Source organism: Ranitomeya variabilis, chromosome 4 (genome assembly GCF_051348905.1).
Source record: "Ranitomeya variabilis isolate aRanVar5 chromosome 4, aRanVar5.hap1, whole genome shotgun sequence".
Taxonomy (NCBI): Eukaryota; Metazoa; Chordata; class Amphibia; order Anura; family Dendrobatidae; genus Ranitomeya; species Ranitomeya variabilis.
The window spans coordinates 221,908,347-222,052,525 of NC_135235.1; the positions used below are offsets into that span (position 1 = coordinate 221,908,347).

The window sequence follows — 144,179 nt, forward strand, 5'->3', positions numbered from 1 at the left end:
GATCTCCTGCCTCAGGGGCCCTTCTACCACCCTCATGTGAAGGGCCTATGGCTGACAGCCTGGAATTTGAAAGGCAGTTACTAAGACTAAGAGGCTTTTCAGAAAAATTAATTGATATCCTTCTTCTAAGCAGGAAAACGACTACCACAAAAATATATGTTAGAGTATGGAGGAAATTTCTTAGTTTCCACTCAGCAGGTCTGTCTAAAGAAATTACTATTCCTACTATTTTAGAATTCCTACAGAAAGGATGTGAGTTAGGCCTTTCAGTCAATACTTTGAAAGTACCAGTATCTGCTCTAGGAGCCTTATATAGTCACAATATTGCAGGAGACAGATGGATAGCCTGTTTCATTTCAGCATGTCAGAGGACAGAACCAGGACAGATTCCCCAAATACCACCATGTGATCTCAACCTAGTCCTAGAAGCCTTAACAGGGGACCCATTTGAGCCACTGCACTCAGCCCAGATAAAATGTTTCCCTTAAGACAGCCCTTCTAGTTGCCCTAGTGTCAGCAAGAAGAGTAAGTGACATTCAGGCATTATCGATAGATCCCCCCTTTCTGTCAATACTCCAAGATAGAATTGTCTTAAAAACAGAACCTTCTTACTTGCCTAAAGTATCCACTAGATTCCATAGGTCTCAAGAGATCTTCCTTCCTTCTTTCTATAATAACCACGTAAATCAAGAAGAAGAAAAATATCATATACTAGATGTAAGAAGGGCTATAATATCTAATTTAGATAGAACTAGCCCCTGGAGGAAGAGCATGGCTCTCTTTGTTTCCTTCCAGGGCCATAAGAAAGGATCTGGAGTCACAAATGGCATGTTATCCCGGTGGATTCTGGTGCAATATGTCTGGCTTATTCATCAAAAGGGGAGAATCCGCCTGTAGCCATAAGAGCACACTCCGCCCAGGCCATAGCATCATCCTGAGCCAAAAGAGTGGATGTCCCAATTGAACTAATATCTAAGGCCGCAACTTGGTCTTCACCTTCTACCTTTTACAATCACTATAGATTGGACTTGTCTTCCTCTACTGACTTATCTTTTGGTAGATAACACGGTGGTCCCCCCAGGTGATTGTCTCTGAAAATCTCTCAGTTGATGCTGTCGTGTCAAGGAGAAAAAAACAGTTTACTTACCAGTAATGCTCTTTTATAGAGCCACGACTGCACCCACTAATTTCCCTCCATAATAGTAGTTATGCATAGTGCACTAGTAAGGGTGAATGGTTCAATTGTTTAGTCATACTTAGTTTAGTAAATATAAGTTAAAATATTGAATTGCCTACTAAAACTGGTGGTCGGTTCCTCTCATACTCTGTAACCCAACTGTGGGAGCGAGGGGGACCTCCCCTATTATCTCTCCATAGGGTTTCCTGTTCCTAGGGGCGGATCCCCTCTCTCAATGGGTGCTGTCATGGCTCTATAAAAGAGCATTACTGGTAAGTAATCTGTTTTTTTTCTTTAATTGGAGTCCTGCCTGCTTTTGTTTTTGTATTTTATGCATTCTTAGAGTCATAAACCAAGGGCCTGCCACTAGTGATAAGCGAGTGTACTCGTTACTCGAGTTTTCCGGGCATGCTCGGGTGTTCTCAGAGTATTTTTGTCATGCTCATTGATTATGTTTGAGTCCTTGCAGCTGTATGATTTGCAGCTGTTAGACAGCCTGAATACATGTACAATATATTTACCCTATCATGTCTTCTCAGGACATCTTTCGAAAACAAGACAAAGGACACAGATGATGGAATGAGATTTAAGTATATTTTGAATATTACACAGAAGTTGTCAATTACTTTGTACAGCATTGTTTTTGCTCTCGGGATTATCGGTAATGGATTAGTCATCTGGATTGCTGGATTCAGGATGAAAAACTCAATCAATGCCGTGTGGTTCCTTCACCTGGCCATTGCGGACTTCCTGTGTTGTGCTTCTCTTCCTCTGCGAATTGCTGAGTGGGCTACAGTTTTCTCATACTACCTAGGTTTTGGATATTGCATATTGAATATTTTTCTGTTCAATATAAACATGACCGCCAGTGTTCTTCTCCTGACGGCTATGAGTATGGACCGCTTGGTATCGGTCCTGTGGCCATTATGGGCAAAAAATAATAGAACATGTAAAGTTGTGAGAATAATTGCAGCGATCATCTGGGTGTTGAGCACACTTTTGTCTGGTTCACTGTATTACTTATATGTATACCATTTAGATGATGTCAGTGACTGGTGTCTAAAATTTACTTATCCAAATCCTGATGTTCTTGAGAGAAGACAGGCCGTTCGGCTGATCAGATTACTTACCATGTGTGTGATCCCTTTTCTCATCATCGTCACCAGTTACGCCACCATTTTCTTTAAACTTAGAAAAAGTAAGAGATCCCAGAGATTTCAGAGGACCTCCAGGATCATCACCGCTGTTATATTGTGTTTCTTCATCTGCTGGTTTCCATATTACATCTGGCCACTAACACCCTGGTATTATGCGCCTGAAATTCTATTACATATAGTAGACATTACTGTTCTCATCCTGGCTTGCCTGAACAGTTGCATCAATCCAATCATTTATGTTTTTATGGGACAAAATTTCCAAAAAAGTTTCTTCAGATCCATCCCCTCTAGGCTACAAAGAGCCTTAGGTGACCATCCTCATGACCTGTGCAGTGAACGAGAGGGTACAATAAATATTCGCGCTACAGTTATCTAACTTAAAAACCCTGTTTAGTTTTTTTTCTTCATAATTTCTACATATATGCGCACACAATGTCATTTAAACTCAGGCAAGGTTTCCCCAGTATTTTTCAAGCAGAAGATTTTACAAGAAAATGCCATAGTTCCTTTTTTTCCTGAAACGTCTTTTGTGGCACAGTCTTGTATGATTTTCTGATGATATCGCTGCTAGCATTTTTTTTACTTGTGCTTTTAAACAGTAAACAGCTTCTATGCAAAAGCCATCTTAAGAGTGGTCACTAAACTTATTTTGCATCTCTGGAATCCTGAAACGGTTGAAAGAAGTTCAAAAGCCTTAACATATGAACAGCAAGTTGTTTTCACGTTGCTATAAATGTTCATTCTTTTTAAAGTGAACCGGTTTGCAGAATTTTGCTAAGTAAACTACAGGCATTGTCATGTTGCTGCTGTTAAACTGATTAAAATGACACCAGGGGTGAAGAAATCTGTCTTGTGGTTCTTGTGTAATCAGTGTTAGAAGTTTTCAGTTGATGAGATGCTCTTGTTCCGTGGCGGGACTGTGGGCAGAGTCTTATCTTCCTGCTCTAAATCAGAGAAACCAAGGAAAGACCTGCCCACAGACCGCTCCAAAGCATAAACATGTTCCTCCTCATAGAGATAGACTGTTTGTGCCTCTGGGCAGCCTGTAGGCAGTTCCGGAGCATGGGCATATCATTAACTGAAAACTTCTAACACTGATTACACAAGAACCACAAGACTGATTTATTCACCCCAGATATCATTTTAATCAGTTTAACACTGCCATTCTGACAATGCCTGTAGTTTACTTAGCAAAATTCTGCTGATAGGTTTGCTTTAACATTAATTTAGAGCTTTTTTAGGTGGGTTATGGAGATTACTTTTTTAAAGACCCTCATGCGAAAAGGCATCATCCGTTTGCGAGTGTGTGGCACATTGGAAGAATGCACTAGTCATTTTGTAAGTACTTTCTTCAGGGGGTTTGGGGAAAACATTCTCTCCTCGGTTAGACACTGGTTGTCTGTAGATATCTTTTTGAACACACCTTGATATATTGAATCAAATGGGAACCCTTGGATCCACAGAGGCTGTATTAACTGTATGAAGCACATACCTCTCACTTGAGAAGTTTCTAATCTTCATGCATGCACTTGCACTTTTTTGATTTATGAAGCTGCTTTGTCCGCCATTAATGACAGTGGAACCACACACAAACATCATCTAGATAACGCTGTTTCTCTAAGACCCAACAGCATTTCCCACTATACATACATAACATTTTTACCTGTATGTTAAGTATCTTGAGCTATAATTATATATATATATATATATATATATATACATATACATATATATACATATACATATATATATATATATATATATATATATATATACATGTATATACATATATGTATATATATATTTACATATATATATATATATATATATATATATATATATATATATATATATATATATATATATATATATATATACTGTATATATATTGTGTTCAGGCAATACTATCAATTCAAAGTTTATTTTTAGTGTCAGCGCACTACCTTTGGTTCCATAGCTTGAATTTTTGCTATTTAAAACAAAAATTATATTACAAATTTAAATTTTAAATTATTTTTTGCAATTGAACCTGCTTTTCCCTAAACTATCATTTGGGTTTGTGTGTTGTTATTTATATTTAATTCACTAGATGGGAGACTTCCATTTCCAATATTGGTATGGGTCCCAGACGTGGAATATTTTCAGCGCCTTGAGAATGCCAATTAAGTACAGTATATTTAAAGATTGTTAAAATGCACCACCTTATATAATGTTAAATATTTGTAACCAAAAAAGTAATTAAAAATATACTTAAGTTGTATGAACCAATGTATCAAATCTTTCATTCTGCTACAGTCAAATAAATTCTATAATGCGACACTCCGAAAAGTTACAAATAAAAAAGTCATTGCATTGTGTTAATGTCAGGTTTTTTTATATAGACAGTGTAAACATTTTGCTTTTTCTTTGTTGTCTCTTGTTTATAAATTGTAATACCTTTTGGTTGTACATGAATTGTAGTTATGTTTCCTTATATTGTTATAAATTGTCAGAGGTTTTTGTCATCCAGTAACTGAACTAACGAAAACTTTCCTCCAACTAATTAGAGAGTAACACATATTTTTCTGCATTAAAAAGGGCAAAATCCACATACACAAAAGGATAACAAACATGTAAAACTTAAGGCAATAAGCCAAAATACTATTTCTACACTAGGATTGCACTTTCCATAGAACACCACTGCATGGAGCAATTGTAGCAACTATTGTCTAGGATTGCCTTGGGTGTACATACTGTATTTCCAGTAATGTATCATCAGACTTAGACCCTAACAAATTATTAAAGTATTAGTCATTTATATACTATTGCATCAGTTGTTTCACTGATGAATGTCAGCCAATGTTATCTCCATCGACCCCACTCCAATTTCTTCTCTGGAAAACATTGACTGAGACTGTCCACCAATAACGAAGCCCATGCTTGGTAAATAAAACACTGTTATGATTATTTTTATTATTATTAATGATTTTTTTCCTATAGTGTGTAGGAAAGCTAGGTGGGTTAGGGTTAAATCCTAACACTTCAGGTCTTGACTAGGTGAACCAGGATAGCTATGAATAGTACCAGACAATGAGTGAGATTTTTTTTCACAGTGAACTGTGGTGAACTCACCAGGGCACCGTTAGACTTTTTCTCACTGTGCTAGCGGTGATCTCACTGAGGTCCCCACAGTTCAGTGGCCTGGCTGGGAACACAGCCTCAGTAACCTAAATGACTAGCAAAGGAAATGTTTTAGCACAGCCAGTAAGGGAGGTGCCTACAGTAGGTTCCCAAACCATGAACTATAGTATATATATAAACTTGGCACACTCAGGTGGATGTGATAAAAAGAGTTTTTAATGTATTGTGAGATACGTAAAGTAGTCACAACAAACGTTTCGTTCTGGGAAGACCTTCATCAGTGTACTATTTGAAGTATGGGATGGGTATGCGATTTTCACCCATTAAATAAATGCTGGAATCAATACATTGGATATGCCAGACATAATGGTGTACAGGGTCCATTTAGTGACCTATCAATATGAGCAGAGATATGTTCAAAAAACGATGTATCCACCGCAGTTCTGAAGAGTCATCTGTCTCTGTGTCATCAGTGGGTGTCCTTCTGGGTGTTTTGCCATAGTATTTCATTTCATTCAAATGGCGATGAATAGCTTGCGTTGACACTGATGCACCCTGGGCCTGCAGGACGGCTTGAATTTCTTTGGAACCTGTTTGGGGCTGCTTATCCACCATCTAGACTATTCTGCATTGCAACCTTTCATTAATTTTTCTCTGCTGTGTATGTCCAGGGAGATTAGCCACAGTGCCATGGTTTGTAAAATTCTTGATTATGTTGGGCACCGTAGATAGAAGAACCTCGAGATCTCTGGAGATGGACTTGTAACGTTGAGATTGTTGATATTTTTCAATCATTTTGGTTCTCAAGTCCTCAGACAGTTCTCTTCTCTTTATGTTCTCTATGTTTAGTGTGGCACACACAGACACAATGCAAAGACCGAGGCAACTTCTACCCTTTTCATATTGCCCACACCTGTTACTTGCCACAAGTGAGTTTGACCGAGCATCACATGCTCAAAACAAAGTTGTTTACTCACAATTTTGACAAGGTGCCAACAGTTTTATCCTGCACTTTTTATGAGTTTTGGGTGATATGTCCAATTTACCTTTTTTCTCAATTTTTTTTTGTGTTGTTCCAATATACGCAAAGGAAATAAGCATGTGTATAACAAACCATGTGCAATTGCAATAACTTCGTGGGAGAAATACTTCATTTTTTGGAACAATTTCAAGGGTGCCAACACTTTCAGGCATGACTGTGCATCATTCCTTGTAATATCTGGTCCCATCCACATGTGACTGCACAGATAGATAGCTGTAAACGTTTCTGTGCCAATCAGTTACACAATCTCAGAACCCGGTCACTTGACTTTTTATATTAAGCCTGTCTATATAAAGTCGTATTGCTCATTTCTTGATTGGTCATTTCTTTGGAAAACATGATACATTGTATCTGCTGCAAAAAGTGAATAGTCTGAGAAATTAAAAGGTAAGTGACTGAAGATATCATGATAAACCTTTAATTTTCATAGAAATTATTTGTCGAACTTTTATTGTAAGTTTTATAGTGTATGTTCTGTCGCTGCTGTTATATCAATATTATTTAGAATATTTTCAGAACCTCAAAAGAGACACCTAAGTTGCAGTAAAATCTCACTGTACACCTCAGCTGCTGCAATATTTAATAACACATCTCAGCTGCTGCAGAACATCATAATCCTCGCCTTAGCTGCTGCAGAACCCAATTGTACACATCTCACCTACTGCAGGACTTCATAATCAGCACCTAAGCTCCTCTAGCATCTCATAATAGAGATCTCAGCTGTAGCAGATCATCTTGATATACCCCTCATCTGCTGCAGAATTGCATAAGGCATATCTGAGCTACTTTAGAACCTCGTAATGAACACCTCAGCTGCTGCAGTCTTTTATAACACATCTCAGCTGCTGCAGAACATCATAATCCTCACCTTAGCTGCTGCAGAAGCCTAATAGTACACGCCTCACCTACTGCAGGACTTCATAATCAGCACCTCAGCTCCTGTTGCACCCTCATGATACATATCTCAGCTGTAGCACATCATCTTGTTATACCCCTCATCTGCTGCATAATTGCATAAGGTATATCTCAGCTACTTTAGAACCTCTTAATAAACACCTCAGCTGTTGCAGCTCATAATACACACTTTATCTGCTGCAGAACCCTATAATTCACCGCAGCTGCTGCAGAACCTTATAATTCATACCTATCTTGTTCTCCTTCCTTTCCTCAGTTTTTCAATCCATTTCAACATTTTCACTGCCCCCCATACCTATTTGTAGGGTCTGCCGTAAAAATGCTTGGATTTACCATTGACTCACATTATACTCGCTACTCGAAACGAGCATCTGAGCATTACGAATTGCTCAGTTCGAGTAAGGAACATTTGAGAGTTTTATTGCTCACTTATCTCTAATAGATAGATAGATTTCACGACAATGACATAACAATCTTTATTATCATGATTATTATTATTCATATACAGTACAGACCAAAAGTTTGGTCACATCTTCTCATTTAAAGATTTTTCAGTATTTTCATGACTATGAAAATTGTAAATTCACGATGAAGGCATCAAAACTATGAATTAACACATGTGGAATTATAATAATAATAATTTTTATTTATATAGCGCCAACATATTCCGCAGCGCTTTACAACTTATAGAGGGGACTTGTACAGACAATAGACATTACAGCATAACAGAAATCACAGTTCAAAACAGATACCAGGAGGAATGAGGGCCCTGCTCGCAAGCTTACAACCTATGAGGAAAAGGGGAGACACAAGAGGTGGATGGTAACAATTGCTTTAGTTAATTGGACCAGCCATAGTGTAAGGCTCGGGTGTTCATTTAAGGCTGCATGAACCAGTTGACAGCCTAAGTATGTAGCAGTAGAGACACAGAGTGCTATTAACTGCATAAAGTGTATGACAACATGATGCGAGGAACATGATTATGTTTTTTTTTTTGTTTGTTTGTTTGTTTTTTATTAGGCCACACAGGGATAGTTAGGTTAATGCGTTGAGGCGGTAGGCCAGTCTGAACAAATGCGTTTTTAGGGCACGCTTAAAACTGTGGGGATTGGGGACTAATCGTATTAACCTGGGTAGTGCATTCCAAAGAATCGGCGCAGCACGTGTAAAGTCTTGGAGTCGGGAGTGGGAGGTTCTGATTATTGAGGATGCTAACCTGAGGTCATTAGCGGAGCAGAGGGCACGGGTAGGGTGATAGACTGAGACCAGAGAGGAGATGTAGGGTGGTGCTGAGCCATGGAGTGCTTTGTGGATGAGGGTAGTAGTTTTGTACTGGATTCTGGAGTGGATGGGTAGCCAATGTAATGACTGGCACAAGGTAGAGGCATCGGTGTAGCGGTTGGTGAGGAATATGATCCTGGCAGCAGCATTCAGGACAGATTGGAGCGGGGAGAGTTTGGTAAGAGGGAGGCTGATTAGTAGAGAGTTACAATAGTCCAGACGAGAATGAATAAGTGAGACAGTAAGAGTTTTTGCAGAGTCGAAAGTAAGAAAAGGGCGAATTCTAGAAATGTTTTTGAGATGCAGATAAGAAGAGCGAGCCAGTGATCGGATGTGGGGGGTGAATGAAAGCTCGGAATCAAGGATGACCCCAAGGCAGCGGGAATGTTGCCTTGGAGTAATGGTGGAACCACACATGGAGATGGAAATGTCAGGCAAAGGTAGGTTAGTAGAGGGAGCGAACAGGAGGAGTTCAGTTTTTGACAGGTTCAGTTTCAGATAGAGGGAGGACATGATGTTAGAGACAGCGGTAAGACAACCACTGGTGTTTTCTAAGAAGGCCGACTTGAAAGCAGGAGAAGAGGTGTATAATTGGGTGTCGTCAGCATAGAGATGGTACTGGAAACCAAATCTACTGATTGTTTGTCCAATAGGGGCAGTGTACAAAGAGAAGAGGAGGGGGCCTAGGACTGATCCTTGAGGAACCCCAACAGTAAGGGGAAGGTGAGAGGAGGAGGAACCAGCAAAACATACAGTGAAGGATCGGTCAGAGAGATAGGAGGAGAACCAGGAGAGAACGGTGTCCTTGAGGCCGATGGAGCGGAGCATAGTGAGGAGGAGCTGATGATCCACAGTGTCGAATGCTGCGGAGAGATCCAAGATAATTAGCATGGAGTAGTGACCATTAGATTTAGCTGTTAGCAGGTCATTAGAGACTTTAGTGAGGGCAGTTTCAGTCGAGTGTAAAGAGCGGAAGCCAGATTGAAGAGGGTCGAGAAGAGAGTTATCTGAGAGATAGCGGGTAAGACGGGAGTGGACCAGGCGTTCGAGGAGTTTAGAGATGAAGGGAAGATAAGAGACAGGTCTGTAATTAGCGGCACAATTTTGGTCGAGGGAGGGTTTTTTAAGTAATGGATGTATGATGGCATGCTTAAATGAGGAGGGAAAAATACCGGAAGTGAGGGAAAGGTTGAATATTTTTGTTAGGTGAGAGGTGACAGCCGGGGAAAGGGACTGGAGGAGATGTGATGGAATGGGGTCACTGGTGCAAGTGGTCGGGCGAGAAGATGCAAGGAGCCTGCTTACTTCTTCTTCTGTAACTGGCTCAAAGTCAGAGAGTGAACTAGATGCAGTGGGGGAGGGAGGATAGTGCATGGTATGAAGAGATTGGGAGATGATTTCCTGTCGAATGTGGTCAATTTTTTTTTTTATGTAATTGGCCAGATCGTCAGCACGGAGATCTGTGGTTGGGGCCTGCTCTCTTGGGTTGAGTAGGGACTGGAAAGTGTCAAAGAGACGTTTAGGGTTATTGGACAGTGAGGTGATGAGGGTGTTGAAATAGGTTTGTTTGGAGAGGTGAAGGGCAGAGTTGTATGTTTTTAGCATGAACTTATAATGGATGAAATCTTAGGGTAGATTAGATTTTCTCCACAGACGTTCGGCGCACCTGGAGCACCGCTGCAGGAAACGTGTTTGCAGCGTGTGCCACGGTTGTCGCCGTCTGTGTCGAGTTGTTCTATGTATAGGAGGTGCAGCTTCATCCAGGGCACTTTGCAGGGTTTGATTGTAATGCTTCAGAGCAGAATCAGGACATGAGATGGAGAACATTGGGGCCAATGAGGACTGCAAGTTCTTCATAAGTTTCTGGGTGTTAATGGCCTGTATGTTTCTATAAGTGTGGAAAGTGGGGGTGACCTGAGCGGGACGGCAGTTCTTGATAGAGAATGAAAGAAGGTTGTGGTCAGAGAGCTGGAGAGGGGAGTTTGTGAAATCATCCAGTGAGCAAAGCCGGGAGAAAACCAAGTCAAGGGAGTTTCCATCTTCATGCGTTGGAGAGTTAGTATGCTGCGAGAGGCTGAAAGAGGAGGTTAGAGATAAAAGGTGAGAAGCAGATGGGGAGAGGGGAGAAGCAATGGGGATGTTGAAATCACCCATGATGAGGGTGGGGGTGTCACAAGAGAGAAAGTGTAGAAGCCAGGTGGCAAAGTGATCCAGGAACTGATGAGAGGGGCCGGGAGGACGATTTACCACCGCCACTCGCATGGAGAAGGGGACGTAGAGTCTGACAGCATGGACCTCAAAGGAAGGGAATACAAGTGAGGGTACTTGGGGATAGCTTGGAAGGTACATTTGGGTGAAAGGAGCAGACCAACGCCTCCACCTGCTCTGTTGTCTGATCTTGGGGTATGAGAAAAGTGTAGTCCACCATATGAAAGAGCAGCAGATCCAGGTTTCAGTAAGAGCCAGGAGATTAAGAGAATTAGAAAGGAAGAAGTCATGAATGAAGGAGAGTTTATTACACACAGAGCGAGAATTCCAAAGGGCACAATTGAAAGAGACAGAAGGCATGCATGGAATATTAATAAGGTTAGAGGGGTTTCTGGGTGTAGCAATTGGGAGGTTTGACTGGCTATAACATGGGGGGCCGGGGTTTGGAGAGATGTCTCCAGCGACTAGGAGAAGGAGGATAGAAAGAGGGAGCAGATGGTTAAGTGATTTGTGAGAGAGAATTATATACTTAACAAAAAAGTGTGAAACAACTGAAATTATATCTTATAGTCTAGGTTCTTCAAAGTAGCCACCTTTTGCTTTGATGACTGCTTTGCACACTCTTGGCATTCTCTTGATGAGCTTCAAGAGGTAGTCACCGGGAATGGTCTTCCAACAGTCTTGAAGGAGTTCCCAGAGATGCTTAGCACTTGTCGGCCCTTTTGCCTTCACTCTGCGGTCCAGCTCACCCCAAACCATCTTGATTGGGTTCAGGTCTGGTGACTGTGGAGGCCAGGTCTTCTGGTCAAATAGCCCGTATATGTTTTTATTTTTTAGAAAAACTCAGAATGGATGCTGCTGATGTTATCCTGACCGCATCTAATATAACTCGGGACTACAGCAACCGGTAAGTTTATAATCAGTGCAGACTCCATTCACATTTATTTCCAAGCCTCCGCCCCAGAATATATCAGTATTCATGAGGATACATCCGTTCTACATTCAGCATTATTATTCCTGTAAAAATGATGGAAACTCTGGTTAACCCATTAAAGTGTCTACAAACATATACTATTAGGGGGTCAATGGAAGATAATTACGTTTCTGAACTCAATCTGACCCAGACCCTACCTGGAGAGCTGGCGAGCAGGAAAATCACTGAAATGGATGGAAACAGCACTCAGCTGACCGCGAAGTTAATCAGATGTAAAATGAAAATGAATTGTCACTGCTCCCCCCAACCTACCTCTCGGCGCCTGTGAAGATTTTTACTTTCAATGTCGTGACGCCAAGAGATGGGAGTCGGGAGCAGTGAATATACGTTTCCAATTTAGAGCTGTTTAACTGGGCAGCGCACATCTAAAGCTCTTCTTTGGTGCAGACATAATAAATGAATAAATTTAAAACATGACGTAGGGTACCCCATTTTTAATAACCAGCTAAGGGAAAGCATACAACTCTGGGCTGATATTAATAGGATGTAAAGGTACATGGATATCTGGCCCTTCCAAGCCTAAAAAAAACTAGCCCTCAGCTGCCACAGTATAAGAACAATAGATGCGCTAATTCTAACGCTTAGCTTTTATTTTCTATTTTTTCTATTGTATGTTACTTTAAGACGTTTCCCTATCTACGTTTGCTTGCAGGGCAATTGTCCTGCTCTTACTTCCATTTTTTTTTCCTTTTGAATCCCCCTAGACTTTACTATGACCATTTTACAGCCAAACATTTGGGTCACCAATGACTTCTCTGGGAATCGGGTTCGGGTAGAGTTCTGGTACCCAAACCGAACTTTGGACTACAGTTTGGTCAAACCCGACCAACCCAAACATCCATGGTCTACTTATAAGCCTTCTCAAATTTTCTAACAGGAATTGAAAAAAGGTTTTTAGGGTTTTCTGGGCAAATAAAGTGAAAAGGAACAATGAGTCCTGTGACTTCCTGTTTTAGAATAGGGGGAATATGATGGTGTCTTTTTAGTCATATAATTACGGCATTATTTTATTTAGATTTTAAAGCACTTTACCATTAGGTTGGGATATGTACCGACGATAAAGACATCTCAAAGGAACACATAGTTCACCAATTACAGGAGGAGCGAGGGTCCTGCTCACAAGATTGCAATCTATATGGAAATACAGGGAACACAATAGTTAGAGCGTGGTCGTCAAGTGTGGTCCAGCCATCATGATGATCTAAAACTGCATGATTTGGTCATCAGCCAGAATCTGTCTAATTACAGTTACTAAGTGCTATTGGGTGGATGGAGGATGTGGAGACAGATGTATAGGATGGAGCAGATTATGAGGAAAATTTAGAAAGAAAGAACAGGAAAGTCTTAGATTACTGTGTGAGGTGATAGGCCTTTCTAAAGAGATGTGTTTGTAAAGAACCCTTAAAATTGTAGTGGTCAGATATTAAAGGGAATCTGTCACCTACTTTTTCGTATATAAGCTTCGGCCACTGCCATCAGGGCTTATCTACAGCATTCTGTAAAGCTGTAGATAAGACCCCAATGTAACCTGAAAGAGAAGAAAAACAAGTTATATTATATTCACCTGGGGGGCGGTCCGGTGCTGTCCGGTCTAATGGGCGTCACATCCCATCTTCATGCAATGACATCCTCTTCCTTGCTTTCTGTCATGGCTCCTGCGCAGGCGTACTTTATCTGCCATGTTGAGGGCAGAGCAAAGTACTGCAGTGCTCAGGCGCTGGGCCTCTCTGATCTTTCCTGGTGCCTGCGCACTGCTGTACTTTGCTCTGCCCTCAAAGGGCAGATAAAGTACGCCTGAGCCACAGCCACGACAGGAAGCAAGGAAAAGCACATCATTGCATGAAGATGGGAGGCGCCGGACAGACCACGACGCCCATCGGACCAGACCGCACCGGACTGCCCCCCAGGTGAGTATAATATTACTTGTTTTTCTTATCTTTCAGGTTACATCGGGGGCTTATCTACAGCATTACAGAATGCTGTAGATAAGCCCCTAAAGGTGGTGGCCATAGCTTATATACAAAAAAGTAGGTGACAGATTCCCTTTAATTGGATCATATGGGGTAATGCATTCCTGAAAACTGGTGCAGCATGAGAGAAGTCTTGGAGAATGAGTTGCAAGGTTCGGATTATGGAGGATCTTAGTGTTAGATCAGTTGCAGAACGGAGAGCAAGGGAAAGGTGTTAGACAGAGATAAGGAAAGAGATATATGGTGGTGCAGAACTGTGGTGAGCTGTGTAGGTCATAGCGATAAGTTTTAATTGTACTCTCTACAGTTTGATGTCAGTCCCTTTCTTCCATGTACCCCCTGAATACAAGGCAGAAGTTTATAGAACTACAAATATATTTGCCTAATGTTTACCCGATGATGTCTTCTCAGGTCATCTGACAAACACGACAAAATGATTGATATTTATCTGAACATTTTACAAAAGATGTCAATTACTTTATTGAGCATAATTTTTGCTCTCGGGATTATCGGTAATGGGTTAGTCATCTGGATTGCCGGATTCAGGATGAAGAAGACAATCAGTGCCGTGTGGTTCCTCCACCTGGCCATCGCAGACTTCTTGTGCTGTGCGTCTCTGCCTCTGAGAATTGCTGAGTGGGCTACAGTTTTCTCACAATATGCATATATTTCATTCTGCCCTTGGAGCATTTTACCATTTTATCTTAACATGAGCACCAGTGTTCTTCTCCTGACGGCCATGAGTATTGACCGCTGGGTCTCCGTCATGTGGCCATTTCGGGCAAAAGTTCATAGAACCCGTAAACTGGTGAGAATCTCTACAGCCATCGTTTGGGGGCTGAGCTTAATTGTATCGTTTTCAGTATTTTTCTGATATATACACTATTTGGATGATCGAAGTGAATGGTGCCTAGAGCTCAGTTATACAGAGCCTCAATTCTATAAGATGAAAGAAACTATTCAACTGATCAGGTTAGTTATGATGTGTGTCATCCCTTTTCTCATCATCCTCACCAGTTATGCCACCATTTTTTACAAACTTAAAAAAAGTAAGAGATCCCAGAGATCTCAGAGATCTTCCAGGATCATCACCGCTGTTATATTGTGTTTCGTCATCTGCTGGTTTCCATATTACATCTGGCCACTAACAACCATTTATGATGACGATATCATTCCATTTGTTATTGCAAATACTATTGTTACCACCCTGGCTTGTCTTAACAGTTGCATCAATCCAATAATTTATGTTTTTAGGGGACCGGATTTTCAACAAAGTTTTTTCAGATCCATCCCCTCCAGATTAGAAAGAGCCTTAGGAGAACATCCTAATTACCTGTGTAAAGAACAAGAAAATGTTGGAAATGCACTGCAGAACAAATAATTCTGCTGTAAATAAATCCTTATTTCCTTTTAAATCATGCCACATATTTGTTCTGCTTCTTTTTTTTTTTGTCAACTTCCAAGAATTTTACCTTTTTTGATTATCCCATCAGCATAATCAACATAGCACTATGAACCGTTTGTGGCAAAAGTGACCTGGTAATTTAGATTTATTATTATTATTATTTATTCATATAGCGCCATTAATTCCATGGTGCTGTACATGAGAAGAGGGGTTTCGTAGAGGGTTAGTTATAGATAACGTTTGCAGTAAACAAATTTACAATGACTGACTAGTGCAGAGGGGAGAGGACCCTGTCCTTGTGGACGTACATTATACAGGATAATGGGGAGGAGACAGGAGGTCGGGGGAGTGGCAGCTCTGGTGGTGGTGAGGCGGTGGCATCTCTGGCGGGTGGTGAGGCGGTGGCATCTCTGGCGGTTGGTGAGGCGGCAGCTCCGGCGGTTGGTGATGCGGCAGCTCCGGCGGTTGGTGACACGGCTGCTCGTGTGGTGGTGAGTAGTGTTGAGCATTCCGATACCGCAAGTATCGGGTATTGGCCGATATTTGCGGTATCGGAATTCCGATACCGAGATCCGATACTTTTGTTGTATCGGGAATCGGTATCGGGATCGATATAATGTGTAAAATAAAGAATTAAAATAAAAAATATTGATATACTCACCTCTCCGACGCAGCCTGCACCTTACCGAGGGAACCGGCAGCCTTCTTTGCTTAAAATGCGCGCGTTTACTGTCTTCCGTGATGTCACGGGTTCTGATTGGTCGCGTGCCGCCCATGTGACCATGATGCGACCAATCACAAGCCGTGACGTAATTTTCAGGTCCTGAATGCCTAATTCTAGGCATTCAGGACCTGAAAATTACGTCACGGCTTGTGATTGGTTGCGTGCCGCCCATGTGACCGTGACGCGACCAATCACAACAAGCCGTGACGTAATTTTCAGGTCCTGAATGCCTAATTCTAGGCATTCAGGACCTGAAAATTACGTCACAGCTTGTGATTGGTCGCGTCGCGGTCACATGGGTGGCACGTGACCAATCAGAAGCTGTGACGTCGCGGAAGGCAGTAAACGCGCGCATTTTAAGCAAAGAAGGCTGCCGGTTCCCTCGGTAAGGTGCAGGCTGCGTCGGAGAGGTGAGTATATCAATATTTTTTATTTTAATTCTTTATTTTACACATTAATATGGATCCCAGGGCCTGAAGGAGAGTTTCCTCTCCTTCAGACCCTGGGAACCATCAGGGATACCGTCCGATACTTGAGTCCCATTGACTTGTATTGGTATCGGGTATCGGTATCGGATTAGATCCGATACTTTGCCGGTATCGGCCGATACTTTCCGATACCGATACTTTCAAGTATCGGACGGTATCGCTCAACACTAGTGGTGAGGCGGCAGAATGGTTATTGCAGGCTGTAGGCTTTCCTGAAGAGATGAGTTTTCAGGTTCCATCTGAAGGAGCCGAGGGTGGTGGATAATCGGATGTGTTGAGGCGTGGAGTTCCAGAGGATGGGGGATATTCGGGAGAAATCTTGGAGGTGGTTGTGTGAGGAACGAATAAGTGTAGAGGAGAGTAGGAGGTCTTGAGAGGATCAGAGATTATGTGAGGGAAGATAGTGGGAGATTAGTTCAGAGATATAGGGAGGGGACAGGTTGTGGATGGCTTTGTAGATCAGTGTTAGTAGTTTGAACTGGATTTGTTGGGGAATTGGGAGCCAGTGGAGGGATTTTCAGAGGGGAGAAGCAGGGGAGTAGCGAGGAGAGAGGTGGATTAGGCGGGCAGCAGAGTTGAGGACAGACTGGAGCCGTGCAAGAGAGTTAGCGGGGAGGCCACAGAGGAGGGTGTTGCAGTAATCGAGGCGGGAGATGATGAGGGCATGCACAAGAGTTTTAGTAGATTGTGGGCTGAGGAAGGGATGGATTCTGGCATTATTTTTGAGTTGGAGGCGACAGGAGGTGGCAAGAGTTTGGACTTGCAACTTGAAGGACAGGGTAGAGTCGAGAGTTAACCCGAGGCAGCGGATTTCATGTGCAGGAAAGAGCGTGATGCCCTTTACCGTAATAGGTAGATCAGGTAGGGGGTTTACGCGAGATGGGGGAAAGATGATGAGTTCGGTTTTGTCTACATTGAGTTTTAGGAAGCGGGAGTTGAATTTTACAGATAATGGTGATAACACAAGTATCAGCATGCCTGTATGAGCTATTTGAACTTTTGTTTTTTATTGTAGATTTGCATGACACTCTTCATGTTAAATACAGAAAAATGGGAGAAGGTGGGATGGAATAAAAAAAATAAAAAACAAGAAAAAACAGCAATTCCACTGAACCTGGAGGTTTTAATTTTATGACATTCATTTTCTGGAAAAATTTTGTTAACTTTGTTTTACTTATGAGTAGTGTTGAGCATTCCGATACCGCAAGTATCGGGTATCGGCCGATATTTGCTGTATCGGAATTCTGATACCGAGTTCCGATATTTTTGTGATATCGGAAATCGGAATCGGAAGTTCCCAGTGTATGGTTCCCAGGGTCTGGAGGAGAGGAGACTCTCCTTCAGGCCCTGGGATCCATATTCATGTAAAAAATAAAGAATTAAAATAAAAAATATGGATATACTCACCCCTCCGGCGGCCCCTGGACCTTACCGATGTAACCGGCAGCCTCCGTTCCTAAGAATGCAGTGAGTTTAGGACCTGCGATGACGTCGCGGCTTGTGATTGGTCGCGTGAGCGGTCACATGAGAGGTCACGCGACCAATCACAAGCCGCGACATCATCGAAGGTCCTTCACTCCTCATTCTTAGGAACAGAGGCTGCTGGTTACATCGGTAAGGTCCAGGGGCCGCCAGAGGGGTGAGTATATCCATATTTTTTATTTTAATTCTTTATTTTTTACATGAATATGGATCCCAGGGCCTGAAGGAGAGTTTCCGCTCCTTCAAACCCTGGGAACCATCCAGGATACCTTCCGATACTTGTGTCCCATTGACTTGCATTGGTATCGGGTATCGGTATCGGCGATATCCGATATTTTTCGGATATCGGCCGATACCATCCGATACCGATACCTTTGAGTATCGGAAGATATTGCTCAACACTACTTATGAGTCAGTTATGGTAACAAATAACAAATTTATATTTTTGATAGGTGTTAATTTATATTCAATAAAAAATAATAAAACTATGGTGTCAAGAGGATCATCAAGTAAATTCTAACATCAAATCCCCATAAAAACAGTAAATCTTTATTATATGTGCAGTATTAGTCCTTAGGATAAAACAACACAACAAACACCATTCCTACTAAATAGTATAAATTAAATCATACAATTGATAATGAACCCTATTAATTCCTATAAGAGGTTCTACCAGGCCGTTGGCACTCTGTTGGTCGGCAATGCATAAATGGCACCTTTGCTCACTGACTGTGGTCCCTAGTATGTCCTAGAAAGTCTTGATAAGGTATATTCTATTATTCTATTCATGTGCAATGTGATACAAAGGGAAGGTATCTAGGGCAGACTAAAAATCAACATTCTATCAAAGATTTTTATAAGAAAAAAAACTTATACAAGCCAAAGGAGTATATTCTTTAAATAGGGAAGATAAAACTTTCATACTACCAGTATGTGTCTATTGTACTTAGCCATCCACACACTGTGCCTCGACGTGTTTCCCCTCCAGGTAAAGCAGGAGGTCTATAGAGAAAAGAAATAGTATGTTAGGTGCTGGTATTCTTCCACTGCACAGGGTAGATCCCAAGCCTTATCTGCATCTGCTGTCTCCCATTCAGCTTTGGCTGCTGTGGACACTGCTGAGCATAGACATTGGTCCCAGCATCTTGCTCAGGCTCGTTCTATTCGTTTGGTTACTTCTGGATCTCCACCCAAGTCTAGATAACCAGCTATAGGCAGCGGCGACCGGACACTCTGGAGTCTAAGTCCAGAAATCACCCTACTTAGCATGTCCGTGATGTGGCGTCCTCTTATTGGTAGTTGGATGTCTCCTGCTCTGGTGATGTGGCAGCTCCAGATTGGCCCACGGGCAATGTCTCGGCCGACTGGGCATGAGTGTTTGGGGTGGAGCCTTTTGTATAAAAGATCTGCAATTGCGCTCGCGAGTGCTAGTACCATTTCACGTACGGCTATGTAAGTGGAGTCCCTACCACTCTGTCTGCAAGTGTTGTGTTTCTGTCTAGCTTGGGACTTTACACGTAGGCAGGCAGCTAGCGTCAGTGGGGACAATTAGCCGTTGGCTTAGCATCTGGTTCCTACATGTGTGTGGTTAGCTCAGTAGAGTTCCAGAGCAAGCACAGCCGTAGTCAGAGTATAAAGCTCAGAGCATCTATTCCGTTTCTGTGTGCAAGTGACAAAGCTCAGTTGCAGAGCTTCTCCTTCATTTCTGTGTGCGAGTGACACAGCTCAGTTGCAGAGCCTCTGTTCCATTTCTGTATGCGAGCGACGCAGCTCAGTTGCAGTGAATATGTTCTGTTTCAGTGTGCGAGTGACACAGCTCAGTTGCAGAGCATATCTTTCATTTCTGTGTGCGAGTGACAGCTCAGTTGCAGAGCATCTGTTTTGTTTCTGTGTGCGAGTTCAGTTCATGTGCTGCACACACTGAGTGTCATTCAACTCAGTGTGTACGGGTAATTGCTCGCCGTGTATTCTACCATTATACACTAGCATCAGTTTTCCATCTCTGCACGGTGGACCCCAGGTGGCGATTGCGCTTTATTATTTATTTTATTTAGCGCAATTCGAAAAACCTTAACATAGTAGATATTCACTGACTGTCCAGTCCACACGATTGGCTTGGAACTCAATGGATATATACTATTTATTCTCTCCATGAGCCTCATAAAGAAGCTTTACCAGAAGTGGAAACGTGTGATCCATTTTTTAAATTTTTTTTAAACTTATTAACGAGTACAGTAAAATACACACCAAAAGTAACCTTGATTACAGGAAACACAAGTAACCTTAAAGTGTCCCTCAAAGTTTCCTATGAGATTTCCTGGCCTCGCAGCTGATGGGAGACTTGGTGGCTGTGAACTCTGTTAAATCCACAAATCCAAATAAACCAACAGTCCTTTTTAGGGCTAATTAAGGGGTATATTGATTGCAGTGCTAGGTAGGCAGGGGAGTCTATGTCCACATATCAACATCAGTGCAAGGTATGCAGGCACTGTATGCTAGTATATAGATCTCACTGCATACATCAAGAGGGTCCATTACTGTCTGCTGATGCCTATTTTATATATACCTAGCTGCAGGTATCTGTGGCTAGGATTGACTTTTTTTGTCACCTGAATCCTGCTAATTTTATTACAAAGCAATCCAGAGCCCCCTTTTTTTCTACATTTATTTGCTTGGTCATGCTGCAGACTACAGCCAAGTCATTTTAATACAACAGCGTGAAAATTTTGGAGTGTCTTACAACATTTTTGGACACCATTTTGCTCACCAAAAAATCTTTATCTGGCCAAAAAATATTTAGCTACAGTTCTTATATTTATCACTGTGTTTTGTATGCCACACGCATCGCATATCATTGCGCTAAATAATTTACAATTGTAGTACTCCAACATTTTTTTTGTGTCATAGCCTACTTATTGACACAATTTTGGTGGGCCCAAATAATCCATGCCACATATTTAACAGTGTTCTATCTCAGTCCGACACCAGATCAACCTGTGCACTCCAAACAGTTGCTTTTCAGGCCTACATTCCACTTTTTTGTCTGTCTGCTACCCTAGGCCTGTACACTATTTTGGGTTAAAAAATAAAAAAATACAGGCCACGTATTCAACAGTCTGTTATCTCCATCAGACTCCTGGTCTATCTGTGCTCTCCAAATAGTTGCTTTTCAGGCCTACATTCCACTTTTTTGGCTGTCCGCTACCCTAGGCCTGTACACTATTTTGGGTTAAAAAATAAAAAAATACAGGCCACGTATTCAACTGTTTGTTATCTCCGTCAGACTCCTGGTCTATCTGTGCTCTCCAAATAGTTGCTTTTCAGGTCTACATTCCACTTTTTTGGCTGTCTGCAACCCAAGGTCTATACACTATTTTGTGGTAAAAAATAAAATAATACAGGCCACGTATTCAACAGTTTTTTTATCTCCGTCAGACTCCTGGTCTATCTGTGCTCTCCAAATAGTTGCTTTTCAGGCCTACATTCCACTTTTTTGGCTGTTTGCTACCCTAGGTCTATACACTATTTTGGGGTAAAAAATAAAACAATACAGGCCACTCACTGAACAGCCTGTTATCTCTGTCAAACTCCGCTTTTCAGGCCTGCATTTCACTTTTTTGGCTGTCTGCTACCCAAGGTCTATACACTATTTTAGGGTAAAAAATAAAAAAATACAGGCCACGTATCTGTGGCTAGGCTTTTTTTGGCACCTGAATCCTGCTAATTTTATTACAAAGAAATCCATAGCCTCCTTTTTTTCCACATTCATTTGCTTGGTCACACTGCAGACTACAGCCAGGTCATTTTAATACAACAGCGTGAAAATCTAGCACTTTAAAATGCCTTTTTTTGTCCCAGGCATCAGATGTGAGTGCCCAGAAAATCCTGGCCTTTTTTTGGTACTGTAGTAATTTTTGGAGTGTTTTACAACATTTTTGGACACCATTTTGCTGACCAAAAAATCTTTAGCTGTCCAAAAATGTATTTAGCTACAGTTCTTATATTTATCACTGTGTTTTGTACACCACACGCATCGCATATCATTGTACAAAATATTTTACAATTTTAGTACTCCAACAATTATTTTTTTTAGTGTCATAGCCTACTTATTGACACAATTTTGGTGGGCCCAAAAAATCCATTCAGCATTTTTAACATTCTTCGATCTCTGTCAGACGCCAGATCTATCTGTGGACTACAAATTGTGGCATTTCCAGCCTATATTCCACTGTTTTTGCTGTCTGTTACCCTAGTTCTGTACACTATTTTGGGGTATAAAATAATTAAAAAAAAAAAAAAACAGGCCACATATTAAAGGGTGTGATATCTCCGTCAGACTCCTGGTCTATCTGTGCTCTACAAATAGTTGCTTTTCAGGCCTACATTCCACTTTTTTTGCTGTCTGCTACCCTAGGTGTATACATTATTTTGGGGTAAAAAATAAAAAAAATACATGCCATGTATTGAACAGTCTGGCATTGCTGTCAGATGCCTGATCTTTTTGTGGCCTACAAATTGTGTCAATTCAGGCCTGGATCTCACCTAAGATCCATTAGCTCCTTCTTGCTGCCTATACTGGCAATCATATGACCACTGGGTCCAGAGGAGGGAGCGCAATTAATGCTTCTAATTCCAGTATATTCAATGCTTGGTTATACAGTGCTGTGTATACAGCAATGGAGAAGGCATATAAGACATTAAACCATCTGTGTCTTCTTTATGTGGAGTCTGGCTGTGTCTGACAGCTGACTCCTCACTCCCGCTGTTGCACATATTGAGTGCCACTGCTCTACCATGCTGTGACGTGTTTAAACATCACTGAAGAGCAGAATGTCAAACATCTGGACGTATAAAATTTGTGTGCAGTCCAGATGCATTACAGTTAAGTATTGGATCAGTCGAAGCGCTCAAGGCACAAAGCAGCTGTCTTCCAACATGTACCGCACCTCGACTCTCCTGCTTCCACTTTTAATGTGAACCCAATAAAGGGAAATTTTTACATGGGACTGTGAGTGCCACCTTTTTTCCTCTGCATATGGACATTGCCTGAATTGTTTCTATTATTTGGCGGGCATCCGATATCCCAGGGATGGTATTATTAATTTTCTCGGCACGGATACACATTTTGGCTCAAGGTGCAACAGTGGTGCCGGATTTTCTTGCTTACTCAGATGTATAATAGTTAAACACAACATTAGATTTAAGAGGGCTCAATAAGATAAGCTACAAATACTGTTCTAGTGATGTGTATACCTCCAACACAACTAATATCAAAGTGCAATAAATTATTGTGCATGTGCACATATTGTGGCATTCTCAATATATAATACAATATTCTTACAGTTAAACAGGAACAAAAAAACACAAAAAAAGATCACAATTACAATGTCTTATCCCAGCAGCATTAATAGCAATACACACCAAAAAGAAGGGGAGAATAGAAAAAAATGTATATACCAAATATAGTAATAAATGATTTCACATCAGTGCTTCAGAACATAGCAACAATAGTGGTAGAAACAAAGTAAGTATTGTTTATTCGATTATTTGACGATGAAAAACCAAGTACCGGGTCCTGGACTGTAACAGTTCTTAAATACTAAACATGTTTTGAGGTCTTCCAGATTGTCAGGGGGTGACCTCCTGAAGAAGAAGCAAAATGTGTGTCTGCTGTGTTCACTGTCAGCCATATTCCTGTCTTGTTCTGTCTACAGGTACTTAAAGATGTAGGATTTATGTTTCTAATCGCTCTCTCTCACCCCTACCTCATGACTGTCCTCATAGCAAAAATCTGCTGACAGATTCCCTTTAAATGAGAAGTTGAGTTGAAACCAACATTCATAGAAAGCATTCGTAGAAAAACATAATAGATTTGATGGTGTTGATATTGAAGCCTGAAACGATTAAGAGAAGAGGAAGAGGATGCTGTGGGCAGGGCCGCCATCAGGGCATTGCTGCCACTACTGGCATATGGGGCCCGATGAGCAGAGGGGGCCCGCAATGGGCCCCCTCTGTTCTGCTCACCGTGCCACAGCGGCAGGATTCTACCGACTCAGCTGCCTGTCGGGCAACCAAAATTTGTTGCTGTGCTCTCGCACTGCAACAGTTAACAGCCGCCGGTCAATCACAGGCTGGCAGCTGACATCAGCGGGCACATTGCCGGCGTATGATGTCACTGTCATATGCAGGAACGATGCTGCGCACCTCAGATGCATTGACTGGAGGACACCACTGGAGCTCAGCCAGGTGAGGAGAAACTTTTTTTTTTTTTTTTTTTTTAAAGCCACGTTATGGGGTACATTATACCGACATGGGGGTGCATTATATATAAAATCCCACATCCTAAATATCACTGAATGAAATATTCCAGTTGTAAATCTTTATTCATTACATAGTGGAATGTGTTGAGAACAGTTAAACCTAAAAATGATCAATGTAAATCACAACTAATATCCCTTGGAGGTCTGGAGTTGGAATGATGCTCAAAATCAAAGTGGAAAATCAAATTGTAGGCTGATCCAAATTCAGTGGAAAGGCCTCAAGACAAGGAAATGATGCTCAGCTGTGTGGGTGGCCTCCACGTGCCTGTATGACCTCTTTACAATGCCTGGGCATGCTCCTGATGAGGCGGCAGATGGTCTCCTGAGGGATCTCCTCCCAAACCAGGACTAAAGCATTCACCAACTCCTGGACAGTCTGTGGTGCAACGTAACGTTGGTTGATGGAGCGAAACATGATGTCCCAGATGTGCTCAATCGGATTCAGGTCTGAGGAATGGGCGAGCCAGTCCATAGCTTCAATGCCTTCATCTTGCAGGAACTGCTGACACACTCCAACCACATTAGGTCTGGCATAGTCCTGCATTAAGAGGAACCCAGGGCTAACCGCACCAGCATGTGGTCTCACAAGGGGTCTAAGGATCTCATCTCGGTACCTAATGGCTGTCAGGCTACCTTTGGCGAGCACATGGAGGGCTGTGTGGCCTTCCAAGGAAATGCCACACCAAACCATTACTGACTCACTGCCAAACTGGTCATGCTGAAGGATGTTGTAGGCAGCAGATTGCTCTCCACGGCACCTCCAGACTCTGTGTGAACCTGCTTTCATCTGATAAGAGCATAGGGCGCCAGTGGTGAATTTGCCAATCCTGGTGTTTTGTCACAACCCCCATCTGTGGACGTCGGGCACTCAGACCATCCTCATGGATTCGGTTTCTAACCGTTTGTGCAGACACATGCACATTTGTGGCCTGCTGGAGGTCATTTTGCAGGGCTCTGGAAGTGCTCCTCCTGTTCCTCCTTGCACAAAGGCAGAGGTAGCGGTCCTGCTGCTGTGTTGTTGCCCTCCTACAGCCCCCTTCACATCTCCTAGTGTACTGGCCTGTCTCCTGGTAGCACCTCCAGCCTCCGGATACTATGCTGACAGACACAGCAAACCTTCTTGCCACAGCTTGCATTGAAGTGCCATCCTGGATGAGCTTCACTACCTGAACCACTTGTGTGGGTTATAGAGTCTGTCTCATGCTACGAGTGTGAAAGCACAACCAACATTCAAAAGTGACCAAAACATCAGCCAGAAAGCATTGGTACTGAGATGTGGTCTGTGGTCCCCACCTGAAGAACCACTCCTTTATTGAGTGTGTCTTGATAATTGCCAATCATTTCTATCTGTTGTCTATTCCATTTGCACAACAGCATGTGAAGTTGATTGTCAAACAGTGTTGCTTCCTAAGTGGACAGCTTGATTTCACAGAAGTTTGATTTACTTGAAGTTATATTCTATTGTTTAAGTGTTCCCTTTATATTTTGAGCAGTGTATTATGGGGCTGCATTATATTATGGGGTGCATTATACTGCTATGGGGTGCACTATACTATGGGGCTGCATTCTAATACTATGGGGCTGCATTATACTATGGTGGTAAATTATATTACTATTAGGCTGCATTATACTATGGGGGTGCATTATATTATGGGTGCATTATACTGCTATTAAGCTGCATGTAATAATTATAGGGGATAACTCAGGAGACTTTTGCATGGAACAAGACAACTACAGGACACAGTTTTATAAGTGGTAAAGTCTATATTATCACACGGTGATTCAAACAGGTGCAGAGAGAAACTCAAGTCCACAACACTTGGTGTAAATATTAAACGCAGCTTAGCAGTCTATAGGAAACTTCAGAGGAAAATGCAATCATGCAGAAAGTCTATGAAGCACAATTATTCTTGAGGATACTTGACACGAATAACTCCTTGTTTTAGTCCAAACACAGATAGATATGCTTATAAGGCAGTTCAAATAATATCTTAGCTCAACCAGGGATACCTGGGTAAAAGCCTCAGGTTTTTGCAGAGCAGCAACAGCTTACATGTCCAGCAAATGCAGATGGAAGTAAACACGAGCAGCAGATGAAGGAGGATTACTGGAAACTGGTGTATGCAGCAGGTACTCAGAGCAGAGTAGCAGGATCACCACACAGGTTCACAGGAGCAGGTATATAGCCAGGGAGTCACCAGAGTCAGGAGCCGGATGCAAGGCAGAATACTCTAGCACAGACTGAAGGCTGGGGTGGAGTTTTATAGCAGGAAGAAACAGCGCACATGAGACCAAATACGCCATCTTGGAAAAGGGCAGTAATGCACAAAAGCTAATAAAAAATTTTCAGAGTCCTGACATTACTCCCTCCTTAGAAGCGGCCTCAGGACGATCCTGGACCTGGTTTCTCAGGGAATGTCTGATGAAAACGAGAAATCTTCCGTTGGGCATTGATCTTTTCCACAGGTTCCCAAGAGTCTTCCTCAGGGGGATATCCCTGCCATCTTATCAGATATTGGAGCCGATTCCTGCAAATCCTGGAATCAACAATTTCCTCCACCACAAATTATTCTTGCCCATCAATCACCACAGGCTGCGGAGGTGGCACAACATGTCCCTGGAAGGTATTAGGAGATACAGGCTTTAGTAAAGATACATGAAAAACTGGATGTACCTTCATAGTCCTAGGCAGCTTCAGCCGGCAGGCCATAGAGCTCACAATACCATTGATCTTGAAAGGGCCAATGAATTTCTGTCCAAGTTTTTGTGAAGGAACGTTTAACTTCAGATTCTTAGTTGCTAAACACGCGGAATCTCCTACCTTGAACATGGGTGCAGGTTTACGGAATCTATCAGCCGATCTCTTATAACGTTCTTGAGCTGTGGTCAGTAGTGTTGAGCGATACCGTCCGATACTTGAAAGTATCGGTATCGGAAAGTATCGGCCGATACCGGCAAAATATCGGATCCAATCCGATACCGATACCCGATACCAATACAAGTCAATGGGACTCAGGTATCGGACGGTATTCCTGATGGTTCCCAGGGTCTGAAGGAGAGGAAACTCTCCTTCAGGCCCTGGGAACCATATAAATGTGTAAAATAAAGAATTAAAATAAAAAATATCGCTATACTCACCTGTCCGACGCAGCCGGGACCTCGGCGATTGTAAGCGGCAGCGTTGTTTCTTTAAAATTCGCGCTTTTACTTGCTTACGTGAATTCCCGGCTTCTGATTGGTCAGGGCGGCCATGTTGCCGGGACTCGGACCAATCACAGCAAGCCGTGACGAAATTACGTCACGGCTTGCTGTGATTGGTCCGCGTCCCGGCAATATGGCGCCGTGACCAATCACAAGCCGTGACGTCACGGGAGGCTGGACACGCGCGCTTTTCAAAATAAGCGCGTGTCCAGCCTCCCGTGACGTCACGGCTTGTGATTGGTTAATGGCGGCCATGTTCCTGGGACGCGGACCAATCACAGCAAGCCGTGACGTAATTTCGTCACGGCTTGCTGTGATTGGTCCGCATCCCGGCAATATGGCGCCGTGACCAATCACAAGCCGTGACGTCACGGGAGGCTGGACACGCGCGCTTTTCAAAATAAGCGCGTGTCCAGCCTCCCGTGACGTCACGGCTTGTGATTGGTTAATGGCGGCCATGTTGCCGGGACGCGGACCAATCACAGCAAGCCGTGACGTAATTTCGTCACGGCTTGCTGTGATTGGTCCGCGTCCCGGCAACATGGCCGCCCTGACCAATCAGAAGCCGGGAATTCACGTAAGCATGTAAAAGCGCGAATTTTAAAGAAACAACGCTGCCGCTTACAATCGCCGAGGTCCCGGCTGCGTCGGACAGGTGAGTATAGCGATATTTTTTATTTTAATTCTTTCTTTTACACCTTTTTACATTAATGTTGTTTCGATACCGATATCCGATATTACAAAAATATCGGATCTCGGTATCGGAAATTCCGATACAGCAAGTATCGGCCGATACCCGATACTTGCAGCATCGGAATGCTCAACACTAGTGGTCAGGGATTCCTTCAGAACCTCCAGATTTTGCCTCATCGCAGTCAGCATTTCCTCCACTGCCGGAATCGGAGAATTAATTGGAGACCTAGGTAAGATACATGGATGATAACCCAGATTGGCATAGAAAGGTGTAAATTTAGTGGAGGCGCTCTGAGAATTGTTATATGAAAATTCGGTTAATGGCAGCAACTCCAACCAATCATCCTGGAGTTGGCTGACATAGCATCTTAGATATTGTTCCAGCATCTGGTTGGTATGCTCAGTCTGACCATTTGTCTGGGGATGGTAAGCGGAAGAGAGACAGACATTAATATTGAGTGCAGAGCAAAACCCCTTCCAGAATCTTGAAGTGAACTGTACTCCACGGTCAGAGATGATCTCATCCGGAACCCCATGCAACCGAAAGACATTCTGTATAACCAAGTTCACTGTATCTTTAGCTGAGGGGAGGCTGGTGCACGGAACAAAATGAGCAGCTTTAGTCAGGCGATCAACTACCACCATGATTGTATTCATGCCCCCCGATGTAGGCAGCTCCACAATAAAGTCCATTGATATAGACCCCCAAGGGCGGGACGGAACAGGTAATGGTTGTAGAAGACCCGTAGGTGCCACATGAGGAGTCTTGTAACGAGCACATACCTCGCAAGAGAGAACATAGTCCTTGGTATCCTTCAGGCAAGTTGGCCACCAGAAGAATCGGCTCAGGAACTCTTGTGTCTTCTGTACCCCCCTGTGACCAGCCAACTTGGAGTCATGTACCAACTTGAGGATCTGCAGACGGATGACCTCAGGGACGTAGATACGTCGATCTCTGAACCACATGCCACCCTTAAAGACAAGATTAATATCCACAGGTGGGTTGGCCAGAAATACATCACCGTCATAGGCCTCCCTGCACTCCTTCAACAAGTCCTGATCGTGGATAACTCCGATGAAATTGGCATCAGATAGAATGGTCTTGGACGGGGCTTCAGGTACGGAATCCGCAGCATGGATTCGGGATAAAGCATCAGCCTTCCCATTACGAGAACCTGGACGGTACGAGATAACAAAGTTAAATTGATTTAAAAATAAGTTCCAATGAGCCTGACGAGGAGAAAGACATCTAGCAGATCTAAGGAACTCTAAATTGCGATGGTCAGTTAGCACTATGATCTGTTGTGCAGCTCCTTGCAGATGATGCCTCCATTCTTTGAAAGCCGCAATAATAGCCAGCAATTCCTTGTCTCCCACGTCATAACTCTTCTCTGCTGAGGTTAGTCTACGGGAAAAGAAAGCACAAGGATGTAACAGACCCTTCTCTCCAGTTCTTTGGGAGAGAATAGCCCCCAAAGCATTATCAGAAGCGTCCACCTCCACAATGAAAGAAAGTGTTGGATCTGGGTGTATCAACAGCGGTGGTGAGGTGAATCAGATCTTAAGCTGATCAAAAGCTTCTTGAGCCTGTGATGACCACTTAAAGGGCTTTTCCTTCTTTGTCAAAGAAGTAATGGGACGGACAATATCAGAAAAATTTCAAATAAAGCGTCTGTAGAAATTTGCAAAACCAATAAAACGTTGGACCTCCTTAACGTTCTTGGGTACCAGCCAGTCAAGGATACCCTGAATCTTACCCAGATTCCATTTTCAGCCCCTGGGGAGAGATGATATAACCTAAGAACTGTATCTCAGAATGATGGAACTCGCATTCTCGCATTTCTCTGGCTTAATATACAGATGGTTCTCTTTCAGATGTCTTAAAACAGTTTTGACATGTTCTTCATGTTCCTGTAAAGAGTCAGAAAAGATTAGTATATCGTCCAAATAGATCACCACAAACAGGTCCAACAAATGTCATTAGCAAATTGTTGAAATTTTGCAGGGGCGTTACAAAGCCCGAAGGGCATCACAAGATATTCAAAGTGTCCATACCGGCATCTGAATGCTGTCTTCCACTTATCCCCTGGACGAATGCGCAACAAATTATAAGCCCCACAAAGATCCAGTTTAGAGAATACCTTAGCATGGCGGACTCTTTCCAGCAATTCGGGAATCAGAGGCAAAGGGTAATGGTTTCGTACGGTTACCTTATTGAGTTCCCGATAGTCAACACAGGGTCTCATGGTCCCATCCTTCTTTTTTACAAAAAATATAGGTGGCCAGATTTTTATCAATATACTCCTTTAAGGCTTGAAGCTCAGGTGCCGCCAAAGGGTATACGTTACCAAAAGGAATAGCTGCCCCAGGAAGCAGCTCAATGGGACAGTCATAATGCCTGTGTGGAGGAAGCTTATCTGCATTCTTCTTGTCACAGATGTCAGAGAACTCTTTATATGCTGGAGGTAAAGAAAATACCTGTACATGTGGTTCCGTAGCCGTGGACTCAGGGACAGCTTCTGTTAATGCTGAGTTGCTTCTTGTTGGAAAGATAATCTCCTTGGTCTCCCAGTTGATAATTGGGTTCTGAGAACGCAACCAAGGAATGCCTAATATCACAGGAAAATGAGGAGAAGAAATTATCAAGAAAGAAAGTTGCTCCTGATGATTAGGCCCCAACAAAATTTCAAGGGGTATGGTCTCCTAATCCACAGGCCCAGAGATTAAAGGTGACCCATCCACTGTTTCCATGGTAATTGGAGAGGCTCTTTGCTGAATTTTAATACCATGTTCCTTGGCAAATGCGATATCCATGAAATTGCCACCTGTACCAGAGTCAATCATAGCTGAACTGGAAATCCACTGTCCTGAATGCAGGATCTTAATAAGGAGAGAACAGTGAGAGTTATTTTCCTTAAGCTGCTTGGGGGGTGAAGTCATAGAAAGTGAATGGAATACAGTGTTTAAAGGCAGTCTACATTCAGAGATGTCAGATTCATCATCACAGTTGTCATACTCCCCTACTGCTGCTAGCACCTTGTTAGGCCATCTAGGACACTTAGGACAATTGATCAAGAAGTGGTCAGATTGGCCACAGTAGAAACATAGATTTTCACGAAGGCGATGCTCCCGGCGCTCATTGATCTCGCGCCTCTGAACGGAATCAATTTGCATGGGCACCACCTCCTCCTCCCGAGATGTTTTACCTGCAGGCTCTTTGGAAGGAAGGGAAAAGTTAGAAATACGGTTATATGCAGCAAACTTCTCCTGCCTACGCTCAGTAAGGCGAATGTCTATGCGCACACAATGCTGTATAAATGTCTCTAGCTCTTGTGGTGACTCAGAGCGAGCTGGTTCATCTTTTCCAATACTAGACAGACTCCTTTTAAAAATAGGCAATTGTGCATAACTGTCCCAATTGGTATCTACCGCTAATCTCCTGAATTCAGTAGCATACTCAATAACAGAACGTTTAGCCTGGCGTAAAGACAATAAAGCAGATTCAGTGGTAGCACAGCGATTAGGGTCATCAAATATTAATGCCATAGTGGCCAAGAAATCATCCAAGTTATTTAACCGTGGGTCACGAGACTCAATCATCGGATTCGCCCAGGCGAGCGCTCGTGCGGTCAGCAGCATTATTACACACAATACTTTGGATCTATGATTAGGAAAACAGTCAGCATAGTCATAAAAATATAGCATACATTGATTCACAAAGCCACGAAATTTGTCGCGATCACCATTAAATCTGAATAGGGGCAACTTAGGTGGGCTAGCTGGTGGCGGTTGCCCAGAGGGTAAAGTCTCTTGTGCAGCCATTTGTGTGCTTATGTCCTGAAAAGCCCATCCATACTGGGACTCTATGCCAGCAAGTTTGTTTTCCTGGGCTGCCATGCGGGTGCTTAAGTCCTGCAAAGTCTGTCCAAACACTTGTTGATTGTGTTCAAAGCTTCCAAACTTCTTTTGCAGACCTTCCACATCTTTCTGCAGTGATCTAATTATGGAAAACACCTGCGCTAATCTGCTCTCTGCAGTCATTGTTCCAGCAGTCTCCTCTTTTCTGGCTAGAGTATCCTATAATAATTATAGGGGATAACTCAGGAGACTCTTTGCATGGAACAAGACAACTACAGGACACAGTTTTATAAGTGGTAAAGTCTATATTATCACACGGTGATTCAAACAGGTGCAGAGAGAAACTCAAATCCACAACACTTGGTGTAAATATTAAACACAGCTTAGCAGTCTATAGGAAACTTCAGAGGAAAATGCAATCATGCAGAAAGTCTATGAAGCACAATTATTCTTGAGGATACTTGACATGAATAACTCCTTGTTTTAGTCCAAACACAGATAGATATGCTTATAAGGCAGTTCAAATAATATCTTAGCTCAACCAAGGAGGCCTGGGTAAAAGTCTCAGGTTTTTGCAGAGCAGCAACAGCTTACATGTCCAGCAAATGCAGATGGAAGTAAACACGAGCAGCAGATGAAGGAGGATTACTGGAAACTGGTGTATGCAGCAGGTACTCAGAGCAGAGTAGCAGGATCACCACACAGGTTCACAGGAGCAGGTATATAGCCAGGGAGTCACCAGAGTCAGGAGCCGGATGCAAGGCAGAATACTCTAGCACAGACTGAAGGCTGGGGTGGAGTTTTATAGCAGGAAGACACAGCGCACATGAGACCAAAGACGCCATCTTGGAAAAGGGCAGTAATGCACAAAAGCTAATAAAAAATTTTCAGAGTCCTGACATTACTCCCTCCTTAGAAGCGGCCTCAGGACGATCCAGGACCTGGTTTCTCAGGGAATGTCTGATGAAAACGAGAAATATTCTGTTGGGCATTGATGTTTTCCACAGGTTCCCAAGAGTCTTCCTCAGGGGGATATCCCTGCCATCTTATCAGATATTGGAGCCGATTCCTGCAAATCCTGGAATCAACAATTTCCTCCACCACAAATTATTCTTGCCCATCAATCACCACAGGCTGCGGAGGTGGCACAACACGTCCCTGGAAGGTATTAGGAGATACAGGCTTTAGTAAAGATACATGAAAAACTGGATGTACCTTCATAGTCCTAGGCAGCTTCAGCCGGCAGGCCACAGAGCTCAAAATACCATTGATCTTGAAAGGGCCAATGAATTTCTGTCCAAGTTTTTGTGAAGGAACGTTTAACTTCAGATTCTTAGTTGCTAACCACACGGAATCTCCTACCTTGAACATGGGTGCAGGTTTACGGAATCTATCAGCCGATCTCTTATAACGTTCTTGAGCTGTGGTCAGGGATTCCTTCAGAACCTCCAGATTTTGCCTCATCGCAGTCAGCATTTCCTCCACTGCCGGAATCGGAGAATTAATTGGAGACCTAGGTAAGATACATGGATGATAACCCAGATTGGCATAGAAAGGTGTAAATTTAGTGGAGGCGCTCTGAGAATTGTTATATGAAAATTCGGCTAACGGCAGCAACTCCAACCAATTATCCTGGAGTTGGCTGACATAGCATCTTAGATATTGTTCCAGCGTCTGGTTGGTACGCTCAGTCTGACCATTTGTCTGGGGATGGTAAGCGGAAGAGAGACAGACATTAATATTGAGTGCAGAGCAAAACCCCTTCCAGAATCTTGAAGTGAACTGTACTCCACGGTCAGAGATGATCTCATCCGGAACCCCATGCAACCGAAAGACATTCTGTATAACCAAGTTCACTGTATCTTTAGCTGAGGGGAGGCTGGTGCACGGAACAAAATGAGCATCTTTAGTCAGGCGATCAACTACCACCATGATTGTATTCATGCCCCCCGATGTAGGCAGCTCCACAATAAAGTCCATTGATATAGACCCCCAAGGGCAGGACGGAACAGGTAATGGTTGTAGAAGACCCGTAGGTGCCACATGAGGAGTTTTGTAACGAGCACATACCTCGCAAGAGAGAACATAGTCCTTGGTATCCTTCAGGCAAGTTGGCCACCAGAAGAATCGGCTCAGGAACTCTTGTGTCTTCTGTACCCCCCTGTGACCAGCCAACTTGGAGTCATGTACCAACTTGAGGATCTGCAGACGGATGACCTCAGGGACGTAGATACGTCGATCTCTGAACCACATGCCACCCTTAAAGACAAGATTAATATCCACAGGTGGGTTGGCCAGAAATACATCACCGTCATAGGCCTCCCTGCACTCCTTCAACAAGTCCTGATCGTGGATAACTCCGATGAAATTGGCATCAGATAGAATGGTCTTGGACTTGGTTTCAGGTACGGAATCCGCAGCATGGATTCGGGATAAAGCATCAGCCTTCCCATTACAAGAACCTGGACGGTACGAGATAACAAAGTTAAATTGATTTAAAAATAAGTTCCAACGAGCCTGACGAGGAGAAAGACATCTAGCAGATCTAAGGAACTCTAAATTGCGATGGTCAGTTAGCACTATGATCTGTTGTGCAGCTCCTTGCAGATGATGCCTCCATTCTTTGAAAGCCGCAATAATAGCCAGCAATTCCTTGTCTCCCACGTCATAACTCTTCTCTGCTGAGGTTAGTCTACGGGAAAAGAAAGCACAAGGATGTAACAGACCCTTCTCTCCAGTTCTTTGGGAGAGAATAACCCCCAAAGCATTATCAGAAGCGTCCACCTCCACAATGAAAAAAAGTGTTGGATCTGGGTGTATCAACAGCGGTGCTGAGGTGAATCAGATCTTAAGCTGATCAAAAGCTTCTTGAGCCTGTGATGACCACTTAAAGGGCTTTTCCTTCTTTGTCAAGGAAGTAATGGGACGGACAATATCAGAAAAATTTCAAATAAAGCGTCTGTAGAAATTTGCAAAACCAATAAACGTTGGACCTCCTTAACGTTCTTGGGTACCAGCCAGTCAAGGATAGCCTGAATCTTACCAGATTCCATTTTCAGCCCCTGGGGAGAGATGATATAACCTTAGAACTGTATCTCAGAATGATGGAACTCGCATTCTCGCATTTCTCTAACAGACAGTTCTCCATCCTCCTCCTTGACCTGTCCTCTGCTTTCGACACAGTCGATCACTGCCTACTGCTACAGATTCTTTCTTCCCTTGGCATCAAAGACCTCGCCCTGTCCTGGATTGCCTCATACCTATCCAACCGCACATTTAGCGTTTCCCACTCCCACACTACCTCCTCATCCCGCCCTCTCTCTGTCGGAGTCCCTCAAGGCTCTGTCCTAGGACCCCTACTTTTTTCCATCTATACCCATGGCCTAGGACAACTCATAAAGTCCCATGGCTTCCAGTACCACCTGTATGCAGACGACACTCAGATCTACCTCTCTGGCCCAGATGTCACCTCCCTGCTGTCCAGAATCCCAACGTGTCTGTCAGCCATATCCTCTGTTGTGAATTCCGTTCTTGGACTCCCTCCTGTGGTCGTGAATGGTACTTTGGTTAGTTCTGCTCTTGGACTCCCTCTGGTGGCTTTGAGCGGAACTGCTGGTCACTGAGGTTGGCTTTGTCAGCTGCTCTTGTTTATTGCTATGCTGGCTTCCCTATTTAACTCCACTCAGATCGTTACTTCATGCCAGCTGTCAATGTTTCAGTATTGGTTCAGATCTCTCTTGGCCTTCTCTGAGGACCTGTCTACTCCAGCAGAAGCTAAGTCTTTGCTAGTTCATTTGTTGTTACTGCTTCCTGAATATATTTCTTAGTACTGCTAATTTCTAGTCCAGCTTGCTATCATGATATTCCCTTGCTAGCTGGAAGCTCTGGGGGTGCAGAGTGGCACCTCCACACCGTGAGTCGGTGTGGGGAGTCTTTTTGCTTACTCTGCGTGGTTTTTTGTAGTCTTTTGTGCTGACCGCATAGTTCCCTTTTCTATCCTCTGACTATTTAGTGAAGTCTGGCCTCCTTTGCTAAAACCTGTTTCATTCCTGTGTTTGTGACTTTCCTGTTAACTCACAGTCAATATATTTGGGGGGCTGCCTTTACCTTTGGGGAATTTCTCTGAGGCAAGGTTAGGCTTCTATTTCTATCTTTAGGGGTAGTTAGCTTTTAGGCTGTGAAGAGGCGTCTAGGGAGAGTTAGGTACGCTCCACGGCTATTTCTAGTGTGTGTGATAGGAGTAGGGTTTGCGGTCAGCAGAGTTCCCACTTCCCATAGCTAGTTCCGATTTTCAGTTTACTCATCAGGTCATTCCGGGTGCTCCTAACCACCAGGTCCATAACAATCCTCCTTCTTCACCTCTCGCTTCCTAAAACTCAATGTAGACAAAACCGAATTCATCATCTTTCCCCCACCTTACATATCCCCCCTACCCAATCTATCTATTATGGTGAACGGCATCACGCTCTCTCCCGCTCCTGAAATCCGCTGCCTCGGGGTAACTCTTGACTCTGCCCTGTCCTTCAAACTTCACGTCCAAGCTCTTGCCACCTCCTGTCGCCTCCAACTCAAAAATATTGCCAGAATCCGTTCCTTCCTCAGTCCACAATCTACCAAAACTCTTGTGCATGCTCTCATCATCTCCCACCTCGATTACTGCAACACCCTCCTCTGTGGCCTCCCCGCTAACTCTCTTGCACCACTCCAGTCTGTCCTCAACTCTGCTGCCCGCCTAATCCACCTCTCTCCTCGCTACTCCCCTGCTTCTCCCCTCTGCAAATCCCTCCACTGGCTCCCAATCCCACAACGAATCCAGTTCAAAATACTAACACTGATCTACAAAGCCATCCACAACCTGTCCCCTCCCTATATCTCTGAACTAATCTCCCACTATCTTCCCTCACGTAATCTTCGATCCTCCCAAGACCTCCTACTCTCCTCCACACTTATTTGTTCCTCACACAATTGCCTCCAAGATTTCTCCCGAATATCTCCCATCCTCTGGAATTCCATGCCTCAACACGTCCGATTATCCACCACCCTCAGATCCTTCAGACGGAACCTGAAAACCCATCTCTTCAGGAAAGCCTACAGCCTACAATAACCGAGCTGCCGCCTCACCACCGCCAGAGCCGCCGCCGCCTCACCCCTACCTTCTGTCTCTTCCCCACTATCCCATAGAATGTAAGTCCGCAAGGACAGGGTCCTCTCCCCTCTGTACCAGTGTGTCACTGTAAACTTGTTTACTGTAAATGATATCTATAACTCTGTATGTAACCCCTTTCTCATGTACAGCACCATGGAATTAATGGTGCTATATAAATTAATAATAATAATAATAATAATAATAATAATAATAATAATTTCTCTGGCTTAATATACAGATGGTTCTCTTTCAGATGTCTTAAAACAGTTTTGACATGTTCTTCATGTTCCTGTAAAGAGTCAGAAAAGATTAGTATATCGTCCAAATAGATCACCACAAACTGGTCCAACAAATGTCATTAACAAAGTGTTGAAATGTTGCAGGGGCATTACAAAACCCGAAGGGCATCACAAGATATTCAAAGTGTCCATACCGGCATCTGAATGCTGTCTTCCACTTATGCCCTGGACAAATGCGCACCAAATTATAAGCCCCACAAAGATCCAGTTTAGAGAACACCTTAGCATGGCGGACTCTTTACAGCAATTCAGGAATCAGAGGCAAAGGGTAATGGTTTCGTACGGTTACCTTATTGAGTTTCCGATAGTCAACACAGGGTCTCAGGGTCACATCCTTCTTTTTTACAAAAAATATAGGTGGCCAGATTTTTATCAATATACTCCTTTAAGGCTTGAAGCTCAGGTGCCGCCAAAGGGTATACGTTACCAAAAGGAATAGCTGCCCCAGGAAGCAGCTCAATGGGACAGTCATAATGCCTGTGTGGAGGAAGCTTATCTGCATTCTTCTTGTCACAGATGTCAGAGAACTCTTTATATGCTGGAGGTAAAGAAAATATCTGTACATGTGGTTCCGTAGCCGTGGACTCAGGGACAGCTTCTGTTAACGCTGAGTTGCTCCTTGTTGGAAAGATAATCTCCTTGGTCTCCCAGTTGATAATTGGGTTCTGAGAATGCAACCAAGGAATGCCTAATATAACAGGAAAATGAGGAGAAGAAATTATCAAGAAAGAAAGTTGCTCCTGATGATTAGGCTCCAACAAAATTTCAAGGGGTACGGTCTCCTAATCCACAGGCCCAGAGATTAAAGGTGACCCATCCACTGTTTCCATGGTAATTGGAGAGGCTCTTTGCTGAATTTTAATACCATGTTCCTTGGCAAATGCGATATCCATGAAATTGCCACCTGTACCAGAGTCAATCATAGCTGAACTGGAAATTCACTGTCCTGAACGCAGGATCTTAATAGGGAGAGAACAGTGAGAGTTATTTTCCTTAAGCTGCTTGGGGGGGTGAAGTCATAGAAAATGAATGGAATACAGCGTTTAAAGGCAGTCTACATTCAGAGATGTCAGATTCATCATCACAGTTGTCATACTCCCCTACTGCTGCTAGTACCTTGTTAGGCCATCTAGGACACTTAGGACAATTGATCAAGAAGTGGTCATGGTCAGACTGGACACAGTAGAAAAATAGATTTTCATGAAGGCGATGCTCCCGGCGCTCATTGATCTCGCGCCTCTGAACGGAATAAATTTGCATGGGCACCACCTCCTCCTCCCGAGATGTTTTACCTGCAGGCTCTTTGGAAGGAAGGGAAAAGTTAGAAATACGGTTATATGCAGCAAACTTCTCCTGCCTACGCTCAGTAAGGCGAATGTCTATGCGCACACAATGCTGTATAAATGTCTCTAGCTCTTGTGGTGACTCAGAGCGAGCTGGTTCATCTTTTCCAATACTAGACAGACTCCTTTTAAAAATAGGCAATTGTGCATAACTGTCCCAATTGGTATCTACCGCTAATCTCCTGAATTCAGTAGCATACTCAATAACAGAACGTTTAGCCTGGCGTAAAGACAATAAAGCAGATTCAGTGGTAGCACAGCGATTACGGTCATCAAATATTAATGCCATAGTGGCCAAGAAATCATCCAAGTTATTTAACCGTGGGTCACGAGACTCAATCATCGGATTCGCCCAGGCGAGCGCTCGTGCGGTCAGCAGCATTATTACACACAATACTTTGGATCTATCATTAGGAAAACGGTCAGCATGCCCATAAAAATATAGCATACATTGATTCACAAAGCCACGAAATTTGTTGTGATCACCGTTAAATCTGAATGGGGGCAACTTTGGTGGGCTAGCTGGTGGCGGTTGCCCAGAGGGTAAAGTCGCTTGTGCAGCTATTTGCGTGCTTATGTCCTGAAAAGCCCATCCATACTGGTACTCTATGCCAGCAAGTTTGTTTTCCTGGGCTGCCATGCGGGTGCCTAAGTCCTGCAAAGTCTGTCCAAACACTTGTTGATTGTGTTCAAAGCTTCCAAACTTCTTTTGCAGACCTTCCACATCTTTCTGCAGTGCTCTAATTATGGAAAACACCTGCGCTAATCTGCTCTCTGCAGTCATTGTTCCAGCAGTCTCCTCTTTTCTGGCTAGAGTATCCTATAATAATTATAGGGGATAACTCAGGAGACTCTTTGCATGGAACAAGACAACTACAGGACACAGTTTTATAAGTGGTAAAGTCTATATTATGACACGGTGATTCAAACAGGTCCACAGAGAAACTCAAATCCACAACACTTGGTGTAAATATTAAACGCAGCTTAGCAGTCCATAGGAAACTTCAGAGGAAAATGCAATCATGCAGAAAGTCTATGAAGCACAATTATTCTCGAGGATACTTGACACGAATAACTCCTTGTTTTAGTCCAAACACAGATAGATATGCTTATAAGGCAGTTCAAATAATATCTTAGCTCAACCAGGGAGGCCTGGGTAAAAGTCTCAGGTTTTTGCAGAGCAGCAACAGCTTACATGTCCAGCAAATGCAGATGGAAGTAAACACGAGCAGCAGATGAAGGAGGATTACTGGAAACTGGTGTATGCAGCAGGAACTCAGAGCAGAGTAGCAGGATCACCACACAGGTTCACAGGAGCAGGTATATAGCCAGGGAGTCACCAGAGTCAGGAGCTGGATGCAAGGCAGAATACTCTAGCACAGACTGAAGGCTGGGGTGGAGTTTTATAGCAGGAAGACACAGTGCATGTGAGACCAAAGACGCCATCTTGGAAAAGGGCAGTAATGCACAAAAGGTTATAAAAAATGTTCAGAGTCCTGACACTACATTATACTGCTTTGGGACTGCATTATACTGCTATAAGGGTGCATTATACTATGTGAGTGCATTATACTACTATGGGTCTGCATTATACTACTACGGGGGTGCATTACATTATGGGGGTGCATTATAATACAATGGGGCTGGATTATGCCGCTATGGTTCTGTATTATACTATTATGGATGACTATGGGGGCAATATGGAGAGACATGAGGCAGAATGGGTGGACACTTGGGGTCCAGAATGTGTGATATTTTTACTGTAGGGGCTAATTAAAGGATATTATTTTTGAGGATACTGTTTTCAGTGTGGGGAGGAGAGGTCCTGCTACTGTGCAGGGCGACACGGTCGCTTTTTTCTTCATCTGGCATAGTATACAGATTGGGGAAAAATTATTATTATTATTTATTTATATAGCACCATTAATTCGAAGGTGCTGTACATGAGAAAGGGTTACATCAAAATACAAATATCACTTACAGTAAACAAAACTAACAATGACAGACTGGTACAGAGGGAAGAGGACCCTGCCCTTGCAGGCTTGCATTCTACAGGATTATGGGGAAGGAGACAGTAGGTCGAGTGTTGCAGTAGCTCTGATGGTGTTGAGATGGCCGTGTGGTCATTACAGGCTGTAAGCTTCTTTGAAGAGGTGGGTTCTCAGGTTTCTTTTGAAGGATCCAAATGTGGTGGATAACCGGACGTGTTGGAGAACAGATTTCCAGAGGATGGGGGATATTCGGGAGAAGTCTTGGAGGCGATTGGGTGAGGTGCAAATAAGCGTGGAGGAGAGAAGGAGGTCTTGGGAGGACCGGAGAGTACGTGGGGGAAGATATTGAGAGATTAGCTTGGAAATATATGGAGGAGAAAGGTTATGGATAGCTTTGTACTTTAGTGTTAGTAGTTTAAATTGGATACACTGGAAAATTGGGAGCCAGTGAAGGGATTTGCAAAGAGGGGAAGCAGGAGTGTAGCAAGGAGAGAGATTAATTAGTCGGGCTACAGAGTTAAGGATAGACTGGAGGGGTGCGAGAGTGTTAGAAGGTAGGCCACAGTGGAGGATGTTGCAGTAGTCGAGGCGGGAGATGATTAGGCACGCACGAGCATTTTGGTAGAGTGAGGGTTGAGGAAAGGACTGATTCTGGAAATATTTTTGAGCTGGAGGTGACAGGAGGTGGCGAGAGCTTGGATGTGCAGTTTGCAGGACAGGGCAGAGTCAAGGGTTACTCTGAGGCAGTGGATTTTGGGGACAGGGGAAAGTGTGATTTCATTTATTTTGATAGATAGATCAGGTAGGGAAGATATTCGAGATGGAGGAAAGATAATTAGTTCAGATTTGTCCACATTGAGATTGAGGAAGTGAGAGGAGAAGAAGGAGGATATGGCTGATAGACACTCTGGGATTCTGGAGAGCAGAGAGGTGACATCTGGGCCAGAGAGGTAGATCTGAGTGTCATAAGCATATAGATTGTACTGGAAGCCATAGGACTTTATGAGTTGTCCCAGGCTGAGTGTATAGATTGAGAAGAGTAAGGGCCCTAGGACAGAGCCTTGAGGGACACCAACAGAGGGGGCGAGATGAAGAGCTAGTATGGGAGTAGGAAACGCTAAATGTGCAGTTGGTAAGGTATGAGGAGATCCAAGATAGGGCAAGGTCTTTGACACCAAAGGAAGAGAGGATCTGTAGTAGGAGGCAGTCGTCAACTGTGTTGAAGGCAGAGGACAGGTCTAGAAGGAGGAGTATAGGGAATTGTCTGTTAGCTTTGGCTTTAAGTAAGTCATTAGTAATTTTGGTCAGGGCAGTTTCAGTGGAATGGTGGGGATGGAAGCCAGATTGTAGGTTGTCGAAGAGAGAGTTAGATGCAAAGTGAGAGGTGGACAGCATGGACGTGCTGCTCAAGGAGTTGGGGAATGTGCTCTAGATAACTGTGTTCTTTTCTGCAGAGATGAGTCCTGGCTGGAAGAAGTGATGGCGGTCTGAACTAGACGAATTAGAAAAGCGAAGATGAAAGACTTCAGCTAGAGACGTCACTGGTGAGTCAGTGTGTTACCTGTACCCTTACACCATATACTGTATACAGAGCTCCTGTGCATAATGTCACTGGTGATCACTGTATTACCTGTACACTATATACAGCGTCTGTGTGTATAATGTCACTGGTGATCCCTGTATTACCTGTGCACTGACACTACTGTATATACAGGGCTCCTGTGTATAATGTCACCAGTGTCACTGTATTACCTGCACACGGACACTGTATACTAAGTACAGATATCCTGTGTATAATGGAATCAGTATTGTTTTTTTTATTAATGATCAGTATTATAGTATTCGGTCACTATGTGGTGGTAATATGTGATCTGTTCATGGTGTGACGGTATTTGTTCCTTGTATGTGGTACTCGGTCACTATGTGGTGGTGATATGTGATCTGGTCATGGAGCGGCGGTATTTGTTCCTTGTATGTGGTATTATTCAGTCACTATGTGGTGGTAATATGTAATCAGGTCATGGCGTGATGTGTCATGGTTCCCAATGGCAAGGGAAAGTCAGAGAACATAAATAACAGAGCAGCTCTTGGGTGATGGAATCTCGAGCTGACCGTGAGCTAAACCTACCACACAACTAACAGTGGCCGGGTGGCGTACCTACGTTTTATCCCTAGACGCCTAGCGCCAGCCGGAGGACTAACTAACCCTAATAGAGGAAAAGACAGACCTGGCTTACCTCTAGGGAAATTCCCCCAAAAAGGAGACAGAAGCCCCCCACATATATTGACGGTGAGTCCAGAGGAAAAGACATACGCAGTATGAAGGTAGGTTCAGCAAAGCGAGGTCCGCTTACTAGATAGCAAGAAGATACAATAGGGAACTTCACGGTCAGCTGAAAACCCTATTAAAATACCATCCCGAAATTACTTTAAGACTCATGTGTCAACTCATGACACCGGAGTGGCAATTTCGGCCCACAAGAGCTTCCAGCTACAGAAAAATAACATAACTGTGAACTGGAACAAAAATGCAAAACAAACTTAGGACTAAGAGTCCAACTTAGCTGATAGTAGTCTAGAAGCAGGAACATGCAACAGAAAGGCTCTGGTTACATTGATGGCCGGCACTAGAATAACTGAGCAGCAAGGCTAAATAGGATACACCCATATCCTGATGGAAACAGGTGAACAGAGAAAGTGAAGCACACAAGTCCAGTACCACCAGTGACCACCGGGGGAGCCCAAAAACCAAACCCACAACAGTACCCCCCCTCAAGGAGGGGGCACCGAACCCTCACAAGAACCACCAGGGCGATCAGGACGAGCCCTATGAAAGGCACGGACCAAATCAGAGGCATGAACATCAGAGGCTGTCACCCAAGAATTATCCTCTTGACCGTAGCCCTTCCACTTGACCAGATACTGAAGTTTCCGTCTGGAAACACGGAAGTCCAAGATCTTCTCCACAACGTACTCCAATTCACCCTCAACCAACACCGGAGCGGGAGGCTCAACGGAAGGCACAACCGGTACCTCATACCTGCGCAATAATGACCGATGGAAGACATTATGGATAGAAAAAGATGCTGGGAGGTCCAATCGAAAGGACACGGGGTTAAGAATCTCCAAAATCTTATACAGGCCGATGAACCGAGGCTTAAACTTAGGAGAAGAAACCCTCATAGGGACAAAACGAGAAGACAACCACACCAAGTCCCCAACACGAAGACGAGGACCAACACGACGACGGCGGTTAGCAAAATGCCGAGTCTTCTCCTGGGACAACTCCAAATTGTCCACCACCTGTCCCCAAATCCGATGCAACCTATCCACCACAGTATCCACTCCAGGACAATCCGAAGACTCCACCTGACCGCAAGAAAAACGAGGATGAAACCCCGAATTGCAAAAGAAAGGAGAAACCAAAGTGGCAGAACTAGCCCGATTATTGAGGGCAAACTCCGCCAACAGCAAAAAGGCAACCCAGTCATCCTGATCCGCAGACACAAAACACCTCAAATAAGTCTCCAAGGTCTGATTAGTTCGCTCAGTCTGGCCATTAGTCTGAGGATGGAACGCAGACGAAAAAGACAAATCAATGCCCATCCTAGCACAGAACGCCCGCCAAAATCTAGACACGAACTGGGTCCCCCTGTCAGAAACGATATTCTCCGGAATACCATGCAAGCGAACCACATTTTGAAAAAACAGAGGAACCAACTCGGATGAGGAAGGCAACTTAGGCAGGGGCACCAAATGAACCATCTTTGAAAAACGGTCACACACCACCCAGATGACAGACATTTTCTGAGAAACAGGGAGATCAGAAATAAAATCCATAGAGATGTGAGTCCAAGGCCTCTTCGGAATAGGCAAAGATAACAACAATCCGCTAGCCCGAGAACAACAAGGTTTGGCCCGAGCACAAACATCACAAGACTGCACAAAAACTCGTACATCTCGAGACAGGGAAGGCCACCAGAAGGACCTAGCCACCAAATCCCTGGTACCAAAGATCCCGGGATGACCTGCCAACACAGAAGAATGAACCTCCGAGATGACTCTACTGGTCCAATCATCAGGAACAAACAGTCTACCAGGCGGGCAACGATCAGGTCTATCCGCCTGAAACTCCTGCAAAGCCCGTCGCAGGTCTGGGGAAACAGCAGATAATATCACCCCATCCTTAAGGATACCTGTAGGTTCAGAATCACCAGGGGAATCAGGCTCAAAACTCCTAGAAAGGGCATCCGCCTTCACATTTTTAGAACCTGGTAAGTATGAGACCACAAAATTAAACCGAGAGAAAAACAACGACCAGCGCGCCTGTCTAGGATTCAGGCGCCTGGCAGACTCAAGATAAATCAAATTCTTGTGATCGGTCAATACCACCACCTGATGTCTAGCCCCCTCAAGCCAATGACGCCACTCCTCAAAAGCCCACTTCATAGCCAAAAGCTCCCGATTACCAATATCATAATTTCGCTCGGCGGGCGAAAATTTTCGAGAAAAGAACGCACAAGGTCTCATCACGGAGCAGTCGGAACTTTTCTGCGACAAGACCGCCCCAGCTCCGATCTCGGAAGCATCGACCTCAACCTGAAAAGGAAGAGTAACATCAGGCTGACGCAACACAGGGGCGGAAGAAAAGCGGCGCTTAAGCTCCCGAAAGGCCTCCACAGCAGCAGGGGACCAATCAGCAACATCAGCACCCTTTTTGGTCAAATCAGTCAAAGGTTTAGCAACATCAGAAAAACCAGTTATAAATCGACGATAAAAATTAGCAAAGCCCAAAAATTTCTGAAGGCTCTTAAGAGAAGAAGGTTGCGTCCAATCACAAATAGCCCAAACCTTGACAGGATCCATCTCAATGGAAGAGGGGGAAAAAATGTACCCCAAAAAATAAATCTTTTGAACCCCAAAAATACACTTAGAACCCTTCACACACAAGGAATTAGCCCGCAAAACCTGAAAAACCCTCCTGACCTGTTGGACATGAGAATCCCAGTCATCCGAAAAAATCAAAATATCATCCAGATACACGATCATAAATTTATCCAAATATTCACGGAAAATGCATAAAGGACTGAAAGACTGAAGGGGCATTTGAAAGACCAAAAGGCATTACTAAATACTCAAAATGGCCCTCGGGCGTATTAAATGCGGTTTTCCACTCATCCCCCTGCTTAATTCGCACCAAATTATACGCCCCACGGAGATCAATCTTAGAGAACCACTTAGCCCCTTTTATTCGAGCAAACAAATCAGTCAGCAGTGGCAGAGGATACTGATATTTGACTGTAATTTTATTCAAGAGTCGATAATCAATACACGGCCTCAAAGAGCCATCTTTTTTAGATACAAAGAAAAAACCGGCTCCTAAGGGAGATGAAGAAGGACAAATATGTCCCTTTTCCAGGGACTCCTTAATATATTCTCGCATAGCAGCATGTTCAGGTACAGATAGATTAAATAAACGACCCTTTGGAAATTTACTGCCCGGAATCAGATCTATGGTACAATCGAAATCTCTGTGAGGAGGTAGTGAACCAAGCTTAGGCTCCTCAAAAACATCACGATAATCAGATAAAAATTCCGGAATCTCAGAGGGAATAGATGATGAAATGGAAACCAAAGGTACGTCCCCATGAGCCCCCTGACATCCCCAGCTTAACACAGACATTGCTTTCCAGTCAAGGACTGGGTTATGAGATTGTAACCATGGTAATCCGAGCACCAAAACGTCATGTAGATTGTACAACACAAGGAAGCGAATCATCTCCTGATGGTCTGGATTCATACGCATAGTCACTTGTGTCCAGTATTGTGGTTTATTACTAGCCAATGGTGTAGAGTCAATACCCTTCAGAGGTATAGGAACTTCCAGAGGCTCTAGATCAAACCCACAGCGCCTGGCAAAGGACCAATCCATTAGACTCAAAGCGGCGCCAGAGTCGACATAGGCATCCGCGGTAATTGACGATAATGAACAAATCAAGGTCACAGACAGAATAAACTTAGACTGTAAAGTGCCAATTGAAATAGACTTATCAACCTTTTTTGTACGTTTAGAGCATGCTGATATAACATGAGTTGAATCACCACAATAGAAGCACAACCCATTTTTTCGCCTAAAATTCTGCCGTTCGCTTCTGGACAGAATTCTATCACATTGCATATTTTCTGGAGCCTTCTCAGAAGACACCGCCAAATGGTGCACAGGTTTGCGCTCCCGCAAACGCCGATCAATCTGAATAGCCATTGTCATGGACTCATTCAGACCTGTAGGTGCAGGGAACCCCAACATAACATCTTTAATGGCATCAGAGAGACCCTCTCTGAAATTCGCCGCCAGGGCGCACTCATTCCACTGAGTAAGCACAGACCATTTACGAAATTTTTGGCAGTATATTTCAGCTTCATCTTGCCCTTGAGATAGGGCCATCAAGGCTTTTTCAGCCTGAATCTCTAAGTTAGGTTCCTCATAAAGCAACCCCAAAGCCAGAAAAAACGCATCCACATTGAGCAACGCAGGATCCCCGGGTGCCAATGCAAATGCCCAGTCTTGAGGGTCACCCCGCAGCAAGGAAATTACTATCCTAACCTGCTGTGCGGGATCTCCAGCGGAGCGAGATCTCAGGGAAAGAAATAATTTACAATTATTTTTGAAATTCAGGAAACGAGATCTATCCCCGGAGAAAAATTCTGGTATAGGAATTCTAGGTTCAGATATAGGAGCATGAATAACAAAATCCTGTAAATTTTGAACCTTCGTAGCAAGATTATTCAAACCTGTAGCCAAACTCTGAGGATCCATTTTAATCAGGTGAGATCAGAGCCATTCAAGGATTAGAAGGAGAGAGAGAGACAAAGGCTGCAATTAGAGCAGAAATGCAACTAAGTCAACTATAGAGCAAGCTCTGAGGAAAAAAAAAAATAAAAATCTGCAGACTTCTTTTTCTCTCCTTTCTTCTGCCAACGGTTTTAACACTGGGCCGGCCATACTGTCATGGTTCCCAATGGCAAGGGAACGTCAGAGAACATAAATAACAGAACAGCTCTTGGGTGATGGAATCTCGAGCTGACCGTGAGCTAAACCTACCACACAACTAACAGTGGCCGGGTGGCGTACCTACGTTTTATCCCTAGACGCCTAGCGCCAGCCGGAGGACTAACTAACCCTAATAGAGGAAAAGACAGACCTGGCTTACCTCTAGGGAAATTCCCCCAAAAAGGAGACAGAAGCCCCCCACATATATTGACGGTGAGTCCAGAGGAAAAGACATACGCAGTATGAAGGTAGGTTCAGCAAAGCGAGGTCCGCTTACTAGATAGCAAGAAGATACAATAGGGAACTTCACGGTCAGCTGAAAACCCTATTAAAATACCATCCCGAAATTACTTTAAGACTCATGTGTCAACTCATGACACCGGAGTGGCAATTTCGGCCCACAAGAGCTTCCAGCTACAGAAAAATAACATAACTGTGAACTGGAACAAAAATGCAAAACAAACTTAGGACTAAGAGTCCAACTTAGCTGATAGTAGTCTAGAAGCAGGAACATGCAACAGAAAGGCTCTGGTTACATTGATGGCCGGCACTAGAATAACTGAGCAGCAAGGCTAAATAGGATACACCCATATCCTGATGGAAACAGGTGAACAGAGAAAGTGAAGCACACAAGTCCAGTACCACCAGTGACCACCGGGGGAGCCCAAAAACCAAACCCACAACAGTGATGGTATTTGTTCCTTGTATGTGATGTTATTGTTCACAATGTGGTGGTAATATGTGGTCTGGTCATTTTGTGGTGGTTTTTGCTACTTTTATTTGGTATTATTTGATCACTATAATATGGTGGTAATATGTGGTTTGGTCATGGTGAAGTGGTACAGCTCTTGTGATATTATTGGTCATTTTAAAAATTGAAAAATAAATAACAATATACCTAAATTGTATTGGATATTTTAACGAATGTTTAGTAAGTTACAGTAAAGTAGGGCCCTGCCAAAAGAGTCTACTTTGTCGTGGAGGTAGATTAAAAAATCTTTTGGCCAAAACAAAAAGCTGCTGGCTATGTATGTGGTGATGAGAACTGTAAATGTGTGATTTGTGAGGATGTGGTGCAGAAGTTAAGTTTTTCCAAGAGAGGGTGGTCGGTCTGTGGAAGGTTCGAGGGGTGGAGGAAGGTTAAGGTGGAGCCTGGGTGGAGTTTCAAGGGGGCCCCTAAAATTTTGCCAGTATGGGGCCCCAAAATTCCTAGTGGCAGCCCTGGCTGTGGGCATGTCACATATGGAATGTTTACTTCATGATTTTGTCATTAAACGGGCTAATCCTAACAGTGAGCAGAATACACACTATTATTATTTTGCAAATTACAAGCCCTGTCAAATTAGATAAATATCCCTGACTATCCCTTTAATGCTTGCATGAATTTATTATTAATTAAGAGACAAGAAAAGGTTTTTTTTTTACATATAAAACAAATAAATATTTTAGACATCATTATAATTTGAAGGTTTTAAAAATTAATGATTAAGTAATATAAAATACAAATATTCTGTACTTTGATAATTGCATGCACTTAGCAAAAATGTCTGATGGAATGGGGGAAGAGAAGTGAATATATATGTCTACGGCAGCTACAATCGCTGACCACAGAGAAGGAATCCTGCTGAAGAAGAATGAAGGTAATGACATCTATCTATCTATCTATCTATCTATCTATCTATCTATCTATCTATCTATTATCTATCTATCTATCTATCTATTGATCTATTATTTATCATCTATCTGTTATCTATCTATTTATCTATCTATCTTTCTATTAATCTATTATCTATCTGTTATCTATTATATATCTATCTATTATCTATCTATCTATCATCTATCTATCTATTTATCTTTCTATTTATCTATTATCTGTTATCTATCTATCTATTATCTATCTGTTATCTATCTATTATCTATCTGTTATCTATTATATATCTATCTATTATCTATCTATCTATTAGTGATGAGCGAGTATGCTTGTTACTCGAGATTTCCAAGCATGCTCGGGTGATATCCAAGTATTTTGGACGTGCTTGGAGATTTAGTTACTGTCACCGCAGCTGCATGATTTACAGCTGATGGACAGCCTGAACACATGTGGGGATTCCCTAACAAACAGGCAATCCCCATATGTATTCAGGCTGTCTAGCAGCTGTAAATCAAGCAGCTACGGCGACAGAAACTAAATCTTCGAGCACGCCAAAATACTCGAAGATCACCCGAGCATGCTCGGAAATCTCAAGTAATGAGCATACTCGCTCATCACTACTATCTATTATCTATATATTATATATTATCTATTATCTGTCTAGCTATTATCTATTTATTTATTTATCTACCTATCTATCTATAATCTATCTATTATCTATCTACCATTTTTTTTCTTCATACCATAGCTCTTACCTTCCTGTCTATTCATGTTTCTGTGCTCATATTGTTTAACAATTTTTATGATCTCTAATAATTCTACCATTAACAATCTATTATAGCGGTAATGTAATAATAATATTAATAATTGTTATAACTACAGTAGCAATATACTATAAGAACTTTGTACTTTCCTTAGAACCAATAAGGGCACATGAAGTGTATCCAAAACAGTCAATAAAGTTTATTTCAAATTAATATCCATAAAATCTTGTTAACAGTATGTAATGGATGCCTCAGAAAACGACTAAAGACCATCATCAGGGTGACACACTAATTCACATAAAAATGTATACCATAATAGGTGTTGTGATCATGTGGTTAGTACAGGAAACAGAATATAACAATCTAGCCTAGTGTGGATCAAGGTGCCATTTATACAAATGAAATGGTTCAACCTATTGAAAGTCTGTTTACAATAATCACCATCCATGGACACAATTCTATGTGCATAGTGCTACTCTATTTTCAAAAATAAGGTGCATGGAATCACGTAATAATACCTGTGTGGTGTGCTAATACTGCTGTGTCTCACCCCGACGCGCGTTCCGCCTATTCTTCTTTCATCCACGGAAGAAAAATAGGCGAAATGCGCGTCGGGGTGAGACGCTGCAATATTGGCACACCACACAGGTATTATTATGTGAATTACTGTGTCATCCTGCTGATGATCTTTAGTCGTTTTCTAAGGCATCCATTATATACTATTAACATGATTTTATGGATATTTATTTGAAATAAACTATATTGATTGTTTTGCATACACTTCATGTGCCTTTATTGGTTCTAAGGAAAGTAGTTATGTATGGAGTGTGACCTATGGTGGCCTATACAATCAATATATTTTACTTTTTCCAAATGTTGCACCACCACAATATTTTTTATGTCACCAGTTACCATGTGTCATATTCACTATCCAGCAAACTCTCCAGGTTTCTGTTGTGATGAGTGAAGTTCCTCCAATTACAAAACAAGTGGGAATAATGATAGCTAAAGATTAGTGACGAGTAGTGTTGAGCATTCCGATACCGCAAGTATCGGGTATCGGCCGATACTTGCGGTATCGGAATTCCGATACCGAGATCCGATACTTTTGTGGTATCGGGAATCGGAATCTGAAGTTTCCAGTGTATGGTTCCCAGGGTCTGAAGGAGAGTTTCCTCTCCTTCAGGCCCTGGGATCCATATGAATGTGTAAAATAAAGAATTAAAATAAAAAATATTGATATACTCACCTGTCCGGAGGCCCCTGGACATCACCGCTGGTAACCGGCAGCCTTCTTTGTTTAAAATGAGCGCGTACAGCACCTTCCATGACATCACGGCTTCTGATTGGTCGCGTGCCGCTCATGTGACCGCCACGCGACCAATCACAAGCCGCGACATCATCCCTCAGGTCCTAAATTCCCTTCTAGGAATTTAGGACCTGAGGGATGATGTCATGGCTTCTGATTGGTCGCATGGCGGTCACATGAGCGGCACGCGACCAATCAGAAGCCGTGACATCATGGAAGGTGCTGAACGCGCTCATTTTAAGCAAAGAAGGCTGCCGGTTCACAGCGGTAAGGTCCAGGCTGCGTCGGAGAGGTGAGTATATAAATATTTTTTATTTTAATTCTTTATTTTACACATTAATATGGATCCCAGGGCCTGAAGGAGAGTTTCCTCTCCTTCAGACCCTGGGAACCATCAGGGATACCTTCCGATACTTGAGTCCCATTGACTTGTATTGGTATCAGGTATCGGTATCGGATCAGATCCGATACTTTGCCGGTATCGGCCGATACTTTCCGATACCGATACTTTCAAGTATCGGACGGTATCGCTCAACACTAGTGATGAGTGAATTTGTTCGGAAAACGATCGCGAAACATAAATTTGGCACTAATATGGCACATTCGGATTCATGATCGGAAGCACGAGCAAAATTGTATAAAATCGTAAAAAAAGGTAACATTCGGTTAAAAGTGCGGGAAAATATTTGCGTTGCCACAAAAGTATTTTTATCATTTTTGCAAAGATAATGGTTGTGTATCATGAGCGATGTGCAGGTGTTTGATGAGGGGAGAAGGTTTGCAGAGCTCAAAGGCGCGGTGTTCTTGTAAACGTTTTTTTTTTCTTAACTTTATGTGTGCACTCTGAGGCTAGCCAATCAGGGCGCAGGAAACATCCACAATGTCCTGACACCACGGCTTGTGTCATTGTGTCATTGCTGAAATCACATCTCCATATAAAGAGCGGACATCTTGTTTTAGTGCCATTTTGACACTGTAACAGTGCAGAGAGGCTGCTCCTGACGCTGGCACTGTTAGCAGCAAGATATTAGCTGGTTAGCTAGGCGGTTGTATATCAGTCAGATAGTGTAGCTAGCTAGTGTCCAGTGTGGCTGTTAAATTTACCTTCCAGCATTTTTTTCTGTTGCTAAATGTCATATAGTAGGGGACCTGACTTTAAAATAGTTTGTACCATCAGTGTGTTATAGCGGCTTGATCCAGAGGCCACAAAAATTCTTCTGTTCCTAGTGTCATACAGTAGGATACCTGACTTTAAAATAGTTTGTAGCATCTAGTGTGTTATAGTTCCTGATCTAGAGGCCACAAAAAATTATTCTGTTCCTAGAGTCATACAGTAAGTTCTATTACTGGACGGGCTACTTCTCTACCTTTCTTTGGCAGACGCACAGCGGTACGCTTTGTTGATGAGGCCCAGAAAGAGCATGTGCTCGAGTGGATGGCAAGCAGCACCTTCAAGTGGCCTCTCCTCCTCCTCTTCCTCCACCTCAACATCACACCCAGTACAGTCCACAGAGGTGGCACCCAATTTCCCCTTGCTCCCCCCCGTGTCCCAACTCTCCAACCGTACAACTGACTGTATGGAACCATAGGTGGATGAGTTTGAAGAGCTGTTCACACATTTTATGCGATGGTCATCAGAAGTGTACTCAAAAGCTTCACAGAGTCAAGAGGAGGAAATCTGCACCGCTGCCCAAATTTATTTTTATCTTGGATCTGGGGCATGATGAAGTTGGGTCCGAACAGCATCCTGACCCTCGTCATAAGATGTTAACAGCTGGGGAGGTGATCCTGATGAGGCTCAGATATCTGAGGCTCATGTGGACTGTACTGAGCTGTCAGGGCAGGAAGAGGAGGAGGGTGACTCAAAGGTGAGGAATGTGATAACACAGAGGATGATGTTGATGAGGTGTTAGATACTATGTGGCGTGAACATAGAGGCACACAGAGGAGTAGGTCATCTGAGGAAGAAGATGAGGAGGCTACGTGGTGCCGTATGTCTCAGACACATAGTGATGCAGCCACAATGAGCAATGCATCCTCAGCCACAACTGTGCCTCTGACCAGCAGCATCCGTGGGTCTGCAGCTCACAGGGGTGGCAAGCGTTGCCTTAGGCAACTTGCCTAGCCTTGGCCTTTTTTGACACGGCAAAGGATTAGCCAATTCGAATAATCTGCCAACTTTGCAAAATAAAAAACTGAGTAGAGGTAAAATGTGCAATAATTTGACCACTACATATATGAACCTTCACATGCGTTACTGTGGAAATCCCACAGTGCAACAATGCGAACCAGCGGATCTCAACAACCATCAGCCACCCCATCAATCGCATCTGCTGCTTCTTCCTCCTCCTCTGTTACCGTGCCAACTATTGAGATGCTGGTCTTCGACCGCAAAAATTTGAGGTCTTTACCTGCTCCAGTCATGCTGACTGAGAGCCCACCATCAGCTGTAATGGAATGGGTATGCTGTTGTTTTTGACCGATCTCAGAGAACGAGCACACCACAACTTTTTCAATTCATTGTAATATCTTGGCCTGCACCTCTCTCACGATCCAGCAATTTGTCCAGTTCACCCTTCTCCGTCCTCTCTCGGCACTGCAGCCAACTCATGGTACTACAGTTGTGGTCTCATAAAAGATTGTTTCCTCTTATGCATGACAAAGCTAAGAGGTTGAACTTCACCACCTCCAATCTATTGCCCATGGAAATGCTGCCTTTCCGCCTGGTAGATACAGACGGTTTCCGAAAGCTGATGGCTGTCGCAGTACTCCAGTACCAATTGCCCTGTCACCATTACTTTTCTAAGTCGCAGAAAACATCACCAATTCCTTGACTAAATCTCTGTCTGCCTGGATGCATTTCACCACACACACGTGGACAAGTAAGCCTGGCCAAGGACGTTACATCTCGCTGACTGGGTACTGGGTGACTCTGGTAGCTGTGGGGCCAGGTGCTGCTCCACAAGTCTTGGAATGCCCATGGCTTGCAGGACAAACATGGTTGCGGCAATACGGCAAGGCAAGTTCCCACATGTGCCTTGCATGGCTCACGTCCTCAGCCTGGTGGTAGAGTTTTCTCCACCACTATCTTGGCCTGGGTGAGCTGCTCAAGAATGTACGTAAGCTGTGTTCTCATTTCCGCCGTTCGTACCCCTCAGGTCATCGACTTCCATGAATACAGAGGTCTTTTTCCATGCCAGTTAACAGGTTGATATGCGATGTGTCAACACAGTGGAATTCTATTCTGCACATGTTGCAGCGACTGTGGCAGCAGCAATGAGCCCTGATGCAGTATGTCATGTCGTATAGCCTGGGCCAATGCAGTACAGACGTGACGCATATTACGTTTACGGAATGGGCACAGATTAAGGACCTCTGCACCCTTCTGCAGAGTTTCGAAATGGCTACTAAGATAGTTATTGCTGATGACGCCATCATCAGCATCACTATTCTGGTCATCTATATGCTGGAGCAAACTTTAATTAGCCTGCAGGAGAAGATGGTGGTGTCAGAAGAAAAGGAGGAAACAGAGGAGGATGCAGAAAGGATAACATTGTCTCTAAGTTCCAGATTGTCGTCACACAGGCGGGTGCCAAGGGAGGGTGGATCAAGGGGGGCTGCGACTGAGGGGGGTTGGTGATAACAGACAAACTGTTATCAAAGCTGCAAGACCCGAGAAACAAATGGAGGAGGAAGAGGTGATTAGCGAGCAGCTGTCAGAGGAAAAGTAAGGGTATGTGCACACGTCCGGATTTCTTGCAGAAATTTCCTGAAGAAAACCAGAAATTTTCTGCAAGAAATCCGCATTTTTTTTTTTGCGTTTTTTTTCCGTTTTTTTCGCGTTTTTTTAGCATTCTGCAAGCGTAATTAGCTTGCAGAATGCTAAAGTTTTCCAAGCGATCTGTAGCGTCGCTTGGAAAACTGACTGACAGGTTGGTCACACTTGTCAAACATAGCGTTTGACAAGTGTGACCAACTTTTTACTATAGATGCTGCTTTTGCAGCATCTATAGTAAAAGATAGAATGTTTAAAAATAATAAAAAAAATAAAAAAAATGCTTATACTCACCCGCAGACAGCTGATCTCCTCACCGGCGTCCGTTCCGTATAGCTGGTGTGTGCGCGCAGGACCTTCCATGACGTCGCGGTCACGTGAGCGGTCACATGACCGGTCTCGACCAATCACAAGATGGCGACGTCATCGGCAGGTCCTTCACCGCACACCAGCTACAGGAACCGAAGCGACAGCGTGCAGTGGAGAGGCGGGAAGACATCGAAGGTGAGTATAGGACTATTTTTTATTTTAATTCTTTTTTTTTTTACCAATTATATGGTGCCCAGTCCGTGGAGGAGAGTCTCCTCTCCTCCACCCTGGGTACCAACCGCACATAATCTGCTTACTTCCCGCATGGTGTGCACAGCCCCGTGTGGGAAGTAAGCAGATCAATGGACTCCTAGGTGTGCGGAATCCCCTGCAATTCCGCATTTTAATGAACATGTTGATTTTTTTTCCGCGATGCGATTTTTTCGCGGGAAAAAAATGCTACATTTGCACAAAAAATGCGGAATACACTGAAAATAATGGGAGGCATATGTAGGCGGGGTTTTTTTTGCGTTTTTATCACGTTTTTATAGCGAAAAAACGCGGAAAAAAACGCGAAAAATACTGAACGTGTGCACATGGCCTAAAATCCTCCCCTCTCTGTTGTTCATGGTTGGTGGGAGGGGACGGAGGAAACAAGCATCATTGTTACATAGCATACCTCCCAACTTTCAAGGAAGGGAAAGAGGGACAAAGTCAGCGGCGTGCGTAGCGGCAAATTTTAGGCCACACCCATTTCACAACTAGCCACGCCCCAACCACACCCATTTAGCACTTCTGATCACAATGTTTCGTTAACAATAATTATGAACAAAAAAATATGGCCACACACGACGCTCCATACTGTACAATGGCCACACATGACGCTCCATACTGTACAGTGGCCACACACGACGCTCCATACTGTACAATGGCCACACATGACGCTCCATACTGTACAATGGCCACACACGACGCTCCATACTGTACAATGGCCACACACGACGCTCCATACTGTACAATGGCCACACATGACGCTCCATACTGTACAGTGGCCACACACGATGCTCCATACTGTACAATGGCCACACACAACGCTCCATACTGTACAATGGCCACACACGACGCTCCATACTGTACAATGGCCACACACGACGCTCCATACTGTATAATGGCCACACATGACGCTCCATACTGTACAATGGCCACACACGACGCTCCATACTGTACAATGGCCACACAAGACGCTCCATACTGTACAATGGCCACACACGACGCTCCATACTGTACAATGGCCATTGGCCACACGACGCTCCATACTGTATAATGGCCCAACATGATGCTGCGTACAGTATACTTGCCCCACGTGATGGTCCATACAGTATAATGGCGCCACATGATGCTCTGTACAGTATAATGGCCCCACACGATGCTGGGTATAGTATAATGGCCACACATAATGCTGGGTACAGTATAATGGCCCCACACAATGCTGGGTGCAGTATAATGGCCACACATGGTTACCCCACCCCCATCATTTCCTTCTCCATCACTACACACAGACACCTTTCACCGCGCTCCCTCGCAGCAGCCGGCAGCTTCCACTCCCACGGCGCTGAATGGTGTCATCCAGCTGTGCCGCTGACTGCTCATGTCGCTGCAGCTGTGATACGCCACTGATAAAGACCTCCGTGTCTCCTGTGCCAGTCAGTGTCAGAGCGAGGAGCAATATCTGCTCCGATCTGACAGCCAGAGTCCGCTCCGTACACCTCGTACACATGCGACTCCACTCCATACACCTTGTACATACACGACTCTGCTCCATACACCTTGCACATGCGGCTCCGCTCCGTACACACACGGCTCCGCTCCGTACACCTCATACACACACGGCTCCTCCCCATACACCTTGTACACACACGGCTCCACTCCATACACTTCGTACACACACAGCTCCGCTCCATACACCTCGTACACACACGTCTCCGCTTCGTACACCTCATACACACACGGCTCCTCTCCATACATCTCGTACACACACGGCTCCACTCCGTACACCTCGTTCACACACGGCTCCACTCCGTACACCTCGTACACACGGCTCTGCTCCATACACGTCGTACACACATGACTGCGCTCCATACACCTTGCACATGTGGCTCCGCTCCGTACACCTCGTACACACACAGCTCCGCTCCGTACACCTCATACACACACGACTGCGCTCCATACACCTTGTACATGCGGCTCCACTCCATACACCTCGTACAGACACGACTGCGCTCCATACACCCTGCACTTGCGGCTCCGCTCCATACATCTCGTACACACACGACTGCGCTCCATACACCTAGCACATGCGGCTCCGCTCCGTACACCTCATACACACATGGCTCCACTCCGTACACCTCGCACACACGGCTCCACTCTGTACACCTCGTACACACACGGCTCCGCTCCGTACACATTGCACACGCTGCTCTGCTCCATATACCTTGCACACACATGGCTCCGCTCCGTACACCTCGTACACACACGGCTCCACTCCGTACACCTTGTACACACACGGCTCCGCTCCGCATACCTTGCACATGCGGCTCCGCTACGTACACCTCATACACACACGGCTCCTCCCCATACACCACGTACACACACGGCTCCACTCCGTACACACATGGCTCCGCTCCATACACCTTATACACACACGGCTCTGCTCTGTACACCTCGTACACACAGGGCTCTGCTCCATACACCTTGCACACGCGGCTCCGCTATGTACACCTCATACACACACGGCTCCTCCCCATACACCTCGTACACACACGGCTCCACTCCGTACACTCCGTACACACACGGCTCCGCTCCGTACACCTTATACACACACGGCTCCGCTCCGTACACCTCGTACACACACACGGCTCCCCTCCATACACATTGCACACGCTGCTCCGATCCACACACCTTGTACACACACGGCTCCGCTCCGTACACCTCGTACACACACGGCTCCGTACATCTCGTACACACACGGCTCTGCTCCATACACCTTATACGCACACGGCTCTGCTCCTTACACCTCGTACACACACGGCTCTGCTCCTTACACCTCGTACACACACGGCTCCGCTCCGTACACCTCGTACACACACGGCTCCGCTCCGTACACCTCGTACACACGTGGCTCCGCTCCGTACACCTCGTACACACGCGGCTCTGCTCCATACACTTCGTACACACATGACTGCGCTCCATACACCTTGGACATGTGGCTCCGCTCCGTACACCTCGTACACACACAGCTCCGCTCCGTACACCTCATACACACACGACTGCGCTCCATACACCTTGTACATGCGGCTCCACTCCGTACACCTCGTACAGACACGACTGCGCTCCATACACCCTGCACTTGCGGCTCCGCTCCATACATCTCGTACACACACGACTGCGCTCCATACACCTAGCACATGCGGCTCCGCTCCGTACACCTCATACACACATGGCTCCACTCCGTACACCTCGCACACACGGCTCCGCTCCATACACATTGCACACGCTGCTCTGCTCCATATACCTTGCACACACATGGCTCCGCTCCGTACACCTCGTACACACACGGCTCCACTCCATACACCTCGTACACACACGGCTCTGCTCCTTACACCTCGTACACACACGGCTCCGCTCCGTACACCTCATACACACACGGCTCCTCCCCATACACCTCGTACACACACGGCTCCACTCCCTACACTCCGTACACACATGGCTCCGCTCCATACACCTTATACACACACGGCTCTGCTCTGTACACCTCGTACACACACGGCTCTGCTCCATACACCTTGCCCACGCGGCTCCGCTATGTACACCTCATACACACACGGCTCCTCCCCATACACCTCGTACACACACGGCTCCACTCCGTACACTCCGTACACACACGGCTCCGCTCCGTACACCTTATACACACACGGCTCCGCTCCGTACACCTCGTACACACACACGGCTCCGCTCCATACACATTGCACACACTGCTCCGATCCACACACCTTGTACACACACGACTCCGCTCCGTACACCTCGTATACACACGGCTCCGTACATCTCGTACACACGGCTCCGCTCCATACACCTTATACACATACGGCTCCGCTCCGTACACCTCGTACACACACGGCTCTGCTCCTTACACCTCGTACACACACGGCTCCGCTCCGTACACCTCGTACACACACGGCTCCGCTCTGTACACCTCGTACACACACGGCTCCGCTCCGTACACCTCGTACACACGTGGCTCCGCTCCGTACACCTCGTACACACGCGGCTCCGCTCCGTACATCTCGTACACACACGGCTCCACTCCATACACCTTATACACACACGGCTCCGCTCCGTACACCCCGTACACACACGGCTCTGCTCCTTACACCTCGTACACACACGGCTCCGCTCCGTACACCTCGTACACACACGGCTCCGCTCCGTACACCTTGTACACACACGGCTCCGCTCCGTACACCTCGTACACACTTGGCTCCGCTCCGTACACCTCGTACACACACAGCTCCGCTCCGTACACCTTGTACACACACGGCTCCGCTCCACACACCTTGTACACACACGGCTCTGCTACATCCACACTGTAAACACCTCCTGACCTCACACATGCTTACCTTCCAGCGTCATGACAACCAGCAGAGTCCTGTACACGGAGGTCCTCCCGATCATGTGACCCTCTGACTCCTCCCATCCTGTGACTTCATCACAGGTCCTGAGCCTATGCGCACAGAGCAGCCAATATGCTGCAGTTCTCTGCGGGCGGGTGCAGGGGCTCAGGTACTGGGTGATATGCATACCTCCCAACCAGTGCGGGACAACTAATGTCCCTCCCGGGATCCCGGGGCTGACTGTCAAAATCAGGACAGTCCCGCGGGATCCAGGACGGTTGGGAGGTATGCATAGCCACCAACACAGCATGGGCTTGCACTTCATGGTAGAGCCAGGACATATGAGTTCATTCTTACTGCACTATCTGCAACATGATCCCCTTATAGTTATGATTGGAATACTGCTGACTGCCACGTTATAAAATCAAATTTTGCCAGATGCTTCCTGCAAGCTTCTGTCCCTGTTGGAGGAAAAGTTGCAAAATCTAGAAGAAATGTTAGCTACATTGAAAATCATTAAGGAAGGTGAAGAGTTCTTAGACAGAGCAGAATTATCTCTTCATGTTACAGAGAAGAAACATGAAGTGCACCTGAAGAAACAGAGGAATGGAAGCATGTGACCCAGAGAAGCAGGAGGATTAAGAGGCAGTCAGCACTCATACTGCTCAGGAACCAGTACCAGGCTCTCACACAGGAGAACGACGAAGAAATACATGAAGATAAGACTTTGCCCACAAAGAACAACCTTGGACACCCTCAGAGTCCTCCTGGAATGGAGAAAGAAAAGTGTGAAGAAGAAACGGAGAGTTGTGGTCATGGGGGATTCCCTGTTGAGAGGAAAAGAGGCTGCAATCTGTAGACCGGATATAACCTCTAGAGAAATGTGCTGTTTTCCAGGTGCAAAAATTAAAGATGTGTCTGACAGGATATCAGGACTCTTCAGACCTACAGATGAATACCCATTCCTGCTAATATATGTGGGGACAAATGACACCGCAAGAAGAGACCTGGAAACCATCTGCAGTGTCTTTGAAAACTTAGGTAAGAAAGTGAAAGAATTGGGAGCACAGGTGGTCTTCTCTTCCATCCTCCCAGTGGAAGTCGATGGAACAAGGAGGTGGAATAAAATTCTGCAGGTGAAGAACTGGCTACGTCGATGATGCCTTCAGCAAGGATTTGGATTTCTGGATCACGGAGTGAATTACCTATACAATGGACTACTTGCTAGAGATGGGGTGCACCTTATGAAGACTGGGAAACGTGTTTGGAAGTTGCCTTGCTACACTCATCACTTTGCTACACTTTAAACTAGGACAATGTGGGAAGGGAAGCAAAAGACCAGAAAAAGCCATACACATGACAAATACTATTGAGAACTCTGCTATTAGAAGTGGAAGGGAAGAACAAAGACAAAAAAATCTAAATAATAAAAATATTGGAGAAAGAGAAACCAATCACAAACTAAAATGTTTCTATACAAATGCATAAAGCATGGGTGAGTCGCCCGCCAGGGCAGTGGGGTAGTCGATACCGATTCTGGTGTTCACAGGAGGATGTCACGGTGGTGACCCGGTTCATGGCCTTGGGCGCCCATGTAAAAGGGGAATTGAATAAAGTTTATGTTCGTGACGCCACCTGTGGTATTTGGTCAGTGGGGACCGATGCTGCTTTAAGGGGTTCTCTGGGGTGATGTTATGGCAGCTAGATGGTATAACTTCCCACAGGTGAAGTATATCCCCAGGGCTCCTGGTAGATGGAAGATGGTGAATGGTGCAGTAAAGAACGAGGACACAGGTTTGCAGTCTCTTTACCTGGTTTACTGAAGACTTCAGGCAGCCACAGTCCAGGACACCAGATCACAGGGCAGGCAGGGTCCGGCCGGCTTGGAAGCAAATCCAGAGATCCCCTTTACAAGGTGGAGATGAAAGCCTTCCTCTAGCATGGTGGTGTTTTAGTTCCTTACTGGCTATGGCTTCAGATAAGGTCCTCACAGCTCTTCTCTCTGTCCCCCATATATGATTGGACAATACCTGTATGACAGGTAACTCGAGCTTTTTTACAGGGACTCTATCACGCCCCGGGCTCTATGTTTTACTGTGTATTCAGGTGTGTGTGGCAGACAGGTAACTTGCAGTTCAGCTGTCCTGCCCCTTCAGACCTTCTGACACTCTCTGTCAGTCTGCACTCTCTGAACACACTGAACTCTCTGACCCTTTCCCTCCAGATCAGAATGTATTTATAGGGGAGTTCACCTTAAACAGGTTTAGAGCTCCCCCTTCTGGCCTGGAGTGTGAACATGTTGTGTGCATTGAGATTACCTGATAAAAGATATCCTTCATTGCTTCCAAACGTAACATCACTCTCCCCGTGAGGAAAGCAATGCCACTGTGACGACCAGGACCCTGGGGCGCCACATTGGCAACAAACAAGGAGAATTGGAAATACTAACGCAGGAAAAGAAAGATGTAATTGGAACCACTGAAACGTGGTGAGACGATACACATGATTGGAATACAAGGCTAGAAGGATACAACTTATTTGCAAGAAACAGACTTGATAAACGAGGAGGAGGTGTTGCATTATATGTTGGAAAAACATATATCTACACAGAGATTGAAGCTTCAGAGACTAGGAGTTCTGTGGAAACTGCTTGGCTAAGAATAGAAGGACAGAACAGTGGAAAGGACACCATTGTAGGCCTTTACAACAGGCCGCCTGTGCAAGCTGAAGATATGGATGGACTCTTTATGCATCAAATGGCCAAGTTCTCCACAAAATATGACATAGTTGTAATGGGAGATTTCAACAATCCAGACATTTGCTGGGAATCTCTCTCAGGCAAAACTAAAGGCCCCGTCTCACTAAGCGATTTACCAACGATCACGACCAGCGATATGACCTGGCCGTGATCGTTGGTAAGTCGCTGTGTGGTCGCTGGGGAGCTGTCACACAGACCGCTCTCCAGCGACCAACGATCAGGGGAACGACTTCGGCATCGTTGAAACTGTCTTCAACGATGCCGAAGTCCCCCTGCAGCACCCGGGTAACCAGGGTAAACATCGGGTTACTAAGCGCAGGGCCGCGCTTAGTAACCCGATGTTTACCCTGGTTACCAAAAAAAACAAACAGTACATACTCGCCTTTCGGTGTCCAGGTCCCTTGCCGTCTGCTTCCTGCTCTGACTGAGATCCGGCCGTACACTGAGAGCAGAGCGCAGCGGTGACGTCACCGCTGTGCTCTCAGTGTACGGCCGGCAGTCAGTCAGAGCAGGAAGCAGACGGCAAGGGACCTGGACACCGAAAGGCGAGTATGTACTGTTTGTTTTTTTTGGTAACCAGGGTAAACATCGGGTTACTAAGCGCGGCCCTGCGCTTAGTAACCCGATGTTTACCCTGGTTACCAGTGAAGACATCGCTGGATCGGTGTCACACACACCGATTCAGCGATGTCAGCGGGACCTCAACGACCAAAAAAAGGTCCAGGCCATTCCGACACGACCAGCGATCTCGCAGCAGGGGCCTGATCGCTGGTACGTGTCACACATAGCGAGATCGCTATGGAGGTCGCTGTTGCGTCACAAAACTTGTGACTCAGCAGCGATCTCGCTAGCGATCTCGCTATGTGAGACGGGGCCTTAACAGGTCAAACAAATTCTTATCCTCTCTTGCTGACAATTTTATCTTCCAAAAGGTAGGAGAGAAAACAAGGCTATCTGCTACCTTGGATCTAATCCTTATAATCAGGGAGGAAATAGTTGAGGAGGTAAGGGTACTGTCACACAGTGGCACTTTGGCCGCTACGACGGTATGATCCGTGACGTTCCAGCGATATCCATACGATATCGCAGTGTCTGACACGCAGCAGCGATCAGGGACCCTGCTGAGAATCGTACGTCGTAGCAGATCGTTTGGAACTTTATTTCGTCGCTGGATCTCCCGCTGTCATCGCTGGATCGTTGTGTGTGACAGCGATCCAGCGATGCGTTCGCTTGTAACCAGGGTAAACATCGGGTTACTAAGCGCAGGGCCGCGCTTAGTAACCCGATGTTTACCGTGGTTACCAGCGTAAAAGTGAAAAAAAACAAACCGTACATACTCACATTCCGGTGTCCTTCAGGTCCCTTGCCGTCTGCTTCCCGCTCTGACTGACTGCCGGCCGGAAAGTGAGAGCAGATCACAGCGGCGACGTCACCGTTGTGATCTGCTTTCACTTTACGGCGGCACTTGTCCTGAAGGACACCGGAATGTGAGTATGTACGGTTTGTGTTTTTTTACTTTTACGCTGGTAACCACGGTAAACATCGGGTTACTAAGCGCGGCCCTGCGCTTAGTAACCAAATGTTTACCCTGGTTACCCGGGACCTCGGCATCGTTGGTCGCTGGAGAGCGGTCTGTGTGACAGCTCCTCAGTGACCACACAACGACTTTCCAACGATCACGGCCAGGTCGTATCGTTGGTCGTGATCGTTGGAAAGTTGCAGAGTGTGACAGTACCCTAAGAGTGGCTGGGACCCCAGGAGGTAGCGACCATGCTATTTTAGAATTTTGGATAACTAGAAGAGGAAGACCTGTGAAGACTCAGACATCAAGGTTAAATTTCAGAAAGGCAGATTTTAAGGGACTCAGAAAGAGAATTGGAGGGATCCAATGGCTGGATATCCTTAAAGGGCACCTGTCACCCCGCTTTTTGAAGATGAGCTAAAAATACCGTTAAATAGGGGCAGAGCTGGGCGTTACATTAGTGTCTTTTGTGTGCCTTTATAACCTACCTAAGCTGCCGAAATACCTTTGTAAAGTCGCCGTTTTCTGCTGTCACTCACGCTGGTCTGGTCATATGGGTGTGGTGACAGCGCTGTTTCTCCCCCAGAATCCTGCTCATCATTACGTTGGTGGCGTAGTGGTGTGCGCATGTCCAAAGCGAAGATCCACTGCCCAGGAGATTCAAAACAGCGCGGTCTTCGCTATTCGCCGTTTACCGGTGGGCGCGGCCATCTTTCCTGTGGCCGCGCGTGCGCAGATGGAGCGCTCTGCTGCCCGGGGCTTCAGGAAAATGGCAGCGGGATTCTGCGCGTGCGCAGATGGAGATCGCGGCGGCCATTTTCCTGAAGCCCCGGGCAGCAGAGCGCTCCATCTACGCACGCGCAGCCACAGGAAAGATGGCCGCGCACACCGGTAAACTGCGAATAGCGAAGACCGCGCTGTTTGGAATCTCCTGGGCAGTGGATCTTTGCTTTGGACATGCGCACACCACTACGCCACCAACGTAATGATGAGCAGGTTTCTGGGGGAGAAACAGCGCTGTCACCACACCCATATGACCAGACCAGCGTGAGTGACAGCAGAAAACGGCGACTTTACAAAGGTATTTCGGCAGCTTAGGTAGGTTATAAAGGCACACAAAGACACTAATGTAACGCCCAGCTCTGCCCCTATTTAACGGTATTTTTAGCTCATCTTCAAAAAACGGGGTGACAGGTGCCCTTTAAAATCTCCAGGAAGGATGAGAAATCTTGAAAAATGAGATTCTCAAAGCACAATCATTAACAATTCTGAAAATAGGGAAGAATAGGAAGCATTTAAGGAAACCAGGATGGATGAACACAGAACTTAAACATATGCTAAAAAGGAAGAAAGAAATGTTTATCAAATGGAAAGAGGGAGGCATATCTAAAGAAGAATATAATGCTGTCTGCAGAACCTGCAGGGCACAAATCAGATTATCTAACGCTGTCAATGAATTAAGGCTTGCAAGAGACATCAAAAGCAATAAAGTATTTTGGGGATATGTCAAAAGTAAAAGATAAGTCAAAGATGCTATAGGATTTTTACAGGATGAAAATGATGAAATGGTAAGAAAGGATGTTGAGAAGGCCGAAGTTTTAAATTCCTATTTTGCATCTGTTTTCTTTCAGAAAGAAAATGTAACATTAACTGATTTTCACTGTCCTATTAAAGGAATAGAAGAATCCAGGATATCTATAAACAGAAAGATAGTGAGGAAACACTTAGCTAGCATAAATGAATTCAAGTCTCTGGGTCCAGATGAATTACACCCCAGAGTACTGAAGGAGATAGGAGAAGAAATTTTTGAACCACTTTCCATAACCTTTGAAAATTCTTGGAGAACAGGAGAAGTCCCAGAAGACTGGAGAAGAGCAAATGTTTTTCCTATCTTCAAAAAGGGGAAGAAGGTGGACCCAAAGAACTATAGGCTGGTGAGTCTGACATCTATACCAGGAAAGATCTTTGAACAAATTAAACAACATGCATGTAAGTACCTGGATAAGAATAAAGTGATTAAACAGAGTCAGCAGGGGTTTGTAACTTAATAAGTCATGTCAGACTAACGCAATTTCCTTCTATGACAGAATCACTGACTGGGTGGATCAGGGAAATGCTGTATATCTGTATATCTTGACTTCAGCAAAGCATTTCACAAAGTATCTCACACAATTCTTATTGAAAAATGACTAAGTATGGAATGGAAAAGGCAACTGTTAGGTGGATTCATAACTGGCTTAGTGATTGGACCAAAAGAGTGGTCGCAAATGGCTGCTCATCCAGTTGGAAAAATGTCTCAAGTGGGGTATCACAGGGCTCTGTCCTGGGCCCTGTATTGTTCAACATCTTTATCAATGATTTAGATGAAGGAGTTGAGGGTAAACTGATTAAATTTGCTAGGAGGGATAGATAATACTAGAGAAGAGAGAGAGGGGATTCAAAAAGATATAAATAAGCTGGAGCAGTGGGCAGCAACTAACAGAATGATTTTTAACAGGGAAAAGTGCAAAGTACTACATCTGGGCAATAAAAATGAAAAAGCATATACAGAATGGGAGAAATTGGGCTAAGCAACAGCAGACGTGAAAAAGACTTGGGTATACTAATAGATCACAGGCTGAACATGAGTCAACAGTGTGATGCAGCAGCAAAAAAGGCAAATACACTTCTTGGATGTATTAGCAGAAGCATACAGTCTAGATCACGTGAAGTCACTATTGCCCTCTACTCCTCTTTGGTCAGACCTCATCTGGAATACTGTGTCCAGTTTTGGGCACCACACTTTAAAAAAGACATCAACAAACTGGAGCAAGTTCAGAGAAGAGCGACCAGAATGGTAACCGGTCTGCAAACCATGTCCTATGAGGAACTGTTACAGGATTTGGGAATGTTTAGCTTGCAAAAAAGAAGACTGAGAAAAGACTTAATAGCTGTCTACAAATATCTCAAGGGCTGTCACATTGTAGAAGGATCATCTTTATTCTCATTTGCACAAGGTAAGACTAGAAGCAATGGGATGAAACAGAATGGACGGAGACCAGATTAGATATTAGAAAAAACTTTTTGACAGTTAGGGTGATCAATGAGTGGAACTGGCTGCCATGAGAGGTGGTGAGTTCTCCTTCCATGGAAGTTTTCAAACAGAAGATGGACAGACATCTGTCTGGGATGATTTAGTGAATACTGCTTTGAGCAGGGGGTTGGACCAGATGACCCAGGAGGTCCCTTCCAACTCTAGCATTCTATGATTCTATGCCCTGGAAAGGGACCCGCAATTGCTGGTGTATCAAAACACACTTTTTACACAACCTTAAGAGAGCTTTTCCCCAAGACAGCAGTGAAGCACACAGTTTGCATCACAGCTCTAGACTCCCAACCTCCGGCACGTCAATTTGTCAACAGTAGTCTAAGGGTAAGAAGCAATTTCTGTAAGTCCTTTGACACTTTTTTTAGACCAGCTCGTGCACCAGCACAACAGAGTCCAAGTCTTACACGTGGTGAACAAATGGAGAGGATGGTGCAGGCATATCTAGAACTGAATATCAATATCATCAGGGAGGGTTCAGACAATTTCACATTTTGGTCTTCCAAAATGTATGAGTGACCAGAGCTCGCCTCAAGCGCCGTGGAGGTTTTATTGTGCCCGGCAGCCCGCATTCTCTCAGAATGAGTCTTCAGTGCTGCTGGTGGTATCCTGCTGGATAAGTGCAGCTGGCTGTCTCCTGGAAGTGTAGACCACCTAACTTTCACCAAGATGAACAAGACATAGATCTCCAAGGGCTTTTGCACCCCAATCGCAGACTGTACAGCCTAGGTGATATTGCACTTTTTAGTGTGCTGCATTAATGTCACGTAACTGCACTCTCTGATATCTTTAATGTGGCTTCTGTGGCTGCTTCTGCAGATGTTAACACAAATTTGTGGAAATGTGAACAGTTATGGATGGTCTACATCTGCTGGGTTGGCTGTAGTGGATAACGTGACAGTCACAATTATGCTATTTATATTCTTGTGACATTTATTCCAATTCGGTGGTGTCAGGCGCTCATTTTTGGAAATGTGAACACTCCTGGTTGGGTATCCATCCGCTGGATTGGGCATAATGGAAGACCTGTTGGTCCCTATTATGCTATTTCTACTGTGATGAAATTGATGCCACTTTGGTATTGTCTGCCAATAATTTTTGGAAATGTGAACACTCTTGGTTGGGTGTCCTGCTGCTGGATTGGGCGTAGCGGAAGACCTCTCGGTCCCTATTATGCTATTTCTACTGTGGGAAAATTGATGCCACTTTGGTATTGTCTGCTAGGGTTGAGCGACTTTTACTTTTTTGGGGTCGAGTCGGGTTTTGCGAAACCCGACTTTGTCAAAAGTCGAGTCGAGTGAAATTGGCCGATCTTCTTGAAAAGTCAGGGTCGTTGTTCGGCCGAAACACGAAACCCAATGCAAGTCAATGGGGAAGCATAGTCGGCAGTGAGTGGAGGCCAGGAAAACACCCACAGTGCCCATTTTAATACCAAAAACATCAATTCTTGTTACTTAAGCTTGTCAATCTTAATTTACCTTACAATAATAGGTAGCCATTGAAAATTTGGGGGTCATTTGGCTAAAGTTGTGGGGGGTAGGGCAGGTTCAAGTTTTTAGTGGGCCCAGGAAACGTGGACTACGTCACGGCGGTGGAGCAGGTAGAGGTAAGTATTGCAACGTTGCAAGTGCTGTGATCCTGAGCAAGCAGGGGGTCCCACTCGTTCGCATTGGCACTGGCACAGGGCCCCTCACAGTACGGCGGTGTGTTTGCACGGCGGGGGCGCCTCCCACCGGCAGCGACACTTTTGTGTACTATGAGGAGCCCTGTGCCAGTGACGTCGCCAACGAGTGGGCCCCCCCACCTGATGAAGGAACCTGCACTTTCACTTGCACTCTTTGTCCCCGTGTAAGGTGGTATAGTATGCGGGAAGAGGAACCAGACTTTCAGCAGGGTCAGATTCAGGCTGTGTAGAGTGCAAGGGGAATGTAGTGGTCTGGGTCAATGTACCAGCGGGATAATCTAGCAGTGGCTGGGCAATGGGCAGGATGAGGAGGAAACACAGATCTATGCCCAAATAATAAAGTGGCCTAAATGCAGTTCAAAATTGGTAACAGGACTAACCAGGCGGCATTGCTTTGTTCAGTGGAGGACAACTGTAATGAGAGGCTGACACAGTGAGTAGGGCCAAATAAGTAACTAGGCTAAATGCAGTTCTAAATTGCTAACAGTAGGAAACAGGCGGCACTGCTTTGTTCAGTGGAGGAGAACAGGAAGCAGCGTCAGACACCGTTACTAGGCCCAAACCCAAGTACTAGGGCAATTGCAGTGTTACATTTTAAAATACTTAATGAGAGCCTGAAGGTTGAAGCTCAGACAAGGAAACCTGGAGGAGAACACCAAGGAGGAGGACACCAAGGAGCGGCAGACACCGTTACTAGCCACCAACCTAAGTACTAGGGCAATTGCAGTGTTACATTTTAAAATACTTAATGAGAGCCTGAAGGTTGAAGCTCAGACAAGGAATCCTGGAGGAGAACACCAAGGAGGAGGAGAACACCAAGGAGCGGCAGACGCCGTTACTAGGCCCCAACCCAAGTAGTAGGGCAACAAAAGTGTTACATTTAAAAATACTTAATGAGAGCCTGAACGTTGAAGCTCAGCTTTTTCAGTGGAGGACAGCGTGATTTAGTGGCACATACAGACAAACGTAGTATGTGTTAACTAAAAAAGTTGGCTCTATGCAGTTTTAAATTGGTTACAGGGGTACACAGGCAGCATTGGTGTGGTCAGTGGAGGACAATTGGAAGGAGGGACCGCAGACAGACTTCCTAGGCCTAAAATAATAAAATAGGCTCTATGCAGCTTAAATTTGGCAACAGGGGTACACAGGCAGCATTGGTGTGGTCAGTGTAGGACAATTGGAAGGAGGGACCACAGACAGACTTCCTAGGCCTAAAATAATAAAATAGGCTCTATGCAGCTTAAATTTGGCAACAGGGGTACACATGCAGCATTGGTGTGGTCTGGTAAGTGGAGGACAATTGGAAGGAGGCACCGCAGACAGACTTCCTAGTCCTAAAATAATAAAATAGGCGCTATGCAGTTTTAAATTGGTTACAGGGGTACACAGGCAGCATTGGTGTGGTCAGTGGAGGACAATTGGAAGGAGGGACCGCAGACAGACTTCCTAGGCCTAAAATAATAAAATAGGCTTTATGCAGCTTAAATTTGGCAACAGGGGTACACAGGCAGCATTGGTGTGGTCAGTGGAGGACAAATGGAAGGAGGGACCGCAGACACACTTCCTAGGCCTAAAATAATAAAATAGGCTCTATGCAGGTTTAAATTGGTTACAGGGGTACACAGGCAGCATTGGTGTGGTCAGTGGAGGACAATTGGAAGGAGGGACCGCAGACAGACTTCCTAGGCCTAAAATAATAAAATAGGCTCTATGCAGCTTAAATTTGGCAACAGGGGTACACATGCAGCATTGGTGTGGTCTGGTAAGTGGAGGACAATTGGAAGGAGGCACCGCAGACAGACTTCCTAGTCCTAAAATAATAAAATAGGCTCTATGCAGTTTTAAATTGGTTACAGGGGTACACAGGCAGCATTGGTGTGGTCAGTGGAGGACAATTGGAAGGAGGGACCGCAGACAGACTTCCTAGGCCTAAAATAATAAAATAGGCTTTATGCAGCTTAAATTTGGCAACAGGGGTACACAGGCAGCATTGGTGTGGTCAGTGGAGGACAAATGGAAGGAGGGACCGCAGACACACTTCCTAGGCCTAAAATAATAAAATAGGCTCTATGCAGGTTTAAATTGGTTACAGGGGTACACAGGCAGCATTGGTGTGGTCAGTGGAGGACAATTGGAAGGAGGGACCGCAGACAGACTTCCTAGGCCTAAAATAATAAAATAGGCTCTATGCAGCTTAAATTTGGCAACAGGGGTACACAGGCAGCATTGGTGTGGTCAGTGTAGGACAATTGGAAGGAGGGACCGCAGACAGACTTCCTAGGCCTAAAATAATAAAATAGGCTCTATGCAGCTTAAATTTGGCAACAGGGGTACACAGGCAGCATTGGTGTGGTCATTGGAGGACAATTGGAAGGAGGGACCGCAGACAGACTTCCTAGGCCTAAAATAATAAAATAGGCTCTATGCAGCTTAAATTTGGCAACAGGGGCACACAGGCAGCATTGGTGTGGTCAGTGGAGGACAATTGGAAGGAGGGACCGCAGACAGACTTCCTAGGCCTAAAATAATAAAATAGGCTCTATGCAGCTTAAATTTCGCAACAGGGGTACACAGGCAGCATTGGTGTGGTCAGTGTAGGACAATTGGAAGGAGGGACCGCAGACAGACTTCCTAGGCCTAAAATAATAAAATAGGCTCTATGCAGCTTAAATTTGGCAACAGGGGTACACAGGCAGCATTGGTGTGGTCAGTTGAGGACAATTGGAAGGAGGGACTGCAGACAGACTTCCTAGGCCTAAAGTAATAAAATAGGCTCTATGCAGTTTTAAATTGGTTACAGGGGTACACAGGCAGCATTGGTGTGGTCAGTGGAGGACAATTGGAAGGAGGGACCGCAGACAGACTTCCTAGGCCTAAAGTAATAAAATAGGCTCTATGCAGCTTAAATTTGGCAACAGGGGTACACAGGCAGCATTGGTGTGGTCAGTGGAGGACAATTGGAAGGAGGGACCGCAGACAGACTTCCTAGGCCTAAAATAATAAAATAGGCTCTATGCAGTTTTAAATTGGTTACAGGGGTACACAGGCAGCATTGGTATGGTCAGTGGAGGACAATTGGAAGGAGGGACCGCAGACAGACTTCCTAGGCCTAAAATATTAAAATATTCTCTATGCAGCTCAAATTTGGCAACAGGGGTACACAGGCAGCATTGGTGTGGTCAGTGGAGGACAATTGGAAGGAGGGACCGCAGACAGACTTCCTAGGCCTAAAATAATAAAATAGGCTCTATGCAGGTTTAAATTGGTTACAGGGGTACACAGGCAGCATTGGTGTGGTCAGTGGAGGACAATTGGAAGGAGGGACCGCAGACAGACTTCCTAGGCCTAACATAATAAAATAGGCTCTATACAGCTTAAATTTGGCAACAGGGGTACACAGGCAGCATTGGTGTGGTCAGTGGAGGACAATTGGAAGGAGGGACCGCAGACAGACTTCCTAGGCCTAAAATAATAAAATAGGCTCTATGCAGTTTTAAATTGGTTACAGGGGTACACAGGCAGCATTGGTGTGGTCAGTGGAGGACAATTGGAAGGAGGGACCGCAGACAGACTTCCTAGGCCTAAAATAATAAAATAGGCTCCATGCAGCTTAAATTTGGCAACAGGGGTACACAGGCAGCATTGGTGTGGTCAGTGGAGGACAATTGGAAGGAGTGTCTGACACAGTAAGTACTCCCAAAAACAAACTAGATGTTAATGTCTCCCAAGAAAAAAAACAACCCCCCCCCCAAAAAAAAGGGTGGCATACTTAGGTACAGGGGTGTGCTCCTATGCTGACTTTCTGACATTTTAATTTTGCGCAAAGTATTTACTGGTGTAAATGTAGGACAGGGCCCCTGAGTATTTTAACTAGCATCATACATGCCAACAAATTGTTATTGTCTGTGCCAGGCATGGAAGGATTTCAGCGCATAGACTAAACAGTGGTGGAGCAGCGACAGATAATTTTGCAAGTGGTAGAGCACTGTTTTACCTTGGGGGGGGACACTCTCTCCTGGATGGCAGTACAAGCCCAGGGCCCCTCATGTTACAAGTTCGGTGTGTCTGACGCTGGGTGCGCGCCACCACCGCCAGAGACACTTCATTGTACTATGAGGGACCCAGTGCCAGTGCCGTCGACCAAAAGTGGGCACACCCACCTCTTCAGACAAACGGCACTCTGACGGGTGCTTGCCACAAGTGGCGAGACCACGGCCCCATGGGGGGAGTTAGGGCATTTAGAGAGGTGTAAAGATGTCGTATGCTGGACAAACAGCAGCTGCAAATTACGAGATTGGAACAGCCAGTAACACCATTCCCAAAGCAAGACCTTTTTACAGGAAAGCTAGGTGTCAGCCGGGAAAGGTGGGGCAAAATAATTTGAAATGCATAAGTGGTTCATTTTAATGAAGGTTAGATCATCAACATTTTGGGTAGCCAGATGAGTCCTTTTTTCGGTCAGTATTGAACCAACAGCACTGAATACTCTTTCTGACAGCACACTAGCTGCTGGGCAAGCAAGCTCCTGCAATGCATATTCAGCCAATTCAGGCCAGGTGTCTATTTTGGATGCCCAGTAATCAAAGGGGAATGACGGTTGAGGGAGAACATCGGTAATGGAGGAAAAATAGTTATAACCATACTGGACAAATGTTGTCTCCTGTCACTTTGAATGGATGCTGCTGTACCTGTCGTGTCTGCGGTCATTGCGAAATCACTCCACAACCTGGTCAGAAAACCCCTCTATCCTACGTCACTTCTGATCTGTGCACCTCTAACACCTCTGCCCTGTTGCCCCCTGCAGCTCGTGTGAGAACCATCACCGGCGCTGTGTGCTGGGAATGCCTGAATCAAACGGTCTACAAGAGTAGCTTGCCAATATCTGTTCGAGGTTCTCATGTGGCATGATATTTTGCAATTTGCCTTTATAGCGAGGATCAAGGAGGCAGGCCAACCAGTAATCGTCATCTGTCATCATTTTTATAATGCGTGGGTCCCTTTTGAGGATACGCAAGGCATAATCCGCCATGTGGGCCAATGTTCCAGTTGTCAAGTCAGTGCATATGCTGGGTTGAGGAGCACTTTCTGGTAAATCAACGTCACTTGTCTCCCTCAAAAAACCTGAACCCGGCCTTGCACCGCCAGCAGTTTCTATTGACCCCTGAGAAGCTTCCTCATCCAAAAAATACTCATCCCCATCATCCTCCTCGTCCTCCTCCTCTTCGCCCGCCACCTCGTCCTGTAGACTTCCCTGAGCAGACAATGGCTGACTGTCAACAAGGCTTCCCTGCTCCTCGGCTGTTCCTTTATGTGCGTCAAACTTTGCATCAGCAGACGCATTAGGGGGATGCTCATGCTTATTACGGCGTTGTCTGCACTAACCAGCCATGTGCATTCCTCAAAACACTGAAGGACTTGACACAGGTCTTGGAGCTTCGACCACTGCATGACAACTCCATGTCTGCCATCCAACTGCCTGCTCGTGTATGTGTATCCTCCCACAAATACATAACAGCATGCCTCTGTTCGCACAGTCTATGAAGCATGTGCAGTGTGGAGTTCCACCTTGCTGCTACGTCAATGATTAGGCGATGCTGGGGAAGGTTCAAAGACCGCTGATGGTTCTGCATACAGCTGGAGTGTACGGGCGAATGGCGGATGTGAGAGCAAAGTCTGCGCACTTTCAGCAGCAGGTCGGGTAACCCCGGATAACTTTTCAGGAAGCACTGCACCACCAGGTTTAAGGTGTGAGCCAGGCAAGGAATGTGTTTCAGTTGTGAAAGGGCTATGGCAGCCATAAAATTCCTTCCGTTATCACTCACTACCTTGAATGCCTCAAGATGTACAGTGCCCAGCCATGACTGAGTTTCTTGCTGCAAGAACTCGGACAGAACTTCCGCGGTGTGTCTGTTGTCGCCCAAACACTTCATTGCCAATACAGCCTGCTGACGCTTGCCACTAGCTGTTCCATAATTGGACACCTCGTGTGCAAAAGTGGCAGCTGCGGATGGAATGGTCGTGCGACTGCAGTCTGTGGACGAGCTCTCGCTTCTGCTGGAGGACGAGGAGGAGGAGGGGGGACGAACGCCTACAGCCAACTGTTTCCTAGACCGTGGACTAGGCAGAACTGTCCCAATATTACTGTCCCCTGTAGACCCTTCATCCACCACATTAACCCAGTGTGCCGTGATGGAGACATAACGCCCCTGGCCATGCCTACTGGTCCATGCATCTGTTGTCAGGTGCACCTTTCTACTCACAGGTTGCCTGAGCGCATGGACAATGCGGTCTTTTACATGCTGGTGGAGGGCTGGGATGGCTTTTCTCGAAAAGAAGTGTCGACTGGGTAGCTCGTAGCGTGGTACAGCGTAGTCCATCAGGGCTTTGAAAGCTTCGGTTTCAACTAACCGGTAGGGCATCATCTCTAACGAGATTAGTCTAGCAATGTGGGCGTTCAAACCCTGTGTACGTGGATGCGAGGATGAGTACTTCCTTTTCCTAATGAGAGTCTCATGTAGGGTGAGCTGGACTGGAGAGCTGCATAGGGTGGAACTAGCGGGGGTGCCGGTGGACATGGGTGACTGAGAGAGGGTTGGTGATGGTATTCTTGCTGTTGCCCTACATACAGTTTTTCCGACCACAAACCTGGTGATTCCCTGACTGCTTTGGCCTTGCGACGAAAGCGCCACATTACCTGCAGGTGGTGTGGTAAACGGTGGGCTTACAGTGAGGGAAGGGATGTCACGTTGCTGACTAGCTTCATTGTGAGAGGGTGCTACAACGTTAAGGGACGTTTGGTAGTTTGTCCAGGCTTGCAAGTGCATGGTGGTTAAATGTCTATGCATGCAACTTGTATTTAAATTTTTAACATTCTGACCTCTGCTGAAGGTCCTTGAGCATTTCTTACAGATGACTTTGTGCTGATCATTGGGATCTTGGTTAAAAAAATTCCAGATTGCACTCTTCCTATCGGATACCTTTTCAGGCATTGCACACTGAGCTACTTTAACCTGATGGCCACGCTGTCCTACAACTGGTTTTGGTTTTGCCAGACGTTTTTGGCCAGATACGGGCCTGCCAGATGGAACCTGTTGCGATGTTGATGCCTGCTGCGGCTCCTCCTCCTCCGCTTCAGAGCTACTGCCGCCTGCACCCTGTTCCCCCAATGGCTGCCAATCGGGGTCAACAACTGGGTCATCTATGACCTCCTCTTCTATGTTCTGTGCACCTTCCTCTGGGTCACCGTGTAAGCCGGTGCTATAGTGTTCGTGACGAGGCTCCATAGTCTCATCGGGGTCAGATTCTGGATCACTACACTGCGAGGGCAATGTTCTGATCTGAGTCAATGGAACAGCATAATAATCAGGCTGTGGCTGTGCATCTGTGCACTCCATGTCCGATTCATCTTGTAATGGGCATGGCCTGTCAACAATTTCCCTTTCTAACCCAGGCACGGTATGTGTAAAGAGCTCCATGGAGTAACCAGTTGTGTCGCCTGACGCAGCCTTCACTGTTCTTCTGGGTGAAGGACACAAGGAAGCGACTTGTTCCTGACTAGGAGCATCCACTGACGACGCACTGCTCTGACATTTGGCACTTTCCGAGGAGGAGGCGAAAGAGCTAGAGGCAGAGTCAGCAATGGAAGCCAATACTTGTTCCTTCTGCTCCGGCTTCAAAAGCGGTTTTCCTACTCCCAGAAAAGGGAGCCTTTGAGGCCTTGTGCAGCCAGACGATGACGCTGGCTCAACAACTCGAGACTTAGGGGCTATACTGCTTTTCCCACGACCACCTGATGCTCCACGACCACCACCACTACCATCATTACCAGCTGCCAATGACCGCCCATGGCCTCGACCTCTTCCACCAGACTTCCTCATTCTTGGAAAAATGTTACCAAACTAACAACCGTTATGTGGTCCTGTAAAACCAGGTACAAGGTGTACGTGAACTTGTTGTGAATGTAAATCTCCCTTTTTTATGTGTGGGAGAATGCAGGAAAAAATCAGGCCCACTGTATTACACTACACAGTTTGATTGGCAGAAAGAGGCTGGCAGATATGGCACTAACAGGAGTGACGCAGATAAAAACACTGGCAATAGAAATGTCCCTCTTTATGTGTGGGAGAATGCATTGAAAAATCAGGCCCACTGTATTACACTAGACAGTTTGATTGGCAGAAAGAGGCTGGCAGATATGGCACTAACAGGAGTGACACAGATAAAAACACTGGCAATAGAAATGTCCCTCTTTTTTTTGATGTGGGAGACAAGGGATTGAATCAGGCCCACTATATCACGGTATAGTTACTGTGGCACAAAATGACTGACAGAAATCACAGACAGCACTCGCACAGATGCACAGGTTTGGCAAGATTATTCTGCCTTTATTTTAATTTTTTTTGGGGATATGTGAGACAAGTGATTTAATGTGGCCCACTGTTATACAGTAGGTTTTCTGTGGCAGAAAAACAAAGACAGATGCCACACACAGGACTGGCACTAATGCAGATTTGCCAATCTTAATCTCCCACTTTTATTTTTTTTTTCTGGGATAATTGTGAAGAAATCAGGCCCACTGCTACACAGTAGGTTTTATGTGGCAGAAAAAAAAAAAAGAGGCCACACACAGGACTGGAACTAATGCAGATTTGCCAATCTTAATCTCCCACTTTTATTTTTTTTTTCTGGGATAATTGTGAAGAAATCAGGCCCACTGCTACACAGTAGGTTTTATGTGGCAGAAAAAAAAAAGATGTCACACACAGGACTGGCACTAATGCAGATTTGCCAATCTTAATCTCCCACTTTTATTTTTTTTTTCTGGGAGAATTGTGAAGAAATCAGGCCCACTGCTACACAGTAGGTTTTCTGTGGCAGAAAAAAAAAAAGAGGCCACACACAGGACTGGCACTAATACAGATTTAGTTGTCTTTCTCCGCTGTGTCTTGGTGATGTTCTGTTCGTTCATGTAATCCAAGGTCAATGCAGTCTGTTTTGCAGGCTTGGCAACAAAATCTTTTAGATTTACGAGGTGCAGATACTGTCCCAGCCGGTAACAGAAAATCTCGCACTCGTTATCTCTGTGCAGTCTCTGCACGCTGCTCGGCTGGGCTGATAGGTACACTGCTGACCGCAGGACCTTCCGTGACGTCACGTACACGTGATAGCTCACGTGACAGCCTATGGAGAGTGTAGAGGGCCAATTCCTACGCGTTTCGGAGCAAGGGAACGTGCTCCTTCCTCAGGGATGGCCCCTATTAGATGGTGTATTCATTTTATAGCCTGCAGCGGTCATATGACTGCACTAGGTATTGAATGCGAATAATTCAATTTCGCTATTCAGACCTTTAGGAACTAGAGTGTCAAGTCTAAAAATCATTTTGGTTTCCTCCCTTGACATTTGCCTAATAAAATCGCCTCCTCTCCAAACAAGAATTAACGAACATATCAGAAATATTGAGAAAAAATTCGAGGGTCACCCGCTTTCTAAGCATTTTCTGACCCATCATAATGGGTCAATAAGTGGCACTATCATCACTGGCCTTAAAAAGGTGCAGGAATGTTGGAGAGGAGGCGATTTTATTAGGCAAATGTCAAGGGAGGAAACCAAAATGATTTTTAGACTTGACACTCTAGTTCCTAAAGGTCTGAATAGCGAAATTGAATTATTCGCATTCAATACCTAGTGCAGTCATATGACCGCTGCAGGCTATAAAATGAATACACCATCTAATAGGGGCCATCCCTGAGGAAGGAGCACGTTCCCTTGCTCCGAAACGCGTAGGAATTGGCCCTCTACACTCTCCATAGGCTGTCACGTGAGCTATCACGTGTACGTGACGTCACGGAAGGTCCTGCGGTCAGCAGTGTACCTATCAGCCCAGCCGAGCAGCGTGCAGAGACTGCACAGAGATAACGAGTGCGAGATTTTCTGTTACCGGCCGGGACAGTATCTGCACCTCGTAAATCTAAAAGAATTTGTTGCCAAGCCTGCAAAACAGACTGCATTGACCTTGGATTACATGAACGAACAGAACATCACCAAGACACAGCGGAGAAAGACAACTATATCAGCGGTCGTACCTTTCTGGTTCCTTCATCACCAGGTTATTACACATATGTTTCTATTATATTTATTCGTAGTAGTTTTAATGAGTTTATGAGTCATTGCCCACATATGGTCCTCTTACCGTTTTGACTCCAGCGCAGATAGTTTTTTTTTCCTCTTTTAATTGATTATTTATATTGTCACAGTTGGTAGTACTGTGCAACTATCAGCTGCAGGTCTCAAAGGTGTGTTAGCGCTTTTTGGTATATATATCCTTATATTTTGTTATTTTTTTACTACCTTACCTATATAGCAGCATCACATCATCTTCTAATATGAGGGACCTTTTGTTGGATAGAAATAAAAGAATCCATACCATTCAAAAAATTTTTAATTGTGCCCAGATAGAAACTCCGGAGACATTAAATATGGAAGATGCTACCAAAGCAATAGAAACCCTAAAAAATCTGGAACATCTTCTAATCAAAGAAATGAGGGACCTCTGGGAAATTGCCACATTGGAGAGATATTTGTCCTTTAACTGCATACCAAGGGGTTTAACAGTATACAAACCCATTTCTGGTGACATTGGTGATCCAGAAACGGTTCGGGAATGGGAGTCTATGTTTAAAGATTTCTCAATCAAAACAGTCTCCTTTATTATTGATAAAAGGAAGCAACATTTAAGTGTATTAAAAAGAAATATCTCTAAATTATGTGATGAGATTAAACCATTTGAATCACATCCCGATATCTTGAGGCTTTCAAAAAGCATAAGGATCAGAATCCTAGCAAAGGAGAAAGAGATTCTTGTTAAAAAACAGTCCAAATTTGGTAGAGACAAGATTCCCAATTGGACCACGCAATCCTTATGTGGACCATCCCCTCAGGACAAGAATATCTATAATAGAAATGCAGAAGGTATATATAGAGAAGAACATCAAAATCCTACACATTACAATAAATTTATAACACTAGACGAAACAAATATGAGCTCCATAACAAATGATCACTTCTCCTTACATCTAACAGAGGAGGTTGAAGATTCTGGACATCTAAACTCCGTGAATCCATTGGAAGTTAGTAATATCTTGATGGAGTCGGGGCTTTCTACCCATGAGATCTCTATCTATACGCCTATATCCTCTCATGCTTTCCAAAACCGGTTTCAGGTTTTTGATAAAGATGAAGAGATTCCATCTACCAGTGGATTAGAGATGAAACTAACTAATGTTAATAATTCTCCCAGAACACAGTGTTCTCATACCCCCAAAAAAACTCCTAAAAAAGTGTTGAAAAAAACGGCTAAACCCTTGGGAAAAACCCGTCTGAATGAACCACTCTTACATAAAAATAAACATAAGAATCACCCTTTTTTTCAGGTGGCTTTAAAAAAATCAGAAAAAGGGGATGTAGGGGCTGGAAACTTGCCCAAAAAAAGAGGGAGCAAACCATTAGGAAAAAAGAACTAGATATTATATCTGATCAAAAAATATTCAATCTTAGTAGACACACATTAGACAAGAAAGAAATTTCTCTACTGAATAAAGGTTTGAAATATGCTCCTAGGGTTAAATTTGATAAATTTCAGGCGTTCATCGGTATTAAACTATTTATGAAAAATTTGGCCGTGAAAAAACATTTTTTGAAAAACGCAATCACTAAAAGCACTAATTTATCACCACCTAGGGACCCTTTTATCCATACTACATTGAGGGCTAAATCTAGTTTTAACCCAATACAAGAATATTCGGAGGCGTTCGAAGCATTCCAAAATAATGTCATTAGGGACATCAGAAGAATTTCAGATAAAAGATGTTCCAGATTCGAGAATAATTTGACTTGTGAAGAACTAAAAGCTATCACAATCAGACCAGCGGATAAAGGGGGAGGTATAGTTGTTCTCGACTCCGAAGATTACACAAAAGAATGTCTACGCTTATTAGGAGATCAGAACACTTACTGTCTCCTACAAAAAGACCCGTCTGATGTATTTATTAGTGAAATGAAAGATTTAACTAAGAAGGGCTTGGAACGAGGAATTATCACGAAACGGGAGTTCGACTTTATTAATATAGATCATCCAAAGACAGCTTATTTTTACTATCTCCCGAAAATTCACAAAAATTTAATTAACCCCCCCGGTAGACCGATAATATCCGGTGTGGGATGCCTAACGGCAAATTTATCAAAATATGTGGACTGTCATCTACAGAAATTGGTACCGGAACTTCCTTCACATCTAAAAGACAGTACACATATTCTCAGAATCTTGGAAACTGTGGAATGGAAAGATCACTATATTATGGGCACCTTAGACATCACCTCATTATATACTGTCATACAACATGAGAAAGGATGCACAGCGGCAGAATTCTTTCTGGAAAAACAAGGAACACTTCCGAAAGACCAAATTTCATTTATTTTAGACTGCATGCGTTTTATATTGACTCATAACTATTTTAAATATCAGACGCACTACTACTCCCAGCAGTGGGGTACTGCTATGGGCACCAGGTTCGCACCAAGCTATGCAAATCTTTATGTAGGCCAATGGGAACATGACACTATTTACGCAAATTCCCTGTGGGGTGCGAACCTGGTGCTCTGGCAGAGATTCATTGATGATATTGTTTTTATATGGTCTGGTGGCCCCGATTCATTATTTGATTTTATTAACGTTTTAAATAAAAATTCATATTTTTTAAAATTCACGGGTACCACCAGTACTGAATCTATTAACTTCCTGGACCTCCATATTTTTATCGCTGAAGGGAAAATTCACACCAAAACATTTCATAAGCCTACAGATGGGAATAATTATATTGCTTTAAACAGTTGTCATCTCCCAAATTGGTTACTTAATGTTCCCAAAAGTCAGCTGATTCGGGCACAGAGGAACTGTTCTCGTACACAAGACTTTGATCAAGAAGCAGAATTGCTCACGAAGAAATTTATCAATAAGGGCTATTCTGAGAGTTCCTTATCCTTGGCAAAAAATCAAGTTAATAAATTACCAAGATCACACCTCCTCCAAAATAAAGAAAAAAATAAACAACCACCATGGGAAATTGTTCCCATTATCACTAGATATAGTGCCAACACGCATCTTTTTAGGAAAATAGTTAATAAATATTGGAATATCCTGAAAGAAGATAAAATAATTGGAGAAAAACTCCCGGAATATCCGTTATTTATTTACAAAAAGGCCCAGAACTTGGGGAATAAAATAGCCCCCACAGTGCCACGTTCGTCTTCTATGTTAAAATATTCCTTTCTGCGTCAATACCACGGTTTCTTCCCCTGCTTAAAATGTAAATCGTGCAAATTATTGAAAACTAAAAAACAATCTCTTTTGGTCAAAGGAACCATTGAGTGGAGAATTGAGGATTTTATATCCTGTAATACCAAAGGGGTGATCTATTCCATCAGGTGCCCCTGCGATAAAATATATATTGGAAGAACCAAGCGGGCCCTTCAAACAAGAATTAACGAACATATCAGAAATATTGAGAAAAAATTCGAGGGTCACCCGCTTTCTAAGCATTTTCTGACCCATCATAATGGGTCAATAAGTGGCACTATCATCACTGGCCTTAAAAAGGTGCAGGAATGTTGGAGAGGAGGCGATTTTATTAGGCAAATGTCAAGGGAGGAAACCAAAATGATTTTTAGACTTGACACTCTAGTTCCTAAAGGTCTGAATAGCGAAATTGAATTATTCGCATTCAATACCTAGTGCAGTCATATGACCGCTGCAGGCTATAAAATGAATACACCATCTAATAGGGGCCATCCCTGAGGAAGGAGCACGTTCCCTTGCTCCGAAACGCGTAGGAATTGGCCCTCTACACTCTCCATAGGCTGTCACGTGAGCTATCACGTGTACGTGACGTCACGGAAGGTCCTGCGGTCAGCAGTGTACCTATCAGCCCAGCCGAGCAGCGTGCAGAGACTGCACAGAGATAACGAGTGCGAGATTTTCTGTTACCGGCCGGGACAGTATCTGCACCTCGTAAATCTAAAAGATTTTGTTGCCAAGCCTGCAAAACAGACTGCATTGACCTTGGATTACATGAACGAACAGAACATCACCAAGACACAGCGGAGAAAGACAACTATATCAGCGGTCGTACCTTTCTGGTTCCTTCATCACCAGGTTATTACACATATGTTTCTATTATATTTATTCGTAGTAGTTTTAATGAGTTTATGAGTCATTGCCCACATATGGTCCTCTTACCGTTTTGACTCCAGCGCAGATAGTTTTTTTTTTTTCCTCTTTTAATTGATTATTTATATTGTCACAGTTGGTAGTACTGTGCAACTATCAGCTGCAGGTCTCAAAGGTGTGTTAGCGCTTTTTGGTATATATATCCTTATACTAATACAGATTTGCCAATCTTAATCTCCCACTTTTACTTTTTTTGGGGGGGAGAATTGTGAAGAAATCAGGCCCACTGCTACACAGTAGGTTTTCTGTGGCAGAAAAAAAAAAAAGATGCCACACACAGGACTGGCACTAATGCAGATTTGCCAATCTTAATCTCCCACTTTTTTTTTTTTTCCGGGAGAATTATGAAGAAATCTGGGCCACTGTATTAAAGTATATTTTCTGTGGCAAAAAGTGGCTTGAAGAGATATAACAAAAAAAAAAAAAAGGGACTGTACTACAATTACTATCTCCCTACAGTAATCTCAGAAAAGTATGTCAGGCAGCAATAAAAAGGACTGCTGCACACAATAGTCAAAAGTGTGGACAAACAAACAAGATAGCTGTGCAGAAAGGAAGGAGCAACAGGATTTGTGCTTTGAAAAAAGCAGTTGGTTTGCACAGCGGCATACACACAGCAACGCAGCTATCAGGGAGCCTTATAACCTACAGAGCTGTTGCACAGAAATCGAGCCTCCACTGTCCCAAAAAGAAAAGGTGGTGTTGGACAGTGTAAATCGCTACAGCACAAGCGGTTTGGGGGTTAATTTACCCTGCCTAACGCTATCCCTGCTTCTAACGAAGCGGCAGCATCCTCTCCCTACGCTCAGATCAGCAGCAGTAAGATGGCGGTCGGCGGGAACGCCCTTTTATAGCTCCTGTGACGCCGCAGAAAGCAAGCCAATCACTGCAATGCCCTTCTCTAAGATGGTGGGGACCAAGACCTATGTCTTCACGCTGCCCACACTCTGCGTGCACCTTCATTGGCTGAGAAATGGCGCTTTTCGCGTCATTGAAACGCGACTTTGGCGCGAAGATCGCGTACCGCATGGCCGATCCCACACTGGGATCGGGTCGGGTTTCATGAAACCCGACTTTGCCAAAAGTCGGCGACTTATGAAAATGACCGATCCGTTTCACTCAACCCTATTGTCTGCCAAAAATTTTTGGAAATGTGAACACTCTTGTTTGGGTGTCCTGCTGCTGGATTGGGCATAGTGGAAGATCTGTCGGTCCCTATTATACTATTTTTACTCTTGTGAAATTTATGCCACTTCTGTGGTGTAAGGCCCTCATTTGTTTAAATGTGAACACTCTTGGTTGGGTGTCCACCTGCTGGATTGGGCATAGTAGAAGACCTGTCGGTCCCTATTATACTATTTCTACTGTGGTGAAATTGATGCCACTTTAGTGGTGTCTGCCAATAATTTATGGAAATGTGATCAATCCTGGTTGGGTCTCCTTCATGCATGTTGCCTGTAGCAGTAGGCCTCCAAGACCATCAGGTCTCCACTTCCTTGGACTCAACTACCCATGTTACTATCCTTACATTTTTCTAACAATGGTAGTCTACGAAATTGTTATTTGTGGTCCCACCTGAGTGTGGCTCAGCATGAATGCAGGTAGATGTGTTGTATGTGGTATCAGGGCTCCCAGCAAAGGAGGCCTACACCGATCCCTCACCCACCTCCTCTTTCTTTGCTGGTGTCTGTCCCTCATTTGATGTGTTTTGGCAACATTTGGGGCCATTATAAGGTGTTGTGCATGTGTTTCTATATGCTTCCCATTGACATGAATGATGTTCGGTTATGTTCGGTGAATATTTGACGAAATAATCGGCGAATATCGGAAATTTGGCAATCGCAATCCGAACCGAACATTGAAATATTCGCTCATCTCTAATCACATCCCCATAAAAACAGTAAATCTTTATTTGATATGCAATATTAGTCCCTAAAATAAAACAACACAACAAACACCATTCCTACTAGATAGTATAGGGCAATGTAAATAAAATCAGACAAATGACAATGAACCCCATTAATCCCTATAAGTGGTTCTACCTGGCCGTTGGCACGCTATTGGTCAGCATAAATGGTACCTTTGCTTCACGACTGTTGTCCCTAGTATTTCCCAGAAAGTCTTGATAAGGTATATCCAACTATTCTATGTGCATATGCAACGTGATACAAAGGGAAGGCATCTAGGGCAGACTAAAAATCAATATTCTAATAAAGATTTTTATAAGAAAAGGAAAAGACAAGTCAAAGTAGTATATCCCTCAAATAGGGAAGATACAGTAAATACTTTCATACTACCAGTATGTGTCTATTGTACTTAGCCATTCCACACACTGTGCCTTGACGTGTTTCCCCTCCAGGTAAAGAAGGACGTCCATAGAGAAAATAAATAGTAGACATTCATCGACTGCCCAGTCTACCCAGCATGGCTCTCAATGGATATCTACTATTTCTTCTCTCCATGAGCCTCCTAAAGGGGCTTTAGTGGAAACGTCTATGCCATTCTTTTAATTTATTTTTTAATTTATTTACAAGTACAGTAAAATACACACCAAAGGTACAGTTACTGGAAACACAAGTCACCGTAAAGTGTCCCTCAAAGTTTCCTATGAGGTTTCCGGGTCTTGCGCTGGTGGGAGACTTTGTGGCTGTGAACTCTGGAAACCTTTAATGTTACCTCACAGCCACGGGGTCTCAAGGTAGCTTGAGTCCTGGACCTATGAATGCCAGATTGCTGAGTGCCAGATTCACGGTCATTCATCAGTCCGACACTGGCGCTGCACAGCATGAGAGCCAGTTGCTATGAACTCAGGTGACCCAACTGTAAGGATATTTCAGTTTACAGTGGCCCTGCCCTTGTGAGAACTGGGCACTGTGAACTGAGATAACCTCACTCAAGTCACCTCAGTTCCCAGCAGCTGGGTTTCGCAGAGCGCAGGAGCAACACTCTGCAGTTGCTACAGCTCCAGTGTATTTAAATAAATAATTTTAAAAAATGGCTTGGAGGTCCACCAAAATTTTTGATCACCAGCCAAGCTAAAGTAGATAGCTGTGGGCTGCATCCCTCAGCTGTCAGCTTTATCTTGGCTGGTTATATAAAAAGAGGGGTCCCCACTTTTTTAATTATTTAAATAATTTAAGAAATGATGTGGGGTCCCCCCCCATTTTTTTGTAACCAGGCAAGCTAAAGCAGACAGCTAGGGGCATATATTCTCAGACTGGTAAGAGATCATGGATTTTGTCCCTTCCTAGGATAAAAATGGCAGCCTGCAGTCACCCCAGAAATGGTTCATTTATTAGATGTGCCAATTCTGGCACTTTGCCATGCTCTTCCCAATGGCCCTGGTGTGTTGTCAAGTTGAGTAATAAATAGTATAGGGGTTGATGTCAGCTTTGTAATGTCAGCTGACATCAAGCCCAGGGATTGGTTAGTATTGGGGATGCATCTATCAGACGCCCATATTACTAACCCCTATAGTTTAAGTTAAAAAAAACACACACAGAGAAAAAAGTCCTTTAACTGCACACACAGAAAGACTCCTTAAATTGAAATAAACACTCACACCCACTTCTACCCATTTATTAATGTAAAAATAAAAATAAAAAAGCACAGTATTCCTGAGTAGTCTGGCAATAACTCATATGTCCCATGATGTGCTCCAACTTGGGCTCCTTCCCAATCTGAGAATTCCAGTCACCAGTTGTCTGCTTTAGCATGGCTGGTTGTCTAAAATGGGGGACCTCATGCCTTTTTTTATTATTTGCTTAAATAATTTCAAAAATACAGTGTGGGTACCCTTCTATTTTTGATAACCAGCTAAGATAAAGCTGACAGCTGAGGGCTGCAGCCCTCTCATGGTCCATGTTTGGGTTTGACTTCATTTACCATTTTGGTACTCAAACCAAACTTTGTTTTAATGTTTGGCTAAACCCAACGAGTCTGAACATCCACGGGCCTGCCCATCTGTAATGGTGACGTCACAACGTATAGCACACAGTGATGTCAGTCGTAGGTTTTGTTGAGGGCTTGGAGTGAAGAAGAAATGAAGAGCCCCTGACCCCTTTGTCTACATTTCTACTTCCTGAAAAGAAAACAGCTCAGTTGTTTGACTTCTATAATTAGAAAAATAATCCTGGCTTATAATATTATGCTCTATCATTTACTCCTGTATATTTGTCCCTTAGAAGTCTCTTTGGCATTATTCCAACAATGAATGTTAAAGGAGTTATCAAAGGAGTTTGTTTTCATGGGACTAAGAATTTACAGGCAGGTAGTTGCTAACTACTTGCTTGTTCTACCTGGCGCCAGCTCAGAGAAGTCATGGACCATTCCTGCTGGCGAATGTGTTGCATTATGTCAACAGAGCAGCTTTTCCATTTCTGTACTGCTCTGCTGATGGGGTATGACTGCTGATGTCATGCTGATTGACTACATGCTCCCCATAGTTAGGCAACCAATCAGCATAGCATTAGCAGTCACGCCCCATCAACAAAAAAGTTGCTGCTCTGTCATTTTGACATCACCAGAAGCTTAAGAATCGCCGACAAGTCTGTAACCTCTCTGAGCCTGCTGAGATTGGTGACCGGCAGGGCAGACAGGTAGTTAGACAGATAGTTAGCAACTATCTACCTGTAAGTTTTTAGACCCATAAAAGAGAGATAAAATAGTATAGCAAAACCCCTTTAAGTTTGCTTTAGGCTGAAAGGGACCCTCTCAGTATTTTGAGATTATCTTACCCAACTGTTGGGTGACAGAGGTTAACTACATAGATGCTGCAGTTTCTATTGGTTCTATTGGCCACAACATTTAAGAGGTTAAACTACAAGGACAAAAATTAAAGAATGACAGTCATATTAATTTTTATGTCATGAATTATTAGTACACATGAAAATAAGCAACTTTGCAATACAGCTTATCTGTAATAATAGGGAATGGTCCGCTGTGTCAAAGGCAGAGGACAGGTCCAGGAGGAGGAGGACAGAGTAGTGTTGCTCGCTCTTGGCGGTTAATAGGTCATTGGTGACCTTAGTTAGGGCAGTTTCAGTGGAGTGGTGTGACCGGAAGCCAGATTGTAAGCGGTCGAAGAGGGAGCAAGAAGAGAGGTGGGAGGACAGTTCAAGATGGATTTGTTGTTCCAGTAATTTTGAGGCATAGGGGAGAAGTGATATGGAGCGATAACTAGATACAGAGGATGGGTCAAGAGAGGGCTTTTTGAGGATAGGTGTGATTGAGGCATGTTAAAGCTTGAGGGGAAAACACCAGTTGTTAGTGATAGGTTGAAGAGATGGGTTAGGGTTGGGATGAAGACTGTGGTGAGGTTTGGGATGAAGTGAGATGGGATCAGGTCAAGTGCACAGGTGGTGAGATGTGATCTTGAGAGTAGAGTGGAGAGTCGATCTTTTGTAATGGTGGATAAGTTGGTTTTGGAGGAGGAGGGCTAGGCAGTTAGGAGAAAGGGCTCTGGGGGTTGTTGACCAAAACTGTCTCTGATGTTATCAATCTTCTGCTTGAAAAATGAGGCTAAGTCTTCAGCTGAGATGAGTGGAGAGGGAGGAGGTGCTGGGGGACGGAGGAGAGAATTGAAAGTGTTGAATAGCTGTTTAGGGTTGTGAGACAGGGAGGATAAGAGAGATAAGAAGTAGGATTCTTTAACTGTGGTGAGTGTGGCCTTGAAAGTAGTGAGGGACTGTTTGAATGCGATGAAGTGCTCATTGGAGTGGAATCTTATCCATCTCCACTCAGCAGCACTGGAAGCTCGCTTCAGTTCTTTGGTCAGGCTGGTGTACCCTGGCTGTCTGTTGATTTTGCGAGCTTTGGTATATGTGAGAGGGGCAACCGATTCCAAAGCTACAGCTATTGTAGTGTTATATAGAGCGGCATCTGCATTGTGTAGGGAACTTATGTCTGAAAGAGGGAGGAGGGATTCAGAGAGTGAGTGTAGATCGAGGTGTTTAAGAGTTTGTGGGGTGGGGTGTTATGACCCCAATGGCGAGGGTCTCAGAGATATCAGCAAGTCTGCGAAGCACAAAAATCGAGCTCATAGGGCAGTGGTAACTGGGTTGACCATATAACTACTCCTAACGCCAACACTAGAAGTAGCCGGGGAACATGCCTACGTTGGTCGCTAGATGTCTCGCGCCAGCCGGAGAGCTAACTACCCCTAGAAGAGGAAAGCAAAGACCTCTCTTGCCTCCAGAGAAAGGACCCCAAAAGTAGGATACAAGCCCCCCACAAATAATAACGGTGAGGTAAGAGGAAATGACAAACACAGAGATGAACTAGATTTTAGCAAAGAGAGGCCCACTTACTAATAGCAGAATGTAGTAAGATAACTTATATGGTCAACAAAAACCCTATCAAAATCCACGCTGGAGATTCAAGAACCACCGAACCGTCTAACGGCCAGGGGGGAGAACACCAGCCACCCTAGAGCTTCCAGCAAGGTCAGAAAACAGATTATATACAAGCTGGACAAAAAATGCAAACAAAAACAAATAGCAAAAAGCAAGAAAGCAGACTTAGCTTAATCAAGCAGGAACCAGGATCAGTAGACAAGAGCACTACAGATTAGCTCTGATATCAACGTTGCCAGGCATTGAACTGAAGGTCCAGGGAGCTTATATAGCAACACCCCTGACCTAACGACCCAGGTGAGCATACAAGGGATGAATGACATACCCAGAGTCAAATCACTAGTAGCCACTAGAGGGAGCCAAAAGGTAAATTCACAACAGTACCCCCCCCTTAGTGAGGGGTCACCGAACCCTCACCAAGACCACCAGGGCGATCAGGATGAGCGGCGTGAAAGGCACGAACTAAATCGGCCGCATGCACATCAGAGGCGACCACCCAGGAATTATCCTCCTGACCATAGCCCTTCCACTTGACCAGGTACTGAAGCCTCCGCCTGGAGAGACGAGAATCTAAGATCTTCTCCACCACGTACTCCAACTCGCCCTCAACCAACACTGGAGCAGGAGGCTCAGCAGAAGGAACCACAGGCACAACGTACCGCCGCAACAAGGACCTATGAAATACGTTGTGAATGGCAAACGACACCGGAAGATCCAGGCGAAAGGATACAGGATTAATGATTTCCAATATCTTGTAAGGACCAATGAAGCGAGGCTTAAATTTGGGAGAGGAGACCTTCATAGGAACAAATCGAGAAGACAGCCATACCAAATCCCCAACGCGAAGTCGGGGACCCACACCGCGGCGGCGGTTGGCAAAACGCTGAGCCTTCTCCTGTGACAACTTCAAGTTGTCCACCACATGACTCCAGATCCGCTGCAACCTATCCACCACGGAATCCACCCCAGGACAGTCAGAAGGCTCCACATGTCCCGAGGAAAAACGAGGATGGAAACGAGAGTTGCAGAAAAATGGCGAAACCAAGGTGGCGGAACTAGCCCGATTATTAAGGGCAAATTCAGCCAACGGCAAGAAGGTCACCCAATCATCCTGATCAGAAGAGACAAAACACCTCAAATAAGCCTCCAGAGTCTGATTAGTTCGCTCCGTTTGTCCGTTAGTCTGGGGATGGAAAGCGGACGAAAACGACAAATCAATGCCCATCCTACCACAAAAGGATCGCCAGAACCTGGAAACAAACTGGGATCCTCTGTCCGACACAATATTCTCAGGAATGCCGTGCAAATGAACCACGTTCTGGAAGAACACAGGAACCAGATCAGAAGAGGAAGGCAGCTTAGGCAAAGGAACCAGATGGACCATCTTGGAGAAACGATCACATATCACCCAGATGACAGACATGCCCTGAGACACCGGAAGATCCGAAATGAAATCCATAGAGATGTGTGTCCAAGGTCTCTTCAGGACAGGCAAGGGCAAGAGCAACCCGCTGGCACGAGAACAGCAAGGCTTAGCTCGAGCACAAGTACCACAGGACTGCACAAATGACCGCACGTCCCTTGACAAGGAAGGCCACCAAAAGGACCTGGCCACCAGATCTCTGGTGCCAAAAATTCCCAGGTGCCCTGCCAACACTGAGGAATGAACCTCGGAAATGACTCTGCTGGTCCATCTAGCAGGCACAAACAATCTGTCAGGTGGACAAGAGTCAGGCCTACCAGCCTGAAATCTCTGTAACACACGTCGCAGATCTGGAGAAATAGCTGACACGATAACTCCTTCCTTAAGAATACCCACAGGTTCAGCGACTCCAGGAGCATCAGGCACAAAGCTCCTAGACAGAGCATCGGCCTTCACATTCTTAGAACCTGGTAAATACGAGACCACAAAGTCAAAACGGGAGAAAAACAATGACCAGCGGGCCTGTCTAGGATTCAGGCGCTTAGCAGACTCGAGATACATCAGATTTTTGTGATCAGTCAAGACCACCACACGATGCTTAGCACCCTCGAGCCAATGACGCCACTCCTCAAATGCCCACTTCATGGCCAACAACTCCCGATTGCCCACATCATAATTTCGCTCTGCCGGCGAAAACTTCCTAGAGAAAAAGGCACAAGGTCTCATAGTAGAGCAACCAGGGCCTCTCTGTGACAAAACGGCCCCTGCCCCAATCTCCGAAGCATCCACCTCAACCTGAAAGGGAAGTGAGACGTCAGGCTGGCACAAAACAGGCGCCGAAGTAAACCGGCGCTTCAACTCCTGGAAAGCCTCCACGGCAGCAGGAGCCCAGTTAGCCACATCAGAGCCTTTCTTGGTCATATCCGTCAGCGGTTTACCAACGCTAGAGAAATTTGCGATAAAACGACGGTAGAAGTTAGCAAAACCCAAGAACTTCTGAAGACTCTTAACTGACGAGGGTTGAGTCCAATCATGAATAGCTCGGACCTTGACTGGATCCATCTCCACAGCAGAAGGGGAAAAAATGAACCCCAAAAAGGGAACCTTCTGTACACCAAAGAGACACTTTGAGCCTTTTACAAACAAAGAATTTTCACGCAAAATCTCAAAAACCATCCTGACCTGCTCCACATGCGAGTCCCAATCATCAGAAAAAAACAGAATATCATCCAGATAAACAATCAAAAATTTATCCAGATACTTCCGGAAAATGTCATGCATGAAGGACTGAAAAACTGAAGGTGCATTAGAGAGCCCAAATGGCATCACCAGGTACTCAAAATGACCTTCAGGCGTATTGAATGCGGTTTTCCATTCATCGCCCTGCCTAATGCGCACAAGGTTGTACGCACCACGAAGGTCTATCTTGGTGAACCACTTGGCACCTTTAATCCGGGCAAACAAATCTGACAGCAGCGGCAAAGGATACTGAAATTTGACAGTGATCTTATTTAAAAGCCGATAGTCAATACAAGGCCTCAAAGATCCGTCCTTTTTGGCCACAAAAAAGAATCCCGCACCAAGAGGGGAAGAAGAAGGACGGATATGCCCCTTCTCAAGAGACTCCTTGATATATGAACGCATCGCGGTATGTTCAGGTACCGACAGATTAAACAGTCTCCCCTTAGGAAACTTACTGCCAGGAATCAAATCTATTGCACAGTCACATTCCCTATGAGGAGGCAGTGCACTGGACTTAGACTCACTGAAGACATCCTGATAATCAGACAAATACGCCGGAACTTCCGAAGGCGTAGAAGAAGCAATAGACAAGGGCAGGGAATCTCCATGAATTCCATGGCAGCCCCAACTTGACACTGACATAGCCTTCCAGTCCAAGACTGGATTATGGGTCTGTAACCATGGCAAACCCAAAACAACCAAATCATGCATTTTATGCAGAACAAGAAAACGTATTACCTCCCGATGTTCGGGAGTCATGCACATGGTAACCTGTGTCCAAAACTGCGGTTTATTTTTTGCCAATGGCGTAGAATCAATACCCCTAAGAGGGATAGGATTTTCCAATGGCTCAAGAACAAATCCGCAGCGCTTGGCAAATGACAGATCCATAAGGCTCAGGGCAGCACCCGAGTCCACAAACGCCATGACAGGATACGATGACAGTGAGCAAATCAAAGTTACAGATAGAATAAATTTAGGTTGCAAATTACCAATGGCGACCGGACTAACAATCTTAGTAAGACGTTTAGAGCATGCTGAGATAACATGTGTAGAATCACCACAGTAGTAACACAAGCCATTCTGGCGTCTATGAATTTTCCGCTCATTTCTAGTCAGGATTCTATCACATTGCATTAAATCAGGTGCCTGTTCAGACAACACCATGAGGGAATTTGCGGTTTTGCGCTCCCGCAACCGCCGGTCGATTTGAATAGCCAGGGCCATAGAATCATTCAGACCTGTGGGAATGGGAAAACCCACCATCACATTCTTAATGGCTTCAGAAAAGCCATTTCTAAAATTTGCAGCCAATGCACACTCGTTCCACTGGGTCAGCACGGACCATTTCCGAAATTTTTGGCAATACACTTCAGCCTCGTCCTGGCCCTGAGACATAGCCAGCAAGGCTTTTTCTGCCTGAATCTCAAGATTGGGTTCCTCATAAAGCAAACCAAGCGCCAGAAAAAACGCATCAATGTCAGCCAATGCCGGATCTCCTGGCGCCAGCGAGAAGGCCCAATCCTGAGTGTCGCCCCGTAAAAAAGAAATAACAATTTTTACTTGCTGAGCGGAGTCTCCAGATGAACAGGGTCTCAGAGACAAAAACAATTTACAATTATTCCTGAAATTTCTAAATTTAAATCGGTCTCCGGAAAACAGTTCAGGAATCGGAATCTTAGGTTCTGACTTAGGATTTCTGGTAACATAATCTTGTATGCCCTGCACACGAGCAGCAAGCTGGTCCACACTTGTAATCAAGGTCTGGACATTCATGTCTGCAGCAAACACAAGCCACTCAGAGGTAAAGGGGAAAAGAAAAAAAAAAATGAGAGAGAGAAAAAAAAAAAAACTCAGAATTTTCTTTCTTATAATCCCGCTTCTGCAATGCATTTAACATTTAATACGGTCCTGGCAAACTGTTATGACCCCAATGGCGAGGGTCTCAGAGATATCAGCAAGTCTGCGAAGCACAAAAATCGAGCTCATAGGGCAGTGGTAACTGGGTTGACCATATAACTACTCCTAACGCCAACACTAGAAGTAGCCGGGGAACATGCCTACGTTGGTCGCTAGATGTCTCGCGCCAGCCGGAGAGCTAACTACCCCTAGAAGAGGAAAGCAAAGACCTCTCTTGCCTCCAGAGAAAGGACCCCAAAAGTAGGATACAAGCCCCCCACAAATAATAACGGTGAGGTAAGAGGAAATGACAAACACAGAGATGAACTAGATTTTAGCAAAGAGAGGCCCACTTACTAATAGCAGAATGTAGTAAGATAACTTATATGGTCAACAAAAACCCTATCAAAATCCACGCTGGAGATTCAAGAACCCCCGAACCGTCTAACGGCCCGGGGGGAGAACACCAGCCACCCTAGAGCTTCCAGCAAGGTCAGAAAACAGATTATATACAAGCTGGACAAAAAATGCAAACAAAAACAAATAGCAAAAAGCAAGAAAGCAGACTTAGCTTAATCAAGCAGGAACCAGGATCAGTAGACAAGAGCACTACAGATTAGCTCTGATATCAACGTTGCCAGGCATTGAACTGAAGGTCCAGGGAGCTTATATAGCAACACCCCTGACCTAACGACCCAGGTGAGCATACAATGGATGAATGATATACCCAGAGTCAAATCACTAGTAGCCACTAGAGGGAGCCAAAAGGTAAATTCACAACAGTGGGGATTGTGGACCTGGAGAGGAGAGGGAAGAGAATGTAAGTAGGTTGTGGTCAGAAAGAGGAAGAGGTGAGTTAGAGAGGTTAGATAGGGAGCTGAGGCGGGTGAAGATGAGGTCCAATGTGTGGCCATTTTTGTGAGTGGCTGCAGAAGATCATTGAGCAAGGCCGAAGGAGGAAGTGAGAGATAGAAGCTTAGTGGCAGCTGAGAGGGAAGTGTCAATGGGGATGTTGAAGTCGCCCATGATGATAGTGGGGATGTCTGCGGAAAGGAAATTAAGTAGCCAGGTGGTAAAGTGGTCAAAAAAGGTGGTGGCTGGCCCTGGGGGATGGTAAATTACAGCCAGTTGGAGGTTGGAGGGGAAGTAGAGTGCACCTCAAAGGGAGGGAGGGTAACAAAGGGTGGCAGTGAGATTGGGGTGAAGGAGCAGTTATCTGACAGGAGAAAACCAACTCATCCGCCATGCTCACTGCTGGGGCAGGGGGTGTGGGAAAGGTGGAATCCACCATATGAGAGTGCAACAGGAGAGGCTGTGTCAGAGGAGGTGAGATAGTTTTTGGTGATGGCGAGGAAGGAAAGTTTGTGAGTAATGAAAAGATCATGGATGTAGGAAAGTTTGTTGCAGACAGAACGAGCATTCCACAGAGCTCCTGTTAGTGGGACTGGGGAAGCGGGGGAATGGTGAATGGGTATAAGGTTAGAAAGGTTACGGAAAGTTGTGATAGAGAGTGGATGAGAGGTAGAAATGACTGTGGGAATGTGGTGAGGAGGACCAGGATTTGGAGAGATATCACTGGCAATGAGGAGGAGAAGAGAAAGTGTTAGCAGGTGGGAGCAGGAGAGGGCATGAGAGGGCTGTCTGTGCTTGGAGACAGAGGATTGTATGTTGAGGAACAGTTCAGAGGAGGAGGTGAGATGGATGGGGAGGACTGAAGAAGAGATAAACAGTTCCTTACTTGGTGTAGTGATTAAGGGGGTTAATAAAAAGTGAAGGATTATAGGGGCGAGAGTGAAAACAAACAGAAACATTGTTTACAGTGACTGCATCCAGTTACCATCAGTTCCCTTCTGGTTCAATTCTGGAATTAATTCTGAGCATTACACTTCTATGATACACTTATGCGATACACTGGGCAGACTGACATCTTGGCAGACCTGTGATATAAAATATATGTGCAACAAAGTGCAATCAGGTGTGAAGCAGAGAGGAGTGGTCTGTGCTCCTCTTGGTCAGATAATTAGGAGTGGACCAGACACATAGGATCAAGCCAAAGTAAACAAGGTCATAAATAACATTGGGGGTGTTGCAGGGGTCAGTTGAAAAGCATACCAAGTTTTGTTACAGGCTGAGATAGAAAAGTTCAGTTTGGAAAAGCTGGATGACATACCAAGTTTGACTTTTTCTCTTCCTGGACTCTCTAAGCTCATGGGTAAAATCTGTACAATCTGCATTCATTGAAGACAGATTTTCTCTTTACTAAGATAGGAGAATACAGTTGGTGCTTACAAAGTTCTATGGAGAAGGGAGGAGCTAGAGGCCGACACTAACATTCTACTGAAATGACAGTTAAGTTCTCCATAGAACTTTATGATCACCAACTGTCATCTCATATCTCAATAATAGGAAAGTCTGTGTTCAGTGAAGGCATATTTTAACTGTGAATTGAGAATAAATTTTCAGTCCGGTAGGAGAATGAAGGAGATTTCTCTGATACACTATATTACAACGTTTCTTATTTTTAAGTGTGTTATTAATTTATGAAACACAAAAAATAAACAGTTAATCTTTAATTTTTATTCTTATCATTGGAGCTAAACAGTGCAAGCGAAGTGATCATTTTACCAAGAAATAGGAGCGCATTATTGGCATAAAGTCCCTTTTCTAGTAATGAAATCCCAAAAAGTCTCCAAGATACTTTGCATGACCAATTTCACTCTTTTTCTTTACACATCTTTCGTCTTGTGTTTTTCCACTGGTTTGTGGAATGTAATGTCCACAACAAATGACTTCGACGTCCAAATGTTGCCCGTCAAAGTGATGCATCATCCACGGTGATGTCAACTCGGCATGCACTGGCTGATCACCATGATTGGGCACTGCGGAGATAACATTAGCGCCCCTGTGACCAGTGCTTTGTGGTTGACAGACAACATCGATAGACTATTTATAGAGCATTGGCATTTCTTATAGTTCTTGTTTCTTCTTGTTTCACTTTGTTTCAAGTCCCTTTGAATATCGAAGTTATTTCAGTATGTCAAGGGTTTCAGCCTTTTCAGTATCTGATCATCTATTCTCAGAATAAGTCACGCCAACTCAGATAGCGATGTACCGCCATGTGATGCAGTCCCATCAAAGACTTTTATAACCGAGCAACCAATATTATACAGCAAGTATTCTCAGTAACTCAGTGACATCTTCAACTGTGCAGAGAACTTTCTACATCATCTCTTCAAAAGTAGCAGGTAAGGGATTACTCATTTTCTAAGTTGGACAATTAAAGGGAACCTGTCACCCCCAAAATCGATGGTGAGGTAAGCTCACCGTCATCAGGGGCTTATCTACAGCATTCTGTAATGCTGTAGATAAGCCCCCAATGTTACCTGAAAGAGGAGAAAAGGAGGTTATATTATACTCACCCAGGGGCGGTCCCGCTGCGGTCCGGTCAAATGGGCGTCTCAGGTCCGCTCCAGCGCCTCCTATCTTCATTCCATGACGTCCTCTCTGACCCTTCCAGCAATGGGGGAAAGACAATGAATTCTGTTTTGTCCATGTTAAGTTTTAGAAATCTAGCAGAGAAGAAGGATGAAATAGCGGATAGACATTGAGGGATTCTGGTTAGTAGGGTGGTGGGAGGAAGGGCTCTGGGGGTTGTTGACTAAATGTCTCTGATGTTCTCAATCTTCTGCTTGAAAAATGAGGCAAAGTCTTCAGCTGAAATGAGTGGGGAGGGAGGAGGTGCTGGGGGACGGAGGAGAGAGTTGAAGGTGTTGAATAACTGTTTAGGGTTGTGAGACAGGGAGGATATCAGATGAGAAGTAGGTTTGTTTAGCTGTGGCGAGTGGTCTTGAAATTAGTGAGGGACTGTTTGAATGTGATAAAGTGCTCGTTGGAGTGGGATCTTTTCCATTTCTGCTCTGCAGTCCAGGAAGATCGTCTCAGTTCTTTGGTCAGGCTGGCGTGCCAAGGCTGTCTGTTGATTTTGGGAGCTTTGGTATGTGTGAGAGGGGCAAGAGATTCCAAAGCTGCAGCTATTGTGGTGTTATATAGAGCGGCAGCGTCATCCGCATTGTGTAGGGAACTTATGTCTGTGAGAGGGAGGAGGGATTCAGAGAGTGAGTGGGGCAAATATATGGGGCAAATATCTTTACGGAGCATCTTATGGGGCCATAATTAACGTTTGTGGAGCATTATATGGGGCAAGTGTCTGTATGGAGCATCTTATGGGGCCATTATTAACCTTTATGCAGGATTATATGGGAAACCAAAGCTCCCAGCATAGAGACCCGAACCAATGAGAACATGACAGGGAATATTGGTAATATTAAATTATTTTATTTATTTATTTATAGCAATAGTGACAAACATTTAAAAGAAATACTGTTAACATTTATTTTATAAAAATACATATATAAATAAATTCCAAAGTATGTGCACAGTTAAAGCCGCAAAATCATAAGGCCAGCCAAATCTTCATCATATACCACAAATGGCAATTTATCCCATATGCACACTAGATTTAAAAATATATAAAAAGTACAAAAATAAGTATGTGCCAGTGACAAAAATATCACAGAAAAACTCCAAAAAAGTAAAAGGGGTGCACATTATTTAGCCGCTGGCAGCCCGGGATCATTCACCTGATCTACTATAGTAAGTAATTGGCATTCCCATTGCATTGACACATAGCACTTTTCCATTAGCTGGCCTTTTGGCTGTCTCCTTTTGCACTAGATGCTTTTTGGTGGTAATTAACTTGTTGCACAAAGCACTTTATATATTGTTTTACATTGTCACCATGATACTTTGAGACTGATCTTTTACTTTTTTGGAGTTTTTCTGTGATATTTTTGTCACTGGCACATACTTATTTTTGTACTTTTTATATATTTTTAAATCTAGTGTGCATATGGGATAAATTGCCATTTGTGGTATATGATGAAGATTTGGCTGGCCTTATGATTTTGCGGCTTTAACTGTGCACATACTTTGGAATTTATTTATATATGTATTTTTATTAAAAAAAATTTAACAGTATTTCTTTTAAATGTTTGTCACTATTGCTATAAATAAATAAATAAAATAATTTAATATTACCAATATTCCCTGTCATGTTCTCATTGGTTCGGGTCTCTATGCTGGGAGCTTTGGTTTCCTTTCTTTAGTGGTCTTCCACTAAAACTGTTGCACAGGTGGTGATCCATTAATTATAGTGTATACTTTATTCAATTATTCCTTAATATTTATTATCTTAGTATCACTACTGTGTTTTCTTACTAGGATTATATGGGGCATATTTTAATATGGAGCATCTTATGGGGCCATCATAAACTTTATGGAGCATTATACAGGTCCTTCTCAAAAAATTAGCATATAGTGTTAAATTTCATTATTTACCATAATGTAATGATTACAATTAAACTTTCATATATTATAGATTCATTATCCACCAACTGAAATTTGTCAGGTCTTTTATTGTTTTAATACTGATGATTTTGGCATACAACTCCTGAAAACCCAAAAAACCTGTCTCAATAAATTAGCATATCAAGAAAAGGTTCTCTAAACGACCTATTACCCTAATCTTCTGAATCAACTAATTAACTCTAAACACATGCAAAAGATACCTGAGGCTTTTAAAAACTCCCTGCCTGGTTCATTACTCAAAACCCCCATCATGGGTAAGACTAGCGACCTGACAGATGTCAAGAAGGCCATCATTGACACCCTCAAGCAAGAGGGTAAGACCCAGAAAGAAATTTCTCAACAAATAGGCTGTTCCCAGAGTGCTGTATCAAGGCACCTCAATGGTAAGTCTGTTGGAAGGAAACAATGTGGCAGAAAACGCTGTACAACGAGAAGAGGTGACCAGACCCTGAGGAAGATTGTGGAGAAGGACCGATTCCAGACCTTGGGGAACCTGAGGAAGCAGTGGACTGAGTCTGGTGTGGAAACATCCAGAGCCACCGTGCACAGGTGTGTGCAGGAAATGGGCTACAGGTGCCGCATTCCCCAGGTAAAGCCACTTTTGAACCATAAACAGCGGCAGAAGCGCCTGACCTGGGCTACAGAGAAGCAGCACTGGACTGTTGCTAAGTGGTCCCAAGTACTTTTTTCTGATGAAAGCAAATTTTGCATGTCATTCGGAAATCAAGGTGCCAGAGTCTGGAGGAAGACTGGGGAGAAGGAAATGCCAAAATGCCTGAAGTCCAGTGTCAAGTACCCACAGTCAGTGATGGTGTGGGGTGCCATGTCAGCTGCTGGTGTTGGTCCACTGTGTTTCATCAAGGGCAGGGTCAATGCAGCTAGCTATCAGGAGATTTTGGAGCACTTCATGCTTCCATCGGCTGAAATGCTTTATGGAGATGAGGATTTCATTTTTCAGCACGACCTGGCACCTGCTCACAGTGCCAAAACCACTGGTAAATGGTTTACTGACCATGGTATTACTGTGCTCAATTGGCCTGCCAACTCTCCTGACCTGAACCCCATAGAGAATCTGTGGGATATTGTGAAGAGAAAGTTGAGAGACGCAAGACCCAACACTCTGGATGAGCTTAAGGCCGCTATTGAAGCATCCTGGGCCTCCATAACATCTCAGCAGTGTCACAGGCTGATTGCCTCCATGCCACGCCGCATTGAAGCAGTCATTTCTGCCAAAGGATTCCCGACCAAGTATTGAGTGCATAACTGAACATTATTATTTGATGGTTTTTTTGTTTGTTATTAAAAAACACTTTTATTTGATTGGACGGGTGAAATATGCTAATTTATTGAGACAGGTTTTTTGGGTTTTCAGGAGTTGTATGCCAAAATCATCAGTATTAAAACAATAAAAGACCTGACAAATTTCAGTTGGTGGATAATGAATCTATAATATATGAAAGTTTAATTGTAATCATTACATTATGGTAAATAATGAAATTTAACACTATATGCTAATTTTTTGAGAAGGACCTGTATGGGGCTCCTAATTCAATATGGATAATCAAAAACACTTAACCTACTGATGTCTCAATTAATTTTACTTTTATTGGTATCTATTTTTACTTTTGACATTTACCGGTAGCGGCTGCATTTCCCACCCTAGGCTTATACTGGAGTCATTAAGTTTTCCCAGTTTTTTGTGGCAAAATTAGGGGGGTCGGCTTCCCCTTGAAAATGCGGGTGCTGACAGTGGCGAAACGCACGTCGGGGTGCGTGCTCTGGCCCCCTCAAGTATAGGTGAGACATGCTGCTTTCTGGTATCTTCATGCAGTTGAGCAATGGTATGCTAATATTCGACATTTCATATCTGCTGACATTCACCCTCCTATGTAGCATGGGATTGAATTATCTGATGGTTTAGTGCTAGGAGTTCGTGTATGTTAGATTTGCAGGAGCATGTGTTTCTCACCTCATTATATCAAGCATAGATGCTATTACCTTTGAGGGCCTAGGTATATCTGGTGTCTTTATATTTAAGCACTTTCATTACTGTGTTCGTGTGTGTTTTTATCTTTTTGTATTTGGTAAATAAATTTTCTAAAATCATTTTATACAACAAAAAGCTTCCGCGATTTTTCTCCGTTGCTTTGATTGGTGAACATTGTAGTTAACTATTTTTTTTAACCTCCTATAGACTGATTCAGTTTGCACAAAATTTATTTATTCAATTTTAATGTCTTCTCCTGAATTGAGTCAATCTTCGCAAATAAAATGTTGGAAAATTTATTTTCTTGATGTGCCTTTCCAAAGCAATAACTAAGCGGCTGCTTCAGCTTATAAAAGAGGTGATATGCACTTATACTCCAGTAGTGTGTCAATCCCCTGCCTCCTGACTGATTTCCAAAGATGATGCACTCCTTAAGATCACTGTTCAGACCAGCAGCACGACAATGTACTTTCCGATGCAGCTAGCGGAGGCATCTTTCCTTCTGCAGTATTGGAAGAGCATAAGGGCCGTGAAGCTGGGAGGATTCAGTTATCCAACCATCTTCTTGAGCAGTCATTGCAAGATATAGCAACCGGCTCCGTGTCTAAGAAACTGGACACCTCGAATAGACTGCAGAAGAGACCAGAAACCTTGGAAATAGGGAAGAGCGAACCAAAACTGCAAAGTTCGGGGTTCATACAGGACATCTAGTGTCTGGTGCCGTATCCCGAGCACTGACTTCTTACTATATGTCCATGTTACTATTTGGGTCCAGAAGGGCAGGGCAGCCAAACAACAAGCTTTAAGACTGTGGCCATTTCTAATTTTAAAAAAAATGTCCGGCCAAACCCAGACATCCATGGTTCCGCTCATCACTGCTTGAAAATAAAAAGTAAATTATAAAATTAAAAATCCCTTCTTTCTTGAGAACAGAGAGAAATTTTGTTAAGAGAACTATGCAATATAACTATTTAGGTAGTTGAGTCAACCCTTTGATTTCTAATCCGGTAAACACAAAGATTACCAGATCTTTTGCATTTAATCTGTTCTCTCTCATAGGTATGGCATGTCCTCGTAAGTTCAAAATAAATTATTCGGAAAGCCCATTAAGAAATATTTGACAGGGATCACCTAACCTGTTTTTTTTTTAGGTTTCCCTATCTATTAAGTACAGCCATTTATTTGAGAAAGACGTAAAGGAGACAATATGGAGCTACAAAACACCACCGATGATTACAATGATTATTACAACGATGACAACTACAAGTAATAATTTTATTCTTATTATGTAACATCCGTCTTAGTATATTAGCATCTACAGGATAGGTATTGGCCTGATCATTACTAGGACCCTCACAATTTAGATGGGACACTTCAAGCCCATACTTCGATGCAAGATTGGAACCAGCACCGTTTTACCCTGAAATTCTGCAACAATTCAGAGAACACAAAATTCAAAAAGCCAGCCAATGACCACAGGGAGAGGCGTGACTAGTCCAGTGTGGTCACCAGCTGGCTTCTTACTCCATCTGCCAGTTGATTGATTGGTCTCTCTCATGTGTGTACATAGGGAGGTACCTGTCAATCAATTGGAGTAGGGTGGGAAGAAGCCAACCTTAAACTAATCTGCCTTTGCTAACTGTGCTTTTTCTCTAAAATACCAATACATTTCAGGGCAAAACATGCCTGATTGCAATTGTGTAGCCAGTCTCTGATTCATGCTGCCCATTGTTTGGACAACATGACCCTAGTGATAAGTTCCCTGTAAAGGTTTACAATTGTTAGTAGCATAGGAAGGCAGCACTTGAAAGGTTTTCTCTATGAAGCTTGGAGGAACTAGGACTCAGACTTTCTCTCGGAGTGGTCAGAGGTAGCCAACGGTGGAAGGATTTTGCATGAGTGGGCATGGGGAGAAGGACTCACACACTTCCTCTTCCAATGGTCGAAGAAGCCAAGACTCACAGGCTTTCTCTGAGTGGTGAAGGAACATGACTCATAAACGTTCTCTATGAGTAAACATGGGAACAGAACTGTTAAAGGGAATATGTCAGTAGGATCAATCTTCTTAAGCCGGTCTATATGGACATGCAGATCATAAACATTTGAATAAAATGTGAAATCCATGCTTTTCTTATACTTAAATAAGCTGTTAAGATCTATAGGTCATATATAGATCTCCCTGAAAATCGGCCTCCAAAGATTCTTGTAAATGAAAGGGAGTGTTGCCAGTGTGAGACATATAGCACAGAAGACCAGACTGTCAATCATTACATGTCTCACACTAGTAATGTTCCTAATGTAAAATAAGCTCTGGAGGCAGATTCTCAGGAAGATCTATGTCCAGCCCAAAGATCTTAGCAGCTCATTTACATATGAAGAGAAACAAGGATTTCTCTGAAATAATATATCATATTGCAGATATCAAGGCATCACCTCATTCAGCTTCCTATGAAGCAAAAGGCCCATATAGATAATGTCAGTGGGTTGATCCTAGTGACAGATTCACTTTAAGCTGCTTTTAGATAAAAAAACGTAATAGATTCAGGGTAATTGAATTAGTCAATAACTGCCAGAAAGACTTTATGAAATGTCTGTTTAGAAAAAAAAGAAAACAAATTTAAAGCCGAAATGATAACTTACATTTTAGATTTTCAAACATAGATGTATTTTTGAAATTTATGATTTAATAGCTGGATTGTACTTATATTTTCTACTTTTTCTATATTTTTTTTGCAAACTATATTACAGGATTTCCAATTATAGTTTCCGGATGAATGTCCAGAATTTTGAGCTGACTTATGAACACGACAGTGACTATTCTCAGGATGATGCTATCGATTACCGCATACCCAAAATGTGCATCATTTGGTACAGCATTACTTTAGTTTTGGGGGTCATCGGAAATGGTTCAGTCATCTGGATCATTGGCTTCAGGAAGAAGACTGTCAATGCTGTGTGGTTCCTCAACCTGGCCATCGCTGATTTCATCACATGTATCTCTCTACCTTTGCGCATTTCAGAATGGGTTTTGTACCATGAAATTTACTATGATCATTTCTTGTGTAAAACTGGTATTACCATTTTGTTCATAAATATGATCTGTAGCGTGTACTTTATGACCGTCATCAGCATTGATCGATGTGTCTCCATCTTTTGCCCAATATGGACCAAACTTCATAGGACTCCTAGGCTGGCCACCATTATTTCTCTGCTAATTTGGATGTTGAGTATTCTGATAAGTATCCCTTACATAGTGTTTAATCATGCCTTTGATTTTGTCTCGGAGTGTTTTCCAAAATATGTTACAGTGCTTGGATTTTACACGCAAGAGAAAAGAGATGCCATGTTCCTCATCAAAAATATCTGCATGTTTGCTTTCCCTTTTGCCATTATTCTCCTTTCATACATACTGATTTTTCTTAAGCTGAGAAAACTCAAAAGATCTTGTAAGTCTCGACGACCTTTTCAAGTCACCACCACTGTCATTGTATGTTTCTTCATATGCTGGTTTCCATATAACACTTGGCCTTTAGTAAAAATCAGTGACGAATACAGAAAACTAGACATGTTCCTTGCAGAAATATTTTCCTGCCTGGCTTATTTCAGTAGTTGTCTGAACCCCATTCTGTACATTTTCTTTTTTCAAGATTTCAAAAAAAACTTTTTGAAGTCCTTACCCACCATGTTAGAGAAAGTTTTTAATGAAAAGTTAGACCTCGACTGTGAGGTCAGTAGAACTGCCACCATTAATAATACAGTGAACCCTGGTTCTTCACTTTTGTAAAAAGAGTAACCTATTTGGTGAGTTTTTGGAAGTTGGGTAAAAAAAATAATTAGCTTCTAGTATTGTATTTGGCGTCATATTTCTCCCCCCCATGGATTGATAAGGGAATAAAGCATCATAGTATGATACCTGTCCTAATATGGTTGATTGCCATCAGAGAAAAAGGCCATGCTGGTTTCTTGAGGGAAAGCTCCACAGTTTTGCTCAGTACCTAAAGAAAATAGAGTCTAGCATTAGTATAAAAGAAAAGCTGCACTCACCAAATCGATGAAAAAGATAAAAAGTCCTTTATTCCTTACTTCAGGACATGGACATGGGTATGCAGGAAAGTAGAGGAATGCGGTAAGACAAACAGGATGACGCCATTTCGCGTTAATCCAATGTAATCATACTGACCTTGAAAATTATGTCGCCAGATGATATATGTATACATAAGATATAAGAAGATGACAGTAAATTCTTATTGCATGCATTGTTAATAATAAGACTGTGAGAATTATGCTGTAAAACTGCTTGAAATTGTTACAATTTTTGTATAACTGAAAATTTCCAAAAATGTTGTAACTGTTGGTGTTTGGTTGAGCTTAGGCAGGATGGCATGTGTCGAAAAATGCTTGACAGACAAATCCTTCATAAACTACTTAACGCCTCAATGGTTATATAAATTAAACCAGAAATGTACGACAGCACATATAAGTTGAAACATCCGCCAAATTCATTAAATAGCGTGTGACTCCTTGTGAATTCAGCGCACCTTACGCCAACGCTTCCTTTCTTAAAACTGGTGTACAATACGCAAGTAACATAGTTATTAAGGTTGAAGGAAGACTTTAAGTCCATCTAGTTCCACCCATAGCCTAACCTAACATGCCCTAACATGTTGATCCAGAGGAAGGCAAAAAAAAACATGTGGCAAAGAGTATGCTCCACATTGGGGAAAAAAATTCCTTCCCGACTCCACATACGGCAATCAGACTAGTTCCCTGGATCAACGCCCTATCAAGGAATCTAGTATATATAACCTGTAACATTATACTTTTCAAGAAAGGCATCCAGTCCCCTCTTAAATTTTAGTAATGAATCACTCATTACAACATCATACTGCAGAGAGTTCCATAGTCTCACTGCTCTTACAGTAAAGAATCCGCGTCTGTTATTATGCTTAAACCTTCTTTCCTCCAGACATAGAGGATGCCCCCTTGTCCCTGTCTCAGGTCTATGATTAAAAAGATCATCCAAAAGGTCTTTGTACTGTCCCCTCATATATTTATACATTAAAATAAGATCACCCCTTAGTCTTCATTTTTCTAAACTAAACAGCCCCAAGTGTAATAACCTATCTTGGTATTGCAGACCCCCCAGTCCTCTAATAACCTTGGTCACTCTTTGCACCCGCTCTAGTTCAGCTATGTCTTTCTTATACACCGGAGACCAGAACTGTGCACAGTATTCTAAGTGTGGTCGAACTAGTGACTTGTATAGAGGTAAAATTATGTTCTCCTCATGAGCATCTATGCCTCTTTTAATACATCCCATTATTTTATTTGCCTTTGTAGCACCTGCCTGACACTGGCCACTAAATGTGAGTTTGTCATCCACCCATATTCCCAGGTCTTTTTCATTGACAGTTTTACCCAGAGTTTTAGAATTAAGCACATAAGTTGCATAACTATTACTTCTACCCAAGTGCATGACCTTACATTTATCCCCATTAAAGCTCATTTGCCATTTATCAGCCCAAGCTTTTAGTTTGCATAAATCATTCTGTAATATAAAATTGGCCTCCTCTGTATTGATTACCCTGCAGAGTTTAGTGTCATCTGCAAATATTGAAATTCTGCTCTGAATGCCCCCTACAAGATCATTAATAAATATGTTAAAAAGAAGAGGGCCCAATACTGACCCCTGTGGTACCCCGCTGCTAACCACGACCCAGTCCGAGTGTGCTCCATTAATAACCACCCTTTGTTTCCTATCCCTGAGCCAGCTCTTAACCCACTTACACATATTTTCCCCTATCCCCATTATTCTCATTTTATGTATCAACCTTTTCTGTGGCACCATGTTAAAAGCTTTTGAAAAGTTTATATACACTACGTCCACTGGGCTCCCTTGGTCCAGTCAGGAACTTACCTTTTCATAGAAGCTGATCAAATTAGTCTGACATGAATGGTCCCTAGTAAACCGGTGCTGATACTGGGTCATGAGGTTATTCCTCTTCAGATACTCCAGTATAGCATCCCTTAGAATGCCTTCCAGGATTTTACCCACAGTAGAGGCTAAGCTTACTGGCCTATAATTACCGAGTTCAGTTTTTGTCCCCTTTTTGAATATTGGCACCACATTTGCTATACGCCAGTCCTGTGGTACAGACCCTGTTATTATGGAGTTTTTAAAGATTATAAATAATGGTCTATCAATGACTGTACTTCATTCCTGTAGTACTCGGGGGTGTATCCCATCCGGGCCCGGAGATTTGTCAATTTTAGTGATTTTTAGACACGCCATACTTCCTGCTGGGTCAAGCAGATGACATTTAATGGGGAATTTGTGTTATCACTGATCATATTGGCTGCCATGGAATTTTCTTGTGTAAATACTGATGAAAAAAAGTCATTTAGCATATTGGCTTTTTCCTCATCCTCATCCACCATTTCACCCAGACTATTTTTAAGGGGGCCAACACTATCATTTTTTAGTTTCTTACTATTTATGTAGTTAAAGAATATTTTGGGGTTATTTTTGCTCTCTCTAGCAATGAGTCTCTCTGTCTCAATCTTTGCTGCCTTGATTTGCTTTTTACAGAATTTATTTAATTTTCTATATTTATGTAATGCCTCATCACTACCTACTTCCTTTAATTCTCTAAATGCTTTCTTTTTGTCACTTATTGCGCCCCTTACAGCTCTATTTAGCCATTTTGGTTTCCTCCTCTCTAATAAATTTGGGTATATATAAAACCAATTTCTTCTAAGCTTTTTTTAGTGGCTGCATCACTGCTCAGTCATAGAAGGAAAACAAAGAAAATATCAAATGTAGTGAATGTAGCAGTAACGTAAGAGCAAACATTTTTTGGGTTGTAGGAAAGGTAGTATAGTGGTTTTTGAAGCCCTGCTGCAATGTCATGTAAAAAAAACACAAATTTGCCCAATAAAAAGTGACTAAAAACTCCAACATATTGAGGCAGATTTATCAATATTGTAATTCTAATCTAAAATGCAAAAGATTTATAATAATGATTAATACTGTTTTATAAATCTAATTTTAATTATTTCTAGTCTAAGCTTACACCACCTACAGTATTAGTTGACTTTCTTTGTGCCAGAATTTTGCACCAAAATGTTGGTACCTTTTCTGACACATAATTTCAATTGTTAGGCCATGCCTCCCAGTGAGCTCTGTCCATTCTTTGCTAAGTTATACCCCTTTAAGAAAGGTCACACCTCCATTCTTGAACATGGTGCAAAAGATGTCCAAAACACATGATAAATTTGGTGCAAGTCATGAAAATCAAATTTTGGTGCAAATTGTGCCTGATTTCTGGTGCATTCTGTTATACAAATATGATCCGCTGCTTAGCAAATATGTCCAAATGAAGCATCTCTATATTTTAGATCCCCGTATCATTTCTACATCCGGCATTAATCCGACTTCATTAAAGAATAATTATATAAATAGAAATTATAGCAAATTTTTTGATTCAATTATTTAAGAATTTTGCTTCAATTACTTTTATTTTCAACTTTTGTAATAAAAGCCAAAATTCTAAATAATTGAATGACAAAAACTGGTTACGATTTCTTTGTAAATAATTAATATTCAATGAATTTGTAGTAATACCAAAAGTAGAAATAATAAGGCAAAAAGGGATCATGTATGTCAAATTTAGAGATGCTTCCTATGGATGTATTGATTTATACAACCCCAGAAACTGCAGGAAGGGCAATTTTGTGGAGAATACTTTAGTTTCCACTATTATGATATTTATCCTTAATGACATTGTCCACCACTTTTTCGTTGGTGATCTACCCTTAGAATAGCTTATTAATCTCTGATTGGTTGGGATCCAACACTCACCCCCCCCCCCCCGCACACTGATTAGCTGTTATCAGTGTCGACGGAGGCCGCTGGATGGAATTACGCAGTTGCCGAGCTTCTCCATCTTTTATGAGTGGCCATCGCAGAGTACTACACAACTGCCTTCTATGGATTTGAACAGGGGAAGAATGTGCAGTACCAAGTCTCGGCCACTACCAAAAGGCAGCCATCTTCGCAAGTGAGTATTTCCGGCCGGTGATCACCACCGACACTGATAACAGCTGATTGTTCAGCATAATTTCAATATTCCCTGCACTTTCACACAATTTGGTCTCATTTGATACATAATATGATAGATGTATTTGCATATCACTTTAAGAATTATTTTGTCCTACCCGTTAAAATGCAATGTAAAGTGTCAATCCCTAGGTGTTTTCCTCCTTTGCAACTTTATGTCCAATGTCTGTTGTCAAGAGCAACTTATTTCTGGAGACACCAAGACGGAATAAGAAAATTTGATTGGGTGTTTGTCTCCCCACAGGAAATTGAGGCAGGTCTTAGGGCGGGTCTTTCTTTCTCTACAGGAAGCAGGGAAAGATCCATTTCTCTCTACAGGAAGTAGGTGGCAAGCCTTTGATCATAGGTTCAAGTCCTGTAAAAAGTCTAAAAAATAGATTATAAATTAAATAAAAATTAAAACAACATAAAATATATATATATTAGCGTTTCAGTCATCCCATTTTTTTGGTTTAAAAATAAATATATATTTTTTTTAAATAAACATATTTGTTATTGTCATTCCTGTAAAGTCTCATTTATAAATATCGAAAAATAATTGTTTAACCTGTACACTAATTGAAAAGCCAGAATTTCCATTTTTTTTATGGCAAAATATCCCCCCTAAATCTACAATTAAGAGTGATCAAAAATTCAATAAAAAGTACAGCTCGGTGCACAAAATAAACAGACTTAATACATTTCCATTGGTGGGAAAATAAAGAGGTTACAGGTCTCAGAAATTGGCAAAACTAGGACTTTTTCCATGGTTTTGGATTTTTTGTCCATTAAAATATAAAATAAAAAACTAAAAGCTTGGTATTGCCATATTAATACTGACCTGGAGAATCATACCGCCAGATCATTTTTACTGTATAAGCTGCTTGTCGGATGCAGTGACGGACAGGAGGCAGATCAAGGGTTAACAAGGGGTTTAATAAACAATAGTTTCCTCTCACAGGGAGATATGTACACAAGGAGCAAGGTTATAATAATACAGAGAGAACTAATATGAGGGAAGGTTTTTAAAGAACAGGGGAGAATAATACAAATAATACTCTTAACACTTTGGACGTCAGCCATGGTTGTGCTCCTGCCCGTGACTGAGGACGTTCAGATTACGTGACAGAAAGGGATCTGTCACAGTTCTGTGAAAAATGGGGGAAACTCCTCTGGCGTTAATGGTGTCCTCCGGTGGTCCTGATGATGGCGGTGTCCTCTAGCGGTGGCGATGTCCTCTGGTGAACCTAGTGATGGCGGTGATAGTCTGTGGAATTATCACGGACACTAGCCCCAATGGATGAAAAGAGGAAGGAGGAATAGTTTCTTCCATCAGCTGTGAGAGTCCCTACACTGCCGGACCCTGTGACACTGTCCCGACACACTCTATAATGGCCATCTCGGTCCGCTGTGCCATACCGATGAGCGCCTGTATCACATAACACAGACCTTGCCTCTAACGATCAGTACTCCCGGCCGTGGCGGTCTTGTCAGCATCGTTGACTGAGTCAGCAGTCTCTTAAAGGTCCGCGATGTAAGTAGGGACAGTGGTGTTAGCTAGGACAGCGTTATCTGTGGTGTCTCAGCGGGACCCCATCGGTTGGTTCCTGTCAGCATGTCCTCTCGTCCCCAGCTCCAGTCAGCACTGCCCCGTCGCCTCACAGCTGATCTTCTCTGACAGGACTCGCGCGCGTGCCATCCCCGCCTGAACTGTTTGAATTTTTGCACGCGCATTAACTGTCTGCTTAGCCAGGCCCCCTTCTCTCAAGCACAAGGACATCCCAAAGTCCCCCCCTGTATCCTAGGTGACAGACCCGACGGTTGAGGCAAACCTGGTTAGTTTCTCCCCCTTAGAACTGCACAATAAATGTCACGAAAACAAAATTAGAAAAATGATGGGAAAAAAACTATTTTTTCACTGATTTACACCACTTAGAATTTTTTTCCTATTTATCAGCACATGATATGATTAAATGAATGGTGTTTTTCAAAACTGCAACTCGTCTCACATAAAACAAGACATCACATAGGCTGAGACAATGAAAAAAAAAATTAGGCTTTTCAAAGAAGGTGAGTGAAAAATGAATAAAAAAAGGCCAGATCTTGAAAAAGTTAATACTTTATGATTTTGCTAATTGTTTGTGCATTTCAGCTCATTAAAGTGTAATATTAACCCCTTCCCGCCACGGCCCTTTTTAGTTTTTGCTTTTTAGTTTTTTGCTCCCCTCCTTCCCAGAGCCATAACATTTTTATTTTTCCGTCAATATGGCCATGAGAGGACTTAGTTTTTGCGGGACGCGTTGTACTTTTGATCAACATCATTGGTTTTACAGTGTCATGTACTAGAAAACGGGAAAAAAATTCCAAGTGTGGTGAAATTGCAAAAAAGTGCAATCCCACACTTGTTTTTTGCTTGGCTTTTTTTCCAGGTTCACTAAATGCTAAAACTGACCTGATATTATGATTCTCCAGGTCATTAAGAGTTCATATAAGTATAAACACCGTGTGCACAACTGCAGAGTGGTGCTAATGACTAGGTTCCCAAACCAACAATCTATGTCAAAATAAAGTCTAACACTCAAGTATCCAATGGTGCATTTATTTGTAGCACTCGAAACGTTTCAGTCCTTGTGGACTTTCATCAGTCACGTGCTCATCCTAGCAAATGTAGTGGAGTTCAATGTCAGTTATTTAACACAAATAGTGCAGAGAGGGAATAGGAGGAGGGGAAGCCACCACACTGTGCCTCAGTGTATGAGAATGTCCACTCTGGCTTATCTCCAATGCTGTTGGTGCGGGGCGGTGACCACTAGTAACTGTGCAGCATGTAGAGGCTGCAGAAACCTATACGGAGAGTGAGGGACCTGGCCTTCAGACACGGTGTCCACTACATTTGCTAGGATCAGCACGTGACTGATGAAAGTCCACAAGGACTGAAACGTTTCGAGTGCTACAAATAAATGCACCATTGGATACTTAAGTTGAGTGCTAGACTTTATTTTGACATTACGAGTTCATAGACACCAAACATGTCTAGGTTATTTTTTATCTAAGTGTTGAAAAAAAAATAAAAACTTTGATGAAAAAAAATAAAAATGTGTCATTTTCTGATACCCATAGCGTCTCCATTTTTCGTGATCCGGGGTCGGGTGAGGGCTTATTTTTTGCGTACCGAGCTGACATTTTTAATGATACAACTTTTGTGCAGATACGTTCTTTTGATCGCCCGTTATTGCATTTTAATGCAATGTCGCAGAGGCCAAAAAAACGTAATTCTGGCGTTGCAAATTTTTTTCTCGCTACGCTGTTTAGCGATGAGGTTAATGCTTTTTTTTTTTGATAGATCGGGCGATACCAAATATGTGTAGGTTTGATTTTTTTTTTTATTGTTTTATTTAGGATGGGGGGAAAGGGGGGTGATTTAAACTTTTATATTTTTTTTATTTTTTTCATATTTTTAAAAACATTTTTTTTTACTTGTTCCATGCTTCAATAGCCTCCATGGGAGGCTAGAAGCTGGCACAACTCGATTAGCTCAGCTACATAGCAGCGATCATCAGATCGCTGCTATGTAGCTGAAATGCAGGCTTGCTATGAGCGCCGACCACAGGGGGGCGCTCACAGCAGGCCGGCATCAGTAACCATAGAGGTCTCAAGGACCGATCATGTGATGGGGGTCGGCGATGCTCTCATTTTCGGCCGCACGGCTGGAAGTGGTAGTTAAATGCCACTGTCAGCGATTGACAGCGGCATTTAACAAGTTAATAGTGGCGGGTGAATTGCTATTTCACCCACTGCTATTGCGCGCACATGTCAGCTGTACAAAACAGCTGACATGTCACGACTTTGATGTGGTCTCACCGCCGAAACCCACATCAGAGGGGGAGACACGACATGCGCCTAGTACGGTGCATGTCGTGAAGGGGTTAAAAAAGAAAATGGAGTTGTGGTCTTATTCAACCCCAAATCAGCAGTTAGAAGTATTTAACGGAGAATAATTATAGATTAATTGTCATTTTTTTTCTTTCATAAATCAATAGCACACATGAAAATAAGCAATTTTGCAATATATCTTATGGAAAAAGATTGTCCTTGGTTAGATTTGAACCAATAACCTGAGCAATGGAAACCTACAATGCCAACCTGTCGGAATAATGTTTATTATTGCATATATTACAACTACGTTGGTGCATGAGTCTCTGTCTCCAACAATAGTGTTATATTGTCAATATTGTGCCATCCACAACCTGTCTCCTCCATACATCTGTGACCTCGTTTCCCGGTACTTTCCTGCACGCAACCTCCAATCCTCACAAGATCTCCTTCTCTACTCCCCTCTTATCTCCTCTTCCCACAATCGCATACAAGATTTCTCTCGTGCATCCCCCCCCTACTCTGGAACTCTCTACCACAACATATCAGACTCTCGCCTACCTTTGAAACCTTCAAAAAGAACCTGAAGACCCACCTCTTCCGACAAGCCTACAACCTGCAGTAACCACCGATCGACCAAACCACTGCACGACCAGCTCTATCCTTACCTACTGTATCCACACCCATACCTTGTAGATTGTGAGCCCTCGCGGGCAGGGTCCTCTCTCCTCCTGTTCCAGTTGTGACTTGTATTGTTCAAGATTATTGTACTTGTTTTTATTATGTACACACCTCCTCACATGTAAACCATGGAAAAAATGGCGCTATAATAATAAATAATAATAATAATAATAATAATAACACATTGTCTAAAAAAAGAGTCCCAGGAAGTTCCCGCTCACTGTTCACACTGTGTGTAGCTGGAGCACTTTCTGCTTTTACTTTACGAGCTGGCAGATGAGATGCTAAGATCCCGAGCTGTAAGAAATACCAGTTGTAAGCTGTATTATCTTTGTTCATGAATAAATATATCTTCACTGTTGAGCAGCTGGACTGTACACAAATTAATCACTGCAAACATAACCACCCTGCCACCGTGCTGTCCAAAAGCTGTTTACTAGCTAAGTCATGAAAATGACTTCCAACACCTATGAGAAGGTTGTGGAAAGAGAAACTAGTTCCCATTGCTGCCACTCACTTCAGTTTTTAACCCCTTTACCCCCAAGGGTGGTTTGCACGTTAATGACCGGGCCAATTTTTACAATTCTGACCACTGTCCCTTTATGAGGTTATAACTCTGGAACGCTTCAACGGATCCCGGAGATTTTGACATTGTTTTCTCATTACATACTGTACTTCATGACAGTGATAAAATTTCTTTGATATTATCTGCGTTTATTTGTGAAAAAAATGGAAATTTGGCAAAAATTTTGAAAATTTCGCAATTTTCCAACTTTGAATTTTTATGCAATAAAATCACAGAGATATGTCAGACAAAATACTTAATAAGTAACATTTCCCACATGTCTACTTTACATCAGCACAATTTTGGAACCAAAATTTTTTTTGTTAGGGAGTTATAAGGGTTAAAAGTTGACCAGCAATTTCTCATTTTTACAACACCATTTTTTTTTTAGGGACCACATCTCATTTGAAGTCATTTTGAGGGGTCTATATGATAGAAAATAACCAAGTGTGACACCATTCTAAAAACTGCACCCCTCACAGTGCTCAAAACCACATTCAAGACGTTTATTAACCCTTCAGGTGTTTCACAGGAATTTTTGGAATGTTTAAATAAAAATGAACATTTAACTTTTATTCACAAAAAAATTACTTCAGCTCCAATTTGTTTTATTTTACCAAGGGTAGCAGGAGAAAATGGACCCCAAAAGTTGTTGTACAATCTGTCCTGAGTACGCCAATACCCTATATGTGGGAGTAAACCACTGTTTGGGCGCATGGTAGAGCTCGGAAGCAAAGGAGTGCCATTTGACTTTTCAATGCAAAATTGACTGGAATTGAGATGGGACACCATGTTGCATTTGGAGAGCCCCTGATGTGCCTAAACATTGAAACCCCCACAAGTGACACCATTTTGGAAAGTAGAACCCCTAAGGAACTTATCTAGATGTGTGGTGAGCACTTTGACCCATTAAGTGATTCACAGAAGTTTATAATGCAGAGCCGTAAAAATAAAAAATCATATTTTTTCACAAAAATGATCTTTTAGCCCCCAATTTTTTATTTTCCCAAGGGTAAGAGAAGAAATTGGACCATAAAAGTTGTTGTACAATTTGTCCTGAGTAGGCTGATACCCCCTATGTGGGGGTAAACCACTGTTCGGGCGCATGGTAGAGATCGGAAGGGAAGGAGCGCCGTTTGACTTTTCAATGCAAAATTGACAAGAATTGAGATGGGACTCCATGTTGCGTTTGGAGAGCCCCTGATGTGCCTAAACATTGAAACCCCCACAAGTGACACCATTTTGGAAAGTAGACCCCCTAAGGAACTCATCTAGATGTATTGTGAGAGCTTTAAATCACCAAGTGTTTCACTACAGTTCATAACGCAGAGCCGTGAAAATAAAAATTATTTTTTTTTCCACAAAAATTATTTTTTAGCCCCCAGTTTTGTATTTTTCCAAGGGTAACAGTTGAAATTAGACCCCAAACGTAGTTGTCCAATTTGTCCTGAGTACGCTGATACCCCATATGTGGGGGGGAACCACCGTTTGAGCGCATGGCAGAGCTCGGAAGGGAAGGAGCGTAATTTGGAATGCAGACTTAGATGGATTGGTCTGCAGGCGTCACATTGCGTTTGCAGAGCCCCTAATGTACCTAAACAGTAGAAACCCCCCACAAGTGACCCCGTATTGGAAACTAGACCCCCCCAAAGAACTTATCTAGATGTGTTGTGAGAACTTTGAACCCCCAAGTATTTCACTACAGTTTATAACGCAGAGCCGTGAAAATAAAAAATCCTTTTTTTTCCACAAAAATTATTTTTTAGCCCCCAGTTTTGTATTTTCCCAAGGGTGACAGGAGAAATTGGACCCGAAAAGTTGTTGTCCAATGTGTCCTGAGTATGCTGATACCCCAAATGTTGGGGTAAACCCCTGTTTGGGCGCACGGGAGAGCTCAGAAGGGAAGGAGCACTGTTTTACTTTTTCAATGCAGAATTGGCTGAAATTGAGATCGGACGCCATGTCGCGTTTGGAGAGCCCCTGATGTGTCTAAACAGTGAAAACCCCCCAATTATAACTGAAACCCTAATCCAAACACATCCCTAACCCTAATCCCAAAGGTAACCCTAACCACACCCCTAACCCTGACACACCCCTAACCCTAATCTCAACCCTATTCCCAACCGTAAATGTAATCCAAACTCTAACCCTAACTTTAGCCCCAACCCTAACCCTAACTTTAGCCCCAACCCTAGCTGTAGCCTTAACCCTAGCCCCAACCCTAACCCTAGCCCTAACCCTAGCCCTAACCCTTGCCCTAACCCTAACCCTAGCCCTAACCCTAGCCCTAACACTAACCCTAGCCCTAACCCTAGCCCTATCCCTAACCCTAGCCCTAATCCTAGCCCTAACCCTAATGGGAAAATGGAAATAAATACATTTTTTTAATTTTTTAATTTTTCGCTACCTAAGGGGGTGATGAAGGGGGGTTTGATTTACTTTTATAGCGGGTTTTTTAGCGGATTTTTATGATTGGCAGCCGTCACACACTGAAGGACGCTTTTTATTGCAAAAAATATTTTTTGAGTTACCACATTTTGAGAGCTATAATTTTTCCATATTTTGGTCCACAGAGTCATGTGAGGTCTTGTTTTTTGCGGGACGAGTTGACGTTTTTATTGGTAACATTTTCAGGCATGTGACATTTTTTGATCGCTTTTTATTCCGATTTTTGTTAGGCAGAATGACCAAAATACAGCTATTTATGAATTTCTTTTGGGGGAGGCGTTTATACCATTCTGCGTTTGGTAAAATGGATAAAGCAGTTTTATTCTTCGTGTCAGTACGATTACAGCGATTCCTCATTTATATCATTTTTTATGTTTTGGTGCTTTTATACGATAAAAACTATTTTATAGAAAAAATAATTATTTTTGCATCGCTTTATTCTGAGGACTGTAACTTTTTTATTTTTTCTTTAATGATGCTGTATGGCAGCTCGTTTTTTTCGGGATAAGATGACGTTTTCAGCGGTACCATGGTTCTTTATATCCGTCTTTTTCATCGTGTGTTATTCCACTTTTTATTTGGCGGTATGATAATAAAGCAGTGTTTTTTGCCTTGTTGTTTTTTTTTTACGGTGTTCACTGAAGGGGTTAACTAGTGGAACAGTTTTATAGGTCGAGTCGCTACGGACGCGGTGATACTAAATATGTGTACTTTTATTGTTTGTTTTTATTTAGATAAAGAAATGTATTTATAGGAACAATATTCTTTTTTTTTGCATTTTTTTTTTAAATTTTTTTTTTTTTTACACATGTGAATTTTTTTTTTTTACACTATAACATTGCCCCAGGGGGGGCATGATGTTATAGTGTAAGATCGCCAATCTGACACTTTGCTGTGCACTGTGTCAGATCGGCGATCTGATGTGCACAGCTCCTGGAGGCTTCCCGGCGCCTGCTCTGAGCAGGCGCAGTGAAGCCTCCTCCCTGCAGGACCCGGATGCCGCGGCCATCTTGGATCTGGGCCTGCTGCAGGGATGAGGAGGTAAGAGACCCTCGGAGCAACGCAATTACATCGCGTTGCTCCGGGGGTCTCAGGGAAGCCCGCAGGGAGCCCCCTCCCTGCGCGATGCTTCCCTGTACTGCCGGTACACTGCGATCATGTTTGATCGCAGTGTGCCGGGGGTTAATGTGCCGGGGGCGGTCCGTGACTGCTCCTGGCACATAGTGCTGGATGTCAGCTGCGATAGTCAGCTGACACCCGGCCGCAATCGGCTGTGCTTCCCCCGTGAACGCAGCCAATCGCGCTGGACGTACTATCCCGTCGGTGGTCATACGGGCCCACCCCACCTCGACGGGATGGTATGTCCGATGTCAGAAAGGGGTTAAAGTGTGCCTGACAGATGGAATCTCAGCGTTCTCTGTCCGAGTTGAACCCATGACTTCAACAACATTACTAACCACTGAGCCACCATGCTGCCCAGGAGATTATTTATGGGTTGGTTATCAATACAACTACCAGCAGCAATGGCAAGATCATGAAAGAGAAAGCTAGATGCCCAAGGCATCAAAATCAGTTAATTGATTTTAATTTCTGAAGTGTACTTGAGAGGTGGAGTCTCATTATAGTATTGGTGAAAGTTAAACCAATCACTCCAGTGCTAACCACTGAGCCACTGTACTAGCTAGCAACAGCCACTGTATTACTTGGCCACTGCCACTGTACTACACTATAAGCATCACCAAACCACCACCACCATGCATCACTGTTGGAATTAATAAGCTCCCACTATGCTTCACTGAAGAGATCCCCAAGCCCCCGCCATGCTTCACTGTAGGTAGGGTGTTCCTTTTCGTGTAAGCTTCATTTTCCCTCCTACAAAGAGTACTTAATGACACTGACAGTTGAGTTACAGCATAATGACATACCTCCCAACTTTTGAAGATGGGAAAGAGGGATAAAGTTTGCGGCGCGCAAAATTTTAGGCCACGCCTGTGACCACACCCATTCATAATAAGTCACACCCATATCCACGTCCCAACCACACCCTTTTAGCACTGCTGATCACACTGTTTCATATACAATAATTATAAACAAAAAAATATGGCCACACAGTGCTCCATACTGTATAATGGCCACACATGATGCTGCATACTGTATAATGACCGCACATGATGCTGCATACTGTATAATGACCGCACATGATGCTGCATACTGTATAATGACCGCACATGATGCTGCATACTGTATAATGACCGCACATGATGCTCCATACTGTATAATGACCGCACATGATGCTCCATACTGTATAATGACCGCACATGATGCTCCATACTGTATACTGGCTGCACATGATGCTCCATATTGTATAATGACTGCACATGATGCTCCATACTGTATAATGACCGCACATGATGCTCCATACTGTATAATGACCGCACATGATGCTCCATACTGTATAATGACCGCACATGATGCTCAATACTGTATAATGACCGCACATGATGCTCCATACTGTATACTGGCTGCACATGATGCTCCATACTGTATAATGACTGCACATGATGCTCCATACTGTATAATGACCGCACATGATGCTCCATACTGTATAATGACCGCACATGATGCTCCATACTGTATAATGGCCGCACATGATGCTCCATACTGTATAATGACCGCACATGATGCTCCATACTGTATAATGGCTGCAAATGATGCTCCATACTGTATAATGGCTGCACATGATGCTCCATACTGTATAATGGCTGCACATGATGCTCCATACTGTATAATGGCTGCACATGATGCTCCATACTGTATAATGACTGCACATTATGCTCCATACTGTATACTGGCTGCACATGATGCTCCATACTGTATAATGGCTGCACATGATGCTCCATACTGTATAATGGCTGCACATGATGCTCCATACTGTATAATGACCGCACATGATGCGCGATACTGTATAATGGCCACACATGATGCTCCATACTGTATAATGACCGCACATGATGCTCCATACTGTATAATGGCTGCACATGATGCTCCATACTGTATAATGGCTGCACATGATGCTCCATACTGTATAATGACCGCACATGATGCTCCATACTGTATAATGACTGCACATGATGCTCCATACTGTATACTGGCTGCACTTGATGCTCCATACTGTATAATGACTGCACATGATGCTCCATACTATACTGGCTGCACATGATGCTCCATACTGTATAATGACTGCACATGATGCTCCATACTGTATACTGGCCGCACTTGATGCTCCATACTGTATAATGACTGCACATGATGCTCCATACTATACTGGCTGCACATGATGCTCCATACTGTATAATGACTGCACATGATGCTCCATACTGTATACTGGCTGCACATGATGCTCCATACTGTATAATGACTGCACATGATGCTCCATACTGTATAATGGCTGCACATGATGCTCCATACTGTATAATGACTGCACATGATGCTCCATACTGTATAATAGCCGCACATGATGCTCCATACTGTATAATGGCTGCACATGATGCTCCGTACTGTATACTGGCTGCACATGATGCTCCATACTGTATACTGGCTGCACATGATGCTCCATACTGTATAATGGCTGCACATGATGCTCCATACTGTATAATGGCTGCACATGATGCTCCATACTGTATAATGACCGCACATGATGCTCCATACTGTATAATGACTGCACATGATGCTCCATACTGTATACTGGCCGCACTTGATGTTCCATACTGTATAATGACTGCACATGATGCTCCATACTATACTGGCTGCACATGATGCTCCATACTGTATAATGACTGCACATGATGCTCCATACTGTATACTGGCCGCACTTGATGCTCCATACTGTATAATGACTGCACATGATGCTCCATACTATACTGGCTGCACATGATGCTCCATACTGTATAATGACTGCACATGATGCTCCATACTGTATACTGGCTGCACATGATGGTCCATACTGTATAATGACTGCACATGATGCTCCATACTGTATAATGGCTGCACATGATGCTCCATACTGTATAATGACTGCACATGATGCTCCATACTGTATAATAGCCGCACATGATGCTCCATACTGTATAATGGCTGCACATGATGCTCCGTACTGTATACTGGCTGCACATGATGCTCCATACTGTATACTGGCTGCACATGATGCTCCATACTGTATAATGGCTGCACATGATGCTCCATACTGTATAATGGCTGCACATGATGCTCCATACTGTATAATGACCGCACATGATGCGCGATACTGTATAATGGCCACACATGATGCTCCGTACTGTATAATGACTGCACATGATGCTCCATACTATACTGGCTGCACATGATGCTCCATACTGTATAATGGCTGCACATGATGCTCCATACTGTATAATGACTGCACATGATGCCCTATACTGTATACTGGCCGCACTTGATGCTCCATACTGTATAATGACTGCACATGATGCTCCATACTATACTGGCTGCACATGATGCTCCATACTGTATAATGACTGCACATGATGCTCCATACTGTATACTGGCTGCACATGATGCTCCATACTGTATAATGGCTGCACATGATGCTCCATACTGTATAATGACTGCACATGATGCTCCATACTGCATAATGGCCGCACATGATGCTCCATACTGTATAATGGCTGCACATGATGCTCCGTACTGTATACTGGCTGCACATGATGCTCCATACTGTATACTAGCTGCACATGATGCTCCATACTGTATAATGACTGCACATGATGCTCCATACTATATAATGACTGCACATGATGCTCCATACTGTATACTGGCTGCACATGATGCTCCATACTGTATACTGGCTGCACATGATGCTCCATACTGTATAATGGCCACAGTTCTCCATGCTGTATAATGACATACAGGCATGCAGCTCACACACAGGCAGGCAGCTCACACACACACACACAGCTCACACACACGCAGCACACACACAGCTCACAGCTCACACACGCACGCAGCTCACACGCACGCAGCTCACACACATGCAGCTCACACACACGCAGCATCACACACACACGCAGCATCACAAACGCAGCTCACAAACACATGCAGCTTTGACACAAATGCATCACATACGCAGCCATCACATACACACACGCAGCCATCACACACACACACACAGCCATCACACACACACACAGCCATCACACACACACACACGCAGCCATCACACACACGCAGCCATCACACACACACGCAGCCATCACACACACACCCAGCCATCACACACACACACGCAGCCATCACACACACACATGCAGCCATCACACACACGCAGCCATCACATACACACCAGATACCTCTTACACACATGACACACATGCAGCATCTCACACACACACACATGCAGCATCTCGCACACACACACACATGCAGCATCACACACACACATGCAGCATCACACACACACGCAGCACCACACACATCACACACATGCAGCATCACACACACACATGCAGCATCACACACACACACATGCAGCATCACACACACACACACATACAGCATCACACACACACACATGCAGCATCACACACACATCACACACACATGCAGCATCACACACACACACACATGCAGCATCACACACATCACACACACAATCTCCTCTGTGGTGCAGGGGCGGCTGATCTGTTCATGTGCAGCTCTTCAGTTTCTCCTGCTCACATCTCTGCACTCTCCCGGCACCTCCCCCGTCTCTCCTTCTCTGCCGGGATAGCAGATAAGAGCAGGAGAAGCCGGAGCTCCGTGCACACACAGGAGGTAGTGAGTCGCTGACCTTTCATCTTGATTGCTGCTGGCTCTCTGCCTCAGCGTGGCAGCACCGCACAGAGGAGGGGGTGGGGCGGGGGGTGACCCAGCTTTTATTAAAAAAAAAAAAAAAAAAGCCACAAACCTAAGTTACTCAGGTGCCGCCCCCTACATTGTCCCCGCCCTAGGCACATAGTGCGGGACAACTAATGTCCCGTCCGGGATCCCGGGGCTGACTGTCAAAATCAGGACAGTCCCGTGGGATCCGGGACCGTTGGGAGGTATGTAATGACACTAACATTTTGAGTACATGGTAATGACACCTATACCTTCAATAGAGAGTAATGATGCTGACAATTACAGAACAGAATAATTACACACTGATTTTTGGGATATCTGACAATGGCACTGAAGCTTGGGGTTCTCCTCTTTCTAGCTGGATGTTCATCTAGTTCTCATCATCCATTAGTGGCAATAATTTCATTGATTGTACCTCCCCATACTGGTTTAAGCATGGTGAATCTTCTGATTTTTCTTCTCTGCAGTTTATGCTCATCCTGGAGCCGGTCATGCAGATGATGTGATCATCTCCTCTTTGCACAATGATAACAATTATCAACAATCTAAATGCAGACACATTTTTTTGAGGTGTGATATTTATACGAGGTTGAGATGTATACTGTCCTGCAGTCCAGAAAATTATCTACTATAACAATATGTAGTATATAAGCGCAGCTCACATGCAAAACCTGCACTGGTGAATAAATATAAGGGACCGGCCGGACACGGTGGTGAACCATCCACTGACCCAGTGTGAGGGTAAGGCATTGTCACCATCCATTTTTGGATTCATGGCAGCTCTGGTTCCACTTTGATTTAAATTGAGCTTTTTTCCTTTCAGGACCAGTGGGGGTTAATGTCAGTTTCCCTTGCTGGAACCCTGCAGCGAATGCAGAGTGGCTAGGTCAGCTGATGTGGGTGGTGACCACTCCCACCATCCTTTAAATAGTCACCTGATGCATCAGCTGACTGTCGGTGATAGAGCATTTTATATTGACCAAGCCTGGAGGAAGGAGCTCTCCTGCTGCTGGGCTGTTTCAGATGGTTTCGTGGTCTGGGTGCCTTTCTTCTGCTGTGCTGTGCTTTGCAGCGGAGAAGGCTATTAAGTTAAGTTTGGTGTTTTGTCCTCGTCTGTCTCGTGTTTGTCACTGTCCCGTGTCATTCCATCTGCAATGATGAGGTTAGCACACTTGCTGGCCAGTGCACTAGTCAGGGCAGTGCTAGATGACAGCAAGGGATGAGGTTCCTGACGGCAGTGGGGGGAAGGACCCACTTAGGGTGTTAGGGGAGTGTAGGTCCAGTCTCAGGTTTGAGCAGGAGGTGTCCATCCCTCATTTCCCTATCAGTAGGGCCTTCCTCTCCCCATTTCCATCCCATTGTGTGTGTTTCATGCCGAGCTACACCCTATGGGGTCGCTACATATAGTGACAGGCGGCCGCAGGGCACAGCGCTTTGTATATGGCATCATACATATGCATTTGCAGGACTGGATTGCTTCACATAAATATGACAAAAATGGTAAACTGGGATGGAATACTCATTTAATCATTTAATTATTGTGATATCAAAAGTTCTGTAACTTTCTTATATAATTTCTGCTTCAATCCTATCTATTTATAATACTTCCATCACCCATCTACATCATCTATCAGCCATCCATCTTACGGAGCACAGTGTGGCTGTAGAGGTCCCAACTGTCGCCTCTCGGGCCCCGTTTCATTCCTCTTTCTCCCACATACATTTATGCCAGTTTCTCTTTGCTTCTCTTGGCACCGCTGGGCTTGAACATGACTGATGGAGATGATCTTGTTGAAGCTGCTTCACGCCTCTTTCCTATTCATTACATGTGCTGTGTTGTGCACACGCTGCAGCAGGCAATAAGAGATAGTCTGCAAGAGGCACAAGCTGGAACTCTGATTAGCAAAGTGAGGAAATTGGCTATTGCTGCCAGAACCCCTAAAATTCATTCCATCTTGAAGAGACGTGCTGGAAAAGGGGCAATTGTGGATCAAGCCACTCGGTGGGGCAGCACCTATTTAATGATTGAGCAATTGCTTGAGCTGAAACCTTTCCTTGTAGATATGGCCAACCTCAGGCAACACTAGTCATGGTGTCGGTGTCATGGAAATTGAGGAGTCGGAGTCGGAGGTTTGGCTTACCCACTCCACAGCCCTGATTTTGTGTGACTGTGTGGGTTTCCTTCCACACAGACCTGTAGGAGATATGACCCCTAATGGGTGCAGTGATGTCTGTAAAGTGCTGTACAATCAATATGCTTATTTTTATGCTTTATAAGAACGGTCTCACTTTGCAGACATTATTGCCCTGTCAGGACTCACATCCTACCAGTATGTCTTTGGAAGTGGAGCTGCTCATATTCTGCTCTATTCATTGTTTATGGGACTGTCTGAGAACGCAGAGCTCCTTTATTTCCAGACAGTCCCGTAGACAATGAATACAGTGAAGGATAAGCCTGCGCACCTTTGCTCCATTCATTGTTTATGGGACCATCAGGGAAAGCAGAGCTCCATTATTTCCAGACAGTCCCATAGACAATGAATGCAGTGGGGGATAAGCCTGCATACCTCAGCTCCATTCAAGAAGGGGATGGATCTAGGACACTTGTGCACCGAGCTCTGGAGAACATGTCATGGAGATTATTATGCGATGTTTTCTAGTACGTGGACATAATGTCCCACAGTGAATGGTCGCCCTCACCAGTCTCTTGTCTGAGAGCACAGAGACTAATAGCCTTTTGTTCCCATCTCATAGATCGGTGCACAGCCTGCTGTTGCTGGTGGTTAAGCACCCATGGGGTAGCATGGTAACACTGTTGCTTTCTTTTTCTTGCTTCTGTTTTCATTGGTTCAGCTCTGACCAAGAACATTGAGATTCCTCCTCTCAGACATATCTCAGAAAATGAAATCCACTCACCATAAGGGAACCTGCTCTTCCTTTTCATGACCTGTCAGTGGGTACTGATAGGCATATTGGTGACCAAGCCGTCAGGTAATTCTGTGGTGGCTCATTGGATAGCTTGGTTACCTTTCAACGCTTGGGTCCTTAGTTCAGTTCTGGCTAAAGTTGGAGTAATTCTACCTCTCAGTTATACATTGCAAATGGACCTGCTCTAGTTTTTCATGACCTGTTGTTGGACATGTTGCTGACCTAGCCATCAAGTAACTCTCAGACAGCACTGTGGCTCGGTGGATAGCTCAAATACCTTTCAATGCTTGAGTCCTTAGTTCAATTCTGACTGAGGTTTGAGTAATTTTACCTCTCAGTTGTACTTTAGAAATTGCAAATGGACCTCCTTTAGTTTTTCATGACTTGTCGGTGGGCACTGATAGACATATTGATGACCTAGCCATAAGGTAATTTTAAGGCAGCACGGTGGCTCAGTGGTTAGCTCGATTACCTTTCAACGCTTGGGTCCTTAGTGCAATTCTGACAGAGGTCTGAGTAATTCCACCTCTTTGTTGTACTTTAGAAATTGCAAATGGACCTGCTCAAGTTTTACCTGCTCTTCCCATAGGTGCTGGTAGTAATATCAATGACTTTGCCAAACATTCTCTTTTGAGCTGCACGGTAGCTCAGTGGAAAGCACTTGAACTTTGCAGCATGGGAGTCCAGGGTTCAAATCCCATGATGGATGACATCTGCAAGGAGTTTGTATTTTCTCCCTGTGTTCAGGTGCATGCATGCATAAAAACATGTAAGTGCATACATGCATATATACTGTACATGAATAAATACATACATACATAGCCAAATGCAAATATATATAAATGCATTCATACATATATGCAAACATACATGCATTCGCGCATACATACAGTATATGCATGCATATATACAAACATACACATATAAATGCATACAAGTGTACGTCATGCATTCATACATACGTGTATAGATGCATACATAGAGTCATGCAAACATACATATATGCATACATACATGCGCACATGCATGCATGCATGCATACATATATATATGCATACAAGCATGCATATATACGTACATGCAAAACGGCATACATGCAAACAAACTCATACATACATAACTCCATGCATACATACAGGCACTCATACATGCGTACGTTCATAAATGCATATATACATAACTGCATGCATGCATACAAACATGCATACATACTGTTATGAACCGGGGTTGTTTGGTTGCCCACAGTTCTTTTCTGAAGGAGAATCTATATCCCAGTTCTGGTTCAAAACTTGCAGCTCTCTGGGGCCCTCTTTACCCTCAGGTCATACAGGGAACTGCACCTAGGATAATGAGTCACCATAAAGGCTGCCTGCTATGTATTGGCTATTGGGCGCACACTCCAGTGTGGGTGATATAATTATTCCCAGCCGCAGCCGAGCAATACACTTATAAACCCTGTTCCATCCCTGCCAGCTTTACCCAACAAGCTAGGAATGGTCTGCTGCCACCAACTCATATTCCTTCATTAATAATGGGTCAGGAGCCAAACCAATTAGTAGCGTAATTTACTTCAGAGGACGTGAAAGCACGATATAGAGCAATGAGAAAAAAAGCTAGTAATTTTTTATATTTTACTCCAAAAGGTAGGCAGTATTTACAAAAGTATCCAAAGATATTATAAAAATGAGACAATTATGTATATACAGACAATTGCAAAATAAAAAGGGATTAAAGATGAAAATAAACTTACAGTTCTCCCATATCATGGCTGACCATGCGGCTGGGGGGAGAGGAGCATATTTCCCAATGCATCACAGAGTGTCTCTCAGCTAGTTCCCTGGACAAAGACTGACCCCTCCTAACTCAGCTCCTAAATGTATAAGCTCTGCTTGATGACCTAACTGAGTGGGCTACGACATGGACTCCACTCCCATTTCCAAAGAGACTCAGAACTTTAGCAAAATCTCATAACTGTCATAGCTTATGCTGAAAACCTCGTAGAGTGACAACGAAAGTATTACATGCCTTCTCAAGAGATTAGCTTCCATTTAAGTCTAAACATGACATAGGTGTACGATTCGGTTAAGTAGAAATCTGTATTTCAGATTCTGTTGGTAAGTGATATTAAAGAACGCACTGGTGTGAAGGTCTATTGGTGAACTGTCATGATTCTCAATGGCGAGAGAACATAGCCCAGCATATATGAGAACTAGCTCTTGGAAGATGGAAACTATACTGACCATGAACTAAACCTGCCGCACAACTAGAAGTGGCCGGGTAGCATGCCTACGTTTTTTATCCCTAGATGCCCAGCGCCAGCCGGAGAACTACCTAATCCTAGCAGAGGAAAAGACAGTCCTGGCTCACCTCTAGAGAAATTTTCCCAAAAGGCAGACAGAGGCCCCCACATATATTGGCGGTGATTATAGACAAAATGACAAACGTAGTATGAAAATAGGTTTAGCAAAATCGAGGTCCGCTTACTAGATAGCATGAAGACAGAAAGGGCACTTTCATGGTCAGCAGAAAACCCTATCAAAACACCATCCAGAAATTACTTTAAGACTCTAGCATTAACTCATAACACCAGAGTGGCAATTTCCGCTCACAAGAGCTTTCCAGACACAGTAACGAAACAGCAGCTGTGAACAGGAACAAAATGCAAAAACACACAAGGACAAAAGTCCAACTTAGCTAGGAGTTGTCTAGTAGCAGGAACATGCACAGAAGGCTTCTGATTACATTGTTGACCGGCATGAAACTGACAGAGGAGCAAGGTTATATAGCGACTCCCACATCCTGATAGGAGCAGGTGAACAGAGGGGATGATGCACACAAGTACAATTCCACAAGTGGCCACCGGGGGAGCCCAGAATCCAATTTCACAACAGTACCCCCCCCTCAAGGAGGGGGCACCGAACCCTCACCAGAACCACCAGGGCGATCAGGATGAGCCCTATGAAAGGCACGGACAAGATCGGAGGCATGAACATCAGAGGCAGTGACCCAAGAATTATCCTCCTGACCGTATCCCTTCCATTTGACCAGATACTGGAGTTTCCGTCTGGAAACACGAGAGTCTAAGATCTTTTCCACAACGTACTCCAACTCACCCTCAACCAACACCGGAGCAGGAGGCTCAACGGAAGGCACAGCCGGTACCTCATACCTGCGCAACAATGACCGATGAAAAACATTATGAATCGAAAAGGATGCAGGGAGGTCCAAACGGAAGGACACAGGGTTAAGAATCTCCAATATCTTGTACGGGCCGATGAACCGAGGCTTAAACTTAGGAGAAGAAACCCTCATAGGGACAAAACGAGAAGACAACCACACCAAGTCCCCAACACAAAGCCGAGGACCAACACGACGACGGCGGTTGGCAAAAAGCTGAGTCTTCTCCTGGGACAACTTCAAATTGTCCACCACCTGCCCCCAAATCTGATGCAACCTCTCCACCACAGCATCCACTCCAGGACAATCCGAAGATTCCACTTGACCGGAGGAAAATCGAGGATGAAACCCCGAATTACAGAAAAACGGGGACACCAAGGTGGCAGAGCTGGCCCGATTATTGAGGGCGAACTCCGCCAAAGGCAAAAAAGCAACCCAATCATCCTGATCCGCAGACACAAAACACCTCAAATATGTCTCCAAGGTCTGATTAGTCCGCTCGGTCTGGCCATTAGTCTGAGGATGGAAAGCAGACAAAAAAGACAAATCTATGCCCATCCTAGCACAGAATGCCCGCCAAAATCTAGACACGAATTGGGTCCCTCTGTCAGAAACGATATTCTCCGGAATACCATGCAAACGAACAACATTTTGAAAAAACAGAGGAACCAACTCGGAAGAAGAAGGCAACTTAGGCAAGGGAACCAGATGGACCATCTTAGAGAAACGGTCACACACCACCCAGATGACAGACATCTTCTGAGAAACAGGCAGATCCGAAATAAAATCCATCGAGATGTGCATCCAAGGCCTCTTCGGGATAGGCAAGGGTAACAACAATCCACTAGCCCGAGAACAACAAGGCTTGGCCCGAGCACAAACGTCACAAGACTGCACAAAGCCTCGCACATCTCGTGACAGGGAAGGCCACCAGAAGGACCTTGCCACCAAATCCCTGGTACCAAAGATTCCAGGGTGACCTGCCAACGCAGAAGAATGAACCTCAGAGATGACTCTACTGGTCCAATCATCAGGAACAAACAGTCTACCAGGTGGGCAACGATCAGGTCTATCCGCCTGAAACTCCTGCAAGGCCCGCCGCAGGTCTGGAGAAACGGCAGACAATATCACTCCATCTTTAAGGATACCTGTGGGCTCAGAATTACCAGGGGAGTCAGGCTCAAAACTCCTATAAAGGGCATCCGCCTTAACATTCTTAGAACCCGGTAGGTAAGACACCACAAAATTAAACCGAGAGAAAAACAACGACCAGCGCGCCTGTCTAGGATTCAGGCGCCTGGCAGACTCAAGGTAAATTAAATTTTTGTGGTCAGTCAATACCACCACCTGATGTCTGGCCCCCTCAAGCCAGTGACGCCACTCCTCAAAAGCCCACTTCATGGCCAAAAGCTCCCGATTCCCAATATCATAATTCCGCTCGGCGGGCGAAAATTTACGGGAAAAAAAGGCACAAGGTCTCATCACGGAGCAGTCGGAACTTCTCTGCGACAACACCGCCCCAGCTCCGATTTCAGAAGCGTCGACCTCAACCTGAAAAGGAAGAGCAACATCAGGCTGACGCAACACTGGGGCGGAAGAAAAGCGGCGCTTGAGCTCCCGAAAGGCCTCCACAGCATCAGGGGACCAATCAGCAACATCAGCACCCTTCTTAGTCAAATCAGTCAATGGTTTTACAACATCAGAAAAACCAGCAATAAATCGATGATAAAAGTTAGCAAAGCCCAAAAATTTCTGAAGACTCTTAAGAGAAGAGGGTTGCGTCCAATCACCAATAGCCTGAACCTTGACAGGATCCATCTCGATGGAAGAGGGGGAAAAAATGTATCCCAAGAAGGAAATCTTTTGAACCCCAAAAACACACTTAGAACCCTTCACACACAAGGAATTAGACCGCAAAACCTGAAAAACCCTCCTGACCTGCTGGACATGAGAGTCCCAGTCATCCGAAAAAATCAGAATATCATCCAGATACACAATCATAAATTTATCCAAATAATCGCGGAAAATGTCATGCATAAAGGACTGGAAGACTGAAGGGGCATTTGAAAGACCAAAAGGCATCACCAAATACTCAAAATGGCCCTCGGGCGTATTAAATGCGGTTTTCCACTCATCCCCCTGCTTGATTCGCACCAAATTATACGCCCCACGGAGATCAATCTTAGAGAACCACTTGGCCGCCTTTATACGAGCAAACAAATCAGTAAGCAGTGGTAACGGATATTGATATTTAACCGTGATTTTATTCAAAAGTCGATAATCAATACACGGCCTCAAAGAGCCGTCTTTCTTAGACACAAAGAAAAAACCGGCTCCTAAGGGAGATGACGAAGGACGAATATGTCCCTTTTCCAAGGACTCCTTTATATATTCTCGCATAGCCACGTGTTCAGGCACAGACAGATTAAATAAACGACCCTTAGGGTATTTACTACCCGGAATCAAGTCTATGGCACAATCGCACTCCCGGTGCGGAGGTAGTGAACCAACCTTGGGTTCTTCAAAAACATCACGAAAGTCAGACAAGAATTCAGGAATCTCAGAGGGAATAGATGATGAAATGGAAACCAAAGGTACGTCCCCATGAGTTCCTTTACATCCCCAGCTTAACACAGACATAGCTCTCCAGTCGAGGACTGGGTTATGAGATTGCAGCCATGGCAATCCCAGCACCAAAACATCATGTAGATTATACAGCACCAGAAAGCGAATAACCTCCTGGTGATCCGGATTAACACGCATAGTCACTTGTGTCCAGTATTGTGGTTTATTACTAGCCAATGGGGTGGAGTCAATCCCTTTCAGAGGTATCGGAGCCTCCAATGGCTCCAAATCATACCCACAGTGTTTGGCAAAGGACCAATCCATAAGACTCAAAGCAGCGCCAGAGTCGACATAGGCATCCGCGGTAATAGATGACAAAGAACAAATCAGGGTCACAGATAGAATAAACTTAGACTGTAAAGTGCTAATTGAAACAGACTTGTCAGGCTTCTTAGTACGCTTAAAGCATGCTGATATAACATGAGTTGAATCACCACAATAGAAGCACAACCCATTTTTTCGTCTAAAATTCTGCCGCTCGCTTCTGGACAGAATTCTATCACATTGCATATTTTCTGGCGTTTTCTCAGTAGACACCGCCAAATGGTGCACAGGTTTGCGCTCCCGCAGACGCCTATCGATCTGAATAGCCATCGTCATGGACTCATTCAGACTCGCAGGCACAGGAAACCCCACCATAACATCCTTAATGGCATCAGAGAGACCTTCTCTGAAAATCGCCGCCAGGGCGCACTCATTCCACTGAGTAAGCACAGACCATTTGCGGAATTTTTGGCAGTATATTTCAGCTTCATCTTGCCCCTGAGACAAGGACATCAAGGCCTTTTCCGCCTGAAGCTCTAAATGAGGTTCCTCATAAAGCAACCCCAAGGCCAGAAAAAACGCATCCACATTGAGCAACGCAGGATCCCCTGGTGCCAATGCAAAAGCCCAGTCCTGAGGGTCGCCCCGGAGCAAGGAAATTACAATCCTGACCTGCTGTGCAGGGTCTCCGGCAGAGCGAGACTTCAGGGACAAAAACAATTTGCAATTATTTTTAAAATTTTGAAAGTGAGATCTATTCCCCGAGAAGAATTCAGGCAAAGGAATTCTAGGCTCAGACATAGGTGCATGAACAACAAAATCTTGCAAATTTTGTACCTTTGTGGCGAGATTATTCAAACCTGTAGCTACACTCTGAAGATCCATTTGAAACAGGTGAACACAGAGCCATTCAAGGATTAGAAGGAGAGAAAGAGAGGAAGGCTGCAGCATAGGCAAACTAGCAAGAGATTCAATTAAGAGCACACTCAGAACTAGAGGGAAAAAAAAAAAAAAAAAAAAAAATATTGTAGCAGACTTCTTTTATCTCTCCTTTCTCAGCCAGTAATTTAACCCTTTTTTGGGCCGGTCAAACTGTCATGATTCTCAATGGCGAGAGAACATAGCCCAGCATATATGAGAACTAGCTCTTGGAAGATGGAAACTATACTGACCATGAACTAAACCTGCCGCACAACTAGAAGTGGCCGGGTAGCATGCCTACGTTTTTTATCCCTAGATGCCCAGCGCCAGCCGGAGAACTACCTAATCCTAGCAGAGGAAAAGACAGTCCTGGCTCACCTCTAGAGAAATTTTCCCAAAAGGCAGACAGAGGCCCCCACATATATTGGCGGTGATTATAGACAAAATGACAAACGTAGTATGAAAATAGGTTTAGCAAAATCGAGGTCCGCTTACTAGATAGCATGAAGACAGAAAGGGCACTTTCATGGTCAGCAGAAAACCCTATCAAAACACCATCCAGAAATTACTTTAAGACTCTAGCATTAACTCATAACACCAGAGTGGCAATTTCCGCTCACAAGAGCTTTCCAGACACAGTAACGAAACAGCAGCTGTGAACAGGAACAAAATGCAAAAACACACAAGGACAAAAGTCCAACTTAGCTAGGAGTTGTCTAGTAGCAGGAACATGCACAGAAGGCTTCTGATTACATTGTTGACCGGCATGAAACTGACAGAGGAGCAAGGTTATATAGCGACTCCCACATCCTGATAGGAGCAGGTGAACAGAGGGGATGATGCACACAAGTACAATTCCACAAGTGGCCACCGGGGGAGCCCAGAATCCAATTTCACATCAGTGAACATTCTGAATATGTAACTTTTACAGCTCTATCACTAATTGGGGTCAAGTTATGCCCTACTATTAAGTTTTTACATGAACAAAAGAGCACATTACCACAGCTGCCTTTAGACAGCTTAAGGCCATAAAATACTCAGTAGGGGCTGCTGCACACTGGTATTAAGTTGCACAGCGTGTGTAGCGAGAAGAAGAGTTTCCTATGCAGTGTGAAGAGGATGGGTCAAAAAGCCCACAGTGTGTGTCTGTAAAGCCAAGGAACCTTCTGGACGTAAACTCAGAATGTGGCATATTTCTATTATTGTGACGTTATAATAGATGAATGTGGATAAAATCTGCGCTGCTGTGACAAATAATGAATCCAGATATAGTTGTAAGGTGTTCGGGTGGTTTATTCAACGCGTTTCGAAGCTCATGGCTTCTTCTTCAGGAATTTTCCACACAAAGATATCTATTTGCGCTTTTTTGTCTCCTATTCTTCTATACTAGTATTATTGTGACACATACATAACTGCATGCATACATGCATAGATACATACATGCATACATACAGACATGCATACATGCACACACACATGCATACATGTATGGATATAAACATGCCTGCATAACTGCATACATGCATACACATAACTGCATGCATGCTTACAGACATAAATGTGTACATGCGTACATACATGCATGCATACATAGATATATACATACATACAAGCATACATACCTGCATAAATACATCCATACATACAAAACTGCATCCATACATGCATACAAGCATACAAACATACATACAAGAATACAAACATACATACATGTATACATGTATGTATGTCCCCGCATCAAAAGCCGGGATATGTCAGCTATTTTGAACAGCTGACATGTGCCCCCAATAGCGGCGGGTGAAAATTGCGATTCACCCGCCGCTATTAACTAGTTAAATGCTGCTGTCAAATGCAGACAGCGGCATTTAACCGGCGCTTCCGGCCATCGGCCCGGAAATGAGCGCATTGCCGACCCCGTCACATGATCGAGGGTCAGCGATGCTTCTGCATAGTAACTATAGAGGTCCTTGAGAAATCTATGGTTACTGATCCCGGATAGCTGTGAACGCCACCCTGTGGTCGGCGCTCACAGCACACCTGCATTTCAGCTACATAGCAGTGATCATGTAGCAGAGCTGATCGAGTTGTGCCAGCTTCTAGCCTCCCATGGAGGCTATTGAAGCATGGCAAAAGTTAAAAAAAAAGTTAAAGTGAAAAAAATAAAAAAAATATAAAACTTTAAATCACCCCCCTTTCGCCCCATTCAAAATAAAACTATTAAAAAATAATCAAACCTACACATATTTGGTATCACCGTGTTCATAATCGCCCAATCTATCAATGAAAAAAGGCATTAACCTGATCGCTAAACGACGTAGCGAGAAAAAAATTCAAATGCCTGAATTACGTTTTTTTGGTCGCCGCGACATTGCATTAAAATGCAATAACGGGCGATCATAAGAAGTTATCTGCACAAAAGTGGTATCAATAAAAACGTCAGCTCAGCACGCAAAAAATAAGCCCTCAACCGACCCCAGATCATGAAAAATGGAGACGCTACGAGTATCGGAAAATGGCGCAATTTTTGTCTTTTTTTAGCAAAGTTTGGAATTTTTTTTCACCACTTAGATAAAAGAGAACCTAGACATGTTTGGTGTCTATGAACCCGTAATGACCTGGAGAATCATAATATTAGGTCAGTTTTAGCATTTAGTGAACCTAGCAAAAAAGCCAAACAAAAAACAAGTGTGGGATTGCACTTTTTTTGCAATTTCACCGCTTTTGGAATTTTTTTCCCATTTTCTATTACACGACATGGTAAAACCAATGATGTCTTTAAAAAGTACAACTCGTCCCGCAAAAAATAAGCCCTCACATGGCCATATTGTTGGAAAAATAAAAAAGTTATGGCTCTGGGAAGGAGGGGAGCGAAAAACGAACACGGGAAAACGGAAAATCCCAAGGTCATGAAGGGGTTAAAAGTGTCAAAAATGCTATGTTAGGTGTGAAATCACAAAGTAAATGAATTATTTTGCTTCAAAAATTTCCTAAAAACTTCAACGCCAATTCAGTTTGCATCAAATTAATTCACTTATCTTTATTGCGTACAGGCATGTATGGAGGGGGTTTATTGAAGGAGGACTTTCAAATCTATGAATTTTTTCTTTATATAAGATACAACAGATACAAATAAAATTCATTTTCTTAGCTCCGTTTCAGCTTCTACTCCTAAGATGACCAGTATGCAGTTCCGTAATTGAGGCTCGTGCAAAATTATGAGACTTTCCGGATTATTCGAGACAGGAGTTAAGTAATTGATTTGTGTGAAACTATTAAATTACCAATTTACCCAACAACTCAGATGAGGGTTAAGCAATGATCAAACATAGAGTTGTTCCACTTGACCAAAAATTAAAAAAAGTGATCTTAGCTTCATTCACTTGAGCTGCTGTCACCAAAGTCAATGACTCTTATCGTAAAAAGAAGATATCTTCGAAGATCGCTGTGTGATTCCTTATCGTTTCCTTGTTTGGGTACAGCCGTTTTGAATCTGATTTTGTGCCAATGATAGAAGGAAACAAAAGCAGATAATACTATATTTCCCTTGACACTGACCGTCGAGAGGCAAAATTGAAGATTTAACCAAAGCGCTTAGGTAAGGAACAAATCATTTCCATTGAAATTCATTCATTTTATGCCTAAGATTTGGATATTTGTAAAGTAGGGTCCTCCATCCTGTGGTTCTCCAGCTGTTAAGAAATTAGATTTGTAGATTAGTAGCATCTCCACCGATTTAAGATGACAGTTTGAAGTAATCTTCACGTTTGTAGGCAATGAAATGCATAATATGGGTCCCCGAGATGACTTCACTCTGGTTTTGGAGTTCTGTGGACCATAGATGGATCAAACTATTGATTATTCCAAATCTTAGAAAAAGCTAAGCTTCTGTTCTTTTGGAAGTGTTGTCTACATTGATCAACAACTTTGATTTTTTAAGGTCACACTCCACTGAATAATCCCATATAAAACAAAGACGATACATGTTAGTCTGATGGAACAAAATCTTGGGTCGGGCAGAATGCTGAGCATATGATTTTAGAGTTCTGTGGACCATAGATGACGCATACTATAGATTATGCCAAATCTTTTATCTAACCTGAGATCTAACTTTTTGTGGAGGGCATGTGGCCAAATTTTCCTCTCTATGCCAAGTTCATGTACCTTACGTATGTAGACTTTCCAGATGAAGTAGAGTCAACATGATATCATGTATCTATGAAAGAGAACCACATCCATTATTCATTTAGGCTTTTTTTAATATATACACTATACACAGATGTAACCTTTCATAAACTAACACACAATAATGATTTCACAGCCCAGATGGTTATCTCCCGAGACAACAGAAATTGAGTTTGTACATTTTTCTGCGTTGGGATATCGTTCTGAATCTTGATGTCTTTGTCATTTTCAGAAAGGCTCCTATGTATACACCTCTTCTAGAAGGAAGAAAACCCAGCTTCTCTGGAAATCTACCCTGTAAGCCAATGTCCGACTCAATCATCAGCATTGCATCATGACTAAAGATATCTTCCAAACCAGAAATCGATGGTTTGGTTGACTATTTGTCACGTTGCAAAGCTCGTTAATAAATCTGGCATTGACTTATAAGGTAGCTACCACCAATACTTTGCACTAAAGAATTAATTTTCTTCATTCTGGGAAAAAAAGTAAATTTACATTTTATTTTCAAATGGACGCTTCTATATTCCAGTTGGATCTTTTTGATGAGAACCAATAACCCCAATGAATTTTCTTCCAAGGAAGAGGAATTCTGGAACCTATGTAATTGCTGGTTTCATCATTGGCACCTCCAAGGTTGTAGTCAGGTAGATTCCATCTGAACTGATCCCAGAAGTAATTATTAAGGTTGATATCAATTTTCTTAATTGACCATTGGATTAATTACTCATGTGTATGGCTGTATTACAGATATGTATTGAACAGGGGACCTTAGGGGGAGTATGGGGACTTTAGCTTACTTGATATTGAAAAAAAAACCTTGATAATGATTCTTTTCTCATTAGTAAGAGTTTAGAACAATGGGATTTTTTTTTCAAAAAAGGATAATATAGGATTACTATTTCTAAGTAACTTAAGCCGTTTTGTCACAATTCAACTAAATATTTTTCAGATATGGGGATTATCATCTTTTCTCCTCTGGTATATAAAATGGAAGATATTGAAATGGTGTGTTGCTCTATGTCTATACTAGAGATGAGTGAACTTATTTGGAAAACGGTTGATGAATCCGAATGTGCCATATTTTGTGCCGAATTTATGTTCGGCCATCAATTTCCGAACATATTCGCTCACAGATGTAGAGATGAGCGGGTATGTTAGGAAACGATTGCCAAACATAAATTCGGCACAAATATGCAACATTCAAATTCGTCGACCGTTTTCCGAATAAGTTTGCTCATCTCTAGTCTATAGTATGAGGTCATTGATTATACAGGATATATTTTGATCACTTTAGGTTTTTAAAATTGTTTGTGAAAAAAAAGGCTCTCTGGAATATATTATTAACCATGAGAAATGTGGATGTTAGAACCATTGGCTGACAGATTGTGAGGATCTGCTCACCTCTTAAAGGGGTTAAAGGGGTTGTCTGACCTTAGGCTAAAAGTTTGAAGTCAATATACGTGAGTATATAATGCAAGTGTATTGGGCAATACCGGATACAGTCTAGTCAGAATGTGGACAGATATTGTCAAATCGCATACTTGCTTTCACATGAACGTCCACTTCCGGCACTGGAGAATCTTCACAGCATGCAGTTCGTGTGATGTGAGGATTCACAAGTCTGCAGTCACATTGAGTATCTGAAGACTTGTATCTTAAGACTGGAAAACCTCTTTAAGGTTGTGCCATAATGAGCTCACAGTGGTTCACAAGCCAGGTAGTGCTAGCAGTGTCTCTTTGATGTCTTTATAACCAGTCAATGAAGGAAAAATAATGGACAGAGGCAATCTTCATGGTACCTGGGTGAAGATAGATGTCCGTTGGGTTGTGTCTAGTAGACCTCAACGAGACAAGAGAAATCCTAGTGTCAATAACACTTTTTTTAAAGCTATTATGGTATTTCTTCTTCATAGACGTTGACCAGTCAAACTGAAAAATTCAGAAAAGTAAAAATAGAAATATAGAAACATTAGACATAATGTGCCGAAATTACAATTTGTCAATTTGCTCAAATTTGGCAAGGAAATATTTTTTATTGAAGTTACAATAACAATCAAATTAACCCAAAACATAATAAATGTTGGGAGTCAAAAAAAGGAAAACAAATTATACTCAACTTAGGGTACTGTCTCACAGTGGCACTTTTGTCGCTATGACGGCACAATCCGTGACGTTCCAGCGATATCCATACGATATCGCAGTGTCTGACACGCAGCAGCGATCAGGGACCCTGCTGAGAATCGTACGTCATAGCAGATCGTTTGGAACTTTCTTTCGTCACTGGATCTCCCGCTGTCATCGTTGGATCGGTGTGTGTGACACCGATCCAACGATGCGTTCGCTTGTAAGCAGGGTAAACATCGGGTTACTAAGCGCAGGGCCGCGCTTAGTAACCCGATGTTTACCCTGGTTACCATCGTAAAAGTAAAAAAAAAAAACACTACATACTCACATTCCGGTGTCCGTCAGGTCCCTTGCCATCTGCTTCCCGCACTGACTGACTGCCGGCCGTAAAGTAAGAGCAGAGCACAGCGGTGACGTCACCGCTCTGCTGTTACGGCCGGCGCTCAGTCAGTGCAGGGAAGCGGACGCCGGGGGACGCGAATGTGAGTATGTACTGTTTGTTTTTTTACATTTTACACTGGTAACCAGGGTAAACATCGGGTTACTAAGCGCGGCCCTGCGCTTAGCAACCCGATGTTTACCCTGGTTACCAACATCGTTGGTCGCTGGAGAGCGGTCTGTGTGACAGCTCTCCAGCGACCACACAACGACTTTCCAACGATCACGGCCAGGTCGTATCGCTGGTCGTGATCGTTGGAAAGTTGCAGAGTGTGACAGTACCCTTACCGCTCACTATAGACCATCTGTTCCTCCATTCCGTCCAAGATCTTCTTTCTTCTGGTGTCCACACTCTGGTCCTCCATTCTGTCCAAGTTCTTCTTTCTTCTGGTGTGTAACATCCTTTTTGGGGATCATGATTCTGTCCCAGGGCTCTAGACATCAAATTCGCCTCTGAAGTGACAATATGGCCACCCCAAGCACAAAATACACATTTTCTGAAGTCGAGAAGTGAGTTGGATTCCAGCTCAGACTGAAGATGCGTGGATTGATTGGAGGACCAGATTGTGGTTGCCTGCAGCAGTATCAGGATTGGTAAGTGGTGAGGTGTGTATCATTTTTTTCTAACCCCTTTCTCAATACTCTATAATTAATCGAAATGCCATGAAGATGAATCTGGAAAAATAATTGAAAGCAGTAAAATGTCATACAATTCTCTTATGTTTCTATTATTTGGTTGCAGGATATCATAAATATGGAGACTGCATCTTTTCCTCCTTATGGACTTGAAGTCACAATGTCTGTCTACGAAGAAGATACAGAAGAAATAAACCCAACTATTTTGCGACTGATCCACATTTGTAACTTCATTTTTTACAGCATAACTTTCATCCTGGGAGTGACCGGGAATGGCCTGGTCATCTGGATTGCTGGATTCAAGATGAAGAAGACAATCAGCATTTTATGGTTTCTCAATTTGGCCATAGCTGACTTTATATTTGATATTATGTTCCCTCTCCAGATAACCGAGATAATTATGGAAGGACATTGGCCCTTTGGTGTAACCATGTGCAAGGTCGTTTTCACTGTTCTCTTCCTTAACATGTCCGTCAGCACCTCTTTCCTAATGATTATCAGTGTTGACCGTTGCACATCCATCATGTGTCCCGTGTGGTCAAAAAACCACAAGACTCCCCGGTTGGCCATGACTATCTCAGGAATAATATGGTCAACATGTCTCATGCTCAGCTCCCCATATCTTGCCTTCTTCAACATTTCTCAAGACTACGAAAACGACACCTTATATTGTATCCCCATGTACGCGGATGACGACGACACCTACACAATGATGGATCACACTATGGTAATCATCAGATTCGTCTCCATGTTCCTTATCCCATTTTCGGTCATAGTAATTTGTTATAGTCTTATTGCATGTCGCTTGAGTAAAAGCAGAAGTCTGTCCAAATCAAACAGACCATTGAAGGTCATTATCACTATTGTACTTAGCTTTTTCTGCTTATGGTTTCCATTTCATATATGGCCTCTCCTAGAAGTCATGAAGGTTCAAATGGACCCTAACATGGATGCATTCGTGAGCAATCTTGTATACAGCATCGGCTTCTTTAATAGTTGTGTGAATCCCATGATTTACGTCTTTGTCGGAAGAGACTTCAAGAAAAGTTTATTCAAGTCCATTCCATTCCTTCTGGAGAACACGTTCAAGGAGAAAGATGGTTCTGAAACAGAGCTCCGATCAAATCTGACGGAGACTGAAATGGATGTTATCACTGGTGAAGTAAGAAAAAATTCTTAAATGGGTTTTCTTAAGAGGACACCTCTGGCAATATGCCATACAGGGATGTATAGACCCTACTATAATACTTTCTTCTAGTACAGGCGCCCACAGCTTCCCTTGTCGTATCAGTCAGGAAGTCTTCATTATAAGACCTCTAGATGCTATGACTAAGAACGTGATGTCAATCAAAAATGTGTTGGATGCCCACTTATGTGCCCATTTATGTGCTCTTACATTGTATGTAGTGGATTTTACTTAAACAAAATAAGATTCATTGTTTTAACCCTTGAATGCTAGACCAAGTCATGTTTTTTTGGAAGTGGTGTCCACATGGGTCAACACACCTTTCATTTTTCAAGGTCATGCTCCACTGAAAAGTCTCATATTGAAAAAAGGTAATACATGTTAGTCAGGCAGAACAAACTTTGGGTTAGGTAGGATGGTTTTATTTTCCAACTTTGGACTATATCGTTGTACTTGCTATGTTGTGCACTTTTAGAATCACGCCATTTATTTGACAATGAACATCTTATGTGTTGAGAGATCCCGCCAAGCGAAAAGCCATAATTCATCATCTGTCCTAACGGCTGCAACCTGATTAGAAGAGTTGAATGGACAACGATGTCCACTACTTTTTTACTGATGGCCAATCCAAGCAACATAGAATTGCACAAAGTATATAATAAAAATACCAATTTCTAGATAGATATAAACTTCACGTGATTTGCATAGTGCACAGTTACTGCCTTATTCACGGTGATTGTACTAATTGCATTAAATAATAACTTACATATTTTTGCAGACTAATGTGGCATGTGGTCCTAGTGCCCCGACGTACGTTTCATCCTTTGCTACATAAGGGGCGTGATAGGTGTCCAATTCTATGTTGCTTGGATATAACTATGCAAATGCAATATGTGGTCCTCCATTGCATTTCTCTGTTGAAATTATATGTACTTTCAATTGTTTAACTTTCAATAAAGTTTAAAGGCAGCTTTTTTTTTAAAGATACTATATGTACTTATCTTTTATCTTATTTTTCTGCGGTATCTATGTTTGTCACTTATTAGCCTGTTTATACAAGCCTACTGAGCTTCCAATGTGCACAGAACGTCAACAATAGATCGCTTTTGCATGCAGGCAGTCATTGTACTCGGCAGCTAATGTGCTGCCCAGAACAATGATTTTTCAGCAAGCTGACGACGGAGCTTTATGATCAGCAGCGTTCCTAGGATTGTTCGTTCACAATAACTGTGCAGTGTAAATTCACCATCTGATCCTCTGCAACAAGAAATGTATCCTGTCCTGTCGCTAGGGCAGAAGTGTTGATATTTGGGTAACACAACATGATATATAATGCCACAAGTACTAACAGAAAAAAACAGATGACTAACACATCTCAGCCTTATACGTCTGTCTTCATTTTATTTGAAGGCTTCTATACCTAGTGTATTCAAATAAATGTTCCTGTATGAAATCTCGAATAGGAGAAGTTAGCTACTTCCACCCTTTTCGTATTGTCCCCATATGAGGACCTGATGGTCACCAGGGATCGTTCAGTTTAACCTCTCAACAACATTAGCTGATTGTTGGGATGTCAACTGCAGACCCCTGGTATGGCGCCCTCTGTTGGAAAATTATTGTATTTCGGAATGACATGATACCGGGTGGTGACTCATAAAGGAGTATTATAGTCTTACTGTATGTCATCTCTTGAGGGTCCAATCACTTAATGAAGGGGTTTACGTCACACTTGTATTTACTCGGCATTGTGCTGCTCCCATTTAGGTACCATGCAAAAAAAAAATTAAATCATCAGGCTAAAAGTGTTCAGTTTTTGCTGTTATTTCATTCCCGCTGCTTCCCTGGAGTATTCAATTTATTTGTTTTTCTATAATCCGCCTTATGGTTCTTGAGACACACACACCTTTTGATTTAGTACTGATTTTTTAAGGTCTTTACTAATAAGGCGTGGTTTACAGGGTAATTATGCAGAGGAGCCTAAAGACACGCCCCAGAGGATCCAGTGGGACACTCTCCATTGATAAAGACTATTAAAATGTACACTAAATAAAAAGGAACTTTATGGGAGATTATAAAAATAAAATAAACAAATAAATACATAAATAAATAAAAATT

General features: G+C 43.6%; 3 protein-coding genes and 1 pseudogene across 8 annotated transcripts in view; all 4 read left to right on the forward strand.

Annotated features, from left to right (window-relative positions):
* LOC143767797 (C5a anaphylatoxin chemotactic receptor 1-like) overlaps positions 1-2,710 on the forward strand; it is a 5,536-nt gene extending 2,826 nt beyond the window's left edge. The window contains exon 3 of the mRNA XM_077256317.1: positions 1,717-2,710. Coding sequence (XP_077112432.1) covers positions 1,717-2,710 — 994 coding nt within the window. The remainder of the gene's footprint in view (positions 1-1,716) is intronic.
* A 4,113-nt stretch (positions 2,711-6,823) lies between these two features.
* Positions 6,824-109,184, forward strand: LOC143768681 (formyl peptide receptor 2-like). Of its 5 annotated transcripts, XM_077257323.1 has the most exons (5): positions 42,277-42,358; positions 49,404-49,505; positions 97,672-97,836; positions 103,157-103,271; positions 104,754-109,184. In XM_077257323.1, exons 4-5 carry the CDS (start codon positions 103,213-103,215, stop codon positions 105,787-105,789), a joined length of 1,095 nt encoding a protein of 364 aa, XP_077113438.1. In that variant the 5' UTR covers positions 42,277-42,358; positions 49,404-49,505; positions 97,672-97,836; positions 103,157-103,212; the 3' UTR covers positions 105,790-109,184. The 5 variants fall into 5 exon arrangements, with proteins under 5 accessions (XP_077113441.1, XP_077113438.1, XP_077113442.1 ...); XM_077257327.1 differs by lacking the exon at positions 97,672-97,836; XM_077257324.1 differs by lacking the exons at positions 42,277-42,358; positions 49,404-49,505 and adding an exon at positions 83,381-83,599.
* On the forward strand, positions 11,790-15,437 carry LOC143768679 (chemerin-like receptor 1; annotated as a pseudogene). Its single transcript, XR_013213989.1, has 2 exons — positions 11,790-11,807; positions 14,276-15,437. The product of XR_013213989.1 is annotated as a chemerin-like receptor 1 (transcript).
* A 27,865-nt stretch (positions 109,185-137,049) lies between the features above and the next one.
* Positions 137,050-143,066, forward strand: LOC143768680 (formyl peptide receptor 2-like). Its single transcript, XM_077257322.1, has 2 exons — positions 137,050-137,090; positions 140,985-143,066. Exon 2 carries the CDS (start codon positions 140,997-140,999, stop codon positions 142,056-142,058), a length of 1,062 nt encoding a protein of 353 aa, XP_077113437.1. The 5' UTR covers positions 137,050-137,090; positions 140,985-140,996; the 3' UTR covers positions 142,059-143,066.
* Positions 143,067-144,179: the final 1,113 nt, after the last annotated feature.

Excerpts from the sequence above, each read along its gene's own strand:
- LOC143768680 (XM_077257322.1), top strand. The coding sequence starts at position 140,997 with ATGGAGACTGCATCTTTTCCTCCTTATGGACTTGAAGTCACAATGTCT.
- LOC143768681 (XM_077257326.1), top strand. The coding sequence starts at position 103,213 with ATGGAGCTACAAAACACCACCGATGATTACAATGATTATTACAACGAT. Across the intron at positions 103,272-104,753 it reads TACAACGATGACAACTACAA|GATTTCCAATTATAGTTTCC; the intron begins GTAATAATTTTA and ends ACTATATTACAG.